Source organism: Dromiciops gliroides, chromosome 1 (assembly GCF_019393635.1).
Source record: "Dromiciops gliroides isolate mDroGli1 chromosome 1, mDroGli1.pri, whole genome shotgun sequence".
In the NCBI taxonomy this organism is placed as follows: Eukaryota; Metazoa; Chordata; class Mammalia; order Microbiotheria; family Microbiotheriidae; genus Dromiciops; species Dromiciops gliroides.
The window spans coordinates 6,067,459-6,188,341 of record NC_057861.1 but is presented as its reverse complement, the minus strand read 5'-3'; the positions used below and the strand labels follow the sequence as shown (position 1 = coordinate 6,188,341).

The 120,883-nt window shown below is 51.7% G+C and overlaps 3 protein-coding genes across 6 annotated transcripts; 1 reads left to right on the top strand and 2 right to left on the bottom strand.

The window, feature by feature from the left end:
• The first annotated feature begins 1,750 nt into the window (after nt 1–1,750).
• On the top strand, nt 1,751–18,171 carry LOC122751964. The gene is made up of 3 exons (XM_043999219.1): nt 1,751–1,958; nt 2,960–3,909; nt 16,622–18,171. Exons 2-3 carry the CDS (start codon nt 2,967–2,969, stop codon nt 16,852–16,854), a joined length of 1,176 nt encoding a protein of 391 aa, XP_043855154.1. The 5' UTR covers nt 1,751–1,958; nt 2,960–2,966; the 3' UTR covers nt 16,855–18,171.
• A 4,160-nt stretch (nt 18,172–22,331) lies between these two features.
• On the bottom strand, nt 22,332–30,356 carry SLC25A1 (solute carrier family 25 member 1). Its single transcript, XM_043999231.1, has 9 exons — nt 30,145–30,356; nt 28,113–28,220; nt 26,899–26,998; nt 26,377–26,515; nt 25,711–25,795; nt 25,232–25,336; nt 25,025–25,140; nt 23,551–23,624; nt 22,332–23,449 (listed from the first exon to the last, which is right to left on the bottom strand). The coding sequence occupies exons 1-9, from the start codon at nt 30,242–30,244 to the stop codon at nt 23,335–23,337; spliced, it is 942 nt and encodes a 313-aa protein (XP_043855166.1). The 5' UTR covers nt 30,245–30,356; the 3' UTR covers nt 22,332–23,334.
• Nucleotides 30,357–37,903: 7,547 nt separating this feature from the next.
• Nucleotides 37,904–119,577, bottom strand: CLTCL1 (clathrin heavy chain like 1). 4 transcript variants are annotated; one of them, XM_044003687.1, is made up of 34 exons: nt 119,454–119,577; nt 108,426–108,633; nt 96,136–96,404; nt 94,238–94,399; nt 93,322–93,435; nt 91,537–91,710; nt 81,484–81,681; nt 80,737–80,937; nt 80,492–80,644; nt 78,978–79,100; nt 77,151–77,288; nt 76,375–76,539; nt 75,508–75,688; nt 74,562–74,725; nt 71,391–71,516; nt 70,949–71,091; nt 70,331–70,565; nt 69,067–69,189; nt 65,101–65,246; nt 63,690–63,873; nt 62,272–62,464; nt 61,808–61,965; nt 60,558–60,722; nt 59,489–59,596; nt 56,297–56,464; nt 56,053–56,202; nt 50,996–51,127; nt 50,525–50,635; nt 49,758–49,928; nt 43,323–43,544; nt 42,772–42,792; nt 39,708–39,783; nt 39,142–39,181; nt 37,904–38,768 (listed from the first exon to the last, which is right to left on the bottom strand). In XM_044003687.1, the coding sequence occupies exons 1-33, from the start codon at nt 119,493–119,495 to the stop codon at nt 39,162–39,164; spliced, it is 4,944 nt and encodes a 1,647-aa protein (XP_043859622.1). In that variant the 5' UTR covers nt 119,496–119,577; the 3' UTR covers nt 37,904–38,768; nt 39,142–39,161. The 4 variants fall into 4 exon arrangements, with proteins under 4 accessions (XP_043859622.1, XP_043859605.1, XP_043859631.1 ...); XM_044003670.1 differs by lacking the exon at nt 39,142–39,181; XM_044003696.1 differs by lacking the exon at nt 42,772–42,792.
• Between the last annotated feature and the right edge of the window lie 1,306 nt (nt 119,578–120,883).

Sequence of the window (120,883 nt, the reverse complement as noted above, 5' to 3'; positions counted from 1 at the left end):
CTAAGTGATCCAGGGCTTTTCCAACTAGGTTGAATGCACGTGGGGAGGTGGTTCTGTCTCCTTTTTAGATCTTGCTAGCATGTATTTCTTAACGACCATATTTATTAAGACCCTGCTCGGAAAAACACTGTGCAAGGTGCTGGAGATGCAGTCTTACATTCCACTGCGGTGAAGATACAGTATATCTAGATAAGATACAATGTATACAAATGTCATGGGGTGCAGAAGTTCTCTGGGGCACCTTTTCCTGGAGAAACTAAAGGAACCTTTTCCTGGAGAAACTAAACCAGGACAGATTACGCCTAGAGAGATAATCAGAACCAAATCAGACTGAGGTAGCTTCGGATTCCCACTCTTCATTCTGGTCTCCCTTGGGTGTGGCATTTCCCCCCATATCACATAGATAAGGAAATACAAATTACATACAAAGTAACACTTGTCACTTGAATTGCCCGGCCCCTTACTGTAAATTCCTCCTCTGCTCTTTCTCAGTCTCCTTTGCTCAAGGCCAGTAATCTTGGGGGGTCCCCAAGGCTCTGTCCTGCTCCATCTTCTCTTTTCCCAGTTTCCCTGCAGACTCTTGGGATGGGGGATCTCCCAGGGCCTTGGGCTCTCTGGGCAGAAAATTCCCAGGTCGATTTATCTAGGCCTAATCTCTCCTGAGGCCTGGATTCACCTCTGTAATTGCCTCCTTGACCCTGGCTGTCCTGTAGACATCTTAAACTCAACAGTCGAAAACTCTCCCAAAGTGAGTTCTCTGTTCATCCTTACTTTTCCTCCCAGTCATCCAGGCTCACAACCCAGGGGTCAGCTTTGCCCCTCTCTCTCACCCCCATATTCATCCTGTTACCAAGTCCTGTTAATTCTACCTTCAAACCATTTTCATATATGTGTACATACACAACTTACACATATATATCTCTACATGAAATATACTCACCCATGACTATTACACTAATCTGCTTGGTCTCCCCTGCCTCAACTCTCCCCAATCCATGACCCAGCTGTGAAGGCAATCTTCCTAAAGCACAGATTTGACCAGATAATCCCCCCCCCCAATCAGTAAACTCGGGGACTCCCTGGCACCTCAGGCAGCAAATACAGAATGCTCTGGCTGGCCTTCAAAGCCCCCCATGACCCGCCCCCTCCTCCCTCCCCTACACGTGCTCTTGGCCCAAGAACAAGACCCTCCATCCCTCCCACTGGCCATTCCCCGCCCCCCACATGTGCCTGGACACTGGCCCTTCCCTGCTCTGACCACTGACCTCCCTGGTCTCCTTCAGTCCTAGGTAAAACGGCCCCCTCTCCGGGAAGCCTCCCCGGATCTCCCATAACCCCAGCGTCTCCCCCATGATCATTCTCCCCCGAACATCTCAAAGTGTCTTGTTCTCCCCCATCGGACTGGAAGCTCCTCGAGGGCAGGGACTGTCCTTTGCCTTTCTTTGGATCCCCAGGGCTTAACACAGTGCCTGGCACACAGTTGGTGCTTAATAAATGCTCGTCTGACCGGACGGACCCCGGGGGCCGGGAGGAGGTGGCGTGGCCGAGAGGCCCAAAGCCCAGGATAGTTGGAAGATTGGCCCCTTGGAGCCGCCTTCCCTTCGGCGCCCACGTGGGCGTCGGCCCCGCCTCCCGTTCCCTGGGCAACCGCACCTGCCCCTCCAGGTCTCCGGAGTGGAGGGGCGGTCGTTGACGCGAAGAGATGGCGTCTCCGTGACGTCATCGCCGCGCGCCCCGCCGGACACCGGCTGGGAGCGCGCTGGCCGCGGCCACTGGTGAGGGCGGCTGCCCTCGGCAGCTCCCGGGGGGTGGGGAGGGCGCGCGCGGGCTGCGCGGCGGGGCCCTGCCCGGCCACAGAAGGAGGCCCGGCGCCGCCCCCCCAGGGGAGGGCGTGGAGGGGACCCCTCGCTGGGCTTAGCGCTCCTCGTCCTATGCGACTCTCACGACCACCCTGGGAGGTAGGTGGGATTATGGCCCATTTTACAGATGGGGAAACTGAGGCACGGGCTTGCCCAGCATCCCACAGCTAGCAAGTGTCTGAAATTGGATGTAAGCCCCGTCTTAGGCCCGGTGCCCCACCCACTACCCCCCTCCTTGCCCCCTGCCCCCTCTTCCCCACCTGGAAAGGAGGAAGCTGCCCTTCCTCCACTCTGATCAGATGAATGGAGATGGTTGGAGGCCCGAACCACAAAAGTGAAATCTGCCCCGCCCTCTGGGTGCTTCCACTGGCAGGGAGGGGGTGGGCAGGACCCCCTGGGGCCCTTCCGGGGAGCATCCATAGGCCAAAGGGCCCCCGGGGTAGGCAGGTACAAAGCAAGAAGAGGCAGGGATGGGGATCAAAGTTGGGGGGGAGGCTTCCCATCCTAAATACGACCCCTCAGGTGAGCCCTTAGCCTGACCCTTGAAAGATGCTGAGAAGGGACAGTTAGGTGGTGCAGTGGATAAAGCACCAGCCCTGGATTCAGTAGTACCTGAGTTCAAATCCAACTTCTGACACTTGACACTTAATAGCTGTGTGACCCTGGGCAAGTCACTTAAGCCCCATTGCCCTGCAAAAAAAAAAAAAAAGAAAGAAAAAAGAAAGATGCTGAGAAGCCCAGGTGAGGCATGAGGACTGGCAAAGGCTTGGCTGGGGGAAATGAGAGAATCACTTTGGAGCCAGGAGGAAGAGCATGCGCTGTTAGCATGTCAGTGTGGATCCAGCCCAAGGATTCTGCATGGAGTCCTAAAGGCAATGGGGGGTGCTGTGGAGGGGTCTGGGGGGAGCCACTGAAGTTCCCTGAGCCCAGGAGGGGAATGGGCAGACTTGCAGATCAGGCAAATGGGGCTGCCCTTGGTGGTCCTTCCCTTGGTCTCTGGGAGAGGCTATCAAAGGGACTCTGGCCACGGGCAGAGTTTGGGTTTGGAGGGATGAGCCAGGGCTTGGGGAATAACGGGGCCTGTGTTTGATCATTTTCAGGGTCACCATGATGACAACGAAGCCAAAGAGAATCAAGTTTTCTGAGGAAGAGAAGATTGTGATTTTGGAAGAGTTCAGCCTGCGGAAGGACATCCTCATCCCCAAGACAGGCCGCTACCGCAACACAATGGACCGGCAGCAAGCTTGGGAGGAGATCACAATGGCCGTGAACTCGCTCAACCCCCTCGTGCAGCGCACACCCGAAGAGGTCCGCAAAAAGTGGAAGAACATGATCATCGACGCCCGCAAGGAGCTGGCCACCGCCAAGCACCCCTTCCTGCGGCGGCGGCCCCAGGAGCGCCTCTTTCATAACATCTTTGCCCTCTTCAACAAGACGGGCTCCGAGGTCCCTGAGCCGCTCTACCCAGCGGGGCCTGGCTTTCGAACTAAAGGTCCCCCCAGCCCTGCTGGACCTGCCTGCAAGGTGGAAGGCTTTCTGGACCCTGTCCCCAGCTTGGTGCTCCGGCCCCAGGGGGGCGGGATTGAGCCCAGCCAAGAGCGGGAGGGGCTCTGTCAGATTGAAGTGGGCAGGAAACTAGACTCATGGCCTGAAGTCACAGGCAAGAGCCTCCTCCCTGCCCCTGTGGATGCACAGGCCCGATTCAAGGAGGATGCTCTAACTGAAGACACCTCCACCTATGAAGAGAAGAGGCTGCTGGACCCACTGAAGGACCTGCCTCTGCACTGTGAGCCCATGCCTCAGGTGCATCCTGCTGTGGCCCCCGGGCCAGCATCACCAGACGGTGTGCCTGGGGACATGCCCCACCTCTGCGCCTTGCCAGTGCCCACAAGCCCATCCCCAGACCCGGCTCTAACGTTTAAGATTAAATGCCCTGTCAGCCCTTTGCTGGATTGGCCTTGTCTGGGAGTGAGTACGAGCCCGGTCACGCCCAGCAGCCGCACGGATGCTCTGGGCACGGAAGGAATCCACACAGCCATGGACGACCCTGGTGAGAACCCCGAGCTCTCTCGGGCCTTCGGAAAGTCTAGTGACGTTAGTTAGACTGGGGCCCACTTGTTGCTTTGGTTAGAATCTAGGTCCCAAGATGAGGTCCCTCAGATTGGGGATCGTCAGGTTTATCCCGATAGCTTACAGATGAGGAAACTGAGGCCAGAGATTGCCCACGGTCATGCTACAAAGTGTCAACCTGAGCAGGAGCCTGGGAGGTCTTAGTCTGTGGTTCTTGCCATTTCAACTCCTCCTCAAACTGTTTTGGTAGAAGAGGAAAGGCAGAGTTAGACAGGAAACAGCAATGACGCAGATTTGGGGACAAGTTGGCCCTGGGAGATGACTTTTCATTTTATTTTCTTTTAACCATGGTATTTTGTCTGGTTTTGTTTTGTTTTGTTTTGTTTTGCGAGGCAATGAGGGTTAAGTGACTTGCCCAGGGTTACACAGCTAGTAGGTGTCAAGTGTCTGAGGCCAGATTTGAACTCAGGTCCTCCTGAATCCAGGGCTGGTGCTTTATCCACTGTACCACCAAGCTGCCCAAACCAGGGTATTTTAAAAGATGGGCTGTCCACGTGTGGCGAGATTAGGGTTTGCACTGATGGGAACAGGATAGGCTAATGCAATTTTTGGAAGAAGCTTTTACAAAATTTTTGTCATCTCAAATAACTATAGTTTTTGTTCACATCTTTCCTTTTCCATCCCTTTCACTGTTGCTCGAGACAGAATGGGTTTTCATATAGTCCATACTCAAGTTTGGTATAGGCAGGATTTTGGGGGGAAGATGTGACATTTGGACTGATTCATAAGAAGTGGGGCACCCCTCCCTTGGGTTTGCCAGGCTACCTGTCCAAGGCCCTGGCATCTCTGGGTAAAGATCCCTGCCCTGACACTTTGTAACTCTGTGACCCAGCCAGATCTGGTTATGAGGTCTCTCTGACCCTCAGTTTCCTCACCAAGAAGAGTGTGATACAACTCTTTTTTTTTTTTTTTAGTGAGGCAATTGGGGTTAAGTGACTTGCCCAGGGTCACACAGCTAGTAAGTGTTAAGTGTCTGAGGCCGGATTTGAACTCAGGTACTCCTGACTCCAGGGCCGGTGCTCTATCCACTTCTCCATCTAGCTGCCCCCATGATACAACTCTTAACAGCACAGGTGAATTTGGCACCAATCAAATGACTGGACCCAAAGAACCTTGGCACCGCCTTAGGGGGAGGCCTTTACAGGAATGGGTGCCGCAGGGATCTGACCCACACAACATTTATCAGTGACTTGGGTGGAGGTGGGCCAGGCATGCTGACTTACCCTATCTTCCCATGTCAGAACCTGGGGAGGGAGCTAACACCCTGGGTCATAGTCAAGATCAAAAAGTATCTCCATGGGCTAAGGGATGGGGAAAAGGCAAGGGAATAAGCACTTATACAGCCCCTGCTGTGTCCCAGGCACAGTGCTAAGCTCTATACAAATATTATCTCAAGTCCTGTTCTCCTTGGGGCGGGGGTGGGGGGAGTGCGGCATTTAGGTTCAGTCTGAGGAAAAGCTCCCTAGTAATCAGGGCCACCCCAAGGTGGAAGGGGCTGCCTGGGGAGGTGGGGGGGAGGCTAGAGGACCTCTGGTCAGGGCTGTTTGGGGAAAGGATTCCTGTTGAACAAGGATCAAGTTCAAGGTCGGGTGTATTCTCTCCTGTCAGTTATTTTTCAGTCATGTCTGATTCTCCATGACCCCATTTGAGGTCTTCTTGGCAGAGATACTGGAGGGGTTTGTCATTTCCTTCTCCATCTCCTTTTACAGAGGAGGAAACTGAGGCAAAGAGTGTGAAGTGACTTGCCCAGGGTCACACAGCTAGTAAGTGTCAGGAAGATGAGTCTTCCTGACTCCAGGCCCAGCACTCTGTGCTCCCTAGCTTCCCCTACATCTTTCCTCCTGCCCTCCAACTTTGGGACCCTCTATTGAGATACAAGTGGCTGTTTCATGTGCCCCGACCTGTCCTGTGTCTCCACATGAGCCCTTAGGAATCACTGTCCACTCTCTGCTGCCCCGTGGCAGTCTCAGACCATCCATGGCATCTTCTGGGAGGCCGGTATTGCAGTCAGAGAATGAGGACAGACAGGGAAGGGTCCTCAACCATCCATCACTAGTCTCACCCACACATGAAAGAAAGTCCCTCCATTACCCATGGCTCTGATCAGTGGTGCCCACCCCCTCCCTCAGGGCACCCCACCCCATCATGGCACAGCTGGGATTGTGAGGGGACGTTTCCCCACTACCCCTCTGTGGCCAAAGGGGACCTGCTTGAGCACCGTTCTCATGCCCTGCCTGAGTCTTCTCCATGGGAAACGTGGCCAGTTCCTTCAGCTGATCCTTCCATGATGTGGACGCCGGGCCCTTCACCATCCTGGCCACCTCCTCTGGAATCCTCAGCTTATCAGGGCGCTTCTGAAACAGAACACAGCACTCTGAGGAAGGCTGACTCCCAGGAGGGACAATCACCTCCCTGTTCCTGGAAGCCAGTCCTCTCTCCATGCAGCCCAAGACGGAATTAGCTTTTTTGGTGGCCATGTCACCCCACTGACTCCGATGGAATTTACCGTCCACTCAAACCCCCAGATCAAGTGATCACAATCAGGAATCATTTATCAAGCACCTGCTATGTGACAGCACTGCCCTAACCCCCCAGGGATAGAGAAAGAGGCATAAGGGAGCTTATGATCTAATGGGGGAGACAACAGGTAAACAAATCTGTACAAAGCAAGCTCGATACAGGAGATAATTAATAGAGGGAAGGCCCCAGAATTGGGGGGCAGTATGTGTGAAAGACTTCCTTCCCATAGAAGGTGGGATTTTAGTTAGGACATAAAGGAGGCCAGCGAGACGGGTGTTTCAGGCTTGGGGAATGCCCAGAGCAGAGAGATGGAGTCTTGTTTGTGAACAGCCAGGAAGCCAGGGGCACTGGAGCAAAGAGTATGTGTAGGCGAGAGGGATGTAAGAAAGGTGGGAGCGGCCTGGATCATGAAGGGCTTTGAAGGCCAAGCGGAGGATTTCGTATTTCTTCCTGGAAGACGTAGGGAGCCAATGGAGTTTCTTTTTTGTTTGTTTGTTTTTGTGGGGCAATGAGGGTTAAGTGACTTGCCCAGGGTCACACAACTAGTAATTGTCAAGTGTCTGAGGCTGGATTTGAACTCAGGTCCTCCTGAATTCAAGGCCGGTGCTTTATCCACTGCGCCACCGAGCTGCCCCTGCCAGTGGAGTTTCTTGAGCAATGGGGTACCATTATCAGTAGGACAGTCACTTTGGTAGCTGAAGGGATGATTGTCTGGAGAGGGGACAGACTAGAGCAGGCAGACACCCCTCCCCACCTCAGCAGCCATTGGCCAGGTGGGAGGCAATGAGTGCCTCCACCAGAGGCAGTGGCAGAGAAGAGGAGGAGGCGTGTTCCGGAAATGGTACAAAGGCAACATTGACAGGCCTTGGCACCATATTGGATCTGGGGAGTTAGAGATAGTCCAGGATGACTCCTAGGCTGTGAGCCTGGGGGGCCGGGAGGATGGTAGGAAGATAGGAGAAGGGGAAAGATTGGGCAAAAGACATAGTTCTCTTTTGGACATGTTGAGCTTCAGATGCCTTGTTGTTCAGTTGTGTCTGACTGTTTATGACCCCTTGGCCCACAACACACCAGACCCTTCTCTCCTCCGCTATCTCTCCAAGTCTGTCCAGGCTCATCTTTCCATGACACTCTTTCCATCTCATCCTCAGCTGGCCCCTTTTCCTTTGGCTTCTGTCTTTCCCAACATCAGGGTCTTTTCCAATGAGTCCCATCTTCTCAATTTGTGGCCAAAGTGTTTAAGCTTCAGCTTTGGTATTTGACCTTCCAGTGAACAGCCTGAATTAATCTCTCTGAGGATTGACTAATCTGGTCTCCTTGCTGTCCCAGAGACTCTCTATAGTCCTCTCCAGAACCTCAGTTAAAGAGCGTCAATTCCTCAGAGCTCGGTTTTCCTTCTAGGTCAGCTCTCACTGCCATAGTTTTGAGTAGACTGACTTTTGTCAGCAAAGTGATGTCTCTACTTTTTAATCTGCCATCCAGATTTGCCACTACCAAGGAGAAAGCATGTTTTAATATCATGGCTGCAGTCCCTGTCTGCAGATAAAATCTGACACTACTTCCATTTCTTCTCCTATTTGCCAAGAAGTGATGGGACCAGTTGCCAAGATCTCAGGTTTTTTAATGTTAAATTTCAAGCCAGTTTTTATACTCTCTTCTTTTACCCTCACAAAGAGGCTTCTTAATTCCTGCCATCAAAGTGGTATCATTTGCATATCTGAGATTATTGATGTTACTCCCAGCAACCTTAATTCTGACTTGATTAGTCCAGCCTGGCATTTCACATGTTGTACTCTAGATATAAGTTAAATAAATAATGTGACAGTATCCAGCCTTGTCGTATTCCTTTTCTTGGTCTCAAACCAATCCCTTGTTCCATATTTGGTTATAACTGTTGCTTCTTGGCCCACATACAGGTTCCTCAGGAGACAAATAAGATGATCTGGTCCTCCCATCTCTTTGAGGACTTGCCACATTTTGTTGTGATCCACACCATTAAAGGCTTTAGTGTAGTCAGTGAAGAAGAAGTAGATGTTTTTCTGGAACTCTCTTGCTTTCTCCAAAATCCAGCGAATGTTGGCAATTTGGTCTCTAGTTCCTCTGCCTCTAAAAACCAGTCTGCTCCTCTGGTAATTCTTGGTTCACATATACTAAGAATCTTAAGCATAATCTTGCTGGCATGTGAAATGAGCACAATGGTTTGGTAATTTGGACATCTTTTGGCATTGTCCTTTAGGACTGGCATGTAAACTCATCTTTTCCAGTCCAGTGGCCACTCTACAGCACTTTAACAGCATCATCTTTTAGAATTTTAAATAGCTCAGCTGGAATTCCATCATCTCCATTAGCCTGATTGTTAGCAAAGCTTGCTAAGCCCCCTTTGATTTAATTCTCCAGGATGTCTGGCTTTGTTCTATATTGGTAAAGATGCCATTGTGGTTATCAGGGATGTTAAGATCTTTCTTGTATATTTGTTCTATATATTCTTGCCACCTCTTCAAAACATCTTAAGTTCCTACCATTTTTGTCTTTTATCATGCCTATTTTTGCATGAAACATTCCCTTGATATCTAATTTTCTTGGACAGATTTCTTGTCTTTCCCATTCTATTGTTTTCTTCTATTTCTTTGCATTGCTCATTTACCAAAAATTTTTTTTATTTAGAATTTTATTTTTCCCCCAATTACATGTAAAAACAATTTTAACATCCATTTAAAAAACTTTGTGTTCCAAATTCTCTTCCTCCCTCTCTCCCCAACCTTCCCTTAGGAATGCAAACAATTCAGTATGTTATACATGTTTAGTCATGTAAAACATTTCTACATTAGCAAGGTTGTGAAAGAAAACAGACCCCCCCCAAAAAAAAAAACTTAAGAAAAAGGAACTAAAAAAAAATTATGCTTCAATCTGTATTCAGACACCATTAGTTTTTTTTGTTTTTTTTTACGGGGCAATGGAGTTAAGTGACTTGCCCAGGTGTCAAGTGTCTGAGGCCGGATTTGAACTCAGGAACTCCTGAATCCAGGGCCGGTGCTTTATCCACTGCGCCACCTAGCCACCCCACACCATTAGTTTTTTCTCTGGAGATGGATTGAATTTTTCATAAGCCCTTCAGAGTGGTCTTGGATCATTTTATTGCTGAAAATAGCTAAGTCACAGCTGATCATCTTACAATATTGCTGTTACTTTGTATACAGTACATTTCACTTTGTATCAGCTCAAGTAAGTCTTTCTGAGAGCATCTTGCTCATCATTTCTTATAGCACAATATTATTCCATCATAATCTCATCCTACCATTTGTTCAGCCATTCCCCAATGGATGGACAGCTCCTCGATTTTGAATTCAAATGTTTGTTTTTTTATCTCTTTTTGGATACCGACCCAGTAGTGGTATTACTAGGTCAAAGAGTATGCATTGCTCATTTAAAGAAAACCTTTTTAGCTTGCTGCTCTCTGAAATTATACATTCCACTGGGTACATGTTTCCCTTTCCCTTTCATTTTCCTTCCTTCCTCAGCTGTTTTTAAAGCCTCATCAGAAGCCATTTTGCTTTTTTGCTCTTCTTTTTCGTTGGGTTGTTTTTTGTTGCTGCCTTCTGTACAGTATTGTGAGTCTCTGTCCATATTTCTTCAGGCATCCTGTCTACCAGATCTAATCTCTTAAATCTATTCATCACCTCCACTTCATATTCATAAGGAACGTTACTTAGGTCATACCTATATCGTCTGATAATTTTCCCCACTTTCTTCAGTTTGTCTGAATTTTGAAATAAGAAGCTCATGCCAGATGGGTTTACAAAGGAATTCTATCAAACATTTAAAGAATAATTAGTTCCAATACTATATAAACTATTTGGGAAAATAGGCAAAGGAGTTCTACCATGTTCCTTTTATTGACACAGATATGCTGTTGATACCTAAACCAGGAAGAGCCAAAACAGAGAAAGAAAATTATAGACCAATTCCTTAATGAATATTGATGCAGAAATTTTAAATAAAATATTAGCAAAAAAAACTATAGCAATTTATCACAAGGATTATACACTATGACCAAGTGGGATTTAGACCAGAAGTAAGAATCTTGTGATCTGAGCCACGGTCAGTTCCAGGTCTTATTTTAACTGGCTGTATAGAGCTTCCTCACCTTTGGCTACAAAGTATATAATCGATCTGATTTTGATAATAACAACTGGTGGTGCCCATGTATAAAGTTGCCTTTTTGGATTGTTGAAAGAGAGTGTTTGCTGTGACCAGAAAGTTATCTTGACAAAAATCTGTTAGTCTCTGCCCTGCTTCATTTTGTTCCCCAAAGCCAAGGGGTTAAGATATCTACTAGACATTAAGGGAGATGTCTGAAAGGCAGTTGGAGATTCAAGATTGGAAATCAGTTGAGTGTTTAGGGAAGGAAAGGTAGATTTGAGAGGCATCAGCACGGAGATGATCATTGAATCAGTAGGAGCTGATGGGATCACCATGTGAAGAAGTACAGAGGGAACAGAGAAGAGGGTTCAGGACAGAGCCCAGAGGGACACCTGTGGTGAGAGGGTGTGACCTGGAGGAGGATCCAGGGAAGGAGGCAGAGGAGGAGCCATCCGAGAGGGAGGAGGAGAACAGGAGTGGAGTGCTGAACACCCAGAGAGAAGAGGGCACCAAGGAGGAGAGAAGGATGGATAGCGTTGGAGGCTGCAGAGAGGCCAGGGAGAAGGAGGGCAAAGAAGAGGCCGCTGGATCTGGCACCGGAGAGATCACTGGTCACTTTGGAGAGAGCCATTTCAGTGAAACGATGAGGCTGGAAGCTGGAATTGTAAGGGAGAAAGCAGAGGCCCCTGATGCAGACGCCTTTTCCAGGAGTTTGGAGATGGAATGAGATAGTATTTGTACAGGAGATAAAGCCTCTAAAAACTCAGAAGCACTTAGCCCGCTATTGGCCTGGCACATAGTAGGTACTCAAAATGTCTGGCTCTTCCCTCACTCCCGTTTTTGGGTCTGCTGTCCAACCAGGCGGCTCCTGGTCTGTGCTTCCGAAGCTGACTCTTTAGTCCCCAAGTGCAAGACTGCACATTCCTCTCTATTGAGTTTCATCTTCTGGCCTGGCAAGGAAGACTCTTTTGGGCTCTGACTCAGTCGTCCAGTGTGTTCACACTCCCTCCCCATTGGTGTCTCCATGCCCTCTTGTGCCTTTAGAGACAAGGGTTAGAAAGGCCACTGTTTCAGAACCATGGACAGCTGTGCTCTTCACCCTGGAGGGAGTTGGAGCAGGTCTGGATGGCCTAGGAAGAGACATGGGATTTCAGGGGAAGGATGTCTGAGCAGCAACATTGAGATTTCAGGCTCCAGCCTCTCATTGGTGGATGAAGAAACTCAGGCCTGTGGGGAGTGACTTGTCCAAGGTCACACCACAAGGAAAACCCCTTTGTGTTTAAGGTCCTTGGCATACAAAGATAAAAAGAAATTGGAGGTTTATAGTACCCGGGAAGAGTGAGGGGCATGAGTCATACAAAGGAGAGAGAGTTGGCTGTGGTGTGGGCGCAGGAAGTCTGCAGAGTGCTCCGAGGCAGAGCTAGGAAGTGGCCAGATGTCGGTCAGTCCCCGGCGCCGTCCCCTACCCCATCAACCTGACTCCTCCCAACCTGGGTAACCCAAGACCCAAGCCTGGCACCGCCTACAGCTGCAGCTCCTCTCCTGTGGCGGTGATGCGACCTATTCCTGGAGCTCCTGCAGGGATGGACCTGGAGTGGTGTGGCCTTGATCCCCCACCCCCCAACAAGCCAGTGAGTGTCTCTTGTACCTTGGCCTCCTGGCTTGAGAATGGGTCAGGGGGGCTGGGTAAGAGAGGGCAGAGTTCAGGGGAAAGTTGGACACTCTTTGGGTAACTCAGCAACAGGTAGTTTGGGATCACTCCTGAAGCCTCAGGCCAGAGCCGGGATGGCCACTGTAACTTGGCAGATGTCAGAGCCAGCAGGGGCCTTGGAGGTCAGCCAGGCCCACCCATGACCTCATACCCTTGCCCACTGTCCTGGGCTCACCCCTGACCCTCCCTCTTTGCAGATACTTCCCTGATGATGGACAAAGCTCTGTCCACACCCTCTTTCCTGTCACCTTACTCACAGGGGTTCCCTGGCACATCTCCCAAGCCCAACTTCTCCCTCAAGGTCTCCAGGTTTTTCCTCCTGCCTGGTGCCATGCCAGCCAAAGCAGCCCCATCAGCCGTGCCACCCCTGCCTACCTGCCAGCCCTGCCGTGATCATGTCTGTTGGCCCTAAAGTGCTTCAGCAGGGAGAGCCATTATCCTCCTTCCCCCAGCTCATAATGCCTCAGGCTTCTAGCCCCCGACGCAAGAGGGAGTGGGCTAGGGTAACCACAACTGGCCTTGGCCTAGACTTGGGGAAGGAAGATTTGACAATCAGGCCTGCCAGAGTGACTGAGGACAGCTGTGAACAGACTTCCCCTTCTTCCCTGAGCTGGGCCAGGTTGGCGGCACCAGCACCAAGGGTGCAACTCGCAGGGCACATTAGGGTGAGGAGGCAGAGCTTGGAATCAGTGGCAGAAAGTGGGTGCTGATGTGTGAGCCCCAGAGCACCAGAGTCAGAGGTCCTATGTCTACTCCCCCCAAGCAGGACAGGGAGGAAGAGACCTCTGGAAGGGAGGCAGAGGAAGGGGCTCCCAGGGCCTCGGGCATCCAGAGGCCCTGAGTGAGAGGTACAGGAGCCAAGGGAAGAGAAGGAGCAGCCAAGGGACATGGGAGAAAGAATACTGTGTGCAGAGGCCCCGAACCTGGGCTTGATTCCTGCTGCTGCTGCTGCTGACCACCTCAGTGTGACCTGGGCAAATGTGGTACCGCATTGTGCCTCAGTTTCTTTGTCCGTAAAATGGGAAGGTTAGCCTAGCTGATCCCTGTGCTCCTAGAGTGCAAGCTGAACCTGCAGCTGCCCAGCTTGGAGTTCAGGCATTGGACAGAGTGGGGGGGTAGGGGCAGCTTTAGGATCGTCACAAGCCAGCAAGTCGGTGACGGTGACGGTGACGCTTTCTTGGGAACAGGCCCCCAGGAATGACATCAGGAAGCCAGGTCTCAGACCCCGGGTCTCTTGATGCTTCGTTCTTTTCTTTCTGAACTACCGTACTCCCGTTTCAGAGAGAGGCCATTGCAGGGCTTGTCCGAAGAGGAGAGTGTGGAAAGCCAGGGGGAATAAAGGCTAGATTCTGCTTCCTCAAAGGACCAGGGGCGGTGGTCTGCAGGTAGGGCGTGTTCACCGGCAGAGGGCCAGGCCAGTCAGGAGTCTGCACGGCCCAGCTAGAAATGGAGTCAGAGGTGGCATCAGGCCAGTGAGCAGCCTTGGCACTTCCAGCACAGGCGAGATTGAGAGGTCTCCTCCTTTAAAAAAAATGAAAAGAGAGAGAGAGAGAAGGAAACAAAGATAATCTGATTTGTCTGGGATCTAGAATATCAGAGCGACAGTAGAAGGGCTTTGGACCCAGAATTTGGCTTGTCCTAGCTGAAAGGGCCCAGGAAATGTCAGGGCTGGGAGGGGCCTTAGAACAGGGGATGGCAGGGCTGGGAGGGGCCTTAGAACAGGGGATGGCAGGGCTGGGAGGGGCCTTGGAACAGGGGATGGCAGGGCTGGGAGGGGCCTTGGAACAGGGGATGGCAGGGCTGGGAGGGGCCTCAGAACCGGGAATGGCAGCTGGAGGGGCCTTGGAACAGGGGATGTGCATTAGAATAGGGAGTATCAGAACTGGGAGATAAAACCTGGAACCATTTCCAGTCAGTTGAAAGAACTGTGGACATCGCAGCATTGGGTAGAAATTGCAAAGAGGCAGATTTATATTTGAACAAGAAAAAATTGCCCTCCAATGAGAGCATCCAAAAGTGGGACAGACTTCCCAGTAGGTAATGAGCTCCCCTTCCCCAGAGGTTTCTAAGCAGATGGTGCATTACCTCCATGTCGAGTGTATTCGGTTGTACATTGGGGTACACGCCTCCTGTTCAGAGATCCCAGGATTCCTTGGTTATCTCCAGCACCCTTCCTGCAATGCTTGGAGCCCCTCACAGACTTAGGGGCGGGAGGGGGGAGCAGGGAGCATGAATGGCGTTAACTGAGAGGAAGGTCCTTGGAGAAAAGTTTGGGGGGGAGTCCGGTGAGCCTGGAGAAGATGGGGAGGAGTCAGGCCAGCATACTTGGCCTGGGCTGGCCTGGGGGAGGGCCGCTTCGGGGCGTTGGACAGAGGAGCCTCACCGGATCCCTGAGAGGTGCTGTTGGGGCAGGCGCCGTCTCATCGGCCACACAGGCCTCTTCCCATCCACAAACACTAAGCCCTGACCCCATAGGGAGCCTGGTACTAAACTCCAGAGCAGATGAGACCATCCCCACCCTGGGGGAGCAGAACTGAGGAACGGTCTGATTTGTCAGGAGCCTTGTGCTGGGCATGCCAGGGAAAAGAGCTCAGTCACATGGGGAGACACATTCAGAGGAGGGGCGGGGGACAACTGGTACAAAGACACAGAGATGGCAAATAGTGATAGCAAGAAGGCCACTGGCACTGACCTGGAGGGTATGAGGGGGAATGAGGCTTAAGGAAACTGGGAAGGCAGCAGGGGACCAGATGCTCCTAGGGGTAATAGGGAGCCATTGCAGGAGATCGAGTAGGGGTGGTGATGGTTAACTTGCCAGCTCTGTGGAGGATGCACTGGAGTGAGGAGAGACTTGAGATGAGGAGCACCCCCAGCCCCAGCCCACCTCATTTATTCTCTGGAAGATACTGTTCCCCCCTCCCCCCCCACAGGATGTCACAGGCACCAAAGGGGAATTTCTCAGACCTGGGAACTTGCAGGACTCTTACAAGCCCTACCTACTTAGGCACACCCTGAATGGTGCTGGGGAGCCCTTCCGAGGGAGGGGCGGCATTCGGGGCCATAGCAACAGCGTTGGGGGGAGGGAGCCAAGAGTGCTGGGCTGGGAGGGCATGCAGCCCTCGGAGTGTTTGATGGCGGAAGCGGAAGTGTTGGAGTGATCAGGATGGGAGATCTCACTGGTAGTCCCTCCACCAGTGCAGGTCGCATCATCTCGCTCCTGCCTGTCTTAGAGAGAAACCTCATTACTGCGAGGTCACTCTACTGCCCACCTTTCAGTGACAGGAAGCAGTCATTAAGTACTTGCTCTGGGCACTGCCAGGCTGGCACTGGAGACGCCCTCCAGTCTAACCCTTTCGTTTTACAGATGAGGAAACTGAGTGTCCCGTCGTTCCCCCCCCCTCCCCCCCCCCCCCGAGGGAGAGTGACTGAAGGGCCTCCCCAGACTCCAGCCGGCCGGATTGGCAGGAAGCACAGGGCACAGAGAGGTTGACTCCAGGCTGCTTGTTAGGCCCATGATTGGCAGAGTAAAACTTGGAGCTGATGCCAAAAAGTGGCCATCAGTGAGTGTCTGAAGAGAGAAGGAGGGAGGGGGCGGTCACGAGGCAGCCCTGGAGGCCACGGAGCTCCTTTGTCTGCCAGCCTCCGCTTGTGGCCTTCCCTGATTGGACAAGCACTGAGAGCAGGCCCCCAGCCTGCCCACGAAGCCCACAGAGGGCGTGGGCCTGAGCAGCCGCCTCCATACTCATCCCTCCCGGGCCTCTGTGGCCTCAGTTGGTGATAAGGTCATTTGTTAACCTTTTATGTAAGAGTTAGTCCGTTTTCCTGCCCAGGAATCCCTGACCTTGAGCCTGTCACCTGCCGGGGCTGCCCTTTCCTGGTAAAGTGAGGCCGCTGAGGTCCTAGACTTGGAAGGGACATCAACATCCATCTAGTCCAATGCCGACATTTTACGGAAAAGGAAACTGAGGCCCAGGGATATGGCCAGGAAGACATGGTGGGGGTGGGACTCGAACCCAGATCTTGTGACTCTAAGGGCACTGGGTTTTGCCTTCTTGATGAGTGGCCACAGGGAAGGATGCGGGAGCCAGGACTTGAACCCAGATTCTCCGATTCCGGGTCTAGTGCTTGCTGCGGGTGAAGATCTAGCCGGAGTCCAGTTGGCCTCCAGTCCAGGTGCTCCCTCCCAGCTAGGCTGGCCGGCTTTCCTCGGCCCCTTTAACTTCCTTGTCTGTTCTCCCCCTCCTAAATCGTTTTCCTTCAGTGAGCGCTTCGGTGGTGGTGACTGCGGGGGAGGACTTGCTGCCAGGGCCCCCGCCCAGCGCCGAGGGGCTGCCAGAGAAGGGTAGCGAGGAGCTGGTCAAGCAGAGCCGCCTGCAGACGGAGATCCTGGAGCTGCAGAAGGAGACGCTGCAGTTGCAGAAAGAGAAGATTCTTCTGGAGAAGGAGAAACTGGTCCTGGAGATTGTCAAGTTGCGGCGGGAGCTGGGCACCTGAGCTGGGCACCTGAGCTGCCTGAGCCTGCCTGCCTGCTGCCTGCTGCCCGAAGCCGGAACTCCTGGGGGGAGAAGATCCTGGAGCCCAGCCACCTGCCTGTGCCCAGAGGCCTTCTCCTTTCCAGTGCCTGTCTGGGCCCACCCAGGCCAAGCCACCCCCTCCTCCTCTTCTTCCTCCTCATTACTTCTGCCCAGACTCTGGGGGAAGGAGCAGGGGGCAGGCTCCCTGGGGCCTGCTCCTGGATGCGAGTCCTGTTGGAGCTGGGCTGGGAAGGGTAGTTAGAGGCTCCCAGCCCATACTTTGCCCCTCAGAGCTCTGCCTGGCCCAAGTAAGGTCAGGAACCTGAAGGGAGAAGTCCCAGGGAGCCCTGCTGGGGCCCCGGGAGGTGGGGATGAGGGCGTGTGGCCTAGGCTCCCAGTTAGCTCTCTGCCCCGGCTCAGGAGGTCCTGATCATAGGTCAGGCCCCCACTGACCTGAAGCCAAAACAAGGACAGATTTCTCAGGCCCCATCTGTGTGCCCTGTTTGTTCTCTGCCAACGGTCTGGGGAGTAAAAGCATCCAGGTGTCCTTAGCGTTGGGTCTGCCTCCCTGGCTCTTGTTCTGAATCAGGCTCTTTTTTATGGGAGAAACACTGGCCAGGCAGCCTTGGCAGGCCCTCCTTTGGGGGCAGAGAGAGAGGAAAGGGGCCCTTGCTTTGTCCAGGACCACTGACCCCCTCTTCATCTTGATTTTGCCTGTCTGTCCTCCTGGCCTCTGGGACTGGTGAGGACCCTGGCTATGGAGATGGGTCTGTGGTGTGCTGGGAGGAACCCTTTTGTTTGTTTGTTTTTGTTTTTGTTTGTTTTTTGGTGTGAGGCAATTGGGGTTAAGTGACTTGCCCCGGGTCACACAGCTAGTAAGCGTTAAGTGTCTGAGGTTGGATTTGAACTCAGGTCCTCCTGAATCCAGGGCCGGTGCTCTATCCACTGCACCACCTAGCTGCCCCTGGGTGGAACTCTTAACAGGTGTATGGGAGGGAGCCCTGCGTCAGGACTGGAAGCCACCCCCACCCCCACAGACGCACACGCGGCCCTCCCTCTACCTCCCCCACCCAACCTGAGGCCCTGGCCTTCAGCCTCTTCTGCAAAGCCAGGGCCTTCCCTTAGATTTTGTTAGGGCCCAGGACGGCCCAGCCCTGCTCTGCCTCAGGTCCAGGTTTGTCTCTGTTCCTCTGCTGGTGATGGGGAAGTAATGAAAACTATACGGGGCAAAAATGTTCATTGTCCCAGTTTTCTAAAATTGATACAATAAATAAGTGGGGAAGAAGAAAAAAAAATCTCACCCGTAAACTCCAAGTTATCTTCCAAGGTTTCGGCGATCAAAATTTATGTTCCTTTGGGCCGAGCATCCACCGACCCTGAGCTGCTCCCTTCATCTCTGCCTCAGTTTTCTGTCTGTAGAATGGGGTTCCCAATAGCATCTACCACCTCCCAGGGTTGTTGTGAGGATCAAATAATTGTGAAGCTCTCTCTTTGCAAACCTGTTACAGTTACCCAGGCCTGCCCCCCCCCCTCCAGGTTCTGCTCTCTCCTTCCCAAACAAAATTCTTTTATAGCCCATTGGGGACTGCTGGTTTATCCCACTTCAGCTCTGGAGCTGATAATGGCTCCATAAATACCTTCGGGAGGCCTGGCTTTTTTCTCCTGAGCTGATTCCCTTCCCTCCTTTGTTCCCAGGCATCTCCATTTGTAAAACTGAGGGGGGAGGGGAATTAGATAATTAGATTCAACCCGCTGCTGAAGTCTGACTTTTGTTCTAAGGCTCCTCTTCCAGGGCCCCTCCCCCAGCTCTGCCAACTCCTGTTCTAAGGCCCCTCCCAGCTCTGCCATCCCCTGTTCTAAGGGTCCTCCCAGCCCTGCCATCCCCTGTTCTGAGGCCCCTCCCAGCTCTGCCATCCCCTGTTCTGAGGCCCCTCCCAGCTCTGCCATCCCCTGTTCTAAGGCCCTTCCCAGCCCTGCCATCTAATGAGTTTTTAAAAACTGGATGTTTTTCTTTCCATGCAAAAGTCGTTCATAAGTTGAGGGCATTTGACATCCTGTCTGCCCTCAACCTGGCCTGGTTCTGTGGAACAAAGCCCCCCTGGGAAGGAAAGCTTGGCCCCTTGGCCTCCCCCAAGGTAGAGAGGGTTGCTTTTCTGCCTCTCCTCCCTTAGGGTATACTCCTGCCTGGGAGATGGGCTGCTGTCCAAGGGCCCTCAGTTGAAAGCTGAGGGAGTGAATATTTAACACGTACCCACTGTATGCGGGGCGCTAGGGCTCCAGATGCAGCTTTAGGGAACTGACATGGGGGGGGGGGCCTGTGATTGAGCTCCCAGGTGAGGAAAGTCCTTCCATCAGTGCAGGAGTTGGCTCAAGCCCCAGGACTTGGCCCAAGATCACACTGCTGGTATGCAGGGCAGGGTGGAATTTCTCGTGGAATTTGAGTGGCCTTGGCTTCGAGGCCAGCTCTCCACCCACCACATCATGTTGCCTCTGTGTGCATGAAAGTCTATACATCACAGGTCATTTCTGAGGTAGGGGAGGGGAGGAGACACACACCTGGGGACCAGGAACAGCCTCGTGTAAGAGGTGACCTTGGGCTGAGCCCAGGGGAGCTGGGGACTGGAAGTGATAGAAGGGATAGAGGTGAGGCAGTGCATGCTGGGGCAGTCAAGGTGGCTGGAGCTTGACAGGAAGGCAGCAGAAGGGGGTGGACGACCAGTGGAGTCAGAGGTTGTCAGATGGGCTTGCCCAGTGCCCCCATTCTGCAGATGGGAAAACTGAGGTTTGGGGAAGCTTAAGTGGCTGAAGTCATACACACATACCTTGTAAGTGACTGAACAGGGATCTGAGCCCAGAACTCCGGTCTCTCCGGAGACTAGAACCAAGGAGGCCACTGATCTCTGTGAGGGCCCTCCCAGAGCTTCCCTAACAGTGTCCGCTCCTCAGGCTGGCGTTCAAGGGCCCTGGCACCTGAGGAGCCAGCCTCTTCTAAGTCTCCGGTTCCATCTCGTCCTGCCCCGCCCCCCCAGGCCAGGTCAGGGTCTTCCTCTCTCCCCTCAGGGGCCGACTGTGCTTCCATGAAGCCTTCCTCAGTCCCTCTGACTGGAAGCCAATCTTGCCTCCACGAATAACCAGGCACAGGCCTTACAATCAACAAAGCCCTGAGGAACATCCTTGGCCAAGAGGTCTTAGCGCCTGAGGCTAAATCGTGCCTCGGCCTCTTCCTGGCCCCATTTGTGCCTGGGGTTTTCTTGGCAAAGAGACTGGAGTGTTGGCCCAGGGTCACACAGCTAGGAAGGGCCTGAGGCCAGATTCGAACTCATCTTCCAGACTCCAGGCCCTGTGCTGCCTGCATCACCTTGCCGAGCCACTGGCCTGAGGCCTTGAGGTCCCCTCCCAGTCCCAAATCCATCATTCTGGGGAGAGTCCCTCGAAGTACAGCCGTGTGCCTTTGTTGCCCTAGATGTCAAACGCACTTTGGAGCTGCTGGAGAGCAGGAGGCCCTGCCTGGCTTCCTTCCCTTCACCAACCCGCAACACCCCCCCCCCCCTCTTTTCTCCTAGTGTTTTGCCTGAAATTCTCACTAGCATGGACTGGGGTGCTCACACCCAAGGGTTGTATCTCAACCTTAGGCTCTCAGCTGTTTGCCCCTTAAGTCTCCTCTAAAGAGGGCTCCTGGGCTTGTTTACCCTTGTTTCACCTCTGATCTTCAGGCTTAGCACAGAAATGTGCGCACAGTAGGTACTCACGGGCAAGGATCTATAGATAATGAATGTAATGGGGCAGCTAGGTGGTGCAGTGGTTAAAGCGACAGCCCTGGATTGCCCCGCAAAAAAAAAGAAGAAAGAAGATAATGAATGTATGAACCTTAGCCTGCGCCGTGTCTAGTCAGGAATGGTAGGGTCAGGGACTTAGAGCTTGAAGGGACCTTGGAGGTGTAGTCTGACCTGATTTCACAGATGAGGCTGAGGCCCAGGATGGGTAAGGGGAAGAGCTAGGGTTGGAACAAGTCCTGTGACCAGAGCCAGCTGTCAGTCAATAAACGTTTATTAAGCACCCACTGTGTGCCAGGGGGCAGCTAGGTGATGCAATGGATAGACTGCCAGGCCTAGAGCTGGGAAGACCCAATTTCCCAGAACCAAATGTGGCTGCAGACACTTACTAGTCGTGTGACCCTGGGAAAGTCACTTCACTCTGCCTTAGTTTCCTCATTTATAAAACAAACTGGAGAAGGAAATGATAGACCACTCCAGTATCTTTGCCAAGAAGACCCCAAATGGGGTCATGAAGAGTCGGGCACGACTGAAAAACGATTTAAGGACTGTGTGCCAGGCACCGAGCTAAGTGCTGGGGATATGAAAAGTGTGTTTCCATTGAAGCCTCTTGGGGTATGCACAGGAGACACCATCCAGGAGGGAGCCTCGGGCCTGCCCCAGCTGGGCCAAGGACATTTGGGATCATTTCCCATAATCCCCACCCAGGCAGGGGCCCCAGGGAAGCTGAGAGCTGCCTCCTCCTGCTCACGAGGCGCCCATGCAGGCTCTGCAACCCCAGTGCCTGGCATAGCGCCTAGCAGTAATAACGAAATCCTCAGAGATCAGGCCCAACAAAGATCCTCTTCTGCATAGAGTGTTGAGTGTCAGGAACTCCCCAGGGCATGACATTCAAGGGCCCATTTGTTGCCTTATTTCTATAGCACTCAAATACATTGAGCAGTAAGCATTTATTAAGCACCTATTGTATACCTGGCAGCTCACATTCTATCAGAGAAGAGGGTGTACCCTCATCTAGAGTTGAGGAAACTGACTCAGAGAGGTCTAGTGACTTACCTTGGTGTCAAGACAAAGGGTATAAACAGGAGGCCTCAGAGCAGGGACTGCAATCCAGGGCACAACCCACCATCCGAGGCTGCCTCTACTTCTTCAGCTCTGCAACTAGTCCCATCAAGCTCCTGGCTGACCTCCCATTGTTCCTGCTGGGTCCACCCTTTGCTTTTTGTGACCTTGAACCAGTCCCATCCCAGTTCTGAGCCTCAGTTTGCTCCTCTGTAAAATGAGAGGGTTGGACTGGAGGATCTCTAAGCTCAAAGACCCTCCAGCTCCTGGGCCCCCTTGCTAGCCCTGACGCTCTAGTCCGGCCTTAGCCAAGAACCCTCCTGTGCCTCCCTGTGTCCTGCCTGATCTCTTTCCCCCTCGGGGATCCTGAAGGCCTGGTCGGAATAGTCACCCTGGCGACTGACCCCAGGGCCACACTACCCAGCCTCCCCAACCCCTTTTAAAAATTTTTTTGGTGAGGCAATTGGGGTTAAGTGACTTGCCCAGGGTCACACAGCTAGTGTCAAGTGTCTGAGGTCAGATTTGAACTTGGGTCCTCCTGAATCCAGGCCGGGTGCTCTATCCACTGCGCCACCTAGCTGCCCCCTCCCCACCCCCTTTTACATCTCACACAGACAAAATGGGCATTGACACCAGTTTCCGGTTTATTCTGTTATCTGGGTATGGTTGGAAAACCTGAGAGTGTGGCAGGAAGTGGATCTGGGGTTGAAGGTCCAGGCCCCTATGTAGAGGCCCGTCCTGCTCAGGCTGGGGACCCAATCTGCTTCCCCCGCTTCCCCCCCACCACACACACAGACCTTGGTCCCATGACGTGTGGCTCGACCTGGCCCCCACCAACCCAGAGTGATGGGGAGCCCCACAGGCCCAGGGTAAGGGCACCGATGGCTTTGGGGGCCGTCCAGTGAGGCTGGACCCCGAGGCAGCTTTGGTGTGTGGAGTGGCGGGGTGGGGGCTGGGATCTCTCTCTCTCTCTCTCTCTCTCTCTCTCTCTGGGTCGCCTGAGCAAGGCCCAGCAAAAGAGAAGGGATTTGGTCCTGGAGAGCATCCCCGACCACCGCCTGGCATGGGGGTCCCCCAACTCCCTGGGGGGGTCCCCTGCCTCCTCCGCAGGGAGGCCTGTAGAGTGAAAGGCACGGGGTTATTGGTGGTTGTGGTAGATGGGGGTAGAGCCGGCAGTGAACACACACACACACACACACACACACACACACGACACAGACACAAGACATGGAACACACAAGCCAGACGAGACAGGAAACACAGAACATCTGTTTGGCACAAGTCACACTGGAATCATAAGACCTGGGGGAGCAGGGGGAGCTTGACGCTTCCCGGGATGTCTCTGAAGAAGGATGGGGCACGAGGGGAGAAGGAGAGGCAGGGCAGAGGCCAAAGGATCGGTGTATGAAGGCTGGCCCAGCCAAGTCTCTGCCTCCTGGGGAAGCCCGGGCTCACAGCCCCGGGTCGTCTGCCGGCCGCCGAGGAGCAGGGACGGGGCTCTGGGGACCAAGTTAAGTGTGGGTAGGACTCCTTGCACCCAGGGCCCGGCCCCTATACGACTCCGGCCTCTCATCTGCCCCAGGCCTGGCTGCCGGGCCTCAGGGCTGTCCAGCAGCTGCTGCAGTTCAGTCTGTCTTCCACACTTTGTTGAGAAACTTGACCACTTCGTCATAGATAATGAAGACAATGGCCACGTCCAGGCAGACCCGGCCCAGGCGGGGCACGGTGCCCTTGTAGAAGCTGGAAGCCAGGAGGCAGAGGGAAGACAGGTGAGGGTGAGGGCCTGCCTCCCTCCCAGCCTCCGGCCCCTCCCCCCTACCCTGAAGAGGGCCCCAACTCACGCCTTGAGCCCCTCATGCTTCATGATCTGGTAGCCACAGTCCCAGGTGCTCTTGTATTTATGAGCCTCCAAGCCCTGCAATGAGGAGGAAGAAGAAGGAGGCCTGAGAGACTGTGGAAGCCAGGACTTCTTTGGGATCTTGTTATTCTATTTTATGCATTTATCTTATTTTTGGAGGCAATCAGGGTTAAGTGACTTGCCCAAGGTCACACAGCTAGTAACTGTCTGAGGCTGGATTTTTTTTTTTTAGTGAGGCAATTGGGGTTAAGTGACTTGCCCAAGGTCACACAGCTAGTAAGTGTGAAGTGTCTGAGGTGAGATTTGAACTCAGGTCCTCCTGACTCCAGGGCCAGTGCTCTGTCCACTGCGCCACCTAGCTGCCCCTCGAGGCTGGATTTGAACTCAGATCCTCCTGACTCCAGGGGCAATGCTCTATCCACTGCACCACCAGCTGCCCCTATTTTATACTGCACTTGGCACAGCTCCTGGCATAGAAAGGGTGCTTGATTAGTGCTTAATGATTGAGAAGGCTTTGCCAGATGGCCACAGGGGTCTGTGACACCCACAAAGGCTCTCATCCTACCTCTCATCTTACAGAGGAAGAAAGTGAGGCCCAGAGAGATCACAGGACCAATGGGTATAGAGCCGGACAGGGCTTCAGTGGCCACTGAGGCTAACCCTCCTTTTACACATGCAGAAACTTTCCCAAGATCCCCCAGCTCGGGGTGGGGTGGGGTGGCAGGACTAAGATCAGAACCCAGGGCTTCTGCCTCCATGCTTTCCCAGAGCACAGAGAGGTGAGGAAGGCAAGGAACTGTGGAAGGATCCGCACTGACAGTCCCTCCATGCCTGCTGGGAGGCGGGAGGCAGCACCCCAGCCCATCTGCCCCATGACTGGCTGTGGGGGGTTGGGGCTTGTGCTGCTTCTCTGGGGGACTCCGTCTCCTCTCCTGTGAAATGAAGGCAAGCCTGCCCTCCCTCCCTCTCTGCACTGGCTCCATGCTGAGCCCAGGCTGTCTCTTGAATCTCTCCATCTGGCTACTTCTCTCCAGGCCCTTGGCCACCACCTCAGCCCCAACTCTACTAGACCAACCCAACTGGCCTCCCTGCCCCTCTCTGGGAACCTTCTCCCCTTGACAATCCTGATCTTCAATACAGCCTCCAGGGCCAACCTCCCCACTCCTCTGCTCCCAGAATTCTAGTGGGTCTTCACCTCCTCCACAATAAATTCTCAGCTTCTGACTTGGGCTTTCAAGGCTCCCCACAGCATGGTGGATGCGTACAGGGCCAAGCCACTCCCTTAGTCCTCTCCTCATTCTCAGCCAGCCTTGGCTTTCACGGCTGCCATTCCTGGAACCCACCCCTGCTGCCCACCCCGGCCCATGGGGGTGATCTGTTTAGAGTCAGGACCTTTTAGTCCCATCTCACAGGAAGAGAAGTGAGGCTCGAGGAGGGACCGGTCGAGCAGCCCTTACCTGCATCCTGGTCTTAATCACATCCAATGGCGTGTTTCCGAAGACGCTGGCAGCGCCAGCAATGGCTCCGAATGCCCCGGTCACTATAGGGTTCATGGGCTTGTTGGGGTCATCTCCTGTGGAGGACAAAGGGCCCCGCCTGAGCCCGGGAGCAGGGAGCCCGGGGGGGTGGGAAAGGGGGGGGTCTGGCAAGGTGAGGGTCCTTACCTCGGTACCAGTTCCGGAGGGAGGTCATGACGAAGAATCGGATTGCCTGGTTGGAGCCTTGTTTCAGCACAGTGGCAGTGAGGCCCTGGTAGGTGCCCCTCAAACCTGGTGGCACCCAAGGAAGGTCAAGCTCATTGGACACCCCCTCCTGGGGCTCTGTATTAGGCGGAGCCCCACCCCCACTGACCTCATTCCTGGTGGGGTCTGCCCCTGCCCCGCCTCACACCCCAGTGTGGCTCCAGCTTAAATGTCCTGGCCACTCTTTCATGCCCTCCTTGGAGCTCTACACCTCCACCTGACTCCCTGTTAATGATCCCCTACCTCCCCACCCCAGCTTCTTACTGTGCTCCCCCAGTAGCACCATGCAGAACTATCCAATGTTGGGGTCTCACCTACCCAGTTACCTGCCCCAACCTCTGCCCAGCAGAGCCGCCCACATGGTCGGCCAGTCCTTGCCCGCCCCAGGCCCCATCACTCACCTTGTTCCCGGACAATCTCCCTCACACCATGGAAAAAGCCACGGTACTTGGGACTGGCAGAACATTGGTCATGGATGAACTTCACCTGCAGGAGATGGAGAACAGAAGATGATGTTGTTGGGGCTGTCAGGGAGATGTCAAACTGAGGCCAGCGGTGTTTATGCCTGCCTCCCCTCGCCCACATGCCCAGCAATGCCATGGGAGAGAGAGAGAAAGAGAGAGAGCAAACCTAGCCCTGCCCTGGGGGGCGAAAGATGATAGAGGGAGAGGTGAAAGGTCAGCCAGGAGTAGACAAGGTGACCCCAGGCTCTGAAGGATAGTTAGGACTGGAAAAGGGAAAGGAAGGGAGGGGGGAGAGAGAGAGAGAGAGAGACTGTGTGAGAGAGAGAGACAGAAAGACAGGCAGATGAGAGACTAGGAGCAGGTCAGGAGAAAGATGACCCAGAGGTCAGGAGGACCCTCAGTTCTAACCCCTGTCCAGATCTGGCTCCTCTCTCCCAGGGCTGGGTAGGCCTGGGGTTCCTTCTCCAAAGCTGTTTGCACTTCCTCAGTCCCAGGGGGCCTGCCTCTCAAAAGGAGCTGGGAAGACTTGAACCCAAGGGGAAAGCCGTAATGGTGGAATCAGGTGCAGGGAGGCCACCCAGTCCCTGGCAGTGCGGGCCCCACCTTGATGGTCTCCATGGGGCACACGACCACCACAGCCTCAGCCACGCCGGCCCCCAGCCCGCAGAGCAGCCCTCGGGTGCTGTCCAGCCGTCCCTGGGCATCCCGCATGTGGTTACTGAGAAATTCGAACATCCCAAACCTGGGGGCAGGGGGATTAGGAATTAGAGTAATTAGAGGCCAAGGCTCCCACGTCCCCAGCAGCCCCCTGCCACCAGCAATGCCAGCTCCCAGTTTTTGAGCGCCTGAAAGTTTACAAAGACCTTATTTCCCATTACTCTGGAAAGGGAAGCTGGCACCCAAAGCAGCCCCATGTGACCATAAGGAAACTGAGGCTGTGGCCTGGGACATGAGATGGCCCAGCGAGGCTCAAAGGGCGTGGCTTTGGATCCCAGCTCCCACCCATTCTGCCTGCGTGACCCCGAGAACACCGGCTCCTCTCTGAGCCCTGGCTCCCCCATCCTGCACAATGGGGCAGACACAGGCAGGCGTCCCAGCATCCCCCTCTCTCAGCCTCGGGCTCACCTGACGGCTGCCTTGGGAATGGAGCCGTAGAGAAGAGAGCTGAGGCCCCGGTAGAGGCCCAGGACCCCATGGCTGCGCACGGTCTGCTTCACACAGTCCCCTGGGGAGGAAAGCACAGAGTGGTCAGCTGGGCAAAGGCACAGAGGCCGGACCTATCCGTGTCCTCCGGTCGCCAGCCCCATCTGGGCGATGGGGACAGTAGCATTCCCAAGCTCCTTGCCGTGCCCATCCACCATCAGATCCTTGGTGATGCAACTTCCTGCCCCCGTCCTCCCCCACACTCCTAGTCCTGAGCCTGGCACTCAGTGACAGGTCTGGGCTCCAGGCTGCCTCCTGGTTCACAGAATCCTTGAGCCAGAACCTCATTGATAACCAGCCCCACCCCCACATTTTATAGTTAAGGAAACTGAGGCCCATGGACTTGCCCCTGCCAATATTTGAACCCAAGTCCTCAGACTCCAGAGTCAGTGTTCTTTCCACTCCCTTCTCCAATCTAATCTGCAGACAGCTGCCAAACAGGTGTTTCTAAAGCACTTGCCCCCCTGGGGCTCAGGGGGCATCAATGCCTCTAGTGCCAGTCTATCAAGCCTGGCTCCATCCTCTGCCTTTCCCTGATTGCCCCTTGCCCCGGGGGTGATACCCCAGGCTCCCCCTACATGTACCCCCTCATCCCACAGACTGGGAGTGCCCCAAGGACAAGGCCTAGCACAGTTGGTCTCTTTATGCCCAGTGCCCAGCCCTGTGCCCACCACTCCCTGGCCCCATCTTCTGGCTATCCCAGTGTTCCCTTGTTCCGGTTCCCTCCCCTCAGCTATGTCCCTGGGACACAGTGCCACCCCACCCCCCAGCAGAGATTCTGGGCCTCTTGTCTCTCCCCTTACCCACTCTCCTTGTTTCTGTCCTACTAATGTCCCCTAACCTGGCTCCCTTCCACCCCATCTCAAAGGTCCTTCCCCTCCCCGAGATCCCTGTTATCACTTCTCTACCCTTGCTCCCCAGGGCCACCTCTGATTGCTTAGCTCCCTGCCCTGGTGCCCCCTCACACCCTACAGCTCAGCTCCCTGCCAAGTACCCCCCTCATGCCCAGCTCCCTGCCCTGGTGCCCCCTCATGCCCAGCCCCCTGCCCTGGTGCACCCTCATACCTCAGTACCCCCTCATGCCCAGCCCCCTGCCCTGGTGCCCCCTCATACCCAGCCCCCTTGCCTGCCCTCACCAATGCCTCGGTAGCGAGGGGGGTTGGCTTTCTCATCCAGCTGCAGCTGAGTCTTCACATATTCAGTGGGGAAGGTAATGCAGATCTCGATGCCTCCGGCCAAGCCGCCTGGAATGGGGGGCACAGGAGTTTGGGGGAGCCCCCCTCAGGGTTCCCGCTCTGCTCTGGCCCCCGGCTGTGCTGCTCCAGGCTGGGAGGGGGCGCTGGGCTTCTGCACCCCTCCCCCCCAGGCCTGGGTGCTGGGGTCCTTAGGTGACCCTCAGGGATGCAGGGGAAGCCCCTTCCCTGCTTTGGGCTGGGCTCCCTCCTCTCCAGGAGGGGGTGGGGCTGGATGAGGCCTCAGAAGTAACCTGACAGGCCAGGCCAGACCAGGCCAAGCCAGCAGTGCTCCTTCTACCTGCCCCCCTCCAGCCCCCCCCAAAAGAGGGCCTAGTGAGAGGAGGGGGGAAGACCAGGCCCCCACTAGCTCTGGGAGGGCTCAAGACAGATCCAAACTCCCTCCCCGCCCACAATCAGTGGATAGGGCAGAGGGGGATGGGAGGGGGGGCTTAGGCCCTGATCCCCAGGGACACACCCCCTCCTCCTGGGAATCTTCCAAGCCCCTCCTCCCCAGCCTGGGGAAACGTGACTCAGCAAGGAGGTGGGGAGAGCTGGCGGGGAGCCATCCAACGGGTCCTAGACTTTGGAGTGAGAGATTTCAAGATCAACCCTCTCATTCTACAGGGGGGAAACGGAGGCCCAGAGAGGGCAAGGGACCGGCCCAAGGCACCACGGGCAGAAAGACAGAACCCTGATTAAGCACTCCACAGGTGCCCAGTCTCGGGACCTCCCAGAGAGCCCCTCCCCATTCCCTAAATGCATGACTTAGGACTCCCTAGTTCAGCTCCCTGCTGGGGGGGGGGTGTCAAGGTGTTGGTCTCTGGAACCCGGAGTCCAGTTCCAGAGTAGACTGCCTCAGTTTCCCCCTCACCTGAGGCTTGGCCTGGATCCAATTCTCTTGGGGGGAGGGAAAGGAGGAGGGGAAACCTTAGCCAGGACTTTACCCCTGTAAGTGCCTGAACCTGGACCAAGTTGGGGCACAGCCCAAGCCCCTTTCACCAGAGGCCCCAGGACACCTCCTTCAGAAGGAACCCAGGGGCCCAGATTCAAAGCCAAGTCCCTCCCCTCCACTCCTAGAATTTCAGTGAGGAAAATGGGAGGGATGAATGAAAGGCACCTAACAGACTTGTCAGTCACGTGACCCAGCTCTGGGGCTAGGAGTTCCAAGGCCACTCTTCATTTTACAGATAAGCAAACTGAGGCTTAGGGAGGGCAAAGAGCAGGACCAAGGCAACACTGGGAGTGAGGAAGGTCCCTTCAGCAGCGGGACTCGAAACCAGCTTCTGAGACTTCAGTTCAAACTCTGCCCCTCCTCATTCTAGCGGTCCAGGCCCCTCGTTTTACAGGGAAGGAAACTGAGGCCGGGACAAGGCAAGTCCCTTGCCCTGGGTCTAAGAGGCATAGCCAGGCTTGGAACTGCAGGCTACTGGACCCCCACCCCCTGCACCAGAAGCTGGGGAGGAGCAGGGCGCCCCAAGACAAGACCTGACACAGGCAACTGCAGCTGACCACGGAAACAAAGCCCCTTCCCCATGCAATCCCCCCGCCCCGCGCCCGGAGGCCAGTGTCCCCCAGGACTACGTCAGGCAGGGCAGGGGCCCCAGGGAGCCCCGGAGGCAGGAGGCAGGAGTGCAGGGCTTCGTGGAGCCAAGCGCCCGGCCCCTTCCCCAGCCAATCCTAGGGACCCCACCCCCCCACCCGGGGAAGCCAGTGCCCCCCAGGTCCAGGTAAGGCCGGGCAGGAGTCGAGGGGGGCCCCGCGGGAAGGAGGCCCCCCATCTCGTTGGGGAGGAGGTTTGGATGCACAGGAGAACTTCCGGGGTGTGGGGGGGGGAAACCTCTCCCTCCAGGCCCTAGCTCCGCCCCCCGGGAAGAAGGGGCCCCGGAAGGGGCCGGAGGCAGGGGGCTGGCGGCGATGGCGGCGGGGTGCTCACCTGCCAGGATGGCCTTCCCGGGGTGCGTGAGCTTGGCTTTGCCGGCCGGGGCGGCGGCGGCCAGCGAGCGGCCGGGGGCCGGGGCGGGGGCCGTGCTCATAATCACGGAGGGGGCTCCGGACTGCCTCTTGGCTCGGCGTTCTGTGCTCTCCGGGCCCGCGGCTGGCAGACAGGCCGACTGGACCGAGCAGGGGCGGCGGCAGCGGCGGCTTCTGGGGGGCGGGGGGCCGGGTCTCGGCGTCAGGGCCTAGCTCCGCCCCCTCCCGCCCCCCGCCTGAGGTCGGACGGCTCCGGCTCCACCCCGCCGCCTGACCCAGGCTCCTCCCCGGCCCGCCCTCCGGCCCCGGGTCCGAGGCCCGCCCCCACGCCCAGGAGGATCTTCTGGGCGCTTCGCCGAGTGGGGAGCCCGGGCCGCTGGCGGCGGAGGATGCTGCGCCACCCCAGCACCGCTTTGCCTCTCATTTTCTGCTGTTAGCTGAGCCCCCACTTCTCCCCGCCCCTCAGGGCCCCCAGCCCGCTCCGTGATCCTCCCCAGGCCGACGGAAGACCAAGGTTTCAGGGTCAGGGCTGCCACATAGTAGCAATTTGTGTAACCGGAGACAAGTTCCTTTCCCTCGAGGCCTCAGTTTCCCCATCTGTCTAAGCTGGGCCTCGAATACATGCTCCTTAAGTTCCATCCAAGCTCTGACAGCGTCTGCTCTTTAGGGCCCTCCCAGCTCCGACATTACATGTTCTCAGTTCCTCCCAGCTCAGTCTCTTTTCTAGCTCCGATATTTTCTGTTCTGAGGCCCCTCTGAACTCGACACCCCAGGGTATATGTTCCTTTCCTTTGGGCTCCTCAGGAGAGGCTGTGTTGGGGACCAAGGCAGGAGGGCAGCGGTGCGGGGTGTGTGCCACCATCTAGGCACAAGGCGGGGGGGGATCCCTTTTCTAGACTTGCCTTCAGGGCGGTCTCTGGGCTTTCTCCAGCCTCAGATGCTGTCTGACCCCGTCCCCATTTCTGTGACTCATGGAGTCCAGGCCTTTGCTAGGATCCCTTCCAAAGACTTTCTCCTTTATTTGGGCTCTGAGGTGACCCACACAGCTCTCTCTCTCTCCGCTGGCCCCGCCTTTCTGCCCAGATCCCTACGCTGCCCCTTCTCTGGTTCTTATCTTCCTCGGGCTCCCTCCCTCCTGCTGGATCCCTGCTGTGTTCTCACCAAGGCTTCCCTTCCATGTCCCAGAATCCCAGAGGTCCCTGAGGCCTCGGAGGGACATCCAAGGCCATCGTGTACCTGAACTCGAATTCCCAAGGATTTCTGCCCAACCGGGGACCTCCTTCGGTGCTCTCCCCTCTCTGGTGCAGGGCCATGTAGGGCTTCCCTGCCTGCTCTCCATCTCCCCCTGCACCTTTCACCCACTGTCTCAGGCCCCACTTTCTAGGCCGAGCTGTCTTCCAGGTGACTGGCCTTTAATTGCTTGAAGACAACGATAAAGTCCTCCCTAAACAACCTTTTCCCCTCCTTCTTGCTGGACATATTTGACTACTTCCAGCCCTCGTGGGAGATGCTGCGTTTCTGGCCTGGGCAGGTTAGACCCATCCTTAGGCAGACTGAGGGCCTCCCGCTCGAGGGCTCACCAGGGGATATTACCCCCACTCGACATGGCCTCAGCTCCAGAGAAAGGCAGCCACCGCCACACCCCATCACCTCCAGTCTCTCACCTCTCCGAGCCATTGCTCACACAGCTGCCAAATGGATACATCCAAGCTCCAGGTCTGACCATGTCAGCCCAGGACAAGAAGCAGGAGGGGCTTCCTGTCATCCCAAGGATCAAATACAAAACCTTCTGTTTAGCATTTAAACCACCTCACTGTCACACAGGGCCACGCACCCTCAGTTCCAGCCCCGCAGGCCTCTTTGCTGTTTATACCTATATTACTGTTCACCTCCTCCCTCCGAGCGTTTGCACAGGCTGGTACCTATGCCTGCCGTGCCCTCTTTCCTCATCTCTTCCTCTGAGACCCCTCAGCCTCTATAACATTTAGCTCGGCTGCCACCTCCCACTGGAAACCTCTCTGGACCTAGCATCTAGGGCCCTCTCTGTGCCAATTACATTGTATCTCCTTAGGGTACACATTGTATCTATACATCTGCAGACTTGTTTCCCTCTACAACCTAAACTCTCTGAGGATCGACACTGTTTTCTGCGTCCCCAATGCTTGCAGCTGTGTGCCAGTCAGGCTCCCAGGGTCTCCTGGCTTTGAAGGCCCTTTCAGGCTTTCTCCAGACCACATGACTCCTCCTGAGCTCACCCAGTGTCCAGAGAGGGGCAGCACACAGTACTTGGGGTTAGGAAGACCGGAGTTCAAATTCTGCCTCAGACACTTAGTAGCTGTGTGACCGTGGCTATGGTACGTCCTGTCTCAGTTTCTTCATGAGTAAAATGGGGGCAACAGAAGCCCCTACTTCACAGAGTTCAGATGAGATAATACATGTGAAGAGCTAAGAGAGCTGCTAAGGTCTGGTGGTTGGCTGGTTAGCTTGCAAATCAGTCACACCCAAGGAGGAGGGAATGTTCTTGGTTGGCTCAGCCCCCTGGGCCGGAGCATGTCTGAGGGCCAAGCTCTCTTCTGTCTCAGAAGCCAATGGTCTGAAAAACTGGGGTCCAGCTCTCCTGCCAGGCTGGTCTGCTGCATGTCTATGTGTGTGACTGCATGTGTGACCATGCACACTTGTGTTGGGTGGGCATGTGAGGGTGAATGAATCTTTTTTTTTTTTTAGTGAGGCAATTGGGGTTAAGTGACTTGCCCAGGGTCACACAGCTAGTAAGTGTTAAGTATCTGAGGCCGGATTTGAACTCAGGTACTCCTGAATCCAGGGCCGGTGTTCTATCCACTGCGCCACCTAGCTGCCCCGAGGGTGAATGAATCTTAAAGGAATTATCTGCTGCATGGCTCTGTGTGTGTGCAAGGGGACATGTACATGTGTGTTGGGTTGTGCACATGAGTATGAGCGTGAATCTCAAAGGAATTATCCACTGCATGGCTCTGCATGCACGCATGCATGTGTGAATGTGCATCTTGCAGGAATTACCCATGGCACAGCTGTGTGTGTGTGTGTGTGTTTGTGTGTGCACATGCATGCGTGCACGTCCCTGTGTGCCTGGAAAGGGTCATTGCATTTCCACACCAGCTCCCAGGCCAGTCAGGGCCCAGCCAGTCCCTCTGGCCTCCTCTCAGTACAACTCAATTCAATCCAACATTCAGGATCAGAGAATTTGGCATTTGAAGCTGGCCTGATTTCCTCGTTTGTTTGTTTTTTACTGGCAAGGAAAGTGAGGCTCAGGGTAGAGGAGTCACTTGCCAAACACATCAGATGAGGAGTAACAGAGACCAAATTTGAACCCAGGCCTTTTGACTTTCAATCTAATGGCTGGGAGGGGACCCAGGGTCTGCTGCCTGATGAGTTTGTCTGTATTCCCTAATGGATGCACATCAAATTCACCAGAGTTCAAGTCTGGGTCACCATAGGGCATACTTACCAGAAGAGCTGTGTGACCTTGGGTAAGTAACTTACTGTCTCTGAAGTTCAGTTTTCTAACTTTTAAAATGAGTCTAGGCTATCAGTCCCCTTTCCCCATGGTCTCATACGGGGGCCCAGAGGCAGGAATGGGAACTTTTAGTCCCCATGCCAGCTGGGGCCAACATTCTCCTGAAGCAGGCCTGGCAGCCAGCAGGAGGACCAAGGATCCTTCAGTCCAACCTCTTCATTTGACAGGTGGAGGTGGGTGAGGCATGTAGGAAGTAGTTCCAGTACAGTGCCCGGTGTGGAGGTGGGCACTGCTTGCCCTTCAGGAGGGCTCACGCGGGCACTGTACCATAGCCGGCTGTGGCCCTCCCCCTCCTGGCTCCCTCCACCCAGACAAAGGTCAGATGGGCTGTCCTTTCTCTTATGCAAGACATGGATCGATGTTTTCCTAAGGGCAAGCAGAGCCTGCCCTTGGCTTGGTTTTTGGTGTTTGTGGCACTTTCAAAGGAGCCGGAAGAAATCAAATGTTGTTTTCTGAGGCTCTGTAAGTAGCAGCAGGCAGGATCTGAACACAGAGCTCTCTCCCCTAGGTTAGGTTGCTTCTCACACAGCAGGCTTCCTCCAGAGGCCACAGAGGAAGCCTGCAGGAATGTCAGCTGTGTTCCAGAGCCCTCAGGCCCAGGAGCACATGGTGAGTAGGGGAGCTGCCTCCCAGGCTGCCCCATCTGCTGATGCCCAGATGAGAGACACGGCAGAACATGTGAAGGAAGTCTCTTTGTGGGATACTTGGAATGACCAAGAATCCATTAAGAATCTGTCCCTCAAGGGAATGCACTGGGGGAGGGGGAAGGGCAGAGGTGAAATCCTACATGAAAGAAACAGGAAAAGGCTTATGGAGTGGGGGAAGAGATGGGAGAGGAGCAGGGCAGTAAATGAATTTTACACTCATCAGAAAAGACTCAAAGACCTTAAACTCACCAGAGCTGCCTCAAGGAGGGACTAACACACACTCCCCCAATTGGGTGGAGTAATCTATTTAATCTGGGCAGTAAATGAGCCTAACACTCATCAGAATTGGCTCAAAGACCTCATTCTCATTAGAATTGGCTCAAGGAGGGAATAATGTACACACTCAATTGCAGGGAGTAATCTCTCTAACCCTGAAGGAAAATAGGAGGGGAAGGGGATAAAGAGAGAGGGGCAAAAGAAGGAAGGACAGAGTGGGGGAGGGGACAGAGAGAAGCAAATCCCTTTTGAAGAGTGACAGGATGAAAAAGATGGATAATAGAATAAATATCATGGGGAAGGGAATAGGATGGAAGGGAAAGAGTTAACAATAGTAATCATGAAAAAGAGAAAAGGGGGAAAATTGTACAAAAAATATTTATAACAACTCTTGGTGGAGGCTAGGAATTGAGCATCAAGGGAATGTCCATCAATTGAGGAATGATGGAAAAAGCTGTGCTATATGATTGTAGTGAAATGGTCTTGTGCTACAGGAAATGACAAACAGGATGATTCCTGAAAAACCCGGAAAGACTAATGAACATCGATGTATAGTGAAGTGAGCCGAGATGGGAGAACATTGTGCATAGTGACAGCAGTATTGTTCAAGAAGCAAATGTGAATGACTTAACTACTCTCAGCAGTGCAATGATCCAAGACAATCCCAAGGAACTAATGAGGGAGCTTACTCTGCACCCCCATAGAGAGAACTGATAAAAAAACAACACTTGTGGATTGTACATGTATAACCTGGTTGCAATCTTGTGGAGGGGAGAGGAAAGGGAGGGAGGGAGGGAGAAAAATTTGGAACTCTAAATCTTATGAAAATGAATGTTGAAAACTACCCTTATGTGTAACTGGAAAGAATAAAATAAATGTTTGTTGCTTAAAAAAAAAAAAGAGGGACCCTGGGTCTTCTCCCCACTAGAACCATGAGACCTCATGAAAATAGACCTCAATTTTTGGTCTGCCTTGGATCTTACTTTCCATTTTGGGTGAAGGGATAAGAGACTCTGAGCTTCGGAGTTTCAAAAGGCCAGGAGGGGGGCAGCTAGGTGGCGCAGTGGATAGAGCACCGGCCCTGGAGTCAGGAGTACCTGAGTTCAAATCCGGCCTCAGACACTTAACACTTACTAGCTGTGTGACCCTGGGCAAGTCACTTAACCCCAATTGCCTCACTAAAAAAAAAAAAAAAGGCCAGGAGACAAAGCCTTCAGGATGCAGGTTGTCTGAGTCCATGACTCCTTGTTCAGCCAGCCCAGCGTCAATGTCTGAGAGTAAAGTGAGTAAAGCATAACCTTTGGAACCTGCCCAATGATCGCCTGGATCCCAGCAGGGCCCAGAGGCCAGGAGAGAAGAGCCATCCCCCATCCCTGCCCCCTTCTGGGCACAGGGGGACCTTCACATCTCCCCCCTATTTATCCTCCGTTCTTGAGGGATGGCCCTCTGGGAAGACAAAAGGAAGGTGAAGGCGCTACCCTCCTAGAAGCTTGTTTGTCTTGAGTGGACACTCCCCAAAGGCCCAAGGTGTTTCCTGGCTGACATACCCGCTCACTCATGCCGCTCTCCCTGAGTGCATCTGGGTAGGGTAGCTAGTCTAGGCCCTGGGGCTGGCTGGGAGAGAGTTCTCTGCCAGGCTTGAGCCCTTGAGGGCCCCAAGAAGTGGGATGGTGAAGGCCAGCAGGCAGCCTGGGGTCACAGTGGGAATGGTGGGAGGAGTCTGGAGCCCAGTTCTGCCTTTATGTGACCTTGGTGGGGAAAATAGGAAGAAGGACCCTAACTCAGCCGCCTTCCTGTCTGTGAGGATCAGATCAGGCCGGGGATGAGAAAGCACTTTGTTCTGGGAAATAAAGTTTTGCACAAAGGATTTTTTTCCAAGCTCTCAGCCAAATGAGTTTTGAAAAAAAAAAAATGAAGTGCTATGGAAACTGATTGGAGAAAGTGATTTTCTGGCACTGAGAGGAGCATTAAGGGAGTTACACTGTCACAAGTGGAGGCCGAGCAGGGGACAAGGAGAGAGTGGGGCGGCTGGTGGAGGAGGAGCCATGAACCAGCCTGGCTTTGTGGGGAGGGAGCCCAAGTCTTCCAGTACACCCGCTGCAGAGCCTGCCATGCCTAGCTGGCTTCCTGTGTCGCCCATACCCGTCTGGGCCAGCCAGGCCCTCGAGTCTTGGTCAGATGCTCGTCAGCAGGGGGCCACCAGTGGTCTAGCATCAAATACCACCTTCTGTGGGAGGCTTTCCTTCCGAGGGAACCTTTGATAGAACCAGGGACTCACGTCTACCTTTGCAGCCCCATTGATGCCCTTTTCTGGACAGCCCAGGACTTTGCCAGTCCTGCCAGAGCTCCGACACAGACTTATTCTTACTAGCTGCCTCTCCCAGGAAGCCCTCCTGGCTTCCTCCCATGACCACTTGGTTTGTCCCTCAAATATGCACTGAAGGCCACAGGATGCAGACTTGGGAGCTCTTACAGTTGAAGCAACTGAGGCCCAGAGAATGGACCTGAGTTGCCTCAAACCCAACCTGCCGGACCCAGGGCTTGGGCTTTTCATCCTGTGGGTCTGGCTGGGATCTCATCTCCTTAGCCCTCACACGAGTCATTTGTGCAATGGCATTCTGGAGGGTCGTCCCATGCTGCTCACCCATCCACCCTCTGGTTCATTCTGTCCCCACTCTGGGGCATCTCGGAGACCGGCAGGAACCAGCCAGGCCAAGTGTGGGCTTCTGGGGGCCTGGGTTCTCACAGACCAGTTCTCCATCTGTGCTGACCCTCTGGGGAAGGGCTCAGCAGCCCAGGGGCCTGTTCAGAGGACTGGAATTACAGTGCTACACCAAAATCATTTGTTACCCCAGGACAAAGCACAATCTTCCTGGGGGACAAAGCCTCCCCCAGTCACCACTGGGTGGGAGAAGAGGGACAGGAGGATGGGAAGCAGCTGCTTCCCATAACACCAGGATGTCATCCTGCAGCCAACAGGACGATGGACAGGCCAGCTCCATATCTCTCGTCTGGGACGGACGTCAGTGGGAGAACACCTTCCATGGAGCCAGATGCCCATCCTTCTTAGGACCTGTTTTATTGGAGTAGCCTCAGGCAGGCCCTGACAAAAGCCTGGGGATGGCCTAGGGTGGGGGGCACCTTGGGAGGCAGGGCCTGCAACCAGGCCCACCCTCACAGCCTCAGAAACAAAGGGGCATCAGCAGTCCGCCAGCCTGCCCAGCACAGACACCACACCATCTGGCTTAGTTATAACAGCCTTTAATACTCATGATTAGCACAAGATTCATAACCATAAATTATGCACTTCTCTATCTCCAGGATATCCTATGTTAATGGTATAAGTGTGTTTGAAGAGGGGCACAAAACAACAACCCTGTTGGCATGTGACCTCCAGGTGACCCTGGTGCCCAGGCAGAGGCAGCCTTTGGGCACCAGGAGCTCTGGGGTCCCTAAGGCCTGTGTGACAGATGTGGCACCTTCTCGACCCACTGTCCCCTCCAGAAAATACGACTTGCTCATCCCGACACACCTCCAGAAATGATCTTTGCTCTCCTGAGTGAGGCCCCCAGGGGCTCCCTCCAGGTCTTCCTGCAGCCCTCAGACTTGGCATCCCCAGGCATTCACACACCACAACCAAGGCCGAGAAGGAACCAAGGCAGATAAGGCAGTGAGTGTCCCATGTCCCCAGGAAATGTGACAGAAACGAATTCTGAGCTCATCCACCCTGGGTGCGGCTTCACGCCCACAGAGCCGCTGCACCGGCCCCCTACCTCCTGGGGGTCCTGGGACCGTAAGGTGGGAAGGGGCCGCTGGCCTTCCCATTTTGGCTAGGTTGCTGCGGTCCCTGTAGGACAGGGCCAGGCACTGCAACAGTGACAGCTTGGGAACGGTCCCTGCGCAGAGGCAGTCTGAAGAGGGTCAGCACAAATAAATAGGCACCAAGGGCCTCTGGATGGCAGCACGCTCCTCAGAGGGGCCCCCAGGGGCCCCTTTACAAGTTGAAACTGTAAACAGGCGCCTGGGTGAATCCTGGAGCTGTGTATCCGTAAGAAAAATTGGATTGAGAAGCTCCAGGTGTGGGGCCTGCCGTCAGCATCAGCTGCTGGCCTAGAAGAGAGAGAGGGAGAAGGCGGGTGGTTCAGATGGGGAAGCCGCACACAAGCAGAGGCTGCTGGGTCTAGCCAGGGTACAGGAACAGCTCCCGGTGGGGGCCGTGGCAACCCTGGGGGGAGGGGGCTTCCATATGGCAGACGGGCCGAGGGCTCTGGAAGAGCCCCCGCCAGCTGTGGCATCTGGCTGGCAGCATGTCCCAAGAGGCTCTGCTGCCAAACTGGGCCTGGTCTCAATGGGCCTGTTAAGCCACTGTGAAAGCCGGTGCTTGGAAGCTCAGGGCAGTGGGGACACCTGCCAAGCCCCGGCTGTCCTGGGAGATGAGCTGCTTTCTTGCAATCAAAGCCAGTGCTGGGAATGTGGCACTTACTTAGGCGAATCAACTGTGTATCATTCGTGCCCATCAAAATCTAAAAAAATCAGATGCACATTTCAACGACCTTGTAGACGCTTGCACCCCCAGCACACTGGCAGCACCCCGGTCCCAGGCTCCATGCACACGCTGGCCTCCTAAGGCATTGGTTAGCATGTCGCGGGCAGAGCCCAAGGCTCCAGCTGCACCGGCTCAGCAGCAGCAAACATCAGAGACTGGGGGGAAGGGATGCTGCAGCAAGGGCCGGCAAGGAGAGCCAGGGCTCTGGCCTCAGGGCCAGTGCTGCCTGAGCTGGGCTCCTGTTCAGGGAAGCACTAGTCACAACTACAGGGCAGGCCGCACGGGCCAGTCTGCAGCAGCCGGCAGCTGGGAGCTCACATGTGCCCTGGGAAAACTCATTTGCTTCTTTCCTCCTCTGCTGGCAAGCCCGACACCCCCCCCACGCCCTCATTCTCATTTGACAGCACCCAGAAGCATCTAGGGCTGCAGCACAAGAAGCAAGCATTCGACTGCTTTCTAAAACAAGGGGGAGCCTCATCACCACCCCTGCCAACCTCACCTACCAAAAACGATGGGCGTGGGCTCCACGCCCTGCTCCTCGGCTTTCCTCAGGCTCTCCGAAGCGTCCAGCTTATCCACCTGGGAGGCAAGAGACAAGGACCAGGGTGAGTGAGCTGTGGGTGGGCCTGGGCCAGCACCACCGCACCCCGTCAGCCCCCTCTCCAAAGGTGGCGCGTCTGAAATTAGAGCCTGCAGGCCCCACACGCTGGGGGAGTGTGACCAACAGGCAGCTGGGTTTTCATTGCCAGGTTACTTAAGCCCAGGTTAGTGCAGAGGTCCCGACCCCACCACTGACAGTTCTCAAGGCCGTGGCTGCCACAGCTTTCTGGGGCCGTGTCCCTAAGTAATGAGGAGAGATGAGAACAGTCCAGGGTCAGACTTGTGCGTCCAGGCCGCAAACAAACCCAGGAGGCATGGGAATGCTCACACGAATTCCAAGAATGCGTCTCTGGGCATCAGGAGAATGTCCTTCCTTGGGAAGAAGGGAGGGAGCACACAAGTGCTTTCCGGTGCTGTGCCCCTACCCTATGACTTCTGCCAAAGGGCCAGGGTGTCCTCACTGTGGAGCGAGTCCTTCTAGGTCTCAGGAGGCCACTGTGGCCCCAAGCCCGTCCATTACCTTGCATACTTGGGCCAGTCCTGGGACAAGACAGACAAGGACCAGGCGAGGCTCCTCTGCCCTGTCTGCTAGGGCGCTCATTGTCTAGGCTCGCCCTCTCCCATGGCACAGAAGCCATCTCTGCCGCCAGGAGGCAGAGAACCCTGGGCCCCACCCCCCACCTTCCAAGCATTTAGTGAAAGCCATTGGGTCACTTCCCGTGCCTACCGGCACCAGGGCTCAGGATCTCCCAGACCCCACTTCCAGGATGGCTCCCACACTCTACCTCGGTGGAGGGAGGAGGAGACATTTACGGCTGTTTGAGGACTCCAATGGAGCATCACAGTGTCACTACAAGGGCAGCAGGCATTAGCTGGCATGGGCATAGAACAAGGAAGGAGAATGAGACGGCCCCACTGGCACCCTCCACCACACTGGCCCTGGCTGGCACAGGTCCCAGAGAAATGAGCTTGGGGGGTCTGCTCCAACCCTGCCAGCTCTTTGGTGTGAGACTGAGGCCCGAGGCCTGGCCAATTAATCATGAAGACAGGATTCAAACCCGGCTCCTTGGGCTTCCGATCAAGGATTCTCTGGGTGCTGCCTATGCTTGCGTCCAAGTGCCCAGAGCTCAAGGCTGACTGGAAAAAAAGGAACTTGGACACTCCTATCCAGGGAGGGGAGGGCGCAGGCCTGGCCTGCTTTCCACTGCCCTCTGGTGGCAGGGTGGCAGAAAGCCTCCTGTCACTCACTGCCTCTTCCTAAGGCCTCCTTCTCCCAAGCCCGCTCCCCTCCAGCCCATTACTGACTGGGGCAGGACTTCCCTAACAAGGTTAAAGACTCAGCTGGGGAAGCCTCTATGCTTTCTGCACCTGAATGACCACATTCCAACACATGCTCGTCCTTGGTCCAACTCATGGGGTTTGTGGGGACTGTCTTCCCAGGAAGCCCAATGACATCTGCTCTGGGAAGGGCAGAGAACATGGAACTGACCCAAGCCCAGAGCAGAGCCCTGTGTCCATTGGACCAAGGAGGCCATGAGACATGGTCATGAGAGAAGTGAGGATGCCCGAGGTGGGCACCAAGGGGCAGGTCCATGGGGGCCGCTCACCCCATTTGGAGCGGCACACTCTATCTGGAAAGGGGGCTGCCCCCCTGCATCGTGCTCACAGCAGCATTTTAATTGGTGGCCTAGAATGTGGTAGTGGTAGTGGCAGCCCCAGCAGGATGGCATGTCCTGCTGGGAAGTGGCCAGCAGAGGAGCAGAAAGGCTGGGGAACCCTGGGGCTGAGTACCTGCTCCCCCTCTGCAATAGATTCTGCCGAAGCTTTCTGCCTGAGTTCATTTCACGTTCTTGAAGAGAGTGACCACTACCTTGAGGCACAAAGAGTGCTGGGAGTCCCCAGAAAAGACATTGCTTTCATGTTACACAGACCCTTAGGAGACAGGACACTCAGGCCCTTCTACAGAAGCCATACTGCCTAGGGTTAATGCATGAACACGCAGTTAGTGCGGCCGGGGAAGGGTCTGTATCTACCCATCAGCAGGGAAAGGTCACTCCATGGTGCTCACTTGCAAACCCAACCAATGCCAAGGGCAAGTGGGGGGTCAGCTGTGTTGTCCCCACCCCCTCCCCCTCCTGCCATCATTGAGTCTTTGTTGTGAGAGTGAATTCAGCCCTCTTATAGAAGAGATGGGGGCCGTGGCCAGCCCCCAGCCCCCTTGGTGCACAAATCACATGCAGCTCATCTAAAAAATAGGGCCGATTCCTGCCCTATGTGTCTCATAAGGCTGTTGTAAGGAACAATGCCTGTGGCCTCCCCACACCCAGAGCGGCTGCCTCATCAGCCTCCGTCCCACCCTCTCTCCCAGTTCTAACACCTACTTGTCACATCAGAGGACACTGAGGTCACCAAGGGGGCAGACAGCAGGGCTTCTGTCTGGCCCCAGGTTCCCAGCCCCACCCTCTCTGGAGCTCTTCCCATCAGGCCCCATGTCCAGCATAGGCCATCAAAGCTGCATGAGGCTGTCAGCGTGACCTGTCGTCCTGAGCACCTCCCTGGAGGGTCAAAGCCTGGTCCTGGGCACGTGCTGAGTTAATGAGCTCTGTGTGCCCTCGGGGTGGGGGGGCCTTTTCAATGTGGAGTGGCCCCAATCAGTCCAGAGCAGCTTCCACTAAGAGCCTGGCTCAGAACACCCATGGGAAGCGCACGTGTAGACACCCACATGTTGCCCAATAGCTGGCACCCATTCTCTGAGAGTGTAAACACATAGGGGCCGATTGGATTTTCAGGTAATTCCTGCCAGGGGGTGGCCTTTCTCAAACAATGAGAAATGACAAAAGCCATCTACAGTGATGGCACAGCTGGCCTGGCAGCAGCAATTATCACTAGGCTTCTGAGACAGACTCCTAGGCATGTCTGCATGGATGGACAAGAGCAATGAGGAAAGTGAAAAGCAGAGACTGTCACCTTATTCAACAGCCCATCCACCTGCAAGAAAAGTCAAGAGTGTAGTATCTGAAGTCTCAGAGGACAAGGAAAATGAGCTACCCTGCGGGGGGGGGGGGACCAGCCACAAAGGAGCCCACAGCCCTAGCCCCAGCCGCCTTGTCAGGCAGTTCTGACCATCCCTATGAGCGCCGCCCCACCCCAGCTCATTCCTTGTCTTTCTATCCCTCTGGTTCAAAGACGGCTGGCTCCAATGTCTGGGGGTCACAGAAACCACACTTTGCTCATAAGATTAAGAAAAAGAACGGGGGACAGCCCATGCTGCACGTACAAAGGACTTCAATACGTGCTGAATTCTTGTTCCCTCTGAAGGCCACCATGCATGCCATGAAGTCTATAAGAGGGAGGGTAGTGGCCAAAATCCTCCTCTGCTCCAACCTTGCTCCAAATAATCAGTAAAGAACTGGGGGTGTGGATGACCCATCTCTCCAAGGTCTGGGGAATTAAGAAGAGCCCACCCGGCCCCAAGCAACCCCCCAGAGGTCAGAGGGATGCCCGCAAGATACACTTACCTTGCTAAGGTACTCCCTCATAAGCTGGATAAAATAGGGCATGGCCAAGTCCATGATGCCATGCCGCCAGGAGAGCTCAAGGACCACATCAGGGTGCAGCAGGTCGTAGCAGGTGAAGAGAGAGGCGGCAAAGCACTCCCGTTTGCCTTCCTCCAAGAACCACTGCAGCAGGCCCTCAGCCAGCTCGGCGTCCCTGGACTCGGCTGCATACTGCATGGCATCCTGCAGAGGGACAACTGGTGAGGAGGGGGCGAGGTGCCGGCCACCCTGGCAGCACGGGCACCACCTATGAGTGTGATCGTGCGCCAGAGAAAGTGCCTGGGCACCACAGAAAGCATAAGGAAAAGTGGAGAGAAGCCACCAATCACCCCTGCAAGAGACCCCCCAGGAATATGATCGCCACACTCCAGAGCTCCTGGGGCAAGGAGGAAAGGCTGCAAGCATCCAGAGAGAAACACTTCAGAAGCTGTGGAGCCAGGATCACCCCAGAGGCAGCAGCTTCTACATCAGAGGAGCAGAAGGCTTGGAATACAATATCCCAGAAGGCAAAGAGCTACGACTGCCATGAAGAATAACTGATCCAGCAAAACTGAGTATTCAGCAAAACTTCACAGGAAAGAAATGGACAGAGAACGAAATACAGGACTTTCGAGTATTCCTGAGGAAAAGATCAGAGCTGAACAGGGAATGTGACATTCAAACACAAGACTCGAGAGAATCACAAAAAGGTAAACATGGAAGAGAAATTACAAAGGTCTCAATGAGGTTAAACTGTTTACATTCCTATGTGGCAAGATGATACACGTAACTCCTAAGAACTTTACCATCATTAGGGCAATTAAAAGGAATTTACATGGACAGAAGTCATGGGTGTGAGTCAATGAGGTTGGGATGAGTTAGAAAAAAATGAAGGGGTGAGAAAGAGGGCTGCACTGGGTAAAGGGGCAAGAGAGAAGTAGAGTAGGGAGATTGTTCTCACATAAAAGAGACTTGTAATGAAGACCTTTCATTTGGAGGGGAAAATGGGGGAGGGCAATGCTTGAGCCTCACCCTCATCAGAAATGGTTCAAAAGAGAAGACTCTCACACACACACACACACACTCTCTCTCTCTCTCTCTCTCTCTCTCTCTCTCTCTATATATATATATATATATATATATATATATATATATACACACACACACACACACACACACACACATACACATAACCATCCATCCATATAGACTTATGTACTCACACCCAGTAGTGTATATAGTATAGAAATGCAACTATATTGGGATCAATAGGGAAATAGGAGAGTCAGAGGATAAGAGAAGGTGGGAGGCCGGCAGGAAGAGGGATAATAAAAGGAAGGAGAGATTAAGGGAAACAGCTGTTAGAAGCAAAATAAGCTTTTGAAAAGGGAAAGACAAAAGAGACTAAACAGAATAAAGTGGGTTGGAGGGTAATACACATTTGGTAATCATCACTGTGAATGTGAAGGGGATGAACTCACTCATAAAATGGAAGCAGAAGGCAGAATGGATGAAAACTATATGTTGTTTACAAGAGACACACTTGAAACAGAAAGTCACATGGAGTAAAAATAAAGGGCTGGAGCCATCTATTATGCAGCAGCTGAAGTGAAGAGGGCAGGAAGGCAATCATGACTTCAGACAAAGCAGAAGCAAAAATAGACTTCGTTAAGAGAGATAATCAGAAAAACAACATTTTGAGGGTGAGGGAGATGTGGGCATGGTTGCAGGCAGGAGATAAGTGGGGGGGCAGTCTGCCGGAGAAGCCAGGATGGAAGAGGGGGCGTCAATCAATGCTGGGGGACAGCATCTGAGAGACATGATGTGCAGAGGGAGGGAGAAGAGGGAGGTCTTAGGGAATGGCCTCAGTGTTTTTTCAGCAAACTACGAGGCCAGGTTCTGGGCTGAGAAGGGATGGAAAGGACCAGAAGAGATGCTGTGGAGGAAGTGAGGAGGGGAGCAAAAGGCTTGCTTTGCTGCTGTGAGGGCCCAGCTAAGACTCCATGATGTTCATTGGTGATGGACCCAGTTGGTATGTGAGTAAAAGCCAAGGCAACAGATTGTGGGGCTGGACAGGGCAAGAGCTAAGACCATTCCAACATCACTGTTGTGTGAAGACTTCAAGCGACTGAGCACGGGCCTGAAACTGAAGGGCTGGGGCTCTGCAGGCAGAAGCCTGGAGTGGAGAGGGTGGCCGTGTAATCCTGATGGGTGAGACAGGCTCTGGGGAGGCTAGCAGAGGCCACACCCCTGCCCTGGTCCCATCAGGCACGTGTATGTGTGTGTGGGGGGGGGGCGGGGGGGGCATTCTTACACACTGAGCTCCTTTTGTTCAAATATGAAGCTGCCGCAAACCAAGCGAGATAACAAACAGGCCTGAGGCACTCCCGGACCACCACCTCTCAGGGCGCTTTGTGAGGGGCTCCTGCCCAATGGGCACCAGGGAAGCTCTGCTTGCAGCTGCATTCCAGACCATTTTCAATGAGATGCTGCACTTAGATGCTCATGTCACTGCTTTGGCTGGCGCACGGTGACCACAGGGCGCTTCATTTGCAAGGTAACATTCAGTCTGTCAGGGTGAGTTGTGGCCTGCGTGGCATCGGTCTTAATGATTCCATCTAAAACCATACAAGAATGAAGCACCCCCACAGAGTGGCTCCTACGAGGAAGAGCCAGGGATGCTCAGTGGGGAGCTGCAGGGCTGAGCGTCTGGACAGCAAAGGCATTTTCAGGTGCTCAGTCCCGGCTGTATTCAGACAGCACAAAATACAAACCAGGCAAACCCTTCTCTTTCCCATCCCAGCTTTCCTTTAACAGTGAAAAGGAGATGTCTCTTAAGAAATACAGACATGGGACTGCCGGGGTGGAGGAAAGGCAGTGAGCTCTCGAACTCATGACATGATCTCTCCAAAACACATCCAAATAATGCCATAGGACAATGCCCAGAGCAGCAAAACTCACAGAAGAATGTGCTGAAATAATTTTTTTTTTAAAGTGAGACAATTGGGGTTAAGTGACTTGCCCAAGGTCACACAGCTAGTAAGTGTTAAGTGTCTGAGGCCAGATTTGAACTCAGGTCCTCCTGAATCCAGGGCCGGTGCTCTATCTATTGCGCCATCTAGCTGCCCTTGAAATCATCTTCTAACCAAGAACGGCTTGGAAGGTCAGAAGGAGGGAGTTGCTGTGCTGATACAGGAGTCGGCCCAACCTCACAGTCAGCCTGACACAGATCCAGTCCCAGGAAGGCCTCACCAGAGAAGGAGACCCCCAGAGCCTCTGAATCAGCTGAAGCACCAGTGTTGTCTGGAACTAAGCTCACAGTCTGGTGAGTGGGCTGAGCCCTGGGCAGGGGGGAGACTACAGGGGTCTCTGCTGGTGCTAAGGCAGAAATTGGATTCTACCCCCCTGCTGAGAACCAGGTGGTAGGCTCGAGTAGCAGTGGCCCAGGTGGGGGAGGGGCACAGGCTCGTTGGAGCTAACAACCACAACACACAAGGCTGGTTGATTGGCAAGTTGGTCTGGGGTCATCTAGGACCAGGGAACAGGCCAGGCTAGTGAAGAACCCGATTCTCCTTAAATCATACCACCTGGGACCTCCTGAAGCTTGGGATACTGCAGCCTGGAAACAGTGCCCCACTTTAAGGAGCTAAAAGTCAAGTAAAAGAAAGGCAAGATGAGCCAACAGAGAAAGGTGAGGACCATAGAAAGTTTCTTCAGTAACAAGGAAGACCAAGGGGCACCCTCAGAGCAAGATGTCAATATCAGGGTCCCTATATCTAAAGCTTCCCAGAAAAAAATATGAATTGGTCTCAGGCCAGAGAGATGCTCAAAAAGGACTTTGAAGATAAAGTTAGAGAGGTAGAGGAAAAAATGGAAAGAGAAATGAGGGTGATGCAGGAAAGACATGAGAAAAAAGTCAACAGCTTGAAAAGTCAAATTGCCCAAGTGGAAAAGGAGGTACAAAAGCTCTCTGATGAAAATAATTGCCTAAGAATTAGGATTGAACAAATGGAAGCCAGTGACTTTATGAGAAATCAAGACACAATAAAGCAAATCCAAATGAATAAAAAAATAGAGGGCAATGTGAAATATCTTCTGGGAAATCCTGCTGACCTGGAAAATAGGTCCAGGAGAGATCATTTGAAAATTATTGGTCTACCTGAAAACCATGATCAAGGAAAGAGCTTAGACACCATCTTACAAGATATTCTCAGGAAAAATTGCCCTGAAATTCTAAAGAAGAAGCTAAAATAGAAATTGAAAGAATCCACCCATCACCTCCAGAAAGAGATCCCAAAAAGAAAACTCCTAGGAATATTATAGCCAAATTCCAGAACTCTCGGGTCAAGGAGAAAATATTGCAAGCTGCCAAAAAGAAAGAATTCAAGTACCGTGGAGCCCCAGTCAGGATAGCACAAGATCTAGCAGCTTCTCCATTAAAGGACTAGAGGGCATGGAATATGATATTCCAAAGGGCAAAGGAAATGGGATTACAACCAAGAATCCCCTACCCAGCAAAACTCAGCATAATCTTTCAGTGGAAAAAATGGAACTTCAATGAAAAAGAAGACTTTCAGATATTTGTGATGAAAAGACCTGAACTGAATGGCAAATTTGACTTTCAAATACAAGACCCTAGAGAACCATAAAAAATTGGAGCTGGGGGACATACCTGGGGTCATACAGTGGGCGACTGTCTTGTGTCTGAGGCCAGGTTTTGGCTGGGATCCCCCTGGGTCCAGGGGGGATGCTTTGTCCACTGTGTCACCTAGCTAGGTGATGACATCTTTAGGGTTCAATTGAGGGGTGAAGGGAATGCACTGGGGGAGGGGGAAGGGCAGAGGTGAAATCCTACATGAAAGAAACAGGAAAAGGCTTATGGAGTGGGGGAAGAGATGGGAGAGGAGCAGGGCAGTAAATGAATTTTACACTCATCAGAAAAGGCTCAATGACCTAGGGACTAACAGACACACCCAACTGGGCAGAGTAATCTATTTAACCTGGGCAGTAAATGAGCCTAACACTCTTCAGAATTGGCTCAAAGACCTCAATCTCATTAGAATTGGTTCAAGGAGGGAATAATGTACACACTCAATCTCTCTAACCCTGCAGGAAAATAGTAGGGGAAGGGGATAAAGAGAGAGGGGCAAAAGAAGGAAGGGCAGAGGGGGGGAGGGGACAGAGAGAAGCAAATCCCTTTTGAAGAGTGACAGGATGAAAAAGATGGATAATAGAATAAATATCATGGGGAAGGGAATAGGATGGAAGGGAAACAGTTAACAATAGTAATCATGAAAAAGAGAAAAGGGGGAAAATTGTACAAAAAATATTTATAACAACTCTTGGTGGAGGCTAGGAATTGAGCATCAAGGGAATGTCCATCAATTGAGGAATGATGGAAAAAGCTGTGCTATATGATTGTAGTGAAATGGTCTTGTGCTACAGGAAATGACAAACAGGATGATTCCTGAAAAACCTGGAAAGACTAATGAACATCAATGTATAGTGAAGTGAGCAGAGCTGGGAGGACATTGTGCATAGTGACAGCAGTATTGTTCAAGAAGCAAATGTGAATGACTTAAGTAATCTCAGCAGTGCAATGATCCAAGACAATCCCAAGGAACTAATGAGGAAGCTTACTATGCACCCCCATAGAAAGAACTGACAAAAAGAACACCTGTGGATTGTACATATCTTGTGGAGGGGAGAGGAAAGGGAGGGAGGGAGGGAGAAAAATTTGGAACTTTAAATTTTATGAAAATGAGTGTTGAAAACTACCCTTACATGTAACTGGAAAAAATAATATGTTTGTTGCTAAAAAAAAAAAAACAACACCAAAAATCAAAACCAAACCAAAAGCAAACAGTGAAAGGGATGGGGGGGCGGGGGGCAGCTAGGTGGTGCAGTGGATAAAGCACCAGCTCTGGATTCAGGAGGATCTGAGTTAAAATCCAGCTTCAGATACTTGACACTTACTAGCGGTGTGACCTTGGGCAAGTCACTTAACCCTCACTGGCCAGCAAAAAACAAAAACAAAAGCAAACAGTGAAAGGGATGGCTCTGGCAGAAGAGCCTAGAGCAGATTCACCCAACAACAGTCAAACCTGCTCAGTCCACGTCAGCCCTTCATCCATCAGTGGTGTTGGAGTGGTTCACGAGGTCCAATGGATCCCACCTAACCCAATCTGGGCTGTAAGCCAAGGGGATGCTGAGAAATGGAGCCTATCACAGCATGATGAATGAGCCCCAGACAAGATATCACCAAGCAACTGCACCTCTCGCCCAGCAGTGAGTGCCTCGCCACCCCCTCTACCTTCTTTCTGAGCAGCCCTGCCCAGAAGGGTCATGTGGGCATAGGCAAAAGAAGTGGCCCTTATAAAACCAATTAGAGAGGGGCTCAGAAGGTGAGGCACCGACCTTGTAGAGATGGTCTTTCTTACAGAGCTCCACACTCTGTCTCCATCGGTTATTGCCTTTGTACAAGTAGGCTGCAATCCGCCTGAACTCCATCAGTTGGTGCCTCTCCAGCTGCTGGGCCAGGCTGATGTTGTCGAAGTTGTCATAAGCATCAATAGATGCTCTCAAGCCCTGGGGAAGGCAGACCTGGCAGATGAGCATTTTGGGACCCACAGACTACGATCAATCTTTTTTTTGGAGGTGACCCCCGGGGCCAATCGATCACTCAACACTTATTAGACCCCTTCCCGTGTGCCAGGCACGGTGCTAAGTGCTGGCCATGGGTGGGAGGAAGAAGCCGGGGCTGACACCAGCAGCCTGGAGAGTGTTACACCGAGTGTGCAACACCGAATGCTCCTTCTGTTCCTGAGGGGAGGAAGCCCACCAGCTCCCAGGGAAGCGTGCCGGTGCTTGTGAAAAGCAGCACTGGCTCTGTACTGAGAGCCCAGAGTCGCTTCAAGGCTGCAGGGCTCCAGAGGATTTCAGTGGCCCATTGACTCTGATGCTGGCCCAGGGCCAGCGGGGCCCCCAGTCACAGTAACAGGAGCCCTTGCCGCAGCCCCGGCCCCAGGATGCCGGCAACAAAGTACGGCACTCCCCTTCAGCTCAGAAACGAACCACCACAAACCAGTACCATACTGGGCTGCCACGGGCCTGTCAGCCACGTCAAAGGGGGAGGAGGACACGAAGGGGCGTTCTGGACCAGGGTTTTCTGCCAGCCAACTGACCTGGTAATCCTCTTCCTCAGTCAGCAGGTTGTTAAGAGCCTCGTTTACTCCCTTATTATTGTGATTCTGGACTGAGCGTAGGTAAGGTTTCACCAGAGGAAGCTGATTCACCTACCAGATGAGGGGGAAAAAGTCTGAAAAATCAAGTGATTGAGCTTAGAACCATCCCCCGCTGTGGAGCTGGCACCAGGACCCAGGCCAGGAGACCTTTGATTTGCAGGAGGTGGGCTATCTACCTCAACAGAAATCTCAGAGGAGGGGGCTTGAACTCCTTCTCACCTATAGCATTTCGATAACTGATATGCGATAACATACTGGCCTCGAGACAAGAGCATCAGTGAGATGTTGGGTAGGAGCCTTTAGGTACAAATACCCCCTTCTCCCCCAGCTCTCGTTCCTTGCTGGGTGAGAGAGCGCCCCCTTCAGGCTATTTCTCAGGGTAATTCTGTCCACAGGCTTTGGTACACTCACCTTTGAAAAAAAGCTGACAGTACGGGTATGATCCAGGCGGGGCGAGAGAACCAGCAGGAGGTCATTGATCAGGAGGGGTTTGTAATCCAAGTAAAAGCGGAGGGCTTTGTAGTACAGCTCCACGTTGGCCACCTGGGCAGGTCAGCGAGGCAAAGGTTAGTGTGGCTTTGAGGGCTAGGAGAGCGCAGCCAGGGCACAGCCAAGACCCAACAGAAACAAGGGGAGGATACAAAGGACTTCCATTTTTAAAACTGGAACTCGAACACGGAAGAAAAAAGGCTTCCCACATACCAAGTCTAACAAAAAGGACTGTATGGGAAACCACGACTCAGAAGCTTGTGTTTTTCAACTATGTAATCGAACACGTTACTTTTTTCCAAGTCTGGGCTTCTTTCTGAATAATCTTAGCCAACACATATTTATTAAATGCTTACTACGTCAAACGCTGGAGGCACGAAGAAAGGTTAGAGACAGTTCCTGCCCTCAAATAGTCCCCATCCTACTGGGGAAGATAACACGCAGACAGTGACATACACAAGACACACGGACGGGGGAAACCAGGGGGATCTCAGAGGGAAGGTGCTAGCAGTGGGGTCCAAAGGACAAGCCTCTGGCAGAAGAGGAAGGAGCCAGGGGAGCCAGGAGGCAGGAGGAGCGGTGCCTCTCTTCAATTTCTTTTTCTTTCTTCCCTCTTATGCATCACCATTCCCATCTTCCCTGCCAAAGTCCTGTCCCCACAAATGAAAGAAGAACCCTTGGAAAAAATAAGTAGAGGAGAGAAAAACATCCCCACCCGCGGGCCATGTCCAGAAGGCCGTATCTCTCCACCCTGCGAGTTGGGCGGCAGGAAACGGGCTTCCTCAGCCTCTAGAACTGCAGCCGCTCAGACGGGCCCTCTTGCCAATGCGGCTGTTAGTGTGCACAGGGTCGTTCTGGTTCTGCTCACGCCCCGCCCCAGCCAAGCCCTTCAGGAGGCTCTGGGGTTTGGCACACAAACACCCTTTGTCCAGCCATTCCTCCTGGGAAGGTGCTTCTTTCCTTCTCGGTTCTCTGCTTTTCTTATTTATCCTTTTAATCCCTGCTTCAGGCTTTAAACCTCAAGTGAGTCTGGCCTGCACTTACTGCCTCCTTGGCATGATGTGACCCTCTTCCTCCCCTACATCCTCGCCCCTTCTCTGACTCTGGTCTCTTTCTGTGTGTGTGTATGCGCACACACACGCAAACACGCACGTGCTCGTGTCTGACCCTTTTGTTATTTGGTGCAGAAGGCAGGCAGGCAGGCAGGATCTTCCACTGCTAGCTCCCCTCATACTGTGTTCCAAGTTTGTCTTGCTTTCACTCTCCTTCCAGCCCTGTTCCCGACTGTAAGAGTAAACAACTCTAACTGCCTGTCACAGTCTCATCCTGAACGTCCCACGGCATTGGAGGCCTCCTCACAGCGGGACATTCGGCCACCTCTAGGGCCTTCTCAACCCAGACTAAACCTCTGCAAGGCCTGCTCCCTGCCCCCACATTGGTGGGTCCCTTGGGGGCTTTGGCTTTAAGGAGTGGCCCCAGGCAGCCTTCATGAACCTTGCCCCAGCATCGGGTCCCATCATTCCTCTGGGTCAGTTGTCTTCCCCCACTAGAATATAAACTCCTCGAAGGCAGGCACGGCCCTTGTCCTGGTGTGCTCAGCACACTGCCTGCCACGTGCTTCATCAATGTTTCTCTCCTTCCTTTTGTCACCAGTCCTATTATCCAAGTCATTTTTGTCCCCTCTCCCTCCTTTCTCTGTTCGGCCCCCAAGCCCTGCATTTCTACCTTCAGAGCATGTCCTGAATACCCCCTTTCTCTCCTGTCACGTCCAGCGTCCTGGTGCAGGCCCTCACCACCTCATGCCTTGATCACTGCATTCTGAAGTGACTGTCCTAAAGTGTGGGTACTAAAGTGGGGTGCCACCTCACTACAGCATAAACTCCAGGGGCTCCCTATGGCCTCCACCATGTTCTCCCTGCTCTCGGGACCCCAGCCTCCCGGCTGTTCCACAGACACCCTCCGCCTCCCAACCACACACGTTATCAATGACCACTGCCAGGCCTCCCCAGTTAAAGCCCCTGCTTCCCCAAGAGCTCCGGAGCTTCTCTGGATGCAGCTCTTTGCGTGCCACCTCCTCCCCGAGGGCAGGGATGCCCCCTGGCCTTTCTCTGTCACCCTAGCACCTGGCACAGAGGAGGGGCCAACCCTCTCTACTTGGGCCCTCTTCCTCCCCGTCTTTGAACCTGAGGACAGACACAGGTTTCCACTTCTCGGGGCACCACCAGGATCCAGGTAATTGCGCCTCTGCAGCTTTCTCAGACCTCCCACTCAGCTCAGGTGCTTCCCTTGGGAACGTGTTACAGCCCCGAGTGCCCCAGGGATGCCCAGTGTGGCAGGGCATGTTCTTCCGGGCTCGAAGCTGCCTCCGTCTCTTCCTTTTGGAGCTCTCCATCTCACGTCCCCTCTTGTGGGCAGCACCCAGACTCTCCCTGTCTGGCTCTGGCTTCCTCTTACCCACACTAGGACTCTCTGGATGCTGCCACCTTCCCCCTTAGGATGCAAGTTCCTTGTGAGCAGGCATTGCCTTACAATCGGCTCCCAGATGCTCCCCACAGGAAACACTTAATAAATGTTCTGTTGTCATGACTTCCCCGCTTCTCTGCCCAGCCTTGGTCAGACACCCTGCTCCACCTCTCAAAGGCTGCCTTGCACAGAAGCTCAGAGGTCGGGTCTTTGGGGCCCTCTGAGTCCTCGGGTGCCCAGGCAGAGTGAGGTCCATAGGACTGGTCACCGACACTTCCCATTATCTCCTGTAAGAGCGCACTGCTCGGGGCAGCTAGGTGGCGCAGTGGATAGAGCACCAGTCCTGGAGCCAGGAGGACCAGAGTTCAAATTTGACCTCAGACACTTGACACTTACTAGCTGTGTGACTCTGGGCAAGTCACTTAACCCCAATTGCCTCACCAAAAAAAAAAAAAAATAGTATTAAGAGTGCACTGCTCTCAGAGGCCACAGGACCCCCAGCCAGGCTCTGGCTCTTTTTTCTGGTGCTACAGCAGCTCTTACACTAGGCCTCATTTCCCACTGTCCAAGGGCCTCCTCTCGGATGTTTTATGAAGCTCTGGGATGGACAAGGTCGGTTGCAGTGGTTTTTCACTCGACTTCTTGATCTCATTTGATCTGGGATGTTTTTTTATTTCTGTTGTAGCCACTGTGGGATAGCGGAGCTGCCTCCTCCGTTCAGACACCCCCTTGGCCACCACCAAGTCACTGTGAGTTATGTTCATGAAAAAGAGACCTCCGTGCTGGGCACACGGCCAGCTGTTAGGGCTTGTGGAGTTGTGGCGAATGCCCAACTGGCAGGAACTCAGCACCTCAGGACCACGACTCAGGCAGGTGATGGCGAGAACAGGAGCAGGGCTTTGCCATTTATGAACTGAATGTAGAGTTCAGCCCACCCCATTCATCTCAACCAGGTCTATTAGCTTCATGAAAGACTCAAGGGGACCAAAGCACTGCCTTTGTAGGTGGATTTTTAACTTACAGGTGGGAAACAAGGATGATCAGGAAAAAAGCCACCCGTGAGTAACCCTACAATACAAAAGTGAACCAAAGCCAAAGACAGATCTCCAAGAACTGGCTGGAATATTTGCCTTTTATCACTTCTCCATCCCAAAGTACAGCATTCTGGTGCAGGAGATGGAGCGAGGTGGGCCCTCCTCAGCTGGATTTGGGACAGAAAGAATGGCAATGACCCAAAGAAGCAGATCTGGCTAAGGATCCTCAGTGCAGGGCCTGGAAGATGCTTGTCTCCATGCCGTTATAGCAAAGCTGTAGATGAAATGCAACTCCCCCCTCCCCCCCAGCAAAACAGAGAGGACTGATGCACTCAGTGCTGATTCAAACATACTTTTTTTTTCTTGTTTCTTCTTTTGGGGGGAGGGAGAGGGTGGAACATGGTTAATGTTGAAGTTACATAGCTTCATGTTTGTGACGGGTGTGTGCTTCTAAGCCTTCTCAATGGAGAGGGAAAGGAGGATATTTGGAACTCAAAATAAAATGAAAAAATAATAATGTGGTCAAAGGTTTCTCAAATGTGCAGGTGCTATGAAGCTGGAAGGGATTCCTAAGACTATCAGGATTCCACACTAGCTTGTCAGGCTACGACACCAGGCTAAATCTAGTAAGATGAAAGTCACATGTGGGTTCAAGAAGATCGGCGTCCCAGGGATGAGACAGAAGGCCCAGGGGTAGACAAGAATCTGAAAACTCTGGGAGTTGGAGTGAACTAAGAGAAGATGTGGCAGCAAAAGGCCCCTGGGCTCTGCAGAGGAATGGTCCCCCAGTGCAGGGGTGGGACAAGTCCCACGGGCCTCTGTCATGGTCAGAGCTCAAGTGGAACGCTGTGTTCAGCTCGGGGGGCATCCACTGAGAATGGCCGTGCTAAGCAGGGGGCAGGGCCAGGAGGGGGAAGGCCCAAGCCATCAGGTCACAAAAGGCTCATCTCCACAAAATGAAGGATTTAAGTCGGGGCCTGTTTTTGTAAGCCTTTACTTAAAAACAAACTGTTCTTAGCTCCAGGGCTGCACCCAAACAGGCAGTGGCCTAGTCCTGGGGCGGGTTAATGACAGGTTCTTCAAGCCTCTGAAAAGGGACAGACTGGCTGTGCGCCCCCGCCCCGCCCACTCTGCTCCCAAGCAGAATATAAATTGCTGCGGCCAGAGCCTCTGAATTCTCAGCCTTTCAAGCAAGCCTGGCACATCGGAATGTTACGTGATGTGTTTGTGAACTGAACTGAATTCTACTTGGCCTCAAAGAACAAAACCAAGAGCAGTGGGTGACAGCTGCAGGCTGGCAAAGATGGGAGCACCTCTCAACACTGAGAAGCTACAGAAAAAGGGGCACAGGCTGTGGGGGGAGGGCAGGTCCCTGAGCCGAGCGCTGGTGGGTGAGAAGCTCTCTGGGACCCCTTTCAGCTCGAGGGACGGCATCCTATTGGTGTCAGAACCAGGCCGCCGTGCGGGGCGGGCGCACATTACCTTGGTGATGATGTCCTTGAACTGCCCTTCTTTCCAGGCCTCTGTGGGGTGGGCCATCACGGTGGCGACGGCATTGTCATACTCCTCGTACTTGTCATAGAGGAAGACGAGTTCAGCCCAGAGGTGAGCCTGCTCTGCGGCTCTCAGGACCTGTCGGGGAGGGCATGCAGAGCAAGGATCGGGGTGAAGCCCCAGGCCAGGAAGCTGTGCCCACTCCCAGCCCCCACCGCTGGTGCAGCCTCACCTTGGGAATGTTGACTCTGGACCAGAAAAGATCCAGGTGTTCCCTCATCTTCTGTGGCTTGAATTTGGAATACAGGATAGCGAGCTCTGTGAACATCCCCATGTGGGCCCGCTCCAGACCCAGAGCGGCCTCCAGCAGGGCCAGCACTTCTTCAAAATAGCCGCGATCCTGGGGTGAAAGAATAAGGACACCCTTAGGATGGTGAATTGAAATCTGCGAGAAGCCGCTTCACAGCAAACACACTTCTACACACAGCGAGAACAATCTGAGAAGAGGCTGGTGACCCTGGGTCCCAGTGCCGGCTCTGTCACCAGGCAGGGGGCAGGGCTGGGACTCTCCCATCTGATCCTGATGTGGTAGTCCTTGGTACCCCCAGCTCTGTCAATGGACTCCCCTCACTTTCCTGTGGAGAATTCCTCTCAAGATAATTCTCTGACATCTTTTAAATAAAATCCAAGCACAGGGGCAGCTAGGTGGCTCAGTGGATAGAGCACCGACCCTGAATTCAGGAGGGCCCGAGTTCAAATCTGGCCTCAGACACTTAACACTTACTAGCTGTGTGACCCTGGGCAAGTCACTTAACCCCAATTGCCTCACTTAAAAAAAAAAAACAACAAAACAAAACAAAACAAAAAAAACCCAAGCACAAGCACAAGCAGTGGTGGGGCCGGATGTGGGGCCAACCAGACACCAGCCAGAGAAATCTTCACCCATCAATGGGTAAACTCTGGAGGAAGGAGACCAATAAAAAGCAGCGGCAATAAGGGCTGGTGTCACCTGATGCTAGTTTGGCTCAACACGGGCAAACTCCAACAGACCAAAGTAGGAAAGAGCGTGGGTTCTACCATGCCCGGGAATTGGAGTGAACGTGAGGGAAGAGGAAGGCGGCTGCAGAATCTGGCCTCTCATGCAGCGTCTGCTGAGCTTCCTTCATCGATCTAACTCGGCTGTTGGGGAAAACTCCTGCCTAGGGATGTCTTCACAAGGCAGAGGCGGGCAAAGCCCACCCTTCACCCGGGCACACCCACCCTTGGAGCTGGGGACCCGCTGAGGACAATGAAAATCACTGGTACTAATGGTGTGCTTTAAAGTCTGTGACTCCTTTTAGGGAAATACATCTCTAAGAAACAAAGCACAGATCAAACCCTTTGTACAAAAGTGCTCAGAGTCACTAATTGTAAGGGAATGAACCAAGTGATGATTAGTGACACTTGTAAGTCTATGAAATCCTGTTCCATGAAAAAGGACACAGACAGAAATGAAAACACCCCGAGGCTCTAGAGGGTCCCAGCTCCTACATGGTGTTGGCACCAAGAGCCCCAGGGCGCCTACTTCTGTCTGTGCTGGAGGAAGGGAGGGGGCCACGGCTTCTGCTGCCCTCACGCAGCAGCTCTGGCCCTTTGGGCTGCCTGGGGGAGCTCACTGAGGTTTGCTGCTTCCGTTCATAATGCAAAGAAATAGTTCTAGTTAGAGGTGTGGGAAAATCAAGGTGTAATTTTTCCTCATCCAGGTTCATGGACACCCTAAAATCTGCCCATGGACGCCATGTTAAGAAGTCCTGATCTGAGAAAACATACTTTAAAAAAGGTGTTGAAAATACCTCTGCTCTCAAGTGTGGACGCTGCCTTTCTGAGTTCAAGCAAACACTGGGAAATAAACTCGTATGTGCAGAAGATCGTCACGGCCTTCCAGACTAAGGAGGGAAGCTGAGAGCCACCAGCCTGCTTTCTGCAGAGCCAGTGGTCCAGGGACTTGCCCATTAGAACAAGTGGCCGGTGAGGGCATGGATATGGCCAGGGCCAGAGTCTGAGTGTAGGTCAGACCAGGGGAGGGGGGCCTGGTTTCTAGCCTGCTCCCTGCGTGTCTTCTCCCATGAAACAACAGGCTCCTGGACAACAGGGACCAGCTTCTTTTCTGTGGCTCCTGCCTCTTGTGGTAGCCCCAGGGCTCAGCACAGGGCCTTGCACACAGTTGGCACTCAATAAATGCATATGAAAGAACACAAAGGCATTTCAAGGGGAGCAAGGGCCACTCTTCTGACCCTCATATTCTAGGGAGAGGCCGTATCAGATGGCCCAGACGTGACGGTCACCCACGGGCTCCCGCCAGGATGGAGGGCCGGCCCTGGCCTGCTCTCGGCCTCCCCGGTACCGCCCAGGGTGGCTTATAGGCGCTTTGGGACTGCTGACTGGAGCCACAGAAGGCCCTTCTTTAAAGCATGACGAAATCTTAATCGCTAACCGCCATTCCCGAGGCGATTGTAAAATTTCTATTGGGAACATAATTCAGGTCTCCCCCTTAAAACCATCTCCCCCATCTCCGACTTCTCTTGCCTTGTGAGTAAGTGAAATAGTTTGCCACCGTACAAGGTGATTTTGGAGATCCTGGGAAGCCCCCCCCACCCCTCCACCAAATTTCATAACCTCCCTCTGCTTACACCTTGTTATACAATGAGATTTTTTCCTTTGGATTGAGTTATTCCTTCCATACATCTCTAAAAAGAGATTTCTATTGGAGGCTTTTGCTTCCCTTCCCTTCACCCTGTACATTCTGCTTTCCTCTACCCAGCACACCATTGCTGCTGACAAATTAAATGACAAGAACCCACTCTGGACCCCAACAGGGCTCAGCTGGTTCCCAACCCAACCCTCCCCCCCCCCCCCCCCCCCCGCCATTTCATCTTCTCCATTTGGGGATCAGAAGCATGGCCCACATAGGGGGACGGGCACAGGCCCTTCTTCTTCCGCACAGGTGCTCCTACTCTCACCCACCCTCACGAGTGCTTGCCACGTACATGCCAGGCCCTCTGCCCAGCCTTGGCACTGACTGACCAGAGGGCTGCCGGAAGAAAGGTGAGACAAGGAATCTAAAAACAAGCAAAATGTTGTATTTGCCCATGAGGAAACAAGAGGCCTGGCTTGCTCTTTCTTTCCTTCTTTTTTTTTGCAGGGCAATGAGGGTTAAGTGACTTGCCCAGGGTCACACAGCTATTAAGTGCCAAGTGTGTGAGGCTGGATTTGAACTCAGGTCCCCCTGAATTCAGGGCCAGTGCTCTATCCACTGCACCACCTCGCTGCCCCCTTGGCCTGCTCTTGAGGACACAACTCGGCTGTCCTTCAGTCCGTCTTTTGCCCAAGTGCCTTGAGTTCCATAGCACAGCTGGAACACCGCCCAGCAGCTCTCCCAGCTCACCTGGTAGTAGCTGATCAAGCCCTCGAGCTCGTCAGCATGGATGACTATGTGGAGGCCGCACAGCTGGGCCAGGCGGAACTCCTGCCCGTCCACACAGGCAAAGCACACCTGCAAGAGAGGAAGAAGGAGGACGTGGCTAAGGAAATTCAGGAGCTGCCTCCTCGTGGCCTCTCCCCACGCCCTGCTCAGCCACAGCACACGGGTCCCGTACCACGGCAGGGAGCCCAGCCTGGGAGAAAAAACAAAACGAAAGCACTGGAGCAACCGGGCGTTGCTGCCCCAGGCCAGGGGACAGTTCCCCAAACCTCCTTCCAAGGACAGGCTTTGCCAAGCATCACTACCCTGGAAGCACACGGCTCCTCCAGCAACCTTGGCGAGGCAGAGGGAGCACGGTGCAGGGCTATACCCCCACAGGTGGGGTCCACGAAACCCAAGTGTGCGCCCAAGCCCAGATGGACCACGAGCAAGGCCCTTCAGACAGAAAGTGAGGCTATTGCCCCTTGCGGGAGACAAACATTCTCAGAACCCTGGCTCGAGGGCCATCCTCCAAGGGGGCTCACACTTGTTCTCGGCCGCCTGGGGGACCAGACTGGCCCATTGACGAGTTCTGGGAGGCAGGTCAGATACACAGGTGAAGGGAAACTACCATCAGCCACCTTGACCTCTTTTGAGGAAAATGACCTCCTCTACCGAGTGGTGGACACTGAGGTTCAAGGTCTTTGAAAAAAGCCAAGAACAGGGGGCGGCTGGGTGGTGCAGTGGATAGAGCACCGGCCCTGGAGTCAGGAGGACCTGAGGGGCAGCTAGGTGGCGCAGTGGATAGAGCACCGGCCCTGGAGTCAGGAGGACCTGAGGGGCAGCTAGGTGGCGCAGTGGATAGAGCACCGGCCCTGGAGTCAGGAGGACCTGAGTTCAAATCCGGCCTCAGACACTTGACACTTACTAGCTGTGTGACCCTGGGCAAGTCACTTAACCCTCACGGCCCCGCAAAAAAGAAAATAGCTGAGAATGGAAAAATGGTAGATGGGGCACAAAGGGTTGTCAACCACTTCTACAGTCCCAGCATTACCTCCTTCCAGGTCCTGGTGCTGTTGGCCTTGCGACTGCTGTCCACTGCAGCCTGGTACTCGCCCAGATGCACCAGGGTAGATGCCAGGCGGGCAAAGTTGGACACATTACTGTAGAGTAGCTTGGCCGCTTCATACATGGCCTCCTCGTAGCAACGGTCACCGACCTAGAGAGATCCTCTGGTTAATTCCATGCAGGACTCTTAGTCGAGCCTTTTGACATGTGTGTGCGTGTACACACACACACCCACACACACACACACCTTCCCCTCTCTCTCTCTCTCTCTCTCTCTCTCTCTCTCTCTCTCTCAACAGACAGCCATGGGGGAGGCACTGAGGACAGAGGCCTCAGGAGCCCACAGCAGGCCTGGCAAACTCTCTCCTGGGGCAGGGGAGGGACTTCGCTGGAACCTGAGTGTCCTAAAGCCAGAATCACCAACTCCAACTGTGGCTGCTCCTGAGATCCGCCCGCACCCTTGGGAAACACAAAGACCTTCTTGGTCCTTGCCTTTGGAAGCAGGCCAGCTTTGGGAGTCAGGTTCAATACACAACTGGGGGGGGGGCTGGCTGAGGTGGGCAGGGATAAGGCTCAATCACAAAGCCCCTGCTCTATGAAGCCCCTCTAGCAACGTGTTTAATTTGAGCCAGAAACAGACATTTGGATCCTCTGGATTCAAAGAACTGAAAATATACCCATGACAAGCAATGAGACTTTTGTCATATGCAGAAAGTGTGCCACTTAACATTATTAATGGTGGCCAATGGCACAATAACATTTACCTCCTTGCCCCCAAACAAGGTCGATGTGGTCAATCAAACAACGCCTTGGGCTGTGGCCTCCTACTTGAGCCATGCCCGGGGAGAAGCAGGAAAGCAGAGGAAGGCTGGGGAGCCCCTCCAGATGGCCCAGCCTGGTTCTCTCAAATGCAGAGGGCGCATTTCTTTAAATAGCGATGCTGGCACAGAGATGCCCAGAGGCAAGGTGGGTGGCCGGACTATCCTGATGCTCTGCCGGGCTGCCTGTCCTAGGTAGAAGCTGAGGCCAGAGAGCCCGAAGAAGCCAGGGCCAGCGCTTGGGTACTCTGAACCTCAGGGCTGCCATAGCATCTGCCAGCTAAGTGACAGGGACAGGAACTCATGGCCCTGCTGCTGCCACCGAACAGCAGGTGGCCTGGGCAGGTCCCCTCCCTCCCGCCATCGACCTTGAACCACCTTCCATGTTGGCAAAGGACAGATACACGAGCAGCCCCACCTGCTGGATGTGGGCATTGTTGGGCCCATTGATGAACTCCTCCAGCTCCGAGAGGCGGTTTGTTTTGGCCAGAGCAAAAATCAGCTCCGTCTCTACATAAGACTCTCGGCCCTTTTTCCTGGCCATGTGTAAAAATTTAACAAGATCCTCCCAATTGCCTAAAGGAAGAAACATGCAAGTAAGACCGTGCAGGCAGTGTGGCCAAGCTGGGGTTGAGACAGCGGGCCTTCTGTGACTGGGGTGTGGCACAGCAGAGACGGCTGCCCTGATGGTGTAGGGGCAAGCGTCTGTCATGCCGCAGAGGGAGGTCGTCCCCCACAGTGATGTCTAAATCCACCCCGATCCCCATCAAAGAGCGCCACATGTAAGGGTTCCCCCGGACTTGTGTTGGCTCACGCCTGAAGGCTGTGGCCTTCCATGGCGGGCAGGGGCCGGCAACGCCCCAAGGCGGGCAGCTAACTCACCATTTCTGCTGGCGGCCTCGACGACTTCCAGGTAAGAGGAGGGGTCGTCTGCTTTGGTGTACGAATCGATAGCCTCTCTCACCAGGTCCTTCTGCAGCTGGGCCCTTGCCAGCTGGCTCCACACGGCCGCTTCATTGCATCTCTCTGCAAATTCGTACGCACGGTCCAGATTCCCAATGTGTTCTATCAGGACCTGTCAATTGGGAGAATGGAAAGTAACCCACTGTAAAGCTGGGGATTGAGATTAATAACTTCAAACTAAAAATTCAATCCACAATTTAAGTGAATTGCTCTCTGAGCAAGGCTGTACTTCTTTCTTTTTTTTTGGTGGGGCAATGAGGGTTAAGTGACTTGCCCAGGGTCACACAGCTAGTAAGTGTCAAGTGTCTGAGGCTGGATTTGAACTCAGGTCCTCCTGAATTCAGGGCCGGTGCTTTATCCACTGCGCCACCTAGCTGCCTCCAAGCCTGTGCTTCTTTCAATAAGAATCTCATGCTCTGCTCTCCGTAGAATCCTTGAGGTCCACCAGAAGGACCTAGGCTGGAGTTGGGGCCTCCTGAATCCAACTGTGGGTGTGAAGCCTTCATTGAGGGCCCTCGGGCTCTGGCCCAGCCAAGGAGTATTTGTCAGGATGGCCAGGCAGTCCATGACTCCAGACAGGGAGACCCCTAGCATTTCTCGGGAGGCAGACCTCAAGCCGCCAGGGCAGGTGCTTCCTACCGCATGTCACCAAGTTCAGCACTTACTGTTTTCCTTAAGCTTTTCTCAAGGGCTTCATTAATGGGTGGTTATGGTGTAAGGCCTTTTGAAGAGCTGCGTCTCTGCTTCATACAAATGAGACACAAAGCTGTTCATTCCAACTTGAATCAATAGGGAACATTTTAAAAATCTTTAAGTGTGTGATGAGAAAACTAGGCTTATAAAAATATGTTCTCCAAAAGAATCTTCTTTAGGTGGAAATAACAGAAACACTGCACAGCACAGAGAACACAGTGGTGGCTAGGTGTGTGATCAAAAGCAAAAAGCAGGGGGCAGCTAGATGGCGCAGTGGTAAAGCACCGGCCCTGGATTCAGGAGGACCTGAGTTCAAGTCTGGCCTCAGACACTTGACACTTACTAACTGTGTGACCCTGGGCAAGTCACTTAACCCTCACTGTCCCACCCCCTCCCCCCCAAAAAGCAGAAAGCAGAAGGGTTTCACGGCCAACCTTTTTTTCTTGGGGGAGGGAAGGGGGTTTCTTATTGCTGGACTTTCCCATTTTAAAATCTTCATAGTCTTTTATCCACACATGGCCATCTTATGGCTAAGGACCCTCTGGCCCTGTGTAGAGGCGCAGGTAGCAGTGCCTGGCTGTGGTCCCTTCTGGGCTGCCTTTACCCCAGGGAATGATGGGATGCCAGGTATCCCTGGCGCTCACCTGGATGGCCGATGTGTTCACATCAAACTTCCTGAAGATGGTAAATGCCTCTTCACACAGCTCGTTGCTGACGGCGATGCTGGCAATGTCCGGGGCATCGTAGTTATCCAGCCGGGTGACGTACTCCATCACCCGCGTGCGGTCGGCCTTGATGGCGGTCAGAATCAGGAGATTCTGGAGATTTCTGTGAAAGAATGGGCCCAGGAGAGGGTCAGAGGGCCTTCCTGAAGGATGCTGGGATTGAGGCCGGGCTGACCCCTTGTCACGGCTGAGGCTCCTGCCCCACTGCAGCCATCCTGTGCAGGGCCCTCTGGGGAACCTAGCGAATACCCGGCCCTTCTCCTAGAACTGTGGGTCCCATAGTCTGCATGCATGCGTGTGTGCGTGGGGAGGGGGTCCACAAATCCATGTGCACACAACACGTTCAAACAGCAGGCCCTCGATCCGTGGCTTGTTACAGAATGTGTTTATGTGGGGAACTGCTCTGAGGGCAATCTCAGACGGCTCCCTGGAGGAGACAGCACCATGTGAAGCGGCTGTGGACAATGGGCAAGAGCTGAAGAGACAGGAGTGAGGGGTCTCTCTGGGATAGCGGAGCAGAGAAGGGCCCAGAAACAAGCGAGTGTGGGGCCTGGCAGAGGGGAGGGGGCTGCTTCCTGCAGCAGACATGGCACCATCTGTGCCAATGGGAGCGAGGATGGCAGTGGCAAGGAGACGCTGGTAATGACTTCTCAGCATCTGCACCATCTGCCATTTTAGAGTGCAGTCTCTGGCACCCTTCTCCCTGCTCGCCACAGGCTCCTGAGGGCTCCGGGGAGAGGCTCTGCCCTAGGATGGGGGAGGGCACAGAGTCTGAACAAGCACCTAGCGACCAGTGCCTGGCAGAGCCGTCCCCTAACTCAGGAGTGGTCTTGGGACATCCCCGTGTTTCCAAGGACACTGGAAACAATCACTCCTGACTGCCCCTCCCTGCAGAATGCAGACCCCTGCACATCTGGGCTAAGACTTACATCCCCTCCACCCAAACCATCAAGCACCTGCATGAACCAGAGAACAGACAGGAACTGGACCAGAGTGCCAGCCCCTGGACGCCAGCACATGCTCCTTGTTGACGGGAACGCACCCCCCCCTTCCCAACATGCTTAGCCTCACACCAAAGGCTGCGGGCCCAGGGGCACCTCAAGTCATGATCCTGTCCTGAGGAAACTGCACGTGGTAGAAACGGAAGCTCCATCCCTAAAGGTCCGATACTGAGACTCGGGACCTGGGTGGAGCGCAGGGACGGACATGGAGAGGAGGGGGGAGTGGCACGAGCAGGGGCAGCGCGGCACACAGTGGGGCCCTGAGAAAGGGGGGTTGGCCAGAGCAGACAGCATGCGGGGGCAGGGTGGGGCCGTGGGGGCCCACTCACCTGTGCTCGCTGAACACAGAGTTGTCAAGGACGATCTTCTCGAGGAGCTCGATGAGCTCGCTGGGTAGGTCGGCGGTCATGAAAGCTTTCACGCTCACAGACACCTCTTCGGGGTCCTGGGTTTCGGACAGAGCCGTCTGCACCACCTGGTTTGAAGACATTTGGAAGAACTCGATTAGATGAAAACAGACAAGTTGTGGGTGGCCAGGACTGGCAGGCTTGGCAGAGGCCAGGCAGCGGGAAGGCCAGGCCAGAGGATAGCCGCAGGACCACAAAGCATTTCCCTCCTGATGACCCTGTGATGGGGGGGTGGGGGGAATCTTCCAGGGGGCCTTGAGTGCCGAGAAGCAGCAGCCCCACGGGTGAAGGAGTCAGGCAGTCATGCCCCTGGGCCAGAATGGGCAGAGGGCACTGAGAAGGTGCCTGACTATGCCTGGGTAACCACAAGCATCCCTAACACCACTGTTGTGTTGGAGCAGGCCTTGGCAGCTTGAGTCCAACTGAGGCACAAAGAGCAATGCCACATCATGCTGGAGCAGGACACATTCGGTCGCTGTGGGAGTCCGGCAAGGACCCTGGATGGCTCCTTTGAGGCCAGAGCCACAGGGGGAAGGCTCCAACTGTCAGGGGCTCTGCTTTTCCTCTAAGCCTGGCCAGCTCCTCGCTCTGACATTCATACGTCCTTCCCTCCCTGCCTCAGGTCGGCTCCTCCCCCACCCTGAGCTAGAGGAGCACAGAGCCCCTTTACAGGCCGAACTTTCTGTCCCTGGGTCCTCAAATGCTGTGAGGCAGACAGGGCAAGGGAGATTATTCCCGCTACAACGAAGAAGAAACTGTGGGTCAGAGGGCGTTGTGGGTCTGGCCTAGGGTCCCACATCTGGCTGGCAGCAGAGCTGGGATGCTAAGCTAGATCTGGTACCCATTCCACTGTGCCCCAGCTATCTCATGAGGACTATTTAGCAGGACTCCCAGAAGCACCCCTTTCCCTTGCTAGGCACACTGTGCACCAACAGAGATGGCGTGCGTGCATCTGTCCCCCTACTTCGAAGGCACTTGATGTGTGAATACCTCAAGCATTTTTCTTTTCTTTTCTTTTCTTTTTTTTTTTGCGGGGCAATGAGGGTCAAGTGACTTGCCCAGGGTCACACAGCTAGTAAGTGTCAAGTGTCTGAGGCTGGATTTGAACTCAGGTCCTCCTGAATCCAAGGCCAGTGCTTTATCCACTGCGCCACCTCGCTGCCCCCTCAAGCATTTTTTAAAATCCCATTTTAGGAATGGAGACAGGCTGTTCACACTCCACGAGCAGCCTCACTAAGTCCCCAGTCCAGGTGATCTTCCCGACTCGGGGTTTTCGATGCATGCACCACCATTCTCTCTGAAGAGCTTTCATTACTTGGACACGGACTACCACCACATGCCAAACCAGCTCAAATAGCAACAAAGAAGCCGCCTGAACTGAGCAGAATCAGAGCCCTCGGCCTGAGCCAGCTGAGCTCTCCAGGGAGGGGAGGACAAAGACCAAGCAGAAAACTAGGGCCGGGCCCGCCTATCCCTAAGGAAGCGCTGCTCCCTACGCAGCCGGGGGGCAGGAGGAGGACAGAGGCAGACACACCGACAGGCAAGCTCCTGTGCTGGCTCTGGGGGCAGCAGGGGCCTCCACACGGGGCGTTTTTTTTCTCAGGAGAAATCGAGGTCAGTAACAGGAGACGAGTAGGAACAAAGAAGATGGTGCTTCATTTATTTCTCTCGGGCTCTTGTTGAGAAATGTGATGGGGTATGGTTATTTAATCCTCTCCTGTTCTGTCTGCGGGTAAATGGGGCTCCAGGGCCCAACAGAGCGGGTCAGAACACTCACCAAAGTTGGTCCAATACTGAGGATCCCAGAATCCCCAAACCGAGAGCTGGGAAGCATCTTAAGAGACCCAGCCAATTGAAGTCAAGCCACTGGCCAAGGTTATACAAGGAGTGCAAGAGCCACGCCACCCAAACCAGCTCTCTGGACTCACACTTTCTCAGGGGATTTAGTATTTCTTAGGTGCTAAACCTGGAAGGCTCTGGAATAAGACATTCTCTTGCCTTAGGAGAGCTGATAAACTGGCAGAGAACATATAAAAGGAGCCTGAAGAAACCACCAAGTACCAAGGAGAATGAGGCTAATGGAAGCAGACACAATCGTGCTAATGGATCATGCAGACACGAGGAGGGCCTGCTCACAGGCAGAATAATGAGGCCTCCCGTGGCCTTCCACTAATGAAGGCTCCTCAGGAGTACTTGAGAATCTCACGTGAAACGTCCAGAGGAGCTGACATGATTGCAAGCTGTTTTAAGGGGAGAAAATAAAGGCAGGTCAGGCCGGTCAAGAGAGGCCATATGTCTAAGGGGGATTTCTCGAGAGAAGAGGTTCTGCTCTAAGCAGGCTTCCACCGCCAAGTCGTGGGGTCAGCTATAGCTGGCCGCCTCATTGGAGGAAGGAAGCCTGCAGCAGGCAGAGAAGCTGCACAAAGAGAAGGCATGAAAGCGCAGACAGCCTGACCGTTAGCGCTGCCAAGTCCTGGCCTTAATGTTCTCTCGTCTGTGCCTGGCCTCATTGCTTCTACATCTACTTAGTGTCTGTTCCTAACGTGCCTCTCTCAGGCCGCCACGAAGTTCTATACTACTCAGCCACATCAATGACTTGAATGACATCACAAAAGGAGCAGCCATTGATCCTGACAAAGAACACCACTTGAAAGATGTGGGGAGACTCAACAGGACTAAATGTGGCCTCGTTTGGTCACCGGCCCCCCTCAGCTGTGGCTTGGCCACAGCCGGTCTTTTCTTACTAATCCATAAGCACCTGAGTGGCACATCTGAGGTGCCAGGCGCTGGGCAGGGCACCAGGCAGAGGGATGTGGAAATGAACCAAGCAAGGAGTCACATTTTCCCAGAGAAAACCAAGGACAGCTATGAGCAAGTCCAAAAGCCATTTGGAGGTGGGAGGAGCCAACAAGACCCTACAGCCACAACTGCTGTTCATCCCACGTTTTCTGGGAAGTCGGGGCTCAGTTCTGAGGGTGAGCCATGGTGCAGAGGGTCCAGCTGAAGGCAATGGGGACCCGTGCTAGGGCTCTGGAGCCTAGCACCTCCAGGAACAAATACAGAGTGCTCTGCTGGCCTTCAAAGCCCTCCACAACCAGCCCCCCCCCCCCCCCCGCTCCCTTTCCAGGCTTCTCACACCTAACTCCCCACCCTGTGTCCAATGACACCAGCCTCCTGGCTCTTCCATGAACAAGATGCCCCATCTCTCAGCTCTGTGAATTTTTTTTTATTTTTTATTTTTTTGGTGAGGCGATTGGAGTTAAGTGACTTGCCCCGGGTCACACAGCTAGTGTCGTGTCTGAGGCTGGATTTGAACTCAGGTCCTCCTGAATCCAGGGCCGGTGCTTTATCCACTGCGCCACCTAGCTGCCCCGTGAATTTTCTCATTTTCACTGGGCCAGCCCTCCCTCCCCAACCCCTTCTTCTCAAGCCTGAAATACTCTCCTTCCTCTGCTCCAACTACTGCCCTCCCTGGCTTCCTTTATGTCCCAACTAAAATCCCACCTTGTACAGGAAGCCTCCTCCACGCCCTCTGGACTCTGGTGCCATCCCCGCATTCATTTATTTCCTACTTATTCGTTACACGGCTTACTTCGTATGTATTTGTCTTCATGTTGTCTCCCCCCCTGGACTCTCTGCTCCCGGAGGGTACCAGGCCTGGCACACAACAGGCACTTAATAAATGCTTAGCGACTGACCCACCCACCCACAGCCCTGTTGCAGCAGAGAGCACCACATCCAGGTTCTTGACTGGTCAGTGGCCTCAAAGCAGACCGGCCGGCATCCCCTGGATCTCCCGCGTATGGAGAACTCAAAGCTAGGCCGCTGTGGCCGTCCTAGGCCCCAAATGTCTGTCTGTGACCGTCAGAAGCCTCCCCCCTCTGATACCTGATCAATTAGTGGTCTCCTGAACGGGTTGTGCTCCTCCAGGACATTTGCCCAGAGGTCTGGGTCTTTTCTGCGTACCAGGTAACGAGCTTCACTTTTGAATAGAGAATTCTCATTACAAACCTGCAAGAAGCAAAGGTTGTGCTCAGAACCTCTTGCTCTGCGGCCCACGTGAAGACCCTCTGCCCGACACCCCACAGACATGAGCAGCCTGTTGAGCGCTCCTGCCCCCTTTCATCAGATCCCAGGGGCAGAGGGGCATTATTTAGAGGAAGAAATGCAAGAGGAAAAAAAGCAATGGGCTCCGTCAGCCATATTATACCATAAACATTGTTCTCCCAGGAGTCTGTTGATTCTCCCAGGGACCAGGAATATCAGAAAAGAAAAACCAAAACCTAAGTCCTAACCCCCTCCCCCAATTCCATGCACTTAATCGCCCCCCCAATCTCAATGGATGGATGCCTTTAGAGTATCAGAACAGGGCTAGAGGGGGCATAGAACTGGGGAGGCCTAACACGGGTTTTGAAAGTGCTTTGAATAATTCAAAGCACGGGCTCTGAGGTCATCAGGCAGCTAGAAAGGGCCAATAGAGAAGCTCAGCACACAGTAATCACTTAATAAATGCTGCTTGACCGAGTGCCCCAGGACATGGGAACACCAGTTAAGGTCCTGGAAGGTGTACCCAGACCATTTCATGCCACCGTGGTTAATAAAGAAGCACATGATTGGGCAGCAGGCCTAGGTCACTGGGGAGGTCAGGAACCGGTTAGCCAAAGCCTGGTGCTGGCTGCTTGGATCTTGGTGCTCTATGTGAAAATTCATTTATCTTCAAGAGAAGTGCGCCACTTCAGAGGTGGACTTCCTTAAAACAGGAAAGAGGCTTGCGTACAGCACAGGGAGTTTGGGCTCAAAGACAGACTAAGCAGAAATGAGAAAGCTGCTGCACTTAAGCCTCTTCCAAGTGCCCCCTGTGGCTCGCCTTTACGGCGTCAGAGCTGCCTGACGGGCCCTTCCTGAACCAAGGTCACTCTCAACCAGTGCTAGTTTAGGTGGGGCAGGGACACGGAGTCTCCCTTGGCTCCTTTGGTAATGAGCACACCATGTGCCACAGGGGGAAGCTCTGGCAGAGGGCACTGTCATCCAGTGCGATGGTGAAGCCACCCAGGCAGCCCCAGGGGCAGGACCCCCCAGCCCAACCCCAGGGCCCCTCACAATTAAACACTGTGAAATAAAGTCGAAGAGATGAAAAGCAACAGCTGCTAACCTGAATGAGCTCGAGGTCACACTGCCCCCTCTCATAGGCAACACAGGCCAAATGCGGGTCCCTCTTTTCACAGTATTTACCTACAACACGGCTGTCGTAGTAGGGATTCTCGCGGAGGAAGCGCTCGGGGTTATTGTTACTGTCGATATAGATCTTGGCCAGGGCATTGTGGGTGGCCGGCTCTTCACAACCTTCGTGGATGCGGGATTCCAGCCAAGGAAGCAGCAGTTTTAGCCTTTGGGTTAGGAGAGAAAACGTCACGCCACAGCTGCCCACGGCCAGCCCCCACCCCCTCCATGAGAAGCATCGGCTCTCTCACAGAGGCGGCAGAGCCTCGATGCTGATGCAGCTTTCGTGCCCAGTGCTGCGAGGCGTAGCTGCCCTGAGCTCAGCCCGGAGCCTTGCAGACTGGGCCACAAATGCACCCACGCACGCAGGTGACAGGCAAGGGGGAGAGGAGAAAATGAGAAATACCAAGAAATCAGGCGAGACTCCCGGCCAGTGGGAAAACTCACACAGACAGCCACATCAAAGCAGCTGCCCATTCTCACTGCCGTGCCTCTTAATGAGCCGGTGGGACAAGCACAAGAGAGCCCGTGGGGCCCAATGGGCCGTTACCTGTTCCTTTTCTCCACCTCAGCCACCAGGTCCTCGGTGGAGAACTGTCCTCTCACCACCATGATTAAGTTCCTGATGACATCCTCTGAACAATCCACGTGAAGCAGACCTCCGATCACAGCGGGCAGCCGGCTGGGGTTCACCTGGCACCAGACACCCCGTCAGCTCTCCCAGCAGAGCGCCGGCACCAACGGCTCCTCCCAGCCCTCTCTGGGGCAGCTGGCCCACAAACACCCAGAGGGACCCGGTTGCTCCCTTCCCTTCCTCTGGCCCCGGAATAGATCTGTGACTACACCAACCCTGAGGGCCGCCGTGGCCCAACCAACCCTTCTGACCTCTAGCCCGCCGAGCCTTGTGACGGAGGCTGACCCCGCCTAGCATGTGCTCTACCAGCTTGGGGCAGGGCTCCACCATGCAGCCGCGAGGCCACGGAGAATTTTACCTTCTGAACATAGATTTCAATGTACTTCTGCAGGTTGTTGCGGTATAAATACAGAACCAGGTCGTGAACAAAGTCAAATCTGTCGCAAACAATAATCAAGGGCAGCTGATCTGTGAGCTTGGCCTCCTGCACAGTGGAAGGGAGAGAAGGAAGGATGCACCAGCGTCAGCCTCCAGGTGGGAGCACGTGATTCACAGGGAAGCAGCAGGCAAAGAGCCCTGGGCTTTGCTTGGAATGAGCCCCGTCCTCTGACGGTCCAGACCCCCTCCCTCAGCTCTCCCCTGCCCGCCGGGCTGCACTCAGAATCGGGTTTGGTTCCTGGAGGTGAGTTTGTGGGACTGTCTTTTGTACCAGCCCAGCACAAGCAACTCCCGCGCCAACCGAGGCTGGCAGGGCATGCAGCAGGACTCTGAGAGAAGTCTACACCCAACACCCTCAGCCTAATGTGGAAATGAAATTCCAAGTCCAAATTTGTCCTCTTGGTCCAAACCTAACATTCTTCCAATTGAAACATTATCTGAGGAATAAACTCTTATCCAGTGGCATGAACACTGGGCTCTCCGACGTCCACACAATGACTGGTGCTCATGCCCTCGGTCCTATGGGATCACCACACCCAAGGCTGGCGCCACACTGCTCTGAGGCCACCCGCCCACTCCTGCTCTGTCCAGTCCCACCAATGGCTGGCCAAAATCTTTCCCTCCCACTGCCCCTCATCACTCAGAGGCTCAAAGCTCAAGGGATCTGCCCAGGGTTGCCCTGCCTCTGGATGGTGCGTGGCAGGCCGTCCCCTCCCTTCCTCCCTGGGCTCAGTGCCTGCCTCAGTGTCTCTCCTCAGCCCTCAAACCCCTTCCCCACTCACTTCCCATCACCGTCTCCTCCATCCCACAGGAGCTATGCAGAGAGAAGGCATCCCCCACCCTGCCTGTGTCCTCACCATGACCCCCAAGCCCTGTGTCCCCTCCTTCTCTCCCGCTCCCCCCCAACACTGGATACACTCTCTGCCCTTCTAGTGGCCCTCAGGAAACTGGTTCAGCTCTGTATGTCTTCCTGCCCCTTGTCCTGTCATCGACCACACCTTCCAAGCCAGCACCTTGATTATTTCCCAAACCTGCTGCCTTGACTCCTGTTACTAGAGAAAAAGCACAAAACCGTGCTAAGTCAGCCCACTACAAATTTACGTTGCATCATCTCAATGGACCCTCACGGTGGCACAGCAATCCTGACCCCTCCTCGGCTGACCAGCTGATCTGCCCCGGCCACCACAACAGCGCTTTGCCCGACACAAACCCCTTATGCTGCCCCTGGCCTGGAGCCCCCTCCTCTCCTCCCTTCTCATTCCACGTGCCCAGCTCACTGTCCTCGCTGTGTCCTTCTCCAGCCGTGTGGATGTGGTACAGACGCAGGGGACCCCACTCCATTCTGTGCCCTCCGACAGACGGCCCCGCCCCCATCATGCAGCTTCAATCACTCACCATCTGCTTAGCTGCTGCCTACAAACAGGCCCGGCTCTCCCCCATCCTGAAAACCCTCGCTTGATCTTCCATCCCCATTAACTGTCACCCTTTATCTCTTCTGCCCTTTGGAACTACAAAAGGCATTTCAAGACCCCTCTAACAGCGTCTAGAGCAGGGACCTCCACTCGCTCTCCTCTCTCTTCTTCACCCAATGATCTGGTTTCCCTGCATCTGCTCTCTGCAAAGGGAGCAGCTTCTCTTTGCTCTTGGCTGCTGTGGTCTCTTCTCCATCCTCATCCTTGCTGACCCTCTGCAGCCTCCAACACTGACTCACCCTCATCCTGCCTCTCTGGACCTTCCTCCTCCCTCTACCTGGCTGCTCCTGCTCTTTCTCCTCCGCTGGTCCCTTATCTGGGGTGTGCCCGCTTATGCCCTGGCCCCCTTCTCTTCTCCTTCTCTACCAGGGCCTCTTAAGGTACCAAAGACCACAGCCTCGTCTCAGAATAATGCTTTTAAATGCACACAATAAAACATACAAGGTCACCACAGAAGCAGAGCGATCACACCATGGCTAAAAGCCAAGTTCCTGGTCCCCTGGGTAGGAAGCCCAGCTCCCCACTAACACCCTTGGTGACCTCATCAGCTCCCCACCCTTTATGCGAGTGACGGCCAGATCACTCACCCAGCCCCAACCTCGCCTCACCAGCTGCCTCTCAGACATACCAACCAGATAGCCCAGAGACATCCAAAACTTACCTTTCCCCCCAAACCCTGACCTCAGCCCGGGCATCACAGCCCCCTCCTGGCTATCTGAGCAGGCAAATTCAGTCCCAGCCTCCACTCCTCCCTCAAAAGCACCCCTGTCTCCAGGCTGCTGCCAAGTCTGCTTTCTACCTTCTTGGCATCTCTTGAATACTCTCCCTGCCCCTACCAGGTGCAGGACCCCATCCCCTCATGCCCAGACCATGGCAGCCACTGCTAGGGAAGGAGACATCCTGCCGCCTCCGGCCCATCCTACACTCAGCAGCCGAGTTGTCTCACTAAAGTTCAGGTCCACCCGGGTCACCCCCTTGCTCAATAAGTCCTGGGGCTCCCCTTTGCCCAGAGGATCCAACATAAAACACTCTCTTGCTGGCCCCCTCCCATCTGTCCAGTCTGTTCATGCTCTGCTCCATTTTAGTGCCCCATTCTCAGCAACACCGACCTTTGAGTGCCACTGATGGGAGGCTGCCTCCTCTGTGCTACCTCCTGGTCTCCCTGGCCAGTCCTGAGCTGGGGCCCTCCCAGGGGCTGCCTCCCGTTTATTCTGAGGTGTCTGCATACTGTCCCCCATTCGACTGGGAGCTCTCTGAGGGCAGGGACTTGTGTGTTGGCCTTTCCATGTATTTCCTGGGCTCAGCACAGTGCCTGGCACATAGCCAGCACTTAATAAACCCCGGCCAGCTGCTGTCTGGCTCTGAGCCCAAGCTCCTAGCCACGGTGTGTTGGCTTCTTCACGGTCTAAAACCTGATGGCATAAATGAGGCAAAGCCCAAAGTTTTCCACTAGTCCCAGCCCCCAAAGCTGAGTCTCAAGAAGGAAACGCTATCAGTGCGGGACACTGGGAGAGCGACGTCTCCTGGACTGAATACTGAGGTGAATGCAGACTGTGGGGAGCAGAGGCGCTAGAGTGAACCGAGAAGGGCCGAGGGGCAGAGCACCGCTGGGCACTCACCTTGAGGAAGTTCTTCACCCGCTCAGGGTGATAGCAGCTGCTTTCTCGGCATATTCTCTCCACCTCCTTGATCTGCCCAGTCTTACAGGCTGCCTGAATATACTTGAAATGCACGTCTGGATCCTGGCTGAAGTTGACAATTGAGCCCAGGAAGTAGAAGAGGCCTGTGAGGAGAGGCTGAGTTAGCAGAGGCTGGGGCAGGGGGGAGGGGGTCCTCTGTTAGTCCAGGTCCATGCTGCTGCAGCAGGTGTGGCTGGCCAGAGACCCCAAGGTTCATCCAAGGTGGTGGACAACCCTCACGGGGCTCACTCACTCAGGCACAGAATAAATGCCTGCTCAACTGGCAGGCTCCACTTGGGCACCTTGGCCCAGAGCTTGGCACGACTACTGCCCTGCAGAAAGGGGTAGGGGGGTCCTACTTTATGAGGATTCTGAGTGGGAAGCCTTCAGAAAGCCCTCGGTCATCGAAGGTCCCAGGAGGAGGAGGGACTGATAGCTGAAGGGGGACACAGCAGGGTGGGCTCCTTATTTGAAAGGAGGGCTGACACATATCAGAAAACGCCCACTTCTCGGAACAAAGGGAGGCTTAGACCAACTAAAGATGTTAAACGCTGACTAAAAATGCCCATCAGAGAAAATAAGGGAGCCAGGCTTCGACTCAACACTGCCAAAGCACCAACCCTAGAGATGAGCGACCTCTGAGCCAGAGGCTCCCTTTGAAACTTGGTTTGGGGGCAGGACGAAGGAGCACTGGGGCTGGGCCTGCTCAAAACCCCTCCCTTTCTAATGCAGTCAATGAGATCCAGGCTTCGAATCATGGCAGAAAAAGCTAAGAAGAAGGGCCACACGCTGTACACTTCAGCCTCCACTAGCCCTTACCTCGTCCTGTGCCCCAGGGAGGGCAATGCAGCCCCGAGAGAGGGGCTGCCCTCGGCCTAGGCCATACCTTCATAACTCTTGAAAGACTCGAAGAGTTCGATGAGCGTCTGGGTGCCCAGCTGCTCGTGGTACTTGGAGGCCACCTGCACGCCCAGCTGCAGGTTCTGCCGGATGTTGGCAGACAGCATCGCTCGCAGGCACTCCACAGAGTCCTCCACTGGCAGCGAGCCAAAGAAGTTCACGAGCCACTGAAGAAGGAAAGCCAACATGGTTCGCCGTGGGACCACGGGAGAGCCTGGCAGTGCCTTTGGCACTGTGGCACATCCCAAGAGACCATATTTCCTGACATGCATCAAAAACAGGAACATTTCCCAATACCTGGGACAGGAAAAGAGGATGGTGGGGGAAGCTGGCATCTCCACCACCTCGTACAATAGGCTGGGCCCAACCATGCCCTACCTGGGCCCCCTCTGCTCTCCCTGGGGAGGCGGGGCTTCTAAATAACGAGTTCATGGGTTTTCCACCCCCTCACCCCATAACAAAACAAGGAAGCAGAGTCACACAACACAAATCTCAAGCCCCCCAGTTCTATCAAGGGAGGTCTGGGTACCCCATCATCAATCTAGGGGAGTTGTGACTGGCTATTGTGCTGATAACAGAGTAGACAGAAATGTAGTGTGGGGGAAATGAGTCCTCCCTGTCCCAGAAGAACAGATCCTGACTGGGCGGCTGCTTCTCCAGCGGGGTCTAGGATGCAGAGGGGACTTCCACACCGAGAAGCACCAACACTGAGTCAGCACAGGCTACTAATGGTCCTAGCTTGGCACAGCGAGCCCCTCAGCAAGCTAACAATGGGCACTGCCACGAGACCTGGGTCCCAGGATCTGCGGGAGGTGAAGGTCAATCACAGCAGCAACAGGGAACCTTCCCGTACCTCAGGGTTCAGGAGGTGAGTGTGGACCACTGCGCGTTTGATGTCATACAGATCCGTGTAATGTTCCAGAGCGCGTGGCAGCAGGCCCGCCTTCTCACAGAGCTGGGCAATGTGGGCACGGTCATAGTGGGTGAACATCTGGTTCCCCAGGATGGCATCTGCAACCTGTCACACCAAGAGAAAGGAACCGTGAGAGAGGCTGAGGTCTGGCCACAGCCCCTTTCCTATTTTTGATCAATACTCCTGACATCCCTTTCTTCTTCTTTGTCTAATTCTAGGCTGTCAGACTGATGTAGCCCTAAGCCCCTGGAGCAATGGGCATTTAAACTTAAACACAGTGCACAGCCGCACTCCAGCCCTGGCATGGACTGCAATGAGGAAGAGAGCGGAGGCAGGGCCAAAAGAACAACACACACTCTCTTTCATGATAAGCCAGAGACTGGCTGTCCCCTTGTGGTCCTCTGCTTACACTTCTGGTAAGGGAGAGGGGCTCTGAGAACAAATGTGTCCAGAGACTTCTGACTTTCAGGCCCAAGGTCCCAGAAAGACAGAGGCCATGAGTCTAGAAAGAGCAGGGAGGCACGGCACAGGCTGGGCCACTGTGGGTCACTGCCTACACTCTCTGAGCCAAGGGGGCTGGGTTGGTACAATGGGAATGTCCCGGCCCTTCTTATCAGCAGATGGAGGTGGGGGCTGCTGGGCTATGCCACTCATCCAGAATCCACAAGCACCTCTCACGGAAGACTTCCCACCAGGCCCTCCCAAGCCACACCTACCTGCGGGGCATGGATCAGGTTCATTTCCAGTAAGCGGGTCTGGAGGGGTCCCTCTGCAGGGCGATTGTTCTTCAAGGCGTCCAGCAGGAAAGACGTGCACTGCTGAATCAAGCTGTTCTCCATGAAGACGTCCACAATCTGCAGACACAGTCCCCAGACAAGGCTGTCATCCGGGCTCTTTGCTAAGCACCCTCTGCTGGTGCAGGTCAGCACCTTCTCTGCACCCCAGGGCACTCAGGGGGAAGGAAATTGCCCTGCCAGGGTCACGCAGCCAGTCTGTGTCAGCAGTGGGATCTGAACCCAGCTCTTGCTGGCTCTGAGGCCTCTCATCTGCTTACGCTCTCAGAATAAGTGCTATTCACGCTCTTTCTCCTTCTGGACAGCTGACATACTTCTTGAGACTTACTGTAATTTAGCTACCTGCACTTGCATGAGCCTTCGCTCAGACGCCCAGATTTGGTCAGAACCTGCTTGATATACTGCCTGCTACACAAAAGGGGTCACTGTGTTTAGAGCAGACACCAAAGCCGGGCATTCAGCGGCCCAAAGGGCTTCACTCGTTTTCCACAAACAAACTCCAAGATAGGGCAGTCTTGTACCTGGCCTAAAGCTCAGAGGCCAGGGCCTAGATCTGTCCAGGCTGGGGAGAGGAGGCCTTGATTTTGAGCCCAGTGATTGCAGCTCCTGGAGGTGCAAGTCATCCCACAGTCACTCAGTAACTGAGGATAAACCCGAGTGATCATCTGGGCAAAACCCCGTGCCCATGGGGCTCCTGATGCTGTGATGATGGTCATCCAGAGTCAGGCTCGCAGACCCATCCCTCACCAACAGCTGTGAGATCGATGAGCTTCCTGGGAGTCAACCAGCCTCACCTACCACCTGGGCCCAGAGCACAAAGCCGGGAGATCAGACCCCGGGGGTGCTGAGGTGGGAGAAAAGACTACTGAGATTCTGCTGTGAGAGAAGGGGCTACATGGGCACTCAGGCGCACACCTGCTGGCTTTCTTTGCACTCAGCGGCGTGTGTGGAGGGCAGGGTCTGCCATCAGGAAGCCCTATGCGCAAATCTGACCTCAGATAACCACTCACTGTGGGACCGTGGGCAAGTCCCTCCACAACCGCAGCTTGTCTCAGATTCCTCAAATGTAAAATCCGGGAGTTGCTGAGACAATTACTGGTGACTAATGTTGAGCACAGTGAGTGCCTGGCACACAGTAGGTGCCCTCCCCCTTTCCTACTGCTCTGCTCATCACTGAGATGGTCACATTAGCATTCTCAGCCATGAAGAAATGGCGCCCATCTTTTACACTCAGCACTGCTTGAGAAATAAAAAAGGGAGCACGGATGGAAATGCAAACCTGTGTCAGCCTAAGAGTCGAACGAAGAGACACACACAGACAGGGCTGTTACCAGCCTGCATGCTGAGGGAGCCTGACTCGTGGCTGTTTCCTCCACCCCTAGGCAGCCTGCCCTAACAGCGGCTCAGCTCATCCTGGGGGTCCAGCCCCTGTGGTCCTTCTCCAGACCAGGGCCAGGCCTCATGTATGTTTCACAGGCACAGTCTTTGAGAGCCCGGGGACGCCTCTGCCAACAACGGAGCAGGAAATAAAGCGAAAAGAAAGACCGAAGCTCTGACTCAGGGGCCCTGCTTTATTCCAACCACTTAGCAGGGTCTAAGCATTGAAGACACTGTTCCCTGAAGGCTCCCCCAGGATGCTTCACTAGAGCTTCTGGAGCTGTCGCTCGCTGTACAGGGATCCTAGAGGCACTTAATAATCCACCTGCAGGGGTGTTGGTGACAAGGTGTGGGAGGCACTTTGCTGCTCACCTGACTGATGTTGGCCAACGGCTCCTCGTCCTGCACCAGCATCTGAGCAAACTGCAGGCCCTGCTCTGGGTTGACGCGCATCACACTCCTCAGCAAGAAGATCCAGTCAGGAGAGTATGCGACCTGAAACAGAGCCAGCAGGGCAGATGTCATTCTCATCCAGAGCTCACGGGCTCGGGAGGGGTTACCCACTGCACAGCCAGTGCCACCTAAATGCATCTGCGGGCACTGCAGCAAGAGGCCCCATGAGTCACCTCCAGCAGCCCTGCAGTGGCAGCTCCCAACCTCCAGAGGATTCCAAAGACTAAGGAGCCGTGGCAAGTTCTGTTGGACCCCAGCCCCTAGAGTCAGTCCCTCTCAACAGCCTTTTGGGAAATCTGGGGATGGCGCCAGAAACAAGCTAACACAGGTTCAGGAAAACAAAGGGTGCACCTGCGCTTCTCAATTCCTCTAGATCACGTCCTTCCAACTTTAACAATCATTATGCTTGGCATGACCTGCTGGGGTGGGGGTGGGAAGCCACCGACAGTGCTTGTAAATGCATAAAATAATAATATAGAGGGTGACAAAGGAAACTAATTATACTGAAATCAGTGGAATATTTTTTCAAACAGAGCCCAAGGTTAAGCATCCTATTGGATCTTCTTTCTCTTGAAAATGCTCATGCTCTAGGTGGCATGGTGGATAGAGCAATGGCCCTGGAGTCAGGAGTACCTGAGTTCAAATCCGGCCTCAGACACTTAACACTTACTAGCTGTGTGACCTTGGGCAAGTCACTTAACCCCAACTGCCTCACTAAAAAAAGAAAATGCTCATGCTGCCCAGCCCTTGACAAACACTTCACTCACTAATGATAGGCACATTTCTTACTAAGAAGAGAAGTTACAATGATTCTGTATCAGAAACAATCAGGGCCTAAGGGGCCTGCACTAAGTCCTGGAGAGACCAATACAGAGAATGAAAAAAGCCCTCTCTCCCACAGCATACCCTGTGTGTGGGCTGAAGAAGACAGAACAGGAATGCAGGAACTTAAAGTGGGAGGGGGAGGGGAATTAAGTCAGGAAAACCTATATGGAGAAGGCGTCTTGTGAGCTGTATTGTGGAGGAAGTGAGGTGCAGGTGAGGACTGAGTGTGAAACTAGCTCCCTAATTTTAGCCAGTAGCAAACCAACCTCAAATGAGGGAATATCATAGCTGTGGGCCAAATCCAAATGGGGGGGGGTCCCAAATTATGAACATTTGATGGTGATGGAAATCACGGACTAGTCAGTGCAGACCTGGGTTTTAAACTCTGGCTATGACAGTGTCTCTTGACAAGGGTCACACCTTTCCAGGCCTCAGCAACAGGCATTAATTATTCTTTACTTGCCACTAATCCCAACCAAAAGCTACACAAACAGGCGTTTACCAGACATAGGCAGCAGCCTTTACTTATACTGACACTTGGGTATAGGAACAGGAATTCGGGCCAAGGACAACCTACAGTCTGGACAAGCATTCCAAGGCCCTCTCACCTTCTTGGCGTACAGCACAATCTTCTGGAATTGGCCCGTCTCGGCAAAACACTGGATCACTTTGCTTGGCACGCTTGCCCGAAGGTAGACACTGAGCGCGAGCGTTGGGTCAGCGGCCTTGACCAGATCTCCCAGCTCCTCAGAACACTCCAGCTAAGACATGCAATGGGAGAGAAGGCCAAGTTCGGTGACTTGTCACGGCTAGGTGGGGCAAAAGCAGCACTTGGGATCTGGCATGTCCTTACCTTGTCCTCCTTAAGCCATTTCTCCAGGAGCTGCTTGCGGCCCTGCTGAAGGACAGGCCGGCAAAGTTCCAAGGATTCAAACTTATTAAGTTGCCCTTGGTCCAGCAAGATCCCGAAGTACTGGAGCAAGGGGGAGGCCTGTCCAGACTGGGCCGGGACACTCTGGAACTTGCGGATGGTGTCACTGGTACGCAGGATTCCCTAAAGCAGCAGAGACGACCCCGAAGGCAGAGAAGTCACTCCCTGGGATATCCACACAACCGTCACATAACCTCTGTCCACTCACAAGCCCCAACTGTGCTGCCCTCATGCTTAACTAACTTGGTCATGTTGAGAAAATGCAACGAATGGGACACTGGTCTCTGACTCCTCAGAGAAACGCTTGCATGAGCTTATTAACCAGGCAGCCGTGCCCCCCGCAACCCCAATCAGGAATGACTGAGGCCCTGTTGGAGGCCTCCAAGAACCAACGCTTTCTGTAACGAGACTAGGAAACAGAGACACTGCAGTGGGAAGGGGCTTCTCCCTTTCCTAACTCGTTGTGTGCTGGAGAACACTGCTCTCAGTCCCTTCCCAGCCTGTGGCGCTTTCGAGGGTGACCAGGGTCACCTGACGCTCACACCCGCCATCACGGCCGGGGCGCTGGTAAAGCCTGAGGTTTCTAGGCCCAGGAACTGCGCCGCCCAGGATGACTCGTCTTTCTGGGCCAGTGACCTGAGCTGCTTCTGTATCCGGGACTCGCATTACCTTCGGCGCAGAAGCAGCAACTTTGGCAGCTTCGGCGTAGCTGCCCTGTGCAAACAGGGTATTAAATTTTCGAGCAAAGAGTTCCTCTGCCCCAGCCAGGTTGCTGCGGATGGCCATGCGCAGACCGAGCTCCGGGTTCTGGAGCACATTGGTGGCATAACTGACGATGTTATCTTCTTCCACACAGACTGACAAGACCTGGAAAGGATCAGAGGTTACAGGGAGTAAATCTGTGGGAAATGATGCTCCCGGGAGGGCAGATCCCCCAACTGTTCACTTGAGACAACCCCAGAGCATCATCCCAGGAACAGGAGACTCAAAAGTGCTTGGGTCTCACCAACAATGTGATATGGACTCAGAACAGAATCTCCTTTGCAGAAGGCTTTTAGTTTGATTGAGAGAAACATTTTTGTGAATTTACATCCTCATCAGTCAGGAAGAGGGATGGGCCTGGGATGCATTTGGGAAAAGACACAAGATTCCCAATGTCCCAAACAGCTTTCGACTGCAAACGCCCATCTTTGTAACATGAACATTCTCTTGTCAAAGCTAGCTGGATATGACTCCCAGAATGCCATGGTCCCAAAAGAATGACCATTATGAGTCACTCAAAGCACCGTAGAAATAAGCGTGGTGGCTATAAGCAAGCTGTGTATTACAGATAATCTCCAGCCAAAAAAAGACATAAAAAGACCATGGGGGGGGGCGGCTAGGTGGCGCAGTGGATAAAGCACCGGCCCTGGATTCAGGAGTACCTGAGTTCAAATCCGGCCTCAAACATTTGACACTTACTAGCTGTGTGACCCTGGGCAAGTCACTTAACCCCCATTGCCCTGCAAAAAAAAAAAAAAAAAAAAAAAAAGACCATGGAGGGTATCATTTCCTGGGAAAGGAAATGGGACTAGTCACCTAACAAGAGAGAACAGGCTTGTTGGGTAGGGGAAAGGCTATATTTGGAAATAAATGTATTTTTTCTTTTTTGATTGTCAAGTATGTATTTTTCTTCCTCCTATACCCCCTTTTAAAATTAAAAACCAATCTAACCCTTCTAACAAATTAATGTGATGTTAAAGTCAAAGGCATCAATAAACCTTTTTGGGGTTTTTTTGTTTTTTGCGGGGCAATGGGGGTTAAGTGACTTGCCCAGGGTCACACAGCTAGTAACTGTTAAGTGTCTGAGGCTGGATTTGAGCTCAGGTACTCCTGAATCCAGGGCCAGTGCTTTAACCACTGTGCCATCTAGCTGCCCCCAAATAAACCTTTTTTTAAAAAGATAAGAGATACAAGGGATATATTAATCCCTTCACTAAAAAGATGAGGAACTTCCAACACGTGTGGCAGAACCTTCACTGAATATTTATGGGAAAACAGAAAACCATTCCATGGAACAAGCCACAAAGGAAGGGGTGACCATCGGGCCTCTAAGATATTAAGGAAGGAATCAGGCTCTGAAGTCACCCGATCCCAAGCATGTATACTATGGCTGTACTAACAGGACTGATGGCTAAAACTGGTCCAGAAGAGAGGCTTTACGTGGGAGGAGAACAGGTGAAACCTGAATTTGGAGATAGTAGATACTGGAAATATTTGCTCAAATGGATTTATCATCCCACCGATATTCAATGCAACAGATAATAGTTGACCCACATTTGTTCAACCACATCTTCTCACATGCCGGGGGTGGGGGTCCAGGGAAGGGAGAATATGTCATATTCTCTTAATTTTACCTGTAAATGAAGCATATGGGTTGACCAATGTTTGTCATTAACATATTGTAGCCACTGGAAAAATACTGGTACTGAAAAGGTAGATTTTTCAGAGACAATCTTGGGGCCATTAAAAAGAATTCCAGTGTTTCCCAGGGGCAATTCAGCCTGCTCTGCTCTCCTTCAATTCTGAGGCTAAATCATAATCCGTCTGCGGTGTCACTGCTGGAAAAGCCCTACAAGACTGCCCATCTAAGTACAAGCCAGTCTGGACAAGAGGGAGTCTTCAGCCACTGATCATTCATGACCACAGGCAGCACCGTGATGAGCATAGAGCTTCCTGTTTTCTGCCACAAGGATAAACCTTTAAAACTGTCTATTGCTCTATTTTGTACATTGTCCATTGCTGCCCCATCCCCAACCCTCCTGCAGGGGGAGCCATTCTGTAACGAAACAACTATCAGAAGAAATCTGGCGGAGATTCTCACATCCCTCTGGAGGGAAGTAGCTTTGTTGGAATTATGTCCAATTCGCTCCTCTGTTCTGTCCCCTTACAGCGCTGTTGTCATTCGCTGTGTGTACTGCTTCTGCAGTGCTGGCTTTCGTTAAAATTCCATTATATGAAGGTGGGTTAGCGGTACCAAACCTGGAGCTTTACTATAAAGCGGCAGTCATCAAAACTATCTGGTACTGGCTAAAAAATAGAGTGGTAGATCAATGGAATAGGCTAGGCTCAGGAAATGCAGTAGTAAATGACACTAGTAATGTAGTGTTTGATAAACCCAAAGACTCCAGCTTCTGGGATAGGAACTCAGTATTTGACAAAAACTGCTGGGAAAACTGGAAGATAGTATGGCAGAAATTAGGCATAGACCAACATCTTACACCTTATACTAAAATAAGGTCAAAATGGATACATGATTTAGACATAAGAGGTGATACCATAGGTAAATTAGGAGAGAAAGGAATAGTGTACCTATCAGATCTTTGGAAAGGAAAACAGTTTTTGACCAAACAAGAGATAGAGTATATTATAAAATGCAAAATGGATGATTTTGATTATATTAAATTAAAAAATTTTTGTACAAACAGAAGCAATGCATCCAAAATTGGAAGGGAGGCAGAAAGCTGGGAAACAATTTTTGAGGCCAGTGCTTCTGATAAAGGCCTCATCTCTAAAATATATAGGGAATTAAATCAAATTTATAAGAATCCAAGTCATTCCCCAATTGAGAAATGGTCAAAGGATATGAACAGGCAGTTTTCTGATGAAGAAACCAAAGCTATCTATTCCCATATGAAAAAATGCTCTAAATCTCTAATGATTAGAGAGATGCAAATTAAAACAACTCTGAGGTACCACCTGACACCTATCAGATTGGCTAAAATGACAAAAAAGGAAGATAATAAATGTTGGAGAGGCTGTGGGAAAATTGGAATACTAATGCATTGTTGGTGGAGCTGTGAGCTGATCCAACCATTCTGGAGAGCAATTTGGAATTATGCCCAAAGGGCGATAAAGCTGTGCATACCCTTTGACCCAGCAATCCCACTTTTAGGTCTTTTGCCCAAAGAAATCATGGAAGGGGGAAAGGGACCCACATGTACAAAAATATTTATAGCTGCTCTTTACGTGGTAGCAAGGAATTGGAAGTTGAGGGGGTGCCCATCAATTGGGGAATGGCTGGACAAGTTGTGGTATATGAATACAATGGAATACTATTGTGCTGTAAGAAATGATGAGCAGGAGGAGTTCAGAGAAACCTGGAGGGTATTATGTGAGCTGATGATGAGTGAGATGAGCAGAACCAGAAGAACATTGTACACAGTATCATCAACATTGAGTGTTGACCTACTGTGATGGACTATATTCTTCTCACCAATGCAATGGTACAGAAGAGTTCCAGGGAACTCATGATAGAAGAGGATCTCCAAATCCAAGAAAAAAAAGAAAAAGAAAGAACTGCGGAGTATAGATGCTGAATGAACCATACTATTTCTTTTGTTTTGGGTGCTGTTGGGTTTTTTTTTCTATTTTGAGGTTTTGCATCACTGCTCTGATTTTTTCTCTTGTAACAGGATTAATGCAGAAATAGGATTAAAGTTATTATGTGTATATATGTGTGTGTGTGTATATATATATATATCTATATGTATATGTATAGAGTTATATAGATATAACCTATATCAGACTACCTGCTGTCTAGGGGAGGGGGGTGGGAGGGAGAAAAATCTGAAATTGTAAAGCATGTATAAACAAAAGTTGAGAACTATCTTTACATGTAACGGAAAAAATAAAATACCTCATACATTAAAAAAAAAAAGAAATGAAAAAAAAATTCCATTATATGCATGTAGCACAATTTGTTAGCCATTCCCCAGCCGATGGGGAAGACTGCTGCCAGTCTCGGCCACCCCTACGAGTGCTCCTAGGAATATTCTGTTGTGCACATGTACGCCTTAGTGGTGGGGGCTCTGGGCTAAAGGACAAGGACATGTCAGTCATTTCTGGCATCATTGTGAACTGACTTCCAAAACAACTGCACCAATTCACAGTGTGACCACGCATGCATTAGTGTGCCATCTTCCCACAAACCGGCCAACACAGAACATCCCCATCTTTTGTCATCCTTGCCGGTTTTCTGGGTCTTTCTTTTCAATTTCTCTTGTTATTGGTGAATTGGATAATTCTTTCACAGAGTTGTGGACGGGATGGTTTATTCTTGTCTTTTGGATGCCAAGCGACTGGAAAACAGCTTTCACTCTTACAGATGTTAACTGTTCCATTTCTTGGAGCTGAGGGGGTTAGGCCACCAAGTGGTTAATTATGGAACTGACTCCCATCTTGTGACTCAGTTCTGGAGCTAGCACAGTCTTTTTCGTTCAATTATGGGTGTAATACAACTGTTTCTGTCTTGTGAGAAAACTTTATTCAATTGTGGGAATTGGGAGAAAACCTTAGTGCATTGTTTGAGCCTAGCCCTGCATGGCTGGGAGCTGGACTACCCATACCTGCTGCTTAAAGACTCTTAACTAAGGACCTCGGTTATGCTGACCACAACACTGGTCAGATCTGAAGACTGATGCAAAGAATTTTCTCACAATTGTATAGCTCAAGCAACTCACAGTCTTATCTGAAAACTAGCCCTATGTCAGTCCATCAGTTACTGCTTCCACGTTTCTTTAATACAGACACATTCGCTCTCTCCCCCCTCTAATCTTTCATCCCATTAGACATCAGATTACCTAATGTTGCACTGTTCCCTTTTTTTTTTTTTTTTGCAGGGCAATGGGGGTTAAGTGACTTGCCCAGGGTCACACAGATAGTAAGTGTCAAGTATCTGAGACTGGATTTGAACTCAGGTACTCCTGAATCCAGGGCCGGTGCTTTATCCACTGTGCCACCTAGCTGCCCCCCTGCATTGTTCCCTTTTAAATACGTAGCCTCATTTGATTGTCTTTAATGTATAAAAGTCTGTCTTAGGGGCAGGTAGGTGGGCACAGTGGATAGAGCACTGGCCCTGGAGTCAGGAGGACTTGAGTTCAAATCCGGCCTCAGACACTTGACACTTACTAGCTGTGTGACCTTGGGCAAGTCACTTACCCCTCACTGCCCAACCAAAAAAAAAATTAGAAGTCTGTCTCCCCCTGTATTTGGGGTCTAGTGCCAAAGCTGAGGAGGGTGTCTGGGTCCCAATTTGTTGGGCAATTGGCATGCACTGCTTAATAAATCAAAATGCCTGGAAGCTCGAACCTTTGCTTCCTCAGTCATTTTATCTTACACCCACCCCAATATTAATAACCAATGGGTTGGGGCAGCTAGGTGGTGCAAAGGACCTGAGTTCAAATCCAATCTCAGACACTTGACACTTACTAGCTGTGTGACCCTGGGCAAGTCACTTAACCCCCATTGCCCAGCAAAAAAAAACAAAAACAAAAACAAAAACAAAAAAACCAAATAACCAATGGGTTGAAGTTTCTATTACGTTCCAAGGACTTGCATGATTTTGACATGTGTGCAGAGACCTTGTCAGAGAAGAGGCTGATTTTTCAAGCATCTTACGCTGCAGTCTGACACTCGAGCATGGTGAGCTCTCGTCTCCTCCTGTCTTTGGAGGCGGCTATGTGTGGCCTACCGCTAGGGAAGGCCTGAATGTTTCCTCCTCTACTGGCATCAAGGCTCCCCTTGCCACAAGCCTCATCCCTCCACGTTGGCACAGTTGTGCTGCCTTTAGCACAAACTCGCTGCTTTTCCCAGTTTCATTCTCATTAGGACCATTCCCACTTCCTGGAGAAGTGGAGTGATAGCAAAGGGTGTGTATGTGTTGGTGCTACTGTCCTTGTTAGTTAAAAAGTTCCCTGGAAATCTCTTCTATCGTTTGTCTACTTACTGTCCTGGTTCCAACCTCAAAATGTCCTCACGGGATGGTCGTCCCTAATTGCAACTCTTGTTACACTTTCTTTCTTTCTTTCTTTTTTTGGTGAGGCAATTGGGGTTAAGTGACTTGCCCAGGGTCACACAGTCAGTAAGTGCTAAGTGTCTGAGGCTGGATTTGAACTCAGGTCCTCCTGACTCCAGGGCCGGTGCTCTATCCACTGCGCCACCTAGCTGCCCCTGTTACACTTTCTTTAACCTAGTTTTTCCATCCATTGATTCTTGCTGTTTTAGGAGGAAATACTGCTCACGATATTCTACTATCCTTCTCTCTGAGATCTTATGGGCAAGTTTATATTTTAAAGCAATGTTAAACTTGGTAGCCAACTCTCTCCACTTGTCAGGAAAGTCAAATACTGGCTGACCAAAACTTTTTACTCTTTTGGACTCATGTTTACACCATTTAAACTTCTATATAAAGTCCCTATAATTGGTGTTGATGTCCTTTCTTCTAGCTATTTCCCATTTTGTGTGTGTGTGTATCTTCTTTAAATAGATCAGAATGGAGCTGTTTTAAATGCACACCATCTCTTGGTCTCTTAATTCTTTCTTCTAGCCTTATGTTAATTTTGATCCAGCACGCTGTCCATGAAGCATTTTTCATCCCATATCCATAAATTTCTCCAGTGTGCATTTCAGGCCAAATTCTTTTGAGTGATCTGGAGTTTGATGCAGTTGGTGCAATGTCATCTGCAAACATCACCATCTATAGCAAATGGGTAGGACGTGCTCCATAATGTTGGCAAACCCTACTTTCTAGCAAGCTGATGTCTCCAGTTCCATGCTCTTTTACCTCCCCTAGTACAGATCTCAAGGGACCTTGTAGAGTTTCATCGTTTGATGCTTTGTTGGATGAGAGACATTCAGGTATTTGGTGCAAACCAAATATTATTTAACAATCAAGCAAAAGGCAGAGTGATCTTGTGTCCTCTACTCCTTTTCATCAAAGCTCTAGTCATTTGCAGAATTTTACCTGGAAGCCCTTCTGTTCCCTTCCCAGACCTTCATCAAGGATGCCACTGGTAGATAGATACACTTGGAGGAACAATATGGCAGAGATCAGGCATAAGTCAGAAAGCCTTTGGGCTGTCAGTCAGCAAAATCTTTATGCAACTCTTCCCACTTCTTTGCCATTTCTAGTCTCTCAATCAGCACGTTTGTAACTGTGACTGAGAAAGGTCAGGAGAATCTTTTAAACTCTTAACAGAAAACAGTGACTCCTTTATGCTGTTTTTCATTCTTTCTGTGGGATGACATAGAAGCTGTCCTCTATTTGGGGAGAAAAATCTAATCTTTTCTCTACAAAGCTGGCACTCTGACTTAACACGAACAATTTTGATTCAGAAAGGTCTCCCATATTAGTAACAAGCCATTTCCTGTCTGTTAAATGCAATCGATTTATTGTGGCTTTATCTACCACTGACCATATCTTGTGTCATTTCTTTCTCAATGTGTTGAAGACGTATAGCAAGCATGAGACTTCTGTGTAGTCTCAAACTCTTCCGTCTCTCATCTCTTAATTCTGACCTTTATTATGATTTCAAAATGTTCTCCTCATTTTTAAAGATCATTGTCCCTTCCCAACAACTCCCCTCTCCCTGCATGCCAAACAGAATCCTCCCTTGTAACAACTAAGTCCAGCCAAGCAAAACAAATCATCAGGATGGCCATGTCTGAAAGCAGATACCTCCTCACACTGCCATAGTCACTTCTTAGCCAAGACAGAATAATGCTCAGCATCAGCAGTTTTCTTGAGTTTCACTTGGTCACTGACTGCACTAGTCAGAATGTGAAGTCTTTCAACCTCCGTTTTCATTAGCGTAGTCCCTGAATAAACTGTTCTCTTTGTTTAACCCAACATCAATTCATGCAAGCCATCTCCAGTGTTTTTTGAATTCTTCACAGTTATCATTTCTGATAGGGTAACCATATGCTCTTCCATTTACATGCCACCATTTGATCCCCTATTCTACCATGAAAGGGTACTTGATGCCCTTCCAGGTTTTTGCCATTAAAGAAAATGATGGTATAAATATTTTTATGTGGGACTAAATCCTATATTCCCATTTAATTTTTGCTATCTTCACCTGTTCTCGCCTTTGTATTGGAGTCAGACTGCATCAAAGTATATGTTAATTTAATTTAGAGGGTCTTTTTTTTTTAAGGCAACTGGGGTTAAGTGACTTGCCCAGGGTCACACAGCTAGTAAGTGTTAAGTGTCTGAGGCCGGATTTGAACTCAGGAACTCCTGAATCCAGGGCCGGTGCTTTATCCACTGCACCACCTAGCTGCCCCTGTTAATTCTCTTTTCATCATTTTTTTCCATCACTCTCAGTTCTTTTCCCAATTTTTCCTCTAACACTTTGATTTGATATTTTTTTAACTCTTCCAGGAATTCTTGCTAGGGTAGTATCCGATCTACATTTTTGCTTGTAGCTGTTTTCCATGGCATTGTCTTCTGAGTTTGTCTGGATCTTCTTTGTCACAATGGCAACTTTTTATGGTCAGGTTCTTTTGTTATTGTGAGTTCTTTTTTCCAGCCTATTTCTTGAATTGAAGCTCTTTTTTGGATTTGGCCTGTGCTGAGAAAAGGGGGATGAGGAGCACGGTGCACAGTCCCAAGCTTCAGGCTTTTTCAAGCTGCTGTTTTCACACCTGGTTCTTGGGAGTGGGGTGTCTGTACATTTTTGGTGTTTTCAAGGTGATATGATCGGGGAAGAAGTATGATCATCACTGTCCTGGTCTGCATTCTGGTCCTTACCTAGGTAGTGCCCCTGCTCCCTTGAAGTCTTTTTTTTGTTTGTTTGGTTTTTTTTTTTACATATGAGGTATTTTATTTTTTCCGTTACATGTAAAGATAGTTCTCAACCTTTGTTTATACAAGCTTTACAATTTCAGATTTTTCTCCCTCCCTTCCCTCCCTCCCCCTTCCCCTAGACAGCAGGTAATCTGATATAGGTTATATCTATATATCTATAAATCCCTTGAAGTCTTGAGTACTAGTGCTCCTCCCTACTGTGGAACTGGATATGAGCAATGGGGTTGCTGCACAGCACCTGGTCCTGTACCCAGTGCTTGCATGAGGATGCAGGGGCGTCCCTGGTAATCTCTTTCAGACCAGTTGTCGGATCCCCTTTCAGTCTCTGGGCTGTGAGCTTCCAAAGCTGCTGTCATCATAGCCACCGCCAAGGTCCACCACTTGTATTGCTGCTGTATGTGCTCCAGGCCAGCCCCCCACCCATGTCCCAGACCTCTCCTTCCAACCTTCTAAATTGTTCTGGGCTGGAAAAATGTCTCGCCCCGACTTCTGCTGGGTATGCTGCTCCAGAATCCTATTTGAGGCATTATTTTAAATTGTCTGGAAGGGAATGTTGGGAGGGTTCAGCTACAATGCTGCCTCTGCTCCACCATCTTGGTGCTGCTGACCTCCAAGCCACGGTTCTCTTTTGGCAAACAACAACTATGAGGGCTGTGCTATGAGATGAATGAGGAAAGGGCCCATGAAATGTTGCTTGTTGCTTATGGATGCACAACAAAGCCATCTCTACCAAGTCCTTTATTTGTCCACTTCTTCCCTACCACCTTGTTCCAGTTTAAGTATAAAGGGGCCTGTGTGGGCCAAGAGAGACTTTGTATTTTTCTGTTTCATGGGTGATGGCCACAGCCAAACTGTCATCAAATGAGCAGCCTTCCAAGGAAGGACAAGCTTTTCCATAGGCTACTTCCTGGCAAGCAGACAACCTTGCGAGGATCATACACAAAGGGAAAAGTTGGGGAACTAACATAGTTATCAGAAAATCCACTGCATAGGGGTCTTTTCTCTGAAATTTTGTGGAATGGCATTCTCTCATTTTTAATATGGGTTTATGATGAAGGGGTGAGAAAATGGAAAGTAGGCCACACAACACGTACCTGCCCTTTCTTGTTCACACCAATAATCCCAGAGGTAGGTTCATGAGGAGCCGTGACAAAGACTGTGTCAGCACTGATGCGGTTCATATATATGCATACTCCAGATTCTAAGTCATACATGTGAATATAACCATGCTTTGTAATCAAGTAAATAACACCGTGCTTGACTCCAATCTGTAAGAAAAGGGGAAAAATGTGTGTCCCTTGAGATTGAGATTATGCCAAGAGCAGCTTCCCACTGAATACAATTAATCAATTCATCTCTGATGGGAGGCTGCCTCACTGTCCCTGAAGCACTCTCTCTCTCTACTCCTTAAAATAAGAGGTGATGCTAGGTGGGGGCGGTCAAGAGTATACGTCTAAGAACAACCCAGGAATCACAAGCTGCCACAGAGGAAGCAGCAGAACAGGGCACAGGGCAGACGGCTCAGGCAGGGAGCTACTAGTTCACACTTAGTGAAGATCTAGCCTCTTGTGAGTGAAGTTCATAACAGCAGCTGGCATTTCGAGAGTACCTCCTATGTGCCGGGCACTGTGCAAAACACTTTTCGATGATTATCTTGTTTGTTCCTCACAACAAGGTAAGTGCCATCATTATCTTCCTTTTACAGATGAGGAAACAGGCAAACAAGTTAAGTGACTTGTCCGGGGTCACATACCTAGTATATATTTCTGAGGCCAGATCTGAACTCAGGTCTTCTTGACTCCAGGCCCAGCACTGTATCCACTGCATACACCATTGAAACACCCCAAAGTAGAGGGGATCAGCGGGAGAAGAAATGTTAACTACCCATCTTCCTTTGCTGTCACATCAGATGGAACTAATGTCTCACCTCTGCCTAGGAACTACCACTAAAGGGTTATACAGAAGGGCTACGTCTGAATTTCTACAAGGTCAGATTTGGGAGCTCATAAACCATGATTTCTGTCTCAGAGAGAACACTGGAGACAGCAGAATTTGAATCTCGGCCCCAACAATTTTTGAGACCTGTGACCCTGGAGCACCTGCCCTGACCACTGAGCCTCGGCTCCCTCATATGTAAAATGAGCGCGACACTCAACGCCCGTTCTCCACTGGGCTGTTGGGAAAGCACTTTGCCAACAGGAAGCAACGGCACATCTCTAAGTTACTGTGGATTACAATGATCATATAGGTCTGCAACGATGGACGGGCATTTTCTGAGAGACATAAAATTTCAAGACTTCAACAGTTCTACAAAAACAGAACGTGAAAGTCATCCGAAAGCATTAGCTCATAACAAAAAAAACACTATTAAATTATCCAAAAAGAGGAAAAAAACACAACAGCGGAGACAATGATGTGTTTGAGGTCTCTACCACTGCAGCGGCCACCTCTGTTTGACTCCGGGTGGTCCATGGTGGTGAGAAAAGACCAGCAGAGTAACAGTCCCCATGGCTCTGTAGCTTTCCTTCTAAGAAGCCAATCAGGCCCATTAGTAAGGAACAGATTCAGTATTACCCCCACCCCCACCCCTAACACACACACACACACACACACACATATACACACACACACACACTTCTCTCTCTCTCTCTCTCTCTCTCTCTCTCACAACCTTTTTTTCAACTAGTTCACAGGATCACAAGCTCCACCATCCATGAGATCCAGAAGGTGAGGAAGCCGGCCTGGGACAGAGAAGTGATTCCCCCCCAAGGCTATACTAGTGGGAGTAGGGGGTCTGAACCCAGGTCCTCAGCCTCCATACCCAGGGCCTTCTCTGCCAGATCACTGGCAGGGAGTAAAAGAAAACGAAACCATCTCACCTGCATAGCCACAGGGAAATCTGTTTGTGCCTCTGGAGGAAAGAACACGTCAACTGCTTTCTTCACAAAGGGCTGGTTCCCTGCTGCAGGCTGACCCACTTCAATTATGTGCAGCTGGGGGAAGAGACGTCGGGTTATGGTGCACTGAGGCAGGCTGGCCGGGAAAGTCCATGGGCTCAGCAAGGCCAGTGGCAGCCTCCAGGAAACCGACTTACCATCAAGCTGACAAGGCTAGACTAGACTAGATGACCCGCCCCCCCCCCCCCGCCCCCGCACACACACACAAAGACAAAGACACACACACACACACACACACACACGAGCAAAGGAGAGAGGAGCACAGAATAGGAAGCATGAGAGCCAGGAGCAGGGTCCAAATAGGTGAGGCTAAAAGAGGCAGCGGTTACTGCATGGTTCCAGGAATGAGCAGGGGGAGTAAGACAGAAGGCACAGGGCAGTTCAGGTAACAGATGCTAAGGAGGGAGCAAGGGGCTGGGGCATGGAGACAAGATGCACAGGTGGGAAGGGGAAGTGAAGCCCACAAAGGACAGCAGGGGTAGGCAACCCAGCAAGTCTAATGTCACAGGAGGTAAAGGGGGAGGCAGAAAGCCCAGCTCCCACCCATGTCTTTGGAAGTTTCAGAAGCCAGGGATTCACTCAGCAGGCATTTATAATCTCGAAGAGCACACAACAGTGTGCTATGGGATTGGGTGAACAGCATTTGGAGTTTGGACAGTTTAGGGCTCGATCGAGGGCTTGTGCAACAGGCTGGTCAATCCACGAGAGGATGGAAGGGTGCCCACGGGCTTATCCCTGGAAGCAGCGTGTGGCTCCTCTCAGCTCTGCTGCGGCACAGTGCAAGGCGGGGCGGGGGCATGAGAAGGTAAAAAGTGTCAGGCTGTCTGAAATGGTTTACCTTGCCACCCGTAGGGCTCCGCACAGCAAAACAGAATAGAGTGGAGGCTTTCGTGTTCCCTTCTATCCTGAACTCGGCGAAAGCTGCAGCATGGCCTTCTATTGGCTGTGACACCTTCCTGTCCACTGAGTAAAGCTGCATTGCTCCAACCACACGATTTTGCTAAAAGATTGTGTGGAATGTGAAAAGCGTATTATTAACTTCCACACGGCATGAAAGCAGAGAGCCTGAAGAGAACCACAAGATGTTATTATTCCATCTTTAAAAAGAAAATGGGCATTTTTAAATGGGAGAGTCAATCTTTTAAAAAAATGTTGACTTTTTACATCACCTTCATTTCTGAATATAATCCTTCCCTGGGCCCAACTAGCCACCCCTTTTAACAGAAAGAGTTCAGCAAAACCAATGAATTTGCTCTCAATAGAATCCGAGAGCTGTGCAACAAAACGGGATTGTTTAAAAGGCAGCGTGCAAGTGTGATGTCGGCTCAGAGGGAGGTCTCTGGCGGTGCCCCTGGCGATGTTCCCCAGGGCCTTTTGACATGGATTGAGCCACCACCCACTGGAGTATAGATGGCATGCTCAGCGATCCTGCAGATTATATAAAGTACAAGGAATAGCTATTGTGCTGGAGAACACCCACAATACCAAAGGATGGACAAGTTGTGAAGACTGAAGTCATTCTAAAATGAGACTGAATGGAGAACAACACGGATGAAAATGCACATAAAATAAAGTGGGGGGGGGGGCTTGGGCAGTTAGTGAGCCTAGACTGCTCCGTGCCCCAGGCTATGCTCAGCTCAGCAGGGGAAAGTGAGTGTATCCAGTTCCGGGGCCATATTGAACAAGGACCGCGACAAATTCCAGAGTGGCCAAAGATGGGCAACCAAAGTGGTGATGAGAATGGAGACAGAGATCTGAGGACCAAAAGAAAGAAGCAAGGCTGTTTAGCCTGGAGAAATGCCCTGGTGGGGCTGGCTCTAAGGAGAAGCACGTTTCTCTTTCTGTCTGGTCTAACTTGGCCACGCTGTCATTCCTGCTGGGTTCTCTGAGACTAAGCGGAACAAAGCTAGTCCTTCCTCCATGATGGCCATCGAAGCCGGGGAGAGCCCCTCCCTGTGGCCTTCAAGGAAGGCTTGAGGATTCTGGTCAAGGGGATTCTGTGAAACATGTTCTAGCAGAAGCCACCATTTGAGAAGCAACAGAGCACGGCATTCAAAGACGTGGCCGGGTCCCCTCACTCCCTGAGCCTTCCCTCCGGCGATGACCTCATCTGTGCTGTGCGGCCTGGTTGTGCACAGCTGGGTTTGCTTCTGTGCCTCCCATTAAGACTGTGGGCACCTTGAGCAGGGACAGACGCCATTCTCTGAATCCTCAGTGCTCAGCACAGTGCCTGGCACACAGTAGGCACTTAATAAGTGAGAGCCTGCTGGCTGACTAGGCACTCTCTGTCATGAACATGACAAGGTTTGATTCAGACAGCTTCAAGCTTCCCCCAGCACTCAATGTCACCTCCCCAAGACAAATGCTGTGAAATGACAGGAGGAGAGCTGAACTGCTAACCCCGTCGCCAGGCACGGCTGCAGGCTGCCAGCCCCTGCCTTCTGTTTTATGTGGGTGGCTGCACCGAGACCGGAGACAGTAAAGCCACTTTCCCATCGTCCCACAACTACTGCAGGAGGGAGGGAGGCCGGAGCCTGAGGCTGCTGGGACGGCCTCCAACTCCACTTCATTCCCTTTGGGGAACAAGGTTGACTGCACAAGTCTTAAGTGTTAACCCAAAGCTGTATCTGCAAAGATCAGCCAGTGTGAGGGACTCAGCCTGAACCAGGAACCCTCCCAGCAGCAGCCTCCTGGCACACACCCGCACTGGGGGAGTCCCAGCCAGCCTTTGCTCACCTGGGCCGAGATGCCGAGCAGCAGCAGCCACTTCTGCCGGTCGTCTGTCCTGTAGGTGATGATCTGACAACCAGCCAGACTCGCGTGTCGGTCAAACATTTTCAGGGGCTGCGAGTCACCCTCCATGCTCCAGTGGTAGACAGCTGTGTCAGTCACCAAGGCAACCGTGTTGACTGAGATCCACTTCCAGAAAGTCACCTCCTCTGCCATTGTGTGGGCTTTCATTTTACTCTTCATCTCGATGTTGAAGATCTGAAGGGTCTTTCCCGCTAGGAGGAGGGTTGGAAAGAGGGAGAGAGGGGAGAAGTGGGGGGGAAAGAACAGGGAGGAGGAAAGGGAGGAAGGGGAAGGGGGACAGACAGAGAAAGGGAGGGGGGAAGGAGAGAAAGATTACCAACCTGAAACAGGCACGTTTTTACACTTCTCATGTCTAGCTACAGCCACTCAATTAACCACTTCTCTTTGTTTTGAAAAACAGTTTAAATGATGGTCTTCCAAAGGTGAAAGGGTCACAATGATCCGTTATTGTCTAACTATTTATAATTTTTTTTGGTTTTTAGGGGTTTTTTTGCAGGGCAATGAGGGTTAGGTGACTTGCCCAGGGTCACACAGCTAGTGTCATGTGTCTGAGGTCAGATTTGAACTCAGGTCCTCTTGAATCCAGAGCCGGTTCTCTATCCACTGCACCACCTAGCTGCCCCTATTGTCCAACTATTAAGGATGGCAAAGGATACTAGTAAAATCAACTTGGTTGAAACGTCCCAGTCTTAGATTCGTTTTCTAAAAGACTTTTCTGGATATGAAAAAGGGCAGAAATGGGTGGGTCTCCCTAGCCTTCTCACTGGCTGTCTCCAATGGCCAGCATCCTCTCCCTCCTCACCTCTCCCTCCTGACTTCCTTCATGTCCTACCTCAAACCCCACCTTCTGCCAGAAGCCTTTCCCCATCCCCCACCTGCATGCTGTCTCCCTCCTGAGACCGAGGGTGAGGGCCATCTTCACCTTTCTTTTGATCTGCCGCATTCAGCACAGTGCCTGGCACACACTTGACTTTTGGGTTTACAAAGCCCTAACACGTTAAGACTAGAAATGTTCCAAACTATTATTACAGGGAAAGGTTCTATCAATTTAAATAGAGACAAGTTTTCTGAAGTCACTTCTATGTGATAAAACTGTATTAACTGGACTTCATTTTAAGGCAGAAGGTTATTTTTATAGTTAGTGCTTCTGATAGGAAGAAATAATGAGCCAAGATAAATTTAAAAGCCATTCACATTTTTTTTTTTGCCATTCACATTTTTGTTCTGGTTGAAGGGACTCCAGCCAATCACTAACCTGTTCCCAAATCGACATTCTGCATATTTTATTCATTTCAGGCATCTTTTAACACCAAATGTTGCTTCCTTCCCTCACCTCATCCCACCTTGAACCTAGAAGCACTGAGGGAGGGCACCCGGGCCAGCCATCTCTTCATTTCCCACCCAGCTGCATCCTTTGGACTTTGCCACCCTGCCCCCAAGCTGGGCACCTTCTCCTTCACCCCCACCCACAGCATCCCAAGCTTCCTTTTGTGTCATTGTCCCTGACCGCAAACCCCTAGAGGACAGGGACTGTCTTGCTTTTTCATAATTGTATCCTTGGTGCTTAGCACATAGTAGGCCCTTCGTGTTTACTGATTGGCTGGTGATCACCTGGGAGCAAGATACTAAATGCTTCCCTATATGAGATACCCAATGAGGTAGCTCAGCAGGAAAATGGGCTCAAATAGTTTTATCATTACAAAATGGTGTCAAGAATGTCCTTGGTTCAGAATCACTGAATATGTTGGATAGCTGTCCATCTTCAAAATTAAACTAACCAAAACCAACTATCAGATATAAAATATTACCTGTGTGTGTGTGTGTGTGTGTGTGTGTGTGTGTGTGTGTGTGTGTGTGTGTGTGTAGCAATGAGGGCTAAGTGACTTTCCCAGGGTCACACAGCTAGTGTCAAGTGTTTGAGGCCAGATCTGAACTCAGGTTCTCCTGAATCCAGGGCTGGTACTTTATCCACTGCACCACCCAGCTGCCCCTCCTCATTTTTTAATAAAAACAACTATCCCCCTGTTTTATTAAAGCAGTTTTAACTGAAGCCTATTGACCTAAGCTTGTGAGGTTCCTCCCATTCTATTAACATCATGGGTTATTCAGTTCGAAGTGATTTGTGCCCAGCTAACAAGGATCAAGTATTGGCCCTGAGCAATCTTCTGAGGGGATGAGAGAGCCCAGAGGAGATAGAGCAGAAAAAAGGGTGGAGGAGAAAATATGAAATTTAAAGTTTTACACAAACAAATGCAATGAAGAAAAAAAAAATCTGTGCAGCAGCTTTCTCTGCTAGTGGTTTCATTCCCAAGCTATATAAGGAACTCGCTTGATCACATTTGTAATAAGAGCCATTCTCCAATGTCCAAGGATACAAAAAGGCAGCTCTCAAGGGAAGGAATCCAAGTTAAAAATGCTCCAAACCCTAAGGAGAAAATGCAAATTAAAGCAGCTGCGAGGGTCCACCTCATACCCATGAGACTGGCAAAGTTGGCCAAGTGAGAGAGGAAAATACTGCCTGCTGGTTGGGGTTATGGCAAAAGAGGCGTGCGGCTACACTGTTGGTGAAGCTGTGAACTGGCACAGACATCCTGGCAATCAACGTGGAACTGTAACCAAAAAGTGACTGGATGGTTGAATACCCTTTGACCCAGCAATATTTTTTTTAATTAATAAAGTATTTTATTTTTTTCCGTTACATGTAAAGATAGTTCTCAACCTTTGTTTATACAAACTTTACAATTTCAGATTTTTCTCCCTCCCCCCTCCCCTAGACAGCAGGTAATCTGATATAGGTTTTATGTATATATATATATATATATATATATATATATATATATATATATATATATATATATATATATATATATATATATACATATACACATACATACATATATATATACACACATACATACATACATACATATATATATATATACATACACACACACATAATAACATTAATCCTATTTCTGCTTTAGTCATGTTATAAGAGAAAAAAATCAGAGCAATGATAGAAAACCTCAAAATAGAAAAAAACCAACAGCACCAAAACAAAAGAAATAGTATGGTTCATTCAGCATCTATACTCCACAGTTCTTTTTTTTTTTTCCCCTTGGATTTGGAGATCCTCTTCTATCATGGGTTCCCTGGAACTCTTCTGTACCATTGCATTGGTGAGAAGAATATAGTCCATCACAGTAGGTCAACACTCAATGTTGATGATACTGTGTACACTGTTCTTCTGGTTCTGCTCATCTCACTCATCATCAGCTCATGTAAGACCCTCCAGGTTTCTCTGAACTCCTCCTGCTCATTGTTTCTTACAGCACAATAGTATTCCATTGTATTCACATACCACAACTTGTCCAGCCATTCCCCAATGGATGGGCACCCCCTCAACTTCCAATTCCTTGCCACCATGTAAAGAGCAGCTATAAATATTTTTGTACATGTGGGTCCCTTTCCCCCTTCCATGATCTCTTTGGGAAAAAGACCCAAAAGTGGTATGACCCAGCAATATTATTAGGCTTAAACCCCAGGGAGATCAAATAAGACAGGGACCTATAAACACAAAAATATTTATAGCAGCACTTTTTGTGGGGGCAAAGTACTGGAAATTAAGGGAGTGTCCATCAATTGGAAAATGGCTGAACAAATGATGGTGTATGAGCATAATACAATACTACTGTGCTCTAAGAAACAAAGAGGGGGATGGTTTTCAGAGAAACCTAGAAGACCCGTAGGGTGTGTCAAGATAATGGAATGTGGTAGATAAAGGGATTTAGCAGATACTCAAAGGCCCACCTGGAGCTTAATCTAAACTGACTGAATTAAGTGAGAGTGACTGATTGCTGACTAGCCTTAAGAAGGTAGTTGTAACGATTGGAATAATGCCACCTGCTGGATACTTACTGTAGAAGAGTTCTGCCCATGAAGGGAAGGTCTTTGAGGGCAAGACCAGGAGTCAGGAAGTGACGCGGGCTAGTGGGAGGAGGAAGGAAGAGACTGGCGCTCAGTCTCGCGCTCTTTCCTTTGGACTCTGGTGGAGAGCGGAGCTAGAAATGTGCTCTCCCTTTAATAGATAGGAATCTAGGCCTTTTTCTCTCTCTTTACCAAATTCTTATTCTCCTTAATAAATGCTTAAAAGTCTAACTCTTGCTAAAGCTTATAATTTATTGGCGACCACTCATTAGATATTTTAGACAGACTAGCTAGAATTTTAGCCCTTAACAGATGGCTGACCATGAAGAGGAAAGCTAAACCTCAGTCTTCTGATCTTCTGGTTGGGTAAGGCATTTTCTCTACCCTCTCCCTTTAACTGCCAAGTACTGGTGCACTGGCTGTGATTTTCCCTTTAAATTTTTTCAAATGGACCTTTTAAACTCCCTAATTACCCTATTTTTGATTTTAGTCTGTTTAACCAGACAAATGGGAGGTAAGACCATGTTAATGCTTTGTTTTTGTGGATTTTCTATTTTTCTTTTTATTTTTGTTAAAAGAGCCAGCAACTTACTCACACAAGGAAATATCTCTCCCTCTCCCAACCATGCTTTTTCAGAGAAACCTGAAGAGATTCCCGCAGCTTTTCCCAGTTCTAACACTAATTGCTGCTCTAATTTTGCATGCCTGGAGGCAATGACCCACCCTCTAGAAGCTTTTAATCCCCTAGCACCTGGAGGCAAAGTGGGGGAAGAGGAATCCAGGCCTGAGTTCAAAATCAAGTCTCATTCAAATTGCACTGGTCCCTCCCCTCCTCTCCAGACCCCACCCTCTACTCCTCCTATGGCCAAGCCCATAGCTTCCCCTGCCTGGGAAGTCCAGAGATCTGATGCGCATGCTCAACTTTCTGTACCTGCATTTGCAGCTTCAGGCTCAGCCCTTCCCCGGCCTGGCTGTGCTTTTGAGACAACCTTAGAAAACTCTTTAAATTCCAGATATGCTCGTTTTGTTCATAATTTTGCTAACCTGCTTTTGTCTTTAATTAGTAATCTTATAAAGCATTTGTATGGTGAAAAGACTGACAGACAATATAGAGGGGTTAAAGAAGAAAAACTTAAGCTGAATAAGAATGACAATCATCACCATAGTTCAAGACTCTGCTTCTTTTGCCATGGAAGGGTACATATTTTACAGAAATGTAGAAGTAAGCAGCAAGGTATTGATATGAGTATTGGGGATTTTAGATATCGGAATCAAAAGTGTTCTGAATTCACTCAGAGTAATAATGTCAGTTCAGAGGTTACATAGGATTTCTATGCTATTATATATACATTTTGAAATTAATGGTATGGGTTTATTTTCATAGAGATTTTCATGCTTTTGAGATTGTGTTTTATATTTAGTTTTTAAAACAAGGAGAATATTTGTAAAAGCTTTTTATAGTCATGTGATCAAGTTTACTCTTATTAATATTAAGTTCACATTCATTTAGACTTCCTTAGTTTGAATTTCATTGTCTTTTATTGTTCCATGTGTATTTTCTTCTATTCATTTGTCTATCTAATTTTGAAACATTGCAAGATGGTTTTGATTTTATTATACAATGTTAATTCTAGGAGTATTGTGCTCCCATATTCTGAGTTGTTTGTTTTTGTTATTTTTTCTCAACTGATTATTTGATCAAACTCTTTAAAGCATTTCCCTGGCAAATTGGTTGCCATGGCAAGTGTAAATTGATTCTAGAAGTATTATTTTTGATAAGCATATTCCCCCCCCCCAAAAAAAAAGAGGGGAACATTTGTAAAAGTTTTCTATTTTCAAAAAAAAAAAAAAGTTCTTTGAGATTCTGTTGTGCTTTAACTTGTATTTAAGTATGTTCTGATTTTTCACAAAAGTAATTGTATACTAAGTAAAAAAAAGGGTATTATTTGAAATTGTTGCATAATTATATATTATATTTTGAGTCAAGATGTATTCACATTTTTTGCAATCATTTTTTATCCTCAATTTTAAATCCATATGAGACTTGGATTATGGGAACTTATCATTTAAGACATTAATTGCCTTTATTCTGAGTTATCAGATGCCAGTTGGCCAAGATGCCATCCAATCACAAGAGGAATACATGCAAGAGCAGACACTGAACTGTCACATGAGGGGAGACATGCATGAAGTCAAGGTATGGCCGAGGGAACGGCTTTTGACAAATGTTGAGGTTGGATTCTCTTGGTTTAATATTTTATTTTATTTTTCCCCACAATATTGTACAGATGGCTGGAAGTATTCATCCCACCCATCTCACTTCTACACCTGGCTTCTATGCTCCCTCCTATATGCCTGATGCCATGGACCATCTCAATCCCATGCATCTGATTAAGTCTGACTCAGTTTCTTCCAATATGTTCGGTGGCATGGACATATATTCCATCCACCTATTTTAAGCCTGGCATACTGCATGGACAGTATATATTGCTCAAGTGTGGGAATGCTCATATCCCATCATTTCTCTGTTCTTTTATGGTAACCCCCATAATTATCTCAGATGTCATGATAAATAAGTGTTGAATTTGGCCTTGACATCTGTTACCAATTATATTAGATTTGTAATTTCTCATAATGGCATGAGGATAATTAGGCAGATGATGCAAAAAGTGATGAAACAAAGATAAAAAATTATTTTTAAAAATTAATATCGCAGCAATTGTCTTCTCAATTACTCTCCATAAGGGGGGACTATAATAATAATGTAATTTTAAAGAATGGTTCAATTTTTGTTTTATTGTATGTTTCATGTGTTAACAACTAAGATTCTGTATTCCCTTAGACATGTTTTTGAGAACTTTCATTGTTTGATTTGATTATTGACAAAGCTATTTTAAAGTTGTGTTAAGCTCAATTTTGTAGGAAATTTTCCTGGCTGATTACCAGCATCCACACATCAACCCCTGAAAAGACTTCCATTCTACGACTACACCTAGAGGACATCTGAGAAAAGACTTTCAGAGACTTTAAATGAACAGTTTTGATTTGTTCTTTTTGTTGGTTTTTTTCTCTTTCTGTTATAATATACACCATCTGTAACATGTATTCTCTGCAGAGGCCCTCCCTTTGCAAGACTAATGTCAAAGCGTCGGTTCATGAGGACAAAAAAAAAAAAATTGCCCCTCTGGACAAAACTTTCCTCTCTTCCTTTTCTATATTGTTGTTCACATATTATTAGTTAGCAATAGTTATCATATTGTTTTTACTGTTCCGTCAAGGAAACATTTTGTTTCTTGAGGAACAACAGGGGGGACTGTAACGATTGGAATAACGCCACCTGCTGGATACTTACTGTAGAGGAGTTCTGCCCATGAAGGGAAGGTCTTTGAGGGCAAGACCAGGAGTCAGGAAGTGACGCGGGCTAGTGGGAGGAGGAAGGAAGAGACTGGCGCTCAGTCTCGCGCTCTTTCCTCTGGACTCTGGCGGAGAAGGGAGCTAGAAATGCGCTCTCCCTTTAATAGATAGGAATCTAGGCCTTTCTCTCTCTCTTTACCAAATTCTTATTCTCCTTAATAAATGCTTAAAAGTCTAACTCTTGCTAAAGCTTATAATTTATTGGCGACCACTCATTAGATATTTTAGACAGTTTAGCTAGAATTTTAGCCCTTAACATAGTGTTCTCAGAAGCTAAAGACTTTGAACTTTACATCGACCCCCTTCGGGTCCAGTGAACCAATGAATTTGAATGGCGCTAGCCAATCAGCTGGAAGAACCTCCCATTTCTGGGAGGAGGACATGAAGGAGGGAGTTGATGCTGGCAGAGGACTTCGGTCTCTTGGTTCCAGACATCGGTTTGGTGGCAGGACTTCAGGTGGGAGGTTAGGAAGGCTAGGATTTCCATGCTCTAAGAAATCTGTTCTCAATCTCTTTCTTTACTACCTTATATCTTTTAATAAACCCTTAAAAAGCCTAAACTCATTTATCAGTGATTTTAGCCAGTTTCCCCCCAAAACTGGGGGGGACAGATTAGAACCCACATTTAGAATTTTAAAATACACAATGGACTGATGCAAAGTGAAGTGAGCAGAACCAGAACAATTTCTAATATAACATCAACATCGTAAAGAAGAACGAAAGACTCAGGAACTCTGAGCAACACAACAGCTACCATGATTCCAGAGGCCTGCTAACAAAGGGTGCTACTCACCTCCTGACAGAGCCATGTACACCGATATAGAGGATGAGACACACAGTTTGGGATGTGGCCAATGTGGGGATTCATTCCCAAATAAGAGTGTCTGTATCCAGGCTCTGAAGATGCCCAGTAAGGCAGGGGGCAGAGCCTCCTGAGGCAGCCCCTCCCAATTCTGGAGAGCTCCCCTGGTTAAGAAGTGTTTCCTTCTGCCAAGTCTAACTTTCTCTCTTCACACTTTCACTTACTAAATAAATAAAATTGGCTTTTATTCAATTTGACCTAGTAATCACCAGCAAGTCTGGTTTACCTGCTTACCACCTATTCCTTGTTCATAGAAAACCGACTTCCTGATCCCACCTGTTGGTTACCCCCCCCCCCAAAAAAGTAATGCCATTGGGAAACAGGAGTATTTTCTTTCCCCTCCTTGGGCTATTACATCATTCTTGTCAAAGAGATATATGGAACAGATGGTACCACTACACTGTTGTTACGCAGTTAAGTTTTAGGATGGGTCAGGCTTGGATAGAGTCGTGATACATCATAATAACATGGAGTGACGACTGGTGGCAGCCAAAGGATTACCGACTGGAACACGCTTTACTCTCAGAGTGGAGTTATTTGGCCAAGTCTCTGCGACTATGTAAAGGAACAGTCAGCTGCCCACAGAGTCACCGGTCACTAAATGACTCCTAATTTACAACAAACATTTATTTTATTTTCCAGTGACATGTAAGGGTAGTTTTCAACATTCATTTTCATAAGATTTAGAGTTCCACATTTTTCTCCCTCTCTCCCTTTCCTCCCCCCTCCACAAGATCCCAACCAGGTTATTATATATGTACAATCGGTTCTTTCTATGGGGGTGGATGGTATGCTCCATCATCAGTCCCTTGGGATTGTCTTGGATCATTGTATTGCTGAGGGTACTTAAGTAAATGACTCCTAATTTAAACTGGTGGTGGTAGGTGCATCTGGCTTGAGGAAGCCAGTCCCCTTTTCATCATAAGGCAGGCCCGCAAATACAATATGCTCCACACAAGACCAAATGACAAACTCTGAGCTAAATTCCATCTCTCCCAGGATGCCCTGGGGTCAAGCAGACAGGGGTCAGGACGCCTGTGTGCCCATCGCAATTTCACCCTATTCACCATCTGTGGGTTCGGGTTTTAAATCTAGGACTACAGGCTTTCTCGGGGCCCCTACCTAAAACTCTACACCCTCCTGTCCCAGAACCATCACTGCAAGAGGAACTCTGCCCCTCTGAAATTGTGGCTGACAGCCACGGGCTCAGTTCAAAGGCCCTCGTACTTCCTAGAGGGCACAGAACTCCCAGCCAGAGGAGGAAAGAAATGAAGAACCTCTAGAAAGATGGTTCTTAGCCTCCTGAGCTTCTCTAACTCATCTGCCAACACAAAGCTAAACTGTCCTGAGGGGCCTAGATAAGGGGGACTCAATTCACTGCTTTCTGATGGCCTTAAGTTAGTCTAAAGTTTTCCCCACTTGGAAAACAAAAAGTTCTTTGCTCTATGCCTCTAAATTCCTTCCTAAACACCATATTCCCCCACCCTTCTTAAAAGACCGAGAATCTATTTTGTAGTACAGAACAGAAGCTGAAAAAGACGCCAATGAATAAACGGACGCGACAGAAGGTTTAATGCAGCGGGGTTTGGCTGTCAATGCCAAGAAAATCCATGCTGAGCCGCCCACTGCCTAAACTTTTTGTAAATAAAGACGGAGGATGTCTCAGCTTCCACTATTAGCATCCCGAATCTACCAGCAGGGAAAGTGAGGGGGCCCCTACCCTCAGATGCTGTGGCCAGGAAGGAACCAGCAGAGAAAACACAGGCCCACAGCTCTGCATTCCTCCAAATGCCACGACTTAATGAGGTGCTAAGCATGCTGGCTTAGAGATTAGCACCAGTAGCTTTTGCTGCTGCTGTTTTGTTTTTAAACAACACCTACAATGTTCGTGTACAATTACTAGATTTGTAGAAAACCATTTAAAGTGTCATAAACTTCTGGTCTACCAGGTCACACGCAGGCCAGAAGTGCCAATCCCTAACTTCTTGGCTTCCATCTACTCTATACAATCTCCCACACCCCCACCCCCCCCACCCCCGCATTGGCAGGGCAGCTCTGGAAAAACAGTGGGCTCCAAAGCAGATTCCTGAGTCACCTAACAAATGAACAAACTGGCCCAGAGAGAAACATACAGCAATGTCTAACGACTCTCTCCGAACCAAGTTCAGGACCAGGCAGATCAACTGCGGGCATATGTGATATACTCACCTGGCCCAAAGATGGCGCCATAGGGGCCCCAAGATAATCTGAGCGAACCAAGAGTTTGGTGAATTTAGGATCCAGTCTTAAAACTTCTTCAATTCCCTAGTTTTCCCATACTAGAAAGTTCTACATAGTTCCAGAAGTAGCCAACACTTCCAAATGCCACTTTGTGCTTTTGGCCCGCCCTGGCAAAGGGACCTAGTCCATAACCACTCTGGCTCCAACATGCTACGATGAGTCTTCCAGACTAACGAGAAGCAAGTCAATCAGCGTTTGTGAATATGCAGGCGTGAGGAAAAGCACTAGAGAAACAAAAAAGGGTTAAAAAAAGAAAATAACCCATGCTCTCCAGTCTCACAGGGGAGATAACCATGAACAAACAAGATACAGACAGAATCACCTGGACGTCATCTTAGAAGGAGGCACGAGCATTCAAGGGGATCGGGAAAAGCTTCTTGCAAAAGGTAGGACTTCAGCTGGAGGGGAGGTGGGAGAACATTCCGGGCCTGGGGACACCAGAGGGAATGCCTGGCACAGGGAGATGGAGGGTCTTGGGAGTGGGACAGCCAGGAAGGCTGGGGGCAGTAGAGCAAAGAGGACATGGTAGGGAGCGAGGGAGGAGGAGGTATGTTATGGAGGGCTCTGAAGGCCAGACAGGAATACGTATTTGCTCCTGGAGGTAACAGAGTTCACTGCATGGAAAGTAACATGGTCTCAGCTGCCCTTTTCCTCAATAAAACAACAAAATGACCACATACAAGACAACGTGCCAACACTGGTCTCGTGTAAAAGCTCTGAGATGCTATTAAATGTACTCTGAATAAATTCTGCTACATCTCTCTACGTTGTCCCTGTCAAAGGCCAAAGACCTGAGTGGGAAAACGATGAACTGAGCAGACCCACGTAGGCTGCCACCCACCAGGATGCGGACCGGCCACGCTGCACAAGGTTCACAAGAAATGCTCAGGAAAAAGTAAACTTGCCATCTGTTTAAGACTCGAAAGTGAGCAGATTTATTTGGGAAGAATCCTGGTGTTTAAACAGAATGTCTTTCCTCCTCCACCACAGGGAAAACCGTTGGAAGCAGGCAGTCAACACAGCAGTCTGGGAGTCAACATTCTTAAGTTTCAGATGTACCAAGTTTTCACTGTTCAAGCAACAAGGATTCCACGATTAGCGGTCAGTGAGGGTGCCACAGGCTTCTCTGTAACTGTAGTGCATCGAATGCAACTCTCAGGAGGTGGGATTCCCACAAGCAATGACATCAACTGTTACTCAGCATTAAGAAAAATTCTGGGGGCGGCTAGATGGTGCACTGGATAAAGCGTCGGCCCTGGACTCAGGACGACCTGAGTTCAAATCTGGCCTCAGCCACTTGACACTTGCTAGCTGTGTGACCCTGGGCAAGTCACTTGACCCTCATTGCCCCGCAAAAAAAAAAAAAAAAAAAAAAGAAAAGAAAAGAAAAAAGAAAAGTTCTTCCAGGATACACACGTCTTCTAGGGTGACTCACTTGCACTCTGGTTGTTGGTGCAAGGGCACAACAGCTGGGTTTGACACCGACAGTCTCCTGACCATCCAAGCTGTCCCAACAGCCTGTCAGAAGGCAGAAGGACAGGGCCCTTCCAACCTTTCTGGGCACCCACTAGTCCCAGGACAAGCAGCCCCCACCTTGTACTAAACCCTGTGCTAAACCAACCACGTGATTCACCTGGGCGACCACGCTCTCCTAACAGCTTTCCTATGTAGGCAGCTAGTAATGCCTGCCTGTGTGCTAGGAAGCCCCCACACGTGGCCACCCACATACCTTTCAGAGCGATGACTCTCGAGGCCGGATTCATAATGGCACTTTCTGCAGAGATGGGCCGTCGGATGGGAGTGGCTGGGTCGCTCATGTCAATGATGACTACCTGAGCTTGCTCTCCCACCTTCTCCCGGATGCAGATGAACTTGTCCGACTCCATCGTCAGTGTGCTGAAGCCAATGTTGGCCAGATTGATGCCCAGGTTCTGAAGCTAGACAGAGGAACACTTGGTTAAATCAAACATAACTGAGGGGGACGGGAGCTGAGAGCACCTAGTCTGAACCCTCAGTCCATTTCCCTCACTTTCCACACGGGCCAATATCCGAACCCAGGTTTTCAGATTCCAAACCCAAAGCTTTGGGCACCATATCCCACTGCTAGACAACACAGGTGCCCACCCGCAGCACAGAGACAAGGCTCTGCGGCACTGACCCTGTGCCAGGCACTGGGCTGACCCAACAGGCAGCTCACTGGAGGTCTGTCTGAGGACCAGCCCCGTTGAATCTGGAGGAGGCTGCAAAGGGTTGGCATTTTTGGCCCCCTATCTGTCAGTGTCTGTGTGTCTTCACTGGTCTAAGGAACGCACTCAGATCACTTAAGCCCTAGAGTACATAGCCTAGGAGGAGACCTAGGCACCAAGACTTGTTGTTGCGGTCTATTTAAAAATCAAAGTGAAAATGATGAGGCAAACACCTTAGTTCCCAGATCTCTCGTAACAGCCGCAGCAGAAGACACCTGTCAGGGCAGGCTTCATTCACTCAGAGGTACACTGAGCACCTACCAGATCTTAGCAAGTGGGGAGCCAGAGGAAGACAATGAGTGAAAAATTAAAATGCAATTGTAGACCAAGAACCCAGAACCCTGGAGGTAAACTAGCCTAAGCCTGACATTTTTACAGAAAGGGAAACTGAGGCCCAGAGAGAAGAAGAGACTTTTCCAAGATCACCCAGGTAGGCTGAGACAAAGCCAGGATTTCTGAACCAGGTCTTGTGGTACTAGGTCTTGAGCTCTTTCCCCCGTACAAGGAAATCTGGAGGGTTCATATTGTGGACCCCTGATCAGAGCCTTCTGCCCCGCCCTCACCCCCAACCCATGGACTCTGCCCCTTTAGGGAAGTTGTAACCTTGTCAAAGATATGTGGTTATTTGTTTCTCCTTATCTCTGACTCTTGATATCCATCGAGCAGCTAGATGTAGTGGTGAGACTATAGGACATGGAGACAGGAAGACTTGATTCTGAATCTTGCCTTGGACATTTACTACCGATGTGACACTGGGCAGAGGTCACTTTACCTTCCTCCACCTCATGAGCACGCACCTCATGAGCGTCACCAGAATCAACTGAGAGAATGCGTTGTGAGACTGTCCTCAGTCCTGAGATATAAGTAGTTTAGCTGTGAGTGATGTGTATGATAGACTACGAATGGTGACTCACTCATGTTTAAGCATTCTCTAGTCCCTTAAGTTAATAATACTACAGCACAGAGCAGAGATATTAAGTGATTACTCTTCATGTACTCGAATATATTCCTTAGTGGCTTAAGCCAATGCAGCGATGTGTTCTCAGGTACCAATGAATTGTAAACTTGCTCTGGGTCGGGATAACTAAATCCCTTTTTACTGTGTTCACTGTGGTTAACCAAGGCCCCCAGAAGAGAGAAAGGACCATCAGACCAAAATCAACTGTTCTAAAGGGACCTACGTGTGTTGTCACAAACCCATATAAGGTCAGAACTTCCTTGGAGCGGGACCAATCAGCATTAGAAACTGAAAGAGGAGGGGCAGCTAGATGGCGCAGTGGATAGAGCACCAGCCCTGGAGTCAGGAGTACCCGAATTCAAATCTGGCCTCAGACACCTAACACTTACTAGCTGTGTGACCCTGGGCAAGTCACTTAACCCCAATTGCCTCACTTAAAGAAAAGAAAAGAAAAGAAACTGAAAGAGGTCAAGAGAATGTGTAACAGTGATCACAACTGGGGACAAGGGACTGCATCCTAGACTAGTTCATGATTTCTGTCTTTCTGTGCATAAGCATTTTATATGTGGGAGGGGTTTGTTTAAAAACAGTGGTGTATAAATACTTAGAAGCCCCTGCTTAGCCCCAGGCTCAGGGTCTTGTAGCTCCTACCCCTGCCTGACCGGCTTTATCGTAAGACAGGCCCTCTCTCAATAAACCTATTCCCCTACAGCTTGGAGACTTGGCTATTTCTTCTTCTTCGTTGGACTTAGAAATGTTCGCAACAGTGTGTAAGGCACTTCTCAGCTCCTGATGCAACATATAAATACTGACTTATCGTTGTTATAAAAAATTCCGTTCAGGTATTACCTCCCATAGGATGTCTCTTCCTAACCTCTCTCCCTGCTGTTAGAACCTGAGTGCCGGCCCCCCACATTACTTTTGATGCATGAGGTATGGACGTGTTGTGTCCCCAAAGTTCCCCGAGGGCAGGGCAGAGCGTGCCATCTTCGTCTCTGTGGCCTCTGTTCCTGGCAGTTATTTGGCACACAGTAGAGGCTTAAAAAATTAACTGAATTCTGAGGGACCTACCAATGCTTGGAATGAGGGTTACTAGACTTCTTGGGGAGTCAAGACAGTATCTGCGCGCCTCAGGCAAGGGTTAAAAACCACATCCACTACATTGGAAAACTGTGCCCATGTGGGGTTGGGCGCCCTTCCTTCACACTGATGTAGGTTCGCAAAAGTGAAACTAAGTAACTGGTCACATGAAAGTGAAAAGCTTTTCTACTAACAAGAAACAACACAACTAGGATGAGAAGGGAAAGTACGGATTAGCAGAGAGTCTTCCATCAAATCCTCTTTTAAGGGTCTGCTATCTAAGGGACCCAGGGAACTAACCAATGGAGAACATCAAAAGTCATTCCCCAATAGACAAACGGGCAAGCAAGATGGACAAACACTTATCAAAAGAAGAAAGTCGGGCAGCTAGGTGGCACCGGCCCTGGATTCAGGAGGACCCGAGTTCAAATCCAACCTCGGACACCTGACATTGACTAGCTGTGTGACCTTGGGCAAGTGACTTAACCCTCAATGCCCGGAGGAGGAGGTCAAGCTATCCACCACCTTAGGAAAAAATGTTCCAACGCAAACAAACACAAGTGAGGTTCCGCCTCTCACCCACCAGATTAGCAAAGCTGACAAAAGATGGAAAATGAAAATTGCTGGCAGAGCTATGATCCAGTTCAGTCACTCTGGTATGACCAGAAATTACGAACTGTGTAGATTCTCTTTGGCCCGATCTTACCACTACCAGGCCTACACACCTCAGAGAGATCAAGGAAAGAGGGAAAGGGCCCTTAGGGACAAAATCATTACTACCAGTCCTTTTCATGGACCAGTGGGGGTGATGGCAGGGGGGCATGGTGTCCCCTTCGAGTGGAGAGTGGCTAACCAAATTATGGAATATGAATGGAATGGAATAGAACTGCAACGTCAGAAATTATGAAATACTTGAAAAGTCTGAGAAACCTGGAGAGACTTCTATTAACTGATGCAGAGTGAAGTCAACAGAGCCAAGAGAACAGTTTAACAAGTAATAAAAACACTGTAAAGACAACCAGGTTTGAAAGAACTCTGATTGATGCAATTACCAAAGAGGTTCCAGGGATGTTTTACATGATGGCTGAAAATTTTACCTGTCATATTGACCGACTCCTAATGAACCTATTCTTTAACCTCACTCAATTCAATAATCAATATTTAAGCAACACCTACTACACGCAAGTGCTCTGCCAAGCCTCGGGTTACAAAGAGGAAAAAAATCACATCCCTTGCAAAAAGGGACTTTACATGGGGGGTGGGGAGTGAAGGGGAGGAAAGATGCATGAGAATGTGAGAAAAACTGGAAGATGGTGGCGACGTCTATATTCTGTAAGAGGAGCAAAAAAGCTTGGAACCTGTGGGGAAAGAAGAAAGGGGGAGATGTGGGAGCACCTGAGTCAAGCCTTTGAGGAAGAGAATTTCCAAAGCCGGGGGAAAAGTCCATTCCAGGCACAGAAGACTGAGAAAAGAGAGAGCAGGAAATACTCGGCAGCAAAAACTAGGAACCAAGTGAGTGCGGACTGAATGAAGGGGCATAAACACACAGCTTTACACTAGTATAATATGGTAAAGATGGCCAGCTGTGACTGCCTCACCCGATGCTTTATCAGGGCGTGGAGGTGACTGGGGAGACCCTGAAGGCTGTGCCAGTGATGACAAAACTCTAACCTGTCACAGGAGTATGGAAAAGATGCCTGGCATCCACAGACCAACAGAGCCAAGTTCATAAAGAAAAGTTCAGTACCAAGTGATGAATTTTTGAGCTATACCGACTCAAAATCAGAAGCTTATTATGCAATCTGCATTTATGCAGAGATCTTATTCTAAATCACAAAGATTTCCTATTTTAACTTTTCCCCCAAAGCCTGGCTACAATGAAAATGAGTCAATTTACAGATAAATCAATACAAGGAGGGAGACTTCCAATTTATTAACATTTACAGACTTCCGTATCAGTCCATCATAAGCCTTGGAAGTAACAGCCACGTCCAGAGCTATTAAAAGTCCATACCTGGGGCAGCTAGATGGCACAGTGGTTAAAGCGCTGGCCCTGGATTCAGTAGTACCTGAGTTCAAATCCGGCCTCAGACACTTAACACTTACTAGCTGTGTGACCCTGGGCAAGTCACTTAACCCCCATTGCCCCGCCCCCCCCAAAAGTCCATACCTGAAGACAACCCCCAACTGTAATGAACAGAATGGAAAATCGCTGCACCACCAAAAATGACTAAACATAGATTCTTTCAGAGGAAACTAGGAAGACCTCTGATGCAGTGAAGTGAGTGTTTCTGCAATGATGACAAAGAAAAACAACTCTAAGACTTGCGGGCCAGATCAATGCAATGATTAAACCCAAAATCCAGGGACTGAAGACAATTGAAAACGACAAAGGCAAAACCTGCCACACTGAGCCACGAGGACACAGCTTCTACTGGCTCTGGTCATTTACTCAGCGCTGGCGGCCATACTAGGACTATGAGACTTTGGGGCCAGAAAGAAGATTCTAGAGAAGGATGGTTAAGGTTTTCTCAAGTAATGGGAAATGACCCCAGGTCAGATTCACGCCTTCTAAATCCTAGGGGCAAATGTAACTCCAAAATGTGAGACAAAGTTCCCTCACTACTTAAGGAAGATTTTGTACTTAGGTTAGTTTCCCTTAGAGAATAAATGAGTGTTTCAAAAGAGTCAGAAAATGAAATCAGGAATATTGGACAACAGATTGACACACATGTTTATGCTGCTGAAAGGACTGGGAGCAGCAGGCTCCAGTTAAGGGAGCACAGAGCACCAGACCTGGAGACGCAAGACTACTCATTCTAAGTTCAAATCTGGCCTCAGATACTTATTGGGTGACCCTGGGCGAGTCACTTCACCCTATTTGCCTCAGTTTCCTCCTCTGTAAAATGAGCTGGAGAAGTAAACAGCAAACCAAGAAAACTCCAAATGGGCTCATGAGGAGTAGAATGAATAACAAAACGGATTGATTAATTGATCTCCCACACATGGCTGTCCTATAGCAGTGGGAGTTTTGCAAAGATAGGCAAGTCAAAGAACCCAGACTGAAGCCTGGAGAGTCTTAAGAGGTTGCTGAGTCCCTGGGAGAATACAGAAGCCCCAAAGGTGAAGTTGACCCCTTTAATGTCAGTCCTCAGCTTCCCAGAGGGAGGATCCCTGCTTCTGCACTGCCGCTCTACTCTATCCTACTGCCCCTGTCCCAGTCACGTCTCTGGGTGCTGGTGAACCTTCGGCAAGGGCAAGGGTTCTCTGCTATGGTCCACTCTGACCCCATCTGCTAAGACGAGACACATTCCTTATCAACAATGACCAGGCTGCTGGTCCAGTTTCCGGGGGCAAAGTTGGGGAGGGTATGGACAACAGTCCAGCAGGCTTGGACAGGCCGGCCAGGATGGGAAGGGACACCCGCATCGATGAGATCACCCGTTCCTTCAAGGATCTATTGCCGGGCGTGGCTTGAAGGGCTCTAGCCTGGGAGAGGGAGGAAATGACATTTCTGAGGGGCTCTCTTCACAGAGCAGCAATCAGAACACTGTGTCTGGTTCCCCGGTGTGTAAGGAACAGCAAGGATGAGTAGTAAAATGCGCCCACAGCAGTGTGAATGGCCACTAAGGACGAGTCCCACCTTCTTTGCACTTTGCTGTTAGAGGAGCTGGGCTTTCACATGAACACTCCCCCAAAAAGTTGTGACGTGGTTGGTCTGAGTCCACCGCCGGGGATGCATTCTCTGCAGCCTCCCCTCTACCCCAAGAGTTCTAGCAGAGAGGAAACAACATCCAGCGGCCAAGCTTTTCTCAGTCAGCCTGTCTCGTAAATGAGCTTCTCTACACAAAATGTCATCTTCTCATTCTGTCCTAAGAGCTGCGGACCCTTAGAAAACCACCCGGCCTGGAATAAAAAGCCCTCTCCTCCCAACAGCCAACCCCAGATGGGCCAAAGGAAGCCCATCCTAAGGCGCAGCATGGTCCTCTGTGAGAGCAAATGTCCAACAACTGCGATAGAGCCAATCTTTATGGCTGTGTCAGGAGGTCTGGCACATGGTATGGGGAAGGGGAGGGAGAAAGGAATGAGCAGCTATTAAGTACCTCCTAGGGGCCAGGCACTGGGCCAAGCGCTTTACAGGTATTACCTCATTTGACAGAGATCATTTTCTACATGACCAAAGCTAGTCAGCACTGGGCACATAGTAGGTGCTTAATAAGTGCTTACTGAAGTTGAAGTTTATCTTTTAGAGAGGCAGTGGGATGGAAAGAGTTGCTGGACTTCAAGAGTCAGAAGACCTGGGTTCAAATCTTGCCTCAGACCCATCACACTGTGGACCTCTAGACAAGTCCCTAACTCTCTCAGGCTCAATGGCCCCTACAACACCTGGGATGCTCGAGAGTATAACTTGGGAGGCACCGCATCTCCACATCTTGCCTTTCTTTGCATTCCCAGCACTCAGCACAGCCCAGCACATAGTCAGTGGTAGAGGATCTGAGTGAGGAGACAAACCCTGGACATCTTTTGAAGGTTTCTGTTTCCTTTTCTATAAAACAAGGACTTCAGACTAAAGCTGGAGAGTCCCTGAAGACCTCAAACAATGGCCATTATGCTGAGGCTGGGGCCTCCTTGCCTCCCTCCAGAGATTCCAAGACTTAATGATCTAGAAGCCAGAGAACTAAACTTGCTCAGATCAGGTGTTATCGCCACAGAGCACAGGCTCTTAACCCGGGGTCTGGAATGTGCACCTAAGCATTTGATGTGACGAGCTGACAAACGATTCTAAGAAGTGTCCATCCATAGACCTCCCCAGCCCGGGGAACAGGACAGAACACGTCCGCAAAGGAGGACTCCTCCAGAGGTGCCCACCTAGCTGGGATGGAAGGGGGACAACTTCTCTGCCCTCCAGAAGCTCAGGGGACAAGAGTCTTTGCTTGTGGCACTTGGGCAGAAGGCATCGCCAGAGGGCCAAAGGGTTCCAAAACAGACTGAAGCTGGACATGGGAGGGTCACAGTATATCTAACCAGCAAGTGAGCGGAGACTTGACTGTCCTCTAACAGGCCGAATTCCTGCCTCTCAACTTTAGGTGGAGCTACCCAGGGAGCTCCCATTTCTTGGATATGTTAAACCATCCTGGCACTCAGAGGAAAAGGGCTTGGGGGGCCAGCGAGGGAGGTGCTGCTGAATCACCAGTGGATAAAAATGAAGCAAAGGCATCATGCCAGGGGAGCAAGCAGAGCAGCAAAGGGGCAGTCTAGTGTCTCCTTGGCGTTACTATGAAGACCAAACAGGATTTAAAAAGTATCACAGAAAGTGGCCTCTCCCTGCCTCCCCCACCCGGAGGAGCGGCACACATATGTCCTGCTCTCTGGAGACAGGGTTAGGGTTAGCTGACGCACGAGGAAGGTCAGACGTCTGCAATCTGGCCTCCCAGCTGCTTTTTGTAGCCAAAGTCCATCAGGAACCAGCTGCTTCTGTCAAGAGCTGGAGTACAACATGGCTCCAGGGCTAGGCCTTAGGCCTCGTCTGAAGTTCCCCATGCCATGATTTGGAATAGAATCACCTGGAAAATGTTGTTTCCTCCCTGACTCCTCCACCCAGGACACCTGTTTGCTGACATCACAGCTGTATGCCCACCCAATCACCACGAAGGCCTTCCTGTTAGCCCCTCGTCTCATTTATTGATCTACCCAGGGCACAAGGGCTAAAAGAAGCTGTCGATAAAGCAATCAGCAACTAATGACAAAGCCAAGAAATTCCTCCCCATGGCTGGTGTCAGTGCCCAGTGACCACAAAGGTCTTTTTTCATCTGACTGACCACTTCCGTCAGCCATTCTCCAAAGCCTCCTGTGGATGGCAGTGAGACCAGCAATCAAGGCTGGGGTAAATCAAGGCCAAGCCCGGGGGCACCTGGGGATCCTGGAAACAAGCCACCATTTCAGCAGAGCCCCAACCCAAAACCAGAGCAGATTTTTAAAAAGAAGTTAGAGAGCAAGGAACCAGAGCAACATTCTCTCGGGCACATCTCCCTTGGGGACCTCTCTTCTCCAAGTCTGCATGGTGCAGCACCGAGATAATCTCTGTACATTTGTATTAGTACAGTGTCAAGCACAGAGTGGGCACTATGTAACCCTCGAGGGCGATGATGCTGATGCTGAAGGGAACTTAGAATTTCACTTTAGCTTGGTGGTGAGGGCAGCATGATAGGTAGAGTGTCTGGTCCAGAGTTGATGACCTGAGTTCAAACCCAACCTCTGACATCATCTGGGTGACCCTGGGCAAGTCATTTTACCCTGTTTGCCTCAGTTTCCTCTTCTGTAAAATGAGCTCAAGAAGGCAACAACACTCCATTATCTCCGCCAAGAAGACCCCAAATGTGGTCACGGAGAGTCAGACACAACTGAAATGACTCACCACCACTAACAATTCAATCCGATCAGAAGGGTAGCGGTCTACAGTCTCCTACACAGATAGTAAAAGTGAGTAGTGGAGGTAGGATTAGAACCCAAGAGACTGGACTCCCAAGCCCAGTACTCTCTCACTGGTACTAAGGTAAGATTTTGCTCTGCAGTAAAGAGCTGGGGCCCAGTCACACATAAGGATGAGCAAGGACAGTGTGGGGCAGTGGGAAGGGCACTCCACTTGTGGTCAAAGGACTGGGGGTCGCCCACCACCTTGTCCTCGGGAAGTCATCTGAGCCTCCTCCCTTGTCAAAGGGAGGCTGGTGGGCTACTGGCCTCTCTGGCTCTGAATGTCTAATTTCCTAAGTCTTCATTTCCTCAGAACTACGTTTTGCCTCAGTGACAGCAATTCTGCAGCTATCAGTAGGGAAGTGAGGGAGGAAGCCCCGGCCCCCATCGGAGCAGAAGCCATTTTTCAGAACACTGTCCGGACTCACTGAGTCCTGGAGGGGCAGACCGTTCCCAGTCTGAAACAGAAGCTTCCTCTATGACAAACAAGTGGGGCAGAAACCCAAGCACCCCTGGCCAAGCCCACTTCCTGCTCCTTCATTCATTTACTGAATTCCTTTGATTGCGGTTTCTGTGGGCCTCACAGAACAGGGTGCACCCCACTGCCTCCACCTCCCCTCCTAACAGATAAGCCAGCCAGCTCTTCCCACCCCAGCAAACTCTGTCAAGACAAGGAAACAATGGCCAGACATCCCTGGGGCCCAGGTGCTGGGAATCAGACCCATTCTCTCCCTTTGGGTGCAGGGAGATTTCCAAGAGATCGTCAGGGTCTCTTTGCAGCTGCTTTTCAAAGAGGGCATTTGGGTAGAAGAGAGGAACAGCCCCCCCCCCCCGAAAAGGTGGGGCAGTTTTTGCAGAGGGGATGGGGCACCAGGGAGGCTTTGGGGCTCAGTGTCCCCATGAGGGAGGCAGACACAGACTCCAGGAGCACCCCCACTCCGTGGCTACTGGTGGGAACACAAGACGTTTTGGAGGGGTACTTTTCTTTTGGGGGGGAGGCAGGTGGGAGGAGACCCTGGCCCTCTCCTAGCCCCTGGATTCTGCTGAGTATAAAGGCCTGGGGGAGCCAGAGCAGGGAGGGGAAGGGGTCACAGAGAAAACAGGAAGTTAGTGGGGGGAGGGGGCACCAGAGAGAGGAATGGGGGGGAGGGGGGAGACATACCACAAAGCAGAATGGAACTAGGGGAAAGGCTGAGGGGAGGGAGCCAACTTCTGAGAGGCAAACTAGGTGGGGCGCAATAAGGAATGGGGCTGGGGTACGGGGAAGGTGGAATGGGGCTGGGGTACGGGGAAGGTGGAATGGGGTGAGGGCAAAGGGGGACCCAGAAAGGGCTATGGTAAAGGGGAGTCATAGAGGGGAGGGGGCCAAGGTAAAGGGGGACCATGGGGGGAATTCACAGAAGGGAGGGGCTAGGGTAAAGGGGGGGCCGGAGAGGGGAAGGGGCTGCATTATGGGGCGGGTGTTGCTAGGGAGGAGGGGTCTGGTAAATGGGGGTCCCTAGGGGGCAGGGGGCTGGGGCTGGGGTGTCCTAGGAGGAGGTGATGAAGGGGGCCGCGGGGGGCAGGGGGCTGGGGCTGGGAGGTGATAAGGGGGGCCCGGGGGGCAGGGGGCTGGGTCTCCCCAGGAGGGAGTGATCAGGCGGGCCCCCGGGGGGCAGGGGGCTGGGTCTCCCCAGGAGGGAGTGATCAGGCGGGCCCCCGGGGGGCAGGGGGCTGGGGCTGGGGTGTCCTAGGAGGAGGTGATGAAGGGGGCCGCGGGGGGCAGGGGGCTGGGAGGAGGTGATAAGGGGGGCCCGGGGGGCAGGGGGCTGGGTCTCCCCAGGAGGGAGTGATCAGGCGGGCCCCCGGGGGGCAGGGGGCTGGGTCTCCCCAGGAGGGAGTGATCAGGCGGTCCCCCGGGGGGCAGGGGGCTGGGGCTGGGGTGTCCCTAGAAGAGAGGGAGCGTGGTAAAGGGAGGGCCTGGGGGGCGTGGTAAGGGGGACCCCCCCCTCCCTCTCCTCACCTGGAAGTGCTCCTGGAAGCGGATGGGCAGTATCTGCGCCATGGCCGGGGCCGGGTCTGGGGTCGCGGCCGGGCCGGACCCCCTCCTCCCGCCTCTCCGCCTCCCCGCTCTTGCCGGGCTCGGAGGCGCGCGCACGCGCTCCGTTCGTGCCCGCTCCCCCTCGCCCCCCCCCCGCACGGCGCACGCGCACTGCGCCGTTCTCGTCGCCCCTCGCGTCCCCTCCGCCCGGATCCCTCCGCCCCGGCCGAGCGCCCACTAGCAGGGTCCCGAGACAAGAAGTTCGCGCCGCCCCCTCCCCACCCGCGCGCGCCCCTTGGTCCCGACGGAATGGGCGAAGTCAGAGGGGATGGGGGGGGGGCTTGGCCCTAACCTGGGGTCACAAGGGCGGGGATGGGGGCGAGGGGGGAGACTAGGTAACGCTCCGCGGGGTCACGTGAGACCCTCTCCCCTCTCCCCTCTCCCCTCTCCGCGCCGCCGCTGGGGCAGAGGGGAGGGGGAAGGGACCGTTATCTCCGCCGGCCCCAAGCGCGCCCCCGACACCTCCCGGGAGCGCGACCGGCGCGGGGCGGGGCCGCGGGAGGAGCCGGGGAGGGGGAAACCGAGGCAGCCGCCCTCAGTCCCGGGCCTAAGGGGAAACTGAGTCACCCGCCGAGGGCGGCCTGAGTCTAGATCGTCAATTGCCCGGGGCTTCCTCTTGTAATTGATTTGTCCCCAGGAGGAAACTGAGGCTGGAGAGAGGTGTCGGAGGGGCCGCCACCAGCCGCCCACCCCACCCCGGACAGGGAGTGAACTCCCCCTCCCCAAAGGTATTCAAGCCTGTGCTTGGGAAAGAGCCCTTCTGTCCGGCGCTTCCTTCGCTGAACTGCCCCGCTGTGGGTGCAGGGTAAACTGAGTCACCCGGGGACTCCCCCCCCACCCCGCCCGGGGATGGGGACCCCTCTCCGCTTCAACCGCGATTGGATCCTCTGTTTATTCAACCCGGACAATCCCAAACCCTGCTTGGGAGGGGTCGGAGAGCCCAGGAGGCCCGTCACTGCTGGGGGGGACACAGCGGGGGTTTAGGGGGTAGGGTAGGTGCTGCCAATATACTGGGGGATTTCATGGAGCCGAAATGGGGGGGTGGGAGGGAGGGAGTCCAGGGGCGGGGTCACACCGCGGGGTGTGGAGGGGGGGAGGGGGAATGGCCCAGGAATGAAGGGCTTTAAAAGCCCTGGAGATGAGCGAGTTTACGGGCGGGGTGGGAGGTGTTGAGTCGGGTCTGGCTCCTTCTGAACCCCTGGACCACAGCCTCAGACCCTTCTCTTCTGCGCTTTCCAAGGCTGGGAGGGGGCGTGGTCAGCCCTAAACTTCAGCCATCCCACTCTGACAGTTGAGGGGAGGATGGAGAATTGTGACAGGCGGGAGGTGCCCGAGGGTCTGCTCTAGGGCAG

Coding starts and splice junctions, on each gene's coding strand:
- LOC122751964 (XM_043999219.1), top strand. CDS start 2,967: ATGATGACAACGAAGCCAAAGAGAATCAAGTTTTCTGAGGAAGAGAAG. Junction 3,910..16,621: donor CACAGCCATGGACGACCCTG/GTGAGAACCCCG, acceptor GTTTTCCTTCAG/TGAGCGCTTCGGTGGTGGTG.
- SLC25A1 (XM_043999231.1), bottom strand. CDS start 30,244: ATGAGCACGGCCCCCGCCCCGGCCCCCGGCCGCTCGCTGGCCGCCGCC. Junction 26,999..28,112: donor CCCTCGCTACCGAGGCATTG/GTGAGGGCAGGC, acceptor TTTCCTCCCCAG/GGGACTGTGTGAAGCAGACC. Junction 25,141..25,231: donor CCTCCGGAACTGGTACCGAG/GTAAGGACCCTC, acceptor TGTCCTCCACAG/GAGATGACCCCAACAAGCCC.
- CLTCL1 (XM_044003670.1), bottom strand. CDS start 119,495: ATGGCGCAGATACTGCCCATCCGCTTCCAGGAGCACTTCCAG. Junction 80,938..81,483: donor TTGCTGCTTCTGCGCCGAAG/GTAATGCGAGTC, acceptor CTGCTGCTTTAG/GGAATCCTGCGTACCAGTGA. Junction 50,636..50,995: donor CTGTCAGCTTTTTTTCAAAG/GTGAGTGTACCA, acceptor CTCATCTGGTAG/GTGAATCAGCTTCCTCTGGT.